Raw genomic sequence first — 144179 nt, forward strand, 5'->3', positions numbered from 1 at the left:
GTGTTGTACTGTATTGCTCAGTGTTGTACTGTACTGCTCAGTGTTGCACTGTATTGCTCAGTGTTGCACTGTATTGCTCAGTGTTGCACTGTATTGCTCAGTTTTGCACTGTACTGCTCAGTGTTGTACTGTACTGCTCAGTGTTGTGTTGTATCATACAGTGTTGCACTGTATTGCTCAGTGTTGTACTGTATTGCTCGGTGTTGAACTGTATTGCTCAGTGTTGTACTGTATTGCTCAGTGTTGCACTGTATTGAACAGCGTTGCACTGTTTTATGTTCAGTGTTGTACTGTATTGCTCAGTGTTGTACTGTATTGCTCAGTGTTGTACTGTATTGCTCAGTGTTGTACTATATTCCACGGTGTTGTACCGTATTGCTCAGTGTTGTACTGTATTGCTCAGTGTTGTGTTGTATCACACAATGTTGCACTGTATTGCTCAGTGTTGCACTGTATTGCTCAGTGTTGCACTGTATTGCTCAGTGTTGCACTGTATTGCTCAGTGTTGCACTGTATTGCTCAGTGTTGTACTGCATTGCTCAGTGTTGTACTGTATTGCTCAGTGTTGCACTGTATTGCTCAGTGTTGCACTGTATTGCTCAGTGTTGTACTGTATTGCTCAGTTTTGCACTGTATTGCTCAGTGTTGCACTGTGCTGCTCAGTGTTGTACTGTATTGCTCAGTGTTGTACTGTATTGCTCAGTGTTGTCCTGTATTGCTCAGTGTTGTACTGTATTGCGCAGTGTTGTACTGTATTGCTCAGTGTTGCACCGTACTGTTCAGTGTTGTACTGTATTGCTCAGTGTTGTACTGTACTGCTCAGTGTTGCACTGTATTGCTCAGTGTTGCACTGTATTGCTCAGTGTTGCACCGTACTGTTCAGTGTTGTACTGTATTGCTCAGTGTTGCACCGTACTGTTCAGTGTTGTACTGTATTGCTCAGTGTTGTACTGTACTGCTCAGTGTTGCACTGTATTGCTCAGTGTTGCACTGTATTGCTCAGTGTTGCACTGTATTGCTCAGTGTTGCACTGTATTGCTCAGTGTTGCACTGTGCTGCTCAGTGTTTTACTGTATTGCTCAGTGTTGTACCATGTTGCTCAGTGTTGTATTGTATTGCTCGGTGTTGTACTGTATTGCGCAGTGGTGTACTGTATTGCTCAGTGTTGTACTGTATTGCACAGTGTTGCACTGTATTGCTCAGTGTTGTACTCTATTGCTCAGTGTTGTACTGTATTGCTCAGTGTTGTACTGTATTGCAGTGTGGAAAGTCAGTGGCTCAAGGTCACATAACTCATTGGCATTTTTAGGAAGTTGTAATAATAATGTATATGTCTGGGGGAAATGCAAACAGTATACAATTCTCAACTGCTCACAGCACCAAGTTCATATCCCAATAGGAGGAAAGCTGGTATAAATATATATAGTGAATAAAGTACCCCCTGTTGTAAAATATAAGGATATTATAAGTTAATATCCTTATATTATATATGTATATAATTATATATCCTTATATTGTAAATAGGGGGTACGTTATTCACTATATCTCATCATAATATCTGTGATTTTATCACTGGAGTCAGTATCAGCGAGGAAATGTATTTTGGTTGGTGGGGTTTTATTAGAGGACCATATTTCCCCCTTTTACTTTGTTACCTCCTTTTCAGAACACTGGGAAAGCCGCGCCTGGTCTCCTGTCATAAGGCTACTCTAAACACAAGGCCTCACTTAGCAGATTGTGATGTTGTTAGTGAGAACTGTTCCCACTTGCTAGGAGTGTGTTTGTGTACTTCCCATATCCGATGTTTACACTGCAAGTATTTCATGGCCATCACAATCAGAAAGAATAACACAGCTGCTGAGAAACTACCACTCCCATCATCCTCTTCGGCCATCAACCCTCCTGGAAGTTTTGTTTGTGCCATTAGAAAAGTAAACCTATTTCTCTTGGCCAATAAGATTTTACCCTCGTACAGAAAGATATCGGCTGTTTCATCATCATCATCTCTGTTGCACTAGGGGGTTAAAGCAGGAATTTTAGCTTCTCCTCGTTGCAAGCATTCCCGACTCACATGATAGTCAGCATATAGCCCAATAAGTGCCACAGTCACAGCAGAAATCACTTCCTTTCATTAACATCAAAGAGCAGCAGTAGAAATGATTTCTGCTCTTCCCTCCAGCACACAAGAGGTTAAAATAAACTAGGTGCCTAATGAGTCCTCCACTGAGCACAACAGGTTGGTGGGGTTTTGTTTAGACAACGGGCAGTTGTCGCAAAGTCAATGCAATCTCTGCTTTACAGAGACGATGATTGGTCTTTTCTTTTTCGGAGGATACTTATCCTTTAGAGAGGAGTTTATTTACAAATGTATGATAAAGACAATAATAAACCGATATGAAACTGGTTTTATTCTATTTCCCTGAGAATTAGAGACACTTCCCTGTCATTTCCTGTTCCTCCTGCAACTGCCTGCTGTTTCCTAATCATGTGACTCTAGCACAGTCCCGTATCGCCCAAAAGAGTCAGAATCCCCTAATTCTTCTATGTCACAAGCCTGACACCTGGAAATTACAGAGAGGGCGTGATTAAAGTTTCCCTTTAATTCTTCATTACTTCCCAGGATGTAAAGCAACTATTATCAGCTTAGGGAAGGGCCACTGGCCATTGCTAATGCTGTAACTGGAAAGAACCAGAATGAGAAGAAGCTGGTCAAGCAAGTTTCCCAATGCGACACCCAGATTGCTTGGCCAAAAGCTAACAATCTATTATTTCCACTGTAGTTCCCGTATGTCCAAAGACTTCTGTTCCCAGGGGAACTGGAAGGAAGGATCACTAGCACTTCTTAATGGGAAAGATATCGTGCAGAAACACCCCCCTTGGCACAGAAGCATGCAATCTATATTAAAATTAACGTGGCTTGGATTCAGAGTTAAAAAACATGATTACACAGAGCTAAACACTGACCCTGGCTGGACAGGAGGTTACTTAATCATACAGATGCATTTGGCCCAAGAGCTTACAATTAAGTGAAACCATTGTACACTTACCGAGAAGGAGGAGCCTGTGGATCTGTTTATATTCTCTCTTCTCTGCTTTGAGGGTCTTGTCAATACTTCTGCTCCTCTTAATATCCGCCTTTAGCTTGGCTTTTATCTCAGCCCCCACCCTGGGGCAGTTTGGATCGACGGTGTCATCACCTCCTAGAGCACACGATGTGCCACTGGGGTAGGTGATGGGGTGGTGGCTTCCTATCAGTCTGGCTCTGAGACTGTAACACATTCCCATCCTGAGGTTCCTCTGGGCAGGACAGAAGTCAGGACCAAATCACCATAATCCTGGGGTGATGATCGGTAAAGAGATTGTTGGGGGGGCACCGTTCCTTACACTTTTTACCCCAACTCCCTCTACAGTAACTTTCCTATATACTGGACCTATACCCAGTGCCACCTATATGCTGCCCTCATGCAACTGCCATATACTCACTGCCCTGATACAAAGTGCCCATACACACCACCCTATGCAACTTGTCCCCAATCACTGAGCAGCCCTATAACTAATTACCTTCTATAAACTCCCCCTGTGCTAGGGTACCCCAGTCTATACACACTGCCCCCCTAACCCTCCAAACACAGAGCCCCCATATAACCCTCACTAAGTACAGGGCCCCCTACAGACCTGCCTGTTCACTCTGAGCCCACACAGAGTATCTACTGCTCTTCCCTCTCTGAGAGCTCTGCTCCCTGCACAGTCCTGAGTATTCCCTGCCCCTCCAATAACTCCCGGATCCCCTCTTCTGCCCCCTTAGTTACCCGCAGTGTCCCCCCTCTTTCCAAAGCAGCTGGTAGCGCAGCTCCCGGACTCAAACTCCTTCTGTTACCCCGCCCCTCCCTCTCCCCTCAACTCCGCCCCCTTTCCTTCTCCCGCACCCTCCCCCTCCTGCTAATTTGTTTTACAAGCTGAGAAAGATACACTTTCGTGTCATGTGACGGGAGGGCACCCTGTAATGTTCCACTGGGTTCTTACCTGTGAGCATTACTTAACAATCATGGTCTCTTGTTGCTAATTGCTATTATATATACATTGTGGCCATTAAATATCAAACTTACTTACCTGAGAACCTACCTACCTACTTGTGGATATAACATAAGCTAGGGTACCTACCTGTTTGCATTAAATACCAAGCATGGGCACTTAGCTGTGGGCATTACATAAGCTAGGGTACCTACCTGTTGCCATTAAAAACCCAGCATGGGCACTTAGCTGTGGGCATTACATAAGATAGGGTACCTACCTGTTGCCATTAAATACCAATGGGCACTTAGCTGTGGGCATTACATAAGCTAGGGTACCTACCTGTTGCCATTAAATACCAATGGGCACTTAGCTGTGGGCATTACATAAGCTAGGGTACCTACCTGTTGCCATTAAATACCAATGGGCACTTAGCTGTGGGCATTACATAAGCTAGGGTACCTACCTGTTGCCATTAAATACCAATGGGCACTTAGCTGTGGGCATTACATAAGCTAGGATACCTACCTGTTGCCATTAAATACCAATGGGCACTTAGCTGTGGGCATTACATAAGCTAGGGTACCTACCTGTTTGGATTAAATACCAAGCATAGGCACTTAGCTGTGGGCAATACATAAGCTGCTAGGGTACCTACCTGTTTGCATTAAATACCAAGCATGGGCACTTAGCTGTGGGCATTACACTTCAAGGATACATATAAAGCATTGGGGTACCTAACTCTTATGTACAAACCAGGGGTGCTTCGCCAATGAGGCGAGTTGAGGCTGTCGCCTCAGACGGCAGCGCCCCACTAGGTACCAGTGGCAGCAAAAATGCTGCTCCTGGTACTTTAAGAGCGAATTTCTGGGGGAGAGGGGGCAGCAGCAACTGCTGCTGCCTCAATCGGCGCAGGGCCAGGATTGCCCCTGGTACAAACCATTGTAGATTGGGCTCACACATCCATTTACCCATGAGCATGTATTAGTACTCACTCCCAGACACATACTCTGCTCACACATGCACAACAACTTTGCCCACCACCTAATGCTCACACACACCCTTAATAGAGTTGCACATGAGCCAGGATCTCACTGGCCCTTTAATGCTCCTTGCTCCCACTCTGTAACCCAACCCACTGTCACTTACTGTCACACTGTGTGTTACTGGCGCTTTGTGTACATAGAGCAATTGGTGTATTGGGCTGTTCTGTTACAGACTGTTGCACAATCAGAGCGCAAGCTTCAGGCACAGGGGAAGACTAGCAAATAGAACACAACTGGTGTTTGGGGACAGTGATTACCTTGGGACAGTCCCAGGTAGTTCAGGGGACAGGGTTTGGCCGAGTTGTTAGTACAAGCACTTTCATTGTTTGCACACTGCACGGGGAGGAGACTAGTGCCAGGGGGCACGGACAGGTATCATGTCACTTGCTGGAACCATTCACCAGTGGCTGGATTAGTGATTTATCATTCCTAGAAGCCCCATTCTGTGAATCCTTCACTTTAGCCAATCAGGTCTCCCTCTGAAGTGAAATTCTTTCTTTTTCCTGGGATTTGGGCTTAAGTGAGAATGACTATGCCCTCAATAGGCAAACACATGACCCACTCCTAAAGTATCATATTGTGTATCAAACGGAGGTCGAGAAACATCACTGCAGGCCATTCTACCCGAGACGCTCCGCATGATCTTACTCTTATCAACTGGCAGCAGCTTTAACCCTCCATCTGTCACCCCTTCATTGCCAGGACACAGGGGGTTAATGACAACTGTGATTCAGCATTGGAAAATACAGAAAGTGTGTGTGTGTGTGTGTGTGTGTGTGTATATACACATATATATATGATCTTGTTCCCCTCTATGCGAGGATATTATGTCAACTGGTGTCCTCTATAACTCAACTTGTGCCTTTATAGGGTCACATAACTGCTCAGTGACTTCTAATATCCTTATAATTTACAGTAGGGTGTACATTATCCCTTATAATATATGGGTGATACTCAGAGTTCCCTGTATAACTCAGCCTGCAGTCTTGTGCCTTTATATGATCAGAGAACAACCCCTCAGTGACTTCTAATATCCTTATCATTTACAGAGGGGTAAAGTATCCATTATATTTGTGTATATATATATATATAATGGGATTATGGGTATATAAACATGTTTGGGGTTTGACATGGGTGCCTTGAGAAAGGTCCCTGTGTGGACCGAAACGTTACGTCGGCTTTACATGTGATTTTTTAATACACTTTCAACAATTCACAAGATATCATCCTTGATAAAGGCCCCAATAAGGGCCGAAATTTGGGTTACACGAGTGATGACTCAATAAACACATTTGTTTGAAGACTATTGGAGTGCTGGTCCATTTCGAATACTACATAATACTTCTTTGACCAAGCACCCAACATTGAATAATGGAATAAGAGTGTGGGTACGTTTGGACTTTCTGTATATATATATATATATATATATATAGATATATATATATATATATATAGATTGTTGGTATAATAAATATATGCAGGTGCGAGAGTGTAAATATGTATTTTATATATATATATATATATATATATATATATATATATATAGATATATATATATAGATAGATATGTATAATACATATTTACACTCTCGCACCTGCATATATTTATTATATCAACAATCTATATATATATATATATATATATATATATATATACGCTGTATATATATAGTCTTTTAACATGTGCCACTTACTGTGTTACATTTTACAGCTCTTCATATACAGTAGTGGCATATAAATAAGATATACTCATACAACAATATATAGTATCTGTATGTCTGTCTGTATACTTATCTCTGTGTAGATCATTGTATATCAAATATTTTATATCCAAAGGTCCCTCCTCACCATTAAATCAACACATTCCTTTCCTTTCCATTTATAGTGATCATAAACTCCCCGAGTCTGACAAGGAAATGAAAGTATAAAGGAATTTCCCTGGAGCAAATCCTTAAATAGCCTTATCTGGGGGTTCAGTATCTATAGATAATCAGACATCTCTGCTTTATATTATGGATATTATATAAGTGCTTCTGGTGTCGTTGTACAGCTTGTGGCTGATGCCTCCTAGTTGGGGATTAAAGAAACAGTAACATCATAAAATTTAAGTAATAGAAATATAATGAAGTGTTGCCCTGCACTGGTAAAACTGCTGTGTTTGCTTCAGAAACACTACTATAGTTTATATAAATAAGCTGCTGTGTAACAATGGGGGCAGTCATTCAAATGAGAAAAGGCTCAGGTTACACAGCAGATAGCAGATAATCTCTGTAGTACATAATGGTATCTGTTATCCACTATTTAACCTGTGCCATATAGACTTTTTTCAATTTACACAGCAGCTTGTTTATATGAACTATAGTAGTGTTTCTAAAGCAAACACATCAGTTTTACCAGCGCAGGGCAACAGTACATGATATTTTCATTACAGTACTTTAAAACACTTTCATTTTTTGGTGTTACTGTTCCTTTAACAAGTGTTCCAGGTGCTGTGACTGCAAACAAGGTTAAACATGCTCATGCTTTTGGGTTGCAGTGTGCTACGGACTTTGCTAAGCTAAATGTGTGTTTAGCACCCCTAAAGCAGCAGGAAGGAGGGTTGGTCTCTGATGCAATAATTAAAGGGGTTTTTCACCTTTGAAATAACTTTTAGTATGATGTAGAGAGTGATATTCGGAGATAATTTGCAATTGGTTTTCATTTTTTATTATTTGTGATTTTTGCGTTATTTAGCTTCTTATTCAGCAGCTCTTCAATTTACATTTTAAGTAATCTGGTAGCTAGGGTCCAAATTAGTGACGTGCGGGCCGACCCGATACCCTCGGTCGACGGGTGCGGGTTGAGCTCTTCTCCTGTTTTCCTTCAAATGCCGGCTTCCGACTTCCGGTTTTATAGTCTCGCGTCGGCTCACCCCTCCCCTTTTGTGACGTCATTGTGGGTCGGCGGGGGTCTATAAAAGGACCCCAGAAGCGCGGGTGCGGGCGGGCACGGGCTGGAGCAGGGTGGGTTAGGGTCAGGTGCGGGTCAGGAAAACCCTGACCCGCACATCACTAGTCCAAATTACCCTAGCAACCATGCATTGATTTGAGTAAGGGACAGGAATTTAAATAGGAGAGGCCTGAATAGAAACATGAGTAATAAAAAGTAGCAATAACAATACAATTATAGCCTTATAGAGTATTTGCTTTTTAGAAGGGGTCAGGGACGCCCATTTGAAAGCTGCAAAGAGTCAGAAGAAAAGGGCAAATAATTAAGAAACTGTAAAACATAAATAATGAAAGCCAATTGAAAAGTTACTTAGAATTGGCCGTTCTATAACACATTAAGGGGCCGATTCATCAATAGTCGAATATCGAGGGTTAATTAACCCTCGATATTCGACTGGGAACTAAAATCGTTCGACTTCGAATTTCGAAGTCGAACGATTTAGCGCTAATCCTGCGTTCGATCGATCTAAGGATTTTAATCCAACGATCGAAGGAAAATCCTTCGATCAAAAAAAGGTTAGCAAGCCTATGGGGACCTTCCCCATAGGCTAACATTGACTTCGGTAGCTTTTAGCTGCCGAAGTAGGGGGTCGAAGTTTTTTTTAAAGGGAAAGTACTTCGACTATCGAATGGTCGAATAGTCGAACGATTTTTCGTTCGAATCGTTCGAATTCGAACGAATTTAACCAATTCGATGGTCGAAGTACCCAAAAAATACTTTGAAATTCGAATTTTTTTAATTCGAATCCTTCACTCGAGCTTAGTGAATCGGCCCCTAAATGTGAACCACCTCTTTAAAGATATTGAGGAAGATTGAACTGAATGGTACATTTATGAGGGAAATAAAAATCACTGCCCTTGCTAGTGGCATACATAGAATGGCCCCGGTATATAAAGAGCTGGATTAGGATATGGAATATGATATTGCTGGGACTATGGACATTGTTAAGACCTAAATAAGGGGCACAAGCGGAGGGTACCAGTGGTATGAATGAGAATGGGGGAGTGCAGGGTGGTGGGTGAGCAGGTGGTGACAGGGGGGGAACCAGTAATGCAGCCAAATAATGGGGAACAGATGAAAAAAGAAAAAGTGGTACAGCCTGGTCAATGTCAGGGGCAGGAAAATGGCTCCTTTAAGGAGCAAGTTTTTCAATATTGTGAGAGTCAGGTGGGATGGGGAGAAGTTCCCAGGAACAATGGGCTCATTGGTGAAATTTTTGCCTTTATAACAGACCATGTCACGTCATTCAGGCACTTCGCCGATTTACTGACGGGCACAGGCGTAACTTCGCTAGCAATAGAGATAGACGCTATCGATCATTCACACTCTATCGCCAGGTGAATTTTCGCTCTGACAAATGGACGTAACTCTGCAAATTCCCTATGATGCGGATTTTACTGAACGTTACCTCTTTCGCCAGACTCGCCAGCTCAGACCAGTCGAAGTGCAATGGAGTGCATAGGACTTCCTCAATTTTTCGTGGAAAAAGTCCCAAAAAATGCTGGCGTCTTTTCCTTTTTTCAGAGAAATAGCCTGCCATGGTCTGTAAAAAATTTTTTGGGTAACTGGGTTCCCCCCTACATTTTCTAACATATGAAACATAAACTATACAGTGGGCTCATATGTCAGTGGCCAGATGTTTGGCATAATATCACAAGGCTTGCCCAGGGGTAGAGGAGGAACTCTTTCTGCCAGTGGAGAGGTTGCAATGGAGCAGGAAAGGGCAGAGGTTAATTAGAAGGAGACATTAGGGAGAATAAAAAAAGTAGAAACTTGCCCCAGGGGACACGTTGGGGGGTCCCAAAGCTCCGGAAACTTGGATGAAGAGGGATGGAAGGTGGTGGGAACATCAAGGAAGATGGCAGGGAAAGTAATATTTAAAGGGGTTGTTCACCTTCCAACACTTTGTTATTCAGTTCAGTTGGTTTATATTTTCTGTTTGTGACAGTTTTTCTAATATTGACGTTTCATCTTATGTCTTTCTGAAGCAGCTCTGGAGGGGGGGGTCACCGACTCTGTAATTTGTTCTAAATTGATACATTTAGTTGATGCATTTCTTATCTTTGTCCCTGCTGAGCAGAATCCCTGAGTTTCATTAAAGGCAGCTGTTAGAATTGATACAATAGTTGTATCGATGTGTGGCCGGCCCGGTACCCATGGGTTTGGTCCGACCTCACCTCGCTATTTGCGGATCACAGGTGAGTTCAGGTTCAGCTCTTCTGCCTGTTCTCCCTGCCCGCAACCTTACACTGCTTCCGGCTACTGATTTTATAGGCACTCTCTTGCCCTGCCCGCCCCTTTTGTGATATCATCAGCTGGGTGGGGCAGGCCTATAAATGGGGGGCAAAATATTTTTGGTTTTCGGGCAAAAAATCAAAAAAGTTGCACGATTCGAATTGTTGCACAATTTGTCTCACCTTATCAACAGGGAGGGTTGGAGGGAGATGAGCTTGTCTTCCTGGAAGAAGTTAAAGGGATGCAGATGAAGAGATATAAATGCTGAAGAGGAAGAAGATCAGGGCAGATATTTTAAATCATTTTTGAAACATGAGTACAACCAGTCATTTGCATGTTTGCAGTTTAAAGGCCCCTAAAGCCAGGAAAGAAGCATTCCAGTCCTTAGAGAGGCTCTGTGCGGATATTGTGCTTCTACGGGAAATAAGACTGACAAATAAGTCAAAAGGAAATTGCTTTTAAGTGAAGTAAAGTTGTATTTATGCACATCAGTGCTTATTATATTCATTGGGGACTTTAATCAGGTTTTAAGACCAGAGGATAGAACTGGAAGCTTTAAATAAACATGTTGGTGCCTTCCTAGGTGGGGCAGTGCAGCAGGCTGGCCTGGGAGATGTAGCCCCCTCTGGTGCAGGTGAGCAAATCACACCTATTTCTGCAATGATAGGAGCAGCAAGATTGATATGGCTTTCATCAAGTCATGGGAGATGATATTAAAGATCTTTTAACCAACTTCTTAGACCATTTGCCATGAGTGATTGACTTTGGAAGGGGCTCTGTAGGTTTGGCATTGATTTTAGAGCTCCTGTAATGAGCTTTTCCAGATTGTTCTGTCAAAGTTTGAGTTCTATGATTCTGTTTGTCAGTGGTTGGTAAGAGCCAAGTAATCTTTCCGGCCCTTCTTTTGGTCCCTATATCTTAGAAAGGATTGTTCTAAAACTGGTATTAGTCCTTGAGAAAGAGGCTGCAAAGGCTGGTGTAAACAAGGAAGACATTGCCAGCTTTAAAAGCCAAATAAAACAATATCAGACAGTACAGCAGTCAGAGGTCTATGGTTCTTTAGAGAGATTTGGGGACAAATCATTTCTCTAATCATCTTCAGTATTGTACGGAGACCTAGGATGCGGCACCGCTCATATCACTGGAACTGATGCTGCTGAGTAGTTATGATTGGGACTAAAGAGATATCAGGTGGCAGTTGTGCCTTCTTTTTTCTTTAATCCTAACTGCAATAGCAACTTGAAAGAGGAAATACTAAAGTTTCTGATTTGCCAAAGAGTGCCAGAAAGGCTAGCCTCTAGCCAATTTTAGCTCCTACCAGGGGCAGTAGCCTCCTTCTTCTTTTCACATCTGGAACCATCTGGAACACTCAGCAGATTTCGGCAAAGAAACAAGCAACTTCGCATTTCTCGCCAAAATCCGCTAAGTGTGAAGGAGGCTACTGCCTGTGGCAGGGGCTGAAATCAGCCAGTGGATTTCTGTGAGTTGATTTTGGCCCTGTATGGCCTTAGCCTTATGGAGTCATTAGCAGGAGGCATCCGCACAACAGTGAGACATTGTTCATCATAGTCTCTATAATAAATCACTGGGGCAGGGGAAGGAACAATAGATGCTACTGTCAGGAAAATACCCAGGGAAATACTGTCGCTTAGGGAAAGAGAGGTGACCCACAGGAAGGGCAGTGAGAGTCTTTGGGGAACATGATGACTCTTTGCAAGTACATTAGAGGGCATTATAGACAGACAGTGGAATAGAACCTTCATTTGAAGCTGCTTAAGGAGGATAAAGGAGCCAAAGGGTGATGGCAGATTCTATTAATGCCCTTAAGAAGGGCTTGGATAATTCCGTTAATATTCAAGACTATTGTAATCTTAAAGGGGAATTATTGCAAAAATGAAAAATTAATATAAGCTTTTAGCACACTGAAATAAAAAGTTTTCTAAATACAATCAATTAAAAATTCTGTACTGTTTCTGAAATAATCAAGTTTATCTTCACTATCCATTTGTTTTTCATTCTCTCTTCATGCAGCAGTTGGGTGTCATATATTCATTGATAGTTAGATCCAATATATCTTATAGGACAGGCTCCTCTTTCCTATAAGATGTATTAGAATTCACTCTATTAAAATCACCAGGGATCATGTCTTTCTACATGCAGGATTTGTGCAAAAGGCAGTTATTTTGTTAGATTGTGTTTGTACTGGAATCAGCTATTTGAGTGAGCTCTAATACATCTGCTAGAAATTTAAGATCCCCCTAGATATATTGGATCTAACTTTCAATGACACCCAACTCAGTTCAACCCAAATTAGCTATGTAACACCTTCATATTTTTCTATGAAAGCAGAAAATAAAGGGGATGTTGACTTAGAATCAGTACAGAGCGTATTCTACATTGCCTTTATGCACAATCTGTTATCACAAATGATCAGTAGATGGCAATGTTGATAATTAGTTTGTACCTGTCGGAGCCACAAATCTCAACAGCCAATGTCCTCTCTTAAGATGATTATAACTTTCCACAAATCGTCAGGATGGTCATTTGGAAAATATGTAACACACACTTACCCCAAATTATATAATGTAGATGCTTTGCTTAAAAAATATTCCTTGGGTAAAAAATTCACATGAATAACAGTACAGATACAATAGAGCACTAAAGGCACTGACAGACAGCAGTTCTGCAAACATGAATGGAACCTCCTTTGTATTAATCTCAGTGGGTTCCCTCTTGTCCTTTGGAAAGCTCTACTGGTGGGCATGGTAGAACCTTACATGAATATATAATTGATACATCTGTTTGTCTTGGGGACTGATGTAAAGGAGGTAGAGACACGAATACTAGGGAAAACTGTTCCCTGGGAATCACATAACGTGACATTTTCAAGAATTAATTAATTAATTTTCCCCTAAACACCAGCTTTACTAAATAATATACATTGTCAGGCACATATAAGCAAGATTTAGTAAAGACAGCCATTTACATTTAAGCATATACCAATTGGGGGGATATGTGTGAGTATTGAAGGGAAATAAGAAATGGCTTTAGGGGGTGAGATGTAGTGCAGCAAGATGTGGGGGTAGCAGGTAGACATACCTATTTATTATGGTGCCTGAGGGCCATTCTCCAATTAACTTGTATAGAGAGATGTTTTATATACAGGTATGGGATCCATTATCCGGAAACCCGTTATCTGGAAACCTGTTATCCAGAAAGCTCTGATTATGGAAAGGCCAACTCCCATAGACTACATTTTATACAAATAATCAAATTTTTTAAAAATTATTTCCTTTTTCTCTGTAATAATACAACAGCAGCTTGTACTTGATCCCAACTAAGATATAGTTAATTCTTTTTGGAGGCAAAACCAGCCTATTGGGTTTACTTAACGGTTAAATGATTTTCTAGTAGATTTAAGGTATGACGATCCAAATTGCGGAAAACCCCAGGATCCAAGTATTTTGAATAACAGGTCCCATGCAGGTCCCTGAATAACATGTTATAATACCCCAAGTAAACCAGTTAAATGCAGCTTATTTGCCAAGCTATATGGTGTCTGTGAATTCTGGGGCAAGTTGTGGTGCAGACCCCCAGTCCAATAGAATCATCTGCAATGGGCAGGGCGGAGGCTTCACTTGTGAAATGGAAACATGTCTTTCCTCTGCACATCACAAAATCCCTGAAATGGAACAATTGATTATATATGCAGATCTAGCGGCCAGTTCTTTAGTGAAAGGCCAACCCTACAGGAGAAAGGAAAAAGGGTCTTTTGGGACCTGCCCTCCAAGCTCAGCATCTTTACTATTCACTTACAGACCTATTAGTGACTCTCCGGCATCACCCTCCCCATTACGGTAGAACTACCATAAAACACAGTGAGAGGTGAATTTCCTTTACCAAGAAGGTTTGTCAAAGTCTGCAATCTGTAGATAATATCCTGTAAAGGAAATCACTTTATATTAAGGAATTATTTGGAGCTTGTCAGAAGTCATTCACTATGCACGATTTTTCTTTAATTTACATTTAGTGGCTCCTGAGATATTATACCTACAGACACAGAGTAACTATTGTAAAATAAAATTCAAGTTTAAAGAAATATGATTGGTCAGGAGAAAATATGAACAGGCAAGGTCTGGGTGGTCACAAAATCTCTGAAATGAGAGATCTTACACTAGGCTGGGCTTCAGTGACTCCTGTATTAAACCTTACAAGTCAACTGAAACTGGTAGTTCCACAGATATTCTCCTTTATTCTTGGTCACTGGAAGGTTTCAGGACTGGGCCTCCTGCTCAGTCACAGAATGTTGTGCTCCAGACTGTGGCCACTTTCCCATACTACTTTACGACCCTTTTCACGTCAGCAGCCCTCCATGCCTTACGCAGTACTTCTAAGCCCTTTTCTGGGTGATAGAACCCAAATTGACTAGTGGGAGCAACTGCTGTGGGACAGAAGGAAGAAATTGGAAAAAGAACGTAAAGAGAAATACTGACAGGGAAGAAAAGGAAAGGATAGAGGATGAGATAGAACATGGAAAGAGAAATTAAAATGGTGTAAGAAATTACAGAGACAAATGAAGAGAATATCACATAGGAGGAAAGAAACCAAAGGGGGTTAGGCAAAAGAAACACAAATGGAGAAAAAACGTAGAGAAGTGGAGAGAAAGAGTGAATATGGTGAGAGTAAGTCCAAACAGGGTGAAAAGCAAAGCAAATGGAAGGGTATGATACACAGAAGGAGAAAAGAGAAGAGAAGAGAAGGGAAAGGGGGTTCGGGAGTAAGGAGACAAATCAAGAGGAGAGAAGAAATATAGAAGGGATGAGAACAGGGAGGATGGGGGAGAGTAAGGCCAGGTGGGGGGGACAATAGAAAAGGAAAAGGGGTGAGAAACAGAAGGAGAAAAGGGGAATGGGGGTTAGGGAATTATCATTATTATTATTATTATTAACATGTATTTTTAGAGCGCAAACATATTGTGCAGCGCTGAATTGAGAGACAAATGGGGGGGGGGAGAAGAAATATAAATGAGGAGAAAAGAAGGAGGATGGGGAGAGTAAGGCCAAACAGCTGGGCAAGAAAAGGAAAAGTTAGGGGATGAGAGACAGAAGTAGAGAGAAAAAGGGAAGGGGAGTTAGGGAGTAGAGAGACAGAGAAGATATATATAAGGGAAGAGAAGAGGGAGGATGAGGGAGACTAAGACCAAACCGTTTGTGGGAATAGAAAAGGAAAGTAGTGAGAAATGAGGGAGAGGAAAAGAGAGGAAGGGAAGGGGGGTTAGGGAGTAGAGAGATGGTAGGGGATGTGAAATATATAAGGGGAGAGAAGAGGAAGTATAGGGTATAGTAAAACCGGATAGGCAGAAAAGAGGTGTGATGAGTGAAAGAGACAAGGACAAGGACAAAGAGGTTGGGGAATAAAGAGACATATGGAGAGGGTGACGGAAGAGTGAATAGCAATGAGGAGGGAGAGTACTGCCAGCAGTTGGGGAATATAAAAGTGGGAGATTGAATAAAATTAATAAAGGAAAATGGGAGGGGGAAGATGTAACATGATAAGACAGGAGCAGACAAGAAACACTAAAACTATAACAGAAAAGGGGGAAAGAGAAGACAAAGGGGGAAAGAGAAGACAAAAGAAGATAAAGGTAATAAAAAAGGTAGACAATTGAAGTTTTCTGGTAGAACCCCACCATATACAAGTCCCGCATTGTGTCCAGGCAGTGAAATAGGTCATGTATAGAGTCTTACTCTGATGTCTTGGCCTCACAAAATAACTCTGTACAGAGACCAAAATGCCACTCATTTCCAATAACCCCCAGTTCAGACTCACTGGAAGCTCTTTGACAGAGTGAACAAGTTTAGAACTGGACATTTCTCAACCTTTACAACAGGCACTCAAAGGAGTCTTCTGGGAGTCATCCGTCCAAGCTCAGCAGCATTTGTCTTTAGTGTTCATTTACAGACCTCTTAGTGGCTCCCCAGACATTACTCCCTACGGATACAATGTAATTGTCTATTAAACACACTGTGAATTCAGGGCAATCTGCAGAATATGATTGGACAACAGAAAAACCTGCAGAAACAGCAGGAAAGCTCTTGTATAACTCCTGGGTAGAGTCTGATATTGGTCCCTTGGGGTTAGGAGTTAACTATTCAAAGACACAAACTTCCGGGGTGCAAAGTCCAGGGCCGCAATCAGAAATCACGGGGCCCCGTAAAAACAAAATTTTCTGGACCCCCTGGTCCCCGCCCACCCCAGCCCCCAAGCCTCACCCCTGATCATTCCCACCCCACACCACTGTGCTAAAAATGGTAAACCCCCCGCAAGTTATAAAAAGCCATTGGTGGTCAGGACCCAATTATAAGTTAAAAAAAAAAATTGGCGGCCAGGGTCCCACATAAAAGTTTTTAAAAATACATTGGTGGTCAGTGCCCACCCTTACAAGTTAAAAAGAAACATTGGTGTCCAGGGGCCTATATAGTATTTAAACAATACATTGGTGGCCAGGGGTTTAATAAAAATTAAAAAAAAAAAAACACACTGGTGTTCAGTGAAACTTACTTTAGGCTCTTTTTGAGGCTTTGTATCTTTTTGCGGCTTCAGGACTTTAACTTCGAGTCTTTTCATGGCTTCAGGTCTTCTGCACTTTGGGTCTTTTTACGGCTTTGGCTCTGTTCGTGGCTTCAGCTCCATTCGCAGCTTCGGGACTTCGGCTCTTCGGATCTTTGGCTCTACGGGACTTTGCCGGTTCGGCAATGTCAAGGAGGGACCGGCTAACTCGGAAAGTGCAGAACAGCCGGGCCCCCCTTTTGGGCCCTGGCCCGATACAAATGTACCCCCTGTGCCCCCTTGATGGTGGTCCTGGCAATGTCAATTAGCCCCATAAATGAATTCACCCCCAAATGCCTTATCTGAAGGTTTGTCAATATGTGCGAATGCATACAAGGCTAATGTAAGGAACCAATCAGATCATTAGAATATCCACAAGGTTTGAGCAAGCAGCCAACCAGGACATTAGAATGCTCAAATCCAACTTTTTATACCAGAGCATTCAATGTCTAAATATTCCCAGACTCCTGTGTTCCTCAAACAGATTCGCTATACAAAAATAAAGAAAATCGGAAGAAATATTAATTTAGCTCCTGGTTTCCAAGAGTGTGGCCCCTGGCCCTAATCCCCTTGGCACATTTCTGCACTTTACATTATGTATAGAGATCAGTCCCAGCCTCTGTCTGCTCTGCAATAAATTCTCCTCCTCAGATCATTTCGCATCGTCGTTGCATTCGGATGCTGAGAGAGACTTTTCCATTTCCATTTGAAAAATTTGCTGTATCTCATAACTTGTCAATTATACCTGCAAGAGCCGGTGATCTCTGATCATTAAGAGTTGCGTTTTCTGCTGATTAACATTTATTTGAGATCTGTTACAGACAGCAGGAGCCTGCGGGGAGTTCTACTATTCACTTACAGGATTTTCCAGCTCAGTATTTAAAGGAGAAAATTTTAGTGTCTGTTTCAGGTCACTGTCCAGTATAAAACCACTGATAAGAAATGAACATTTTGGTATCCCTGCTGTAAATGATAAGGGTATTAGAAGTCACTGAGGGGTTCTGTGACCATATAAAGACACAAGGCTGCAGGCTGAGTTATACAGGGAACTCTGAGTATCACTCATGTATTATAAGGGATAATGTACCCCCTACTGTAAATGATAAGGATATTAGAAGTCACTGAGGGGTTCTGTGACCATATAAAGGCAAAGGCTGCAGGCTGAGTTATACAGGGAACTCTGAGTATCACTCATGTATTATAAGGGATAATGTAGCCCCTACTGTAAATGATAAGGATATTAGAAGTTACTGAGGGGTTCTGTGACCATATAAAGGCACAAGGCTGCAGGCTGAGTTATACAGGGAACTCTGAGTATTACTCATGTATTATAAGGGACAATGTACCCCCTACTGTAAATGATAAGGATATTAGAAGTCACTGAGGGGTTCTGTGACATATAAAGGCACAAGGCTGCAGGCTGAGTTATACAGGGAACTCTGAGTATCACTCGTGTATTATAATTTACAGTAGGGGGTACATTATCCATTATAATATGAGTTCCCTGTCCTACAGCCTTGTGCCTTTATATGGTCACAGAACCCCTTGGCAAATTGTAATATCCTTATAATTTACAGTGGGGGTGCATTATCCCTTATAAGGGATTATATTAGAAGTCACTAATGAGTATTACTCATGGATTATATAGTGAATAAAGTACCCCCTGTTGTAAAATATAAGGATATTACAAGTCACCTAGGTGTTCCATGACCATATAAAAGAATAAGGCTGAAGGCTACTACACATACTGTATATATTAAAAGGCTCTGATTCTGTTTTTATCTTCTGTTTCCTTCTCTGAATGATTCACTGACCCTGCTTCTAGTTTCAGCCTGGCTTTGGCTGCCATTGTCTCTCTAGCGGGCTCATTTACTTACGCACAAATTCATCAAAATGAGCAATTATGTCTCGGCAAATGAACTCTGGTGTACATTCGATGATTTGTTGGCGCGAAAATTTCATAACTAATTTTCTCTAGTGTTATTTTTTTCCTAACGAGACTTTAACTTACTTATGCTTACGTCAATTAAATTCAGTCGGTATATGAAGGTCCTATGTATGTATTTATTAGTGATGTTAGTGAAACTGCTGGAATTGTCACTTTTTATTAAAAATGTCCAAGGAAGCAAAAGGAATGAGCTTCAAATGTTGAAAAAGAAGTGTAAATATGATATTTTTAACCAGCGTTTTGACATTTGCTTATGACTTTTTTGGAATACAGGATAGGGTGTCACTGATATAATAATGTTGAGGATGTAGTTTCATTGTATTAATTTGCCAATTAAAATCCGGCAAAATAGTTTTTTGGTGAAAAGGGTAACAAACTTAAATTTTAACACTTTGAACACTTTTTGCAGAATTGGCGGATTTACAATCGTTCTCCTGAGCAAAAAAAAAATCACCTGGCGAAACGCAGCAAAAGTTCTCCAGCAACAAGGTAATTTTCTAGTTTAGAGTGTTGCTCATCTTTTAGTAAATAGGCGATGCCGCTGCGAATTGTCTTTATAACAAAAAATCGTCAGAAAAACACAATTCGCTCTTTAGTAAATGTGCCCCTTGGTGTCTGGCCAGAACCGTGACAGTGGGTTGGGTGGTGTAGAAATAAAAATGTGCAAAAATGGGAAATAGACACGTACTTATCAATGTTTATAATTCTTCTTACATTTAGACTGATTTGAGTGCTGGTACCCAATGAGCTGAAATGCCCATCATCCTGTGCCACTCAGTTACGTAATAGGTCTATAAACTGTATATTTATATATATTTATATATATATATATATGAAGCTCTTCCCGGCTAAAAGCTGAGGCCAGCTCCCTGGAGACCTGAAGAGACTGAGAGAGTTTGGGCAGAACCATTATGTCACCAGCACTCAGCATGCCCCCCCATATTAACTCTTTCCTTGCCAGCAGGACTGCTTTCTGTTTACATTAATATGGTTCCTAGTCTTAGGTTAATAGAACGCAGGGATGTTCTTTGGCTTTTCTCTACCAGAACAGAGTGGAGGACCCAAAACAGCTTTTTGCATATTAAAAGGTAATGCCATTCTAAGCAACTTCTCAATATCCAATAATTCCAAAAATTTAAATGTATTTGCCATTGAAAGCAACATGTGTTTATCCATTCGATAAACTCCAGGTTTCGACTCTTGAACCAACTAAAGAAGTAGAAGTCAGTTATTTTCCAGGTGAGGTCCAATCCGGTGCCTAGGGCAGCTTCACATACCTCCCAACTGTCCCATTTTTCGTGGGACAGTCCCGATTTTGCTCAACCAGCAGTCCTGGATTGTAAGTGAAATATCCCTCTTTGATCTTCTGCACTGAATAGCCAGAAAAAGATACAATGTTTCTAAAATGTAATTGGCTTTTGGCAGAGAGCCCAGAATACATGGCAGGTGCACTTCGATACATTTGCTACAATTTAAGATAAGCAAAGAAACAATTGTAACAATTTAAGATAAGTAGGTCTCTTGGGGAAACTGTGACTTGCAGCTTAAACGGGCAATTCACCTTCATTAGCAAAACTGTAATAACACATAAAAACCCCACAGATATGTGTTCAGACTTTTGAAAAATAGACATGGTAATTAGGGGGTGTGCCCATAAAATTAGTGTGGTCAAAAAATCTTCACTGCACTGTGCTCGGCAAAACTTTTTGTCCCTCTTTCTATTTTCAAAATGTTGGGCGGTATGGCTTCAAAATTTGATTTAAAACAAAATTATGCCCGTGAACCCCTAATTAAAATCCAAAAAGTTTTTATTAAGTTGACATAATAAAAAATTGGTACAAGACTTTCTCTGTTTCTTTCTACATTGATTTCTTTTGATTGGCAGATCAACATTCGGACGTTGCCCTTGTAATCTCAGGGGATGGATAGGCGGCTTTACTTGGAACGTGTGTTAAATGAGAATGTCAGGTGAGCAGATGAAGATGGAGCTAAAGAATCCTGGAGAATGTAAAGAATGATAAAAGATGAATAATTTTATTTATTGATAAAAAGGGGTCCTGGTTGCATCAATGCCGGCTACAGGCAGGCCCAGACTGGCAATCTGTGGATTCTTTTAAAAGCCAGAAAAATGCCACCGACAATGTTCCGACAAATTGTGGTGCACACTAAGGGGCAAATTCACTAAGATTCGTAGTTGCGCCAGGCGTAACTTCGCCGCACTTTGCCGCACTTCGCCACACTTCGCCAGGCGTAGTTTCGCCAGCTCTTCGCAAATTCACTAAAATCCGAAGTTGCGCTCGGGGGTAGCGTAAGGTTGCGAAGTTGCGCTAGCGTTGCTTTGCTAAGTAAAGCGAAGTTACGCTAGCGAAGGCTAATTTGCATACGGCGCCAAATTAAAATTTCAATGGAGGAATACGTATCAGCACTACAAATGGCTACAAAAGCTTCAAAACATCAAATAAAAATTTTATTTTGCCCTACACATGTGCCCACTGTCTAGGTAAGTTGCCATGAGTCAGGAAATGTAGGGGGGAAGGAGGGGAGCCCCAAAAAATTTTTCGATCTTTTTCAGCCTATCACCCATAATGTAGAAAACACGCCAGCGTTTTTTGGGACTTTTTTTTTAACTTTTTTTGAAGCAATCCCTATCTACTCTATTGCGCTTCGCCTGGTCTGAGGTGGCGAAGGAAGTCTAGCGTAAAAGGTAGCGTTCAGTACACTGCGCGCGTTAGTGAATTTGCGTAGTTACGTCGCTAGCGAAACTTCGCCAGGCGTAAGGGTGCGAAGTAACACTAGCGAAACTACGCCAGCGTTCGTTAGTGAATTTGCGCAGTAACGAAAATGCCAAACGCTAGCGAAGTAACGCTAGCCTTCGGCGCTTAGTGAATTTGCCCCAAAGACTTTTGTGTGAAAACACAAAATTTTGTATTAATTCTGACAATTTTTTTATGCACATAGCTGAGATGGAATTAGAGGCAACATTGGTTGTGTGTAACCGAAAATATTCATGGCATGGAGAATACTGGAAGGATACAACGGAATCACATATTTTATTATTAATATTATTATCTAGTGATTAAGCTGTTTTATTGTCAGCGGCGCAGGACCAGAGCCAGATCAATGGTGGTACCGCACTCAGTACACCCCATGTCTGTGTGTTTCATTATTTAACGTATAGTTAAAAGCATTTGGAGATCAGATTACAGATCTATACATTGTGGTGCTGGGGTGGGAATCTAATGGGTTAATAAATATTCCTCCCAAAGCCACGCTACAATCCCTCTATAGTAATTACATGTTGCGGAACTGCAGTTGGCTCTGGAGCAGAACCTCGTCCATAGGTCCATTTCCATTTTCGTGGGAATATGATGAGAATTGGCTGTATTTTGAATAGAACAATACTGGGGTCCACAAATATTCTGCTGTAGGCTAAGGCAACAAAAGGGTGTGTAGGGGAATCAAAGCCCAGTTATATCCCTTCGCCCCCTGCATTGTATTGAACTACAGACAATACAGTGAAATGTGTGTCATGTGACAAGTAAAGGTGTCGCTATCCTCCAGCTTTTGGCTGAGCATGTTGGGACAGCTAGGGAGGCAGTTTCTGACTGTCGGCTGTTTATAGACACACAAAGGTGAAAAAGGATCATATAAATCAGATAATTATGACTGTAATTGCTCTTTAAGGCTTGAATGGGTTTATTTTCTATAGCAGTGTGAGCTGTGAGGCACCTCTTGGTTTGTTGACATGAGTTGGCAGCCAGGCATCTCCTGCTGTGATGGGATAGCACCACTTAGTGCACTTAGGCCTCTACACATAACAAGTAATGCAGAGGGAGCTCAGTGCCGGATGGTGGTTCACCCTGGAAGGTGTGAGAAGAGAAGCAGCAATAAGGGATAATAATCCATGATCCTTAATCACTGACTGATTGACAGCAGCAGAAAGTGTCCAGAGAGGTCCTGGATATGTGATTGATCCCATCCCTTCTCTTCCCAGGCACCTCCCCTCGCCACTTGGAAGGTTTCTCACTCACAGCCCAACTCTGGCCATGAAGAGAGGGCAGGTAAGTGTCTTGCAGGGTTATTTCATGTACAGCTATTGAGGGGGGGGTTGCCTACATCCCTGAGTCATTGGATTGTACTGAAGGGTTTCTGTGTTGTTTTCCCAGAATTTGGGGAGCAGCCCCTTGTGACCCCTCTGCTGGATCCCAGATCAGCTCTGGAGCTGGGTGTGAGCTTGGGGTGTGATGGCAAGTGAAATACTCTCTGCACTAGTCTTCCGCTGCCTGCTGCCTGTCTGCCTGCTTGCTGGTAAGGGCACAGGGTCTTTGTCTGTCTGGTACTGAAAGAAAGACAGACAGACAGGTGGGTAGAGATAGATGATGATAGAAAGGTAGATAGATATTACAGAGACACAGCGAGAGAGAGAGAGACAGATAAAGAGATGGGTAGATAACATAGATAGATAGATAATGATAGAAGGAGACAGATTATAGACTGATAGAGAGGGGGGCTGTTACATAGATAGATGACAGATAGACTAATAAATAGATGGATAGATAAAATAGATATATAGATAGATAAATAGATAGATAATGATAGAAGGAGACAGATGATAGACAGAGAGAGAGAGGGGGGGCAGATAGATAGATAGAGACAGAGGGACAGAGAGAGACAGGCAGATAAATAAGATGGGTAGATAAAATAGATAGATAAAAAATGATAGTAGGAGACAGATGATAAACTGACACTGACACAGAGAGGGAGGCATATAAATAGATGATAGATAGATAAATGATAGATATATGATAGATAGAGAGAGAAAGATGATAGATAGATAGATAGATAGATCGATCGATCGATCGATAGATAGATAGATAGTATTCTATCTATATGAGGTGCTTCCATTTCCCCTATGCCACTTATTATACATTTTAACTAATAAAAGACCATGTTACTTTAGATTTGATGTCAGTCACAGCCTTTATATAATCAACAGTAAATGAATTAACCCTTAGGATAAGAGCCTGCCAGAGTTACGGACACCCACTTGTAGAAAGGGTCGCACACACGAGAGGAAGCCACATGAATAAATAATGGTCATTTCTACCTTCCCAGTTACAGGAAAATATTTCTGATTAACACACACACTGATATGAATGTAACAAGGCAGCAATGGAAGGCATTTCTTCTCATAATTTGAGATAATGTGACATATGGATTATAAACAGCAACATGGTACACACATTAACACACTGGCATTGCCCATACACTCATACAGCTTGTGGGCTGAGCCAGTTTGAAGGGATTGCACAGAGACAGAATATATATAATTTCACTATTTAAGGCTGCAATGCATTTAAACACTTTTGCTTCCCAATAAAGTAACAATGTTTATATTTTGCAGCAATATGTATCAGGTTCAATGGATTATCTCTCATCTACTTCGTCTTTCTGATGGTGATTCCGCTGGTGCCCAACCCTACATACACCACAATTAAAGGTACTTTTTTTATGCATTGATTGTAAGCTCTGATGGTCAGGGATCTCCTTAATCCACTCCAGGCATCTTATGCTCCTTTAGCAAAGTCATATTAAATTCCAATGTTATAAATCAGCCCCTTGGTTTCAGAAGTTAACTTCTGTATGGTATAGAGATGCTGAGAGCCGGCTGATGATTCTGTAGTTGACTAAAGAGCTGGAGATGGGGGTGGCTGGCTGTGGATGTGATTAGTTAGATGAGAATGCTGGGAATTAGAGGCGGATTCTGGTTTTGACTGAAGATTCTATTAGTATCTCATTCTCATCTGTTGTTCGTGGAGGAACAGTAAAAATTCTACATATCTGTTATAATGGGTGTTTTTCCCCAGGTGTAAATATTACAGAGACATTTCATAATGCTGATACCTAGTCCCATAACCATTTTGGGGAATCTTAATAACTAAAGCTTGAGATAAACCCAACCTTAAAATTCCATCACCCCAACCAACCCTCACGGTCATAACAATGTTGATGTCCCTTTGGAAACCCTAGATTGGTATGACCCACTCCTATAACAGGAACCTACAACTTTCTCTTTTCTTTCCAACCTTTAGGTCACACAGGGAAGTTCCTGAAGAGTATTTACTACTGCAGCTTCCTGCTGTTACTTATCCAGTCCTCCTTCCAGATTGCCTTCCATTACATTCCACCAAAAGGTAACAATTCTGTTACAGTATATGGGTAGTGGTGGAATTGGGTAGAAACAAACCAAGGCTTCAGTCATATTATATCCAGCTCAGTCATTGTAATCTGCTTGTGGGCTGAGCCCAGTTCCATGCTAACATTTCCTTCTTGATGTCTCTAGATTACCTATGGGAAACCATTTTGGGTCATTTTGGCATCCTCAGGTAAATCACTTCATTGCACTTTATTCAAAGAACACACTCTGCCATCCCACTTTCTCTTATTCGTGTGTGCTTGTGAGGAGCTCCCCTTATGTGTAGGAAAGAATAGTGATTCCCTAGTGATAAATAAGTACAGTCTCCTCTTTTGTTCTATTTATATGGCTTCCTATACACCCTGGATTCTGCTCAATAATTTAGCTTGATGACTAGATAAAAGGATTTAAACATGCAGAAAATAAATATATTACAACAACTTCCAGTTTTAAAACAACCCCTGGCCTTTTACTCTGATTTACCCTTTTTCCCCACAATATTTTTGTATTTGAATTTTTAGTCTTAACCAGGCAGTGGGTTTAAATGAAAATATTTGGTGACCAATTAAAAACTCTCCAGAACTGTTTCTATGGGGTATATATATATATATATATATATGTATGTGTATATATATATGTATATATATATATATATATATATATATATATATATATATATATATATATATATATATATATATATATATATATATATATATATATATATAAATAAGGCGGACTACCCTGAGACACAAGGGCAATATGGAGATTGTTAGGCAAGATGGAGACAGAAGGACAAGCTGGAGACAGGAAGGCAAGATGGAGACAGTTGGGAAAGATTGAGATTATTGGGCAAAAATGGAAACAGTAGGCTAAGATAAAGACAGTATGGAAAGCTGAAAACAGTAGGTTAGGATGGGAAGAGTAGGACAAGATGGAGACACTAGGGCAAGATGGAGACAGTAGAATATGATGGGGAGAGCAGGAAAAGATGTAATCAGTAGGGCAAGATGGAAACAGTAGGTTTAGATGGGGGCAGTAGGGCAAGATGGAGTCCCGATTACTGCAGCACACTGACAAGGTGAATCAACTTTTTAGCTGTGTGAGTTTTATTGGCTCATATTCAAATAGACAAAGAAAGGCAAAGTTTCAGGTCACACAGGGCCCTTTATCAAGCCTCAAGATGATTTTCCTTAACCACAGCAGGTTGGGTAACAGACTGCTTAGCACCTGATCCCAAGGGACAAGACTCAGAGTTTAAGCACTTCACTAACGTGTGAAAGTAGGGCAAGATGGAGACAGTAGGGCAAGATGGAGACAGTAGGGCAAGATGGTATCTGTAGGGCAAGATGGAAACAGTAGGTTTAGATGGGGACAGTAGGGTAAGATGAAACCAGTGGGCCAAGATGGAAATAGTAGGTTTAGATGGGGACAATAGGGCAAGATGGAGACATTAGGGCAAGACGGTGAGAGTAGGACAGTAGGACATGGTAAAGTCAGCAGAGAAAGATGGAGACAGACGATGACTTCCCCTCAATAATGAAACCTTTCCCACAATATTGATGAAACTGCCAGTCCTTTAGCAGTAAGCGAGAATGCCAATAATAGTAGAATAAGAAGCGGAAAGCAGGACAAGATGGAATCAGTAGGACAAGATTGAAACAGTAGGTTGAGATGGAGACAGTAGGGCAAGAAGGAGAAAAAGGGCAAGATGGAAACAGTAGGTCTAGATGGAGACAGTAGGGCAAGAAGGAGAAAAAAGGGCAAGATGGAAACAGTAGGTCTAGATGGAGACAGTAGGGCAAGATGGAGAAAAAAAGGGCAAGATGGAAACAGTAGGGAAAGGTGGAGAAAGTAGGACATGTTGAAGACAGCAGAGCAAGAAGGAGACAGAACATGCCTTTGGGGGTGCCCAAAAGGTAGATCGGGATCTACCAGTAGACCTTTAGATCTCAAGACACTGTCAACAAACAGCTTGTCTAAATCATCCCCCTGTTTCATGCTTTTCATTCAGATATTTATTATATTAAGGTTATATAAGAAATAGTTGTTTGTTAAATATAGCAATATAAATTGTCTCATTAAATCAATATAATATTTAAGTAATATTTTCCATGAAACAGAATGCTAACAATGCTATTATAGATGTAGATCATAATGGGACAACATCACTAAAAGTAGACTTCGCATTAGTAAAGTATGGGCACTCCTGAATTGGATATGTAGATCCACATCTGTGCAGGTGATTTTGCCTATTTTGCAATGGAAATGTCATTCTCTTGTCAGTTCAGTTTGCCAGTGACAAAGAGATATGCTGGACTCAAGTCCGAACATAAAAAAAACAATATATTTGCCACTTTCCCTTTTAATACTTTTCATCCCAGCCGATTTGGCTTCGGTTTCCCTTTCGGCAGAATTTATCACAATCAATAGTGGCATTTTATTAATACTCATCATAATAACCTTATTTAAAAGCTGGCACACTAGCAGCGATTTTTTTACGGATATTAGTTGCTGCTACAGATAAAGACAAAATATACTGTATTTACACAGGCTGTATATCTTCCTTTGTCTGCTTTTAAACAGACGGTACCATATTCAAAAAATTCCTTCTCTGTATGTTTGTATATATATATATATATATATTTAATACCATATTCAAAAAATTCCTTCTCTGTATGTTTGTATATATATATATATATATATATATATATATATATAGGTGTGGCTTCCAAGGGATTTTTGTGGCCCCAGTTTGCTCAGGGGCTCCATAGTCTTCTATGCACGACATCATCATTCTAATAAAGTATAATGTGCCCCGAACATGCAGTACGTTGTTACAATATCTTCCATCTTGCGCAGTGGTCTATGCTGCAGCAATACTGGAAATACTGTGATAATTGGTTATTTCCTGGTCTTGGTTTCTGTGCAAATATTGATTGGTTGTGAAAAGATATAATTTATCGTGTGCTAAGAACCTTCCTTCTCTAGTTATTTGTATTTATACATATGAGAAAGTGGTGCCATATTGTTTCCCTTAGACAGTACAATATGAAGGTATAGCTTATTGTGTGCCCAGAACATTCCTTCTCTGTATATTTGTATTTATACATATGGGAAGGAGGTGCCATATTGTTTCCCTTAGACCAGCGGCCCCCAACCTTTTTCTACCCATGAGCCACACTCAAGTATAAAATAATATTGGAGAGCAACACAAGAATGCAACAAGTTCCTGGGGTTGTCAAATAAGGGCTGTGATTGGGTATTGGTAGCCTTTATGTGGACTTGCAGCCAAGAGGAGACTCTGTTTGGCAGTGCACATGTTTTTTATGCAACTAAAGCTTGCTTTTAAGCCAGGAATTCAAAAATAAGCACCTGCTTGGAGGCCACATCCCTGTTGCTCACGAGCTACTGGTTGGGGATCTCCGCCTTAGACAGTACAGTATGAGGGTATAGCTTATTGTGTGCCCAGAACATTCCTTCTCTGTATATTTGTATTTATACATATGGGACGGAGGTGCCATATTGTTTCCCTTAGACAGTACAGTATGAGGGTATAGCTTATTGTGTGCCCAGAACATTCCTTCTCTGTATATTTGTATTTATACATATGGGACGGAGGTGCCATATTGTTTCCCTTAGACAGTACAGTATGAGGGTATAGCTTATTGTGTGCCAGAACATTCCTTCCCTGAATATTTTATACATATTCTATACGTATTTATACATGGGAAGGAGGTGCAATACTGTTTCTCTTAGACAATACAGTATGAGCAAAAAGAATCACTAGCAGCCTCAATGAGCTGGTTAATCACCATTAACACAATAATAGGGCATAACCAGCTGGCAATTCTCACCACACTCTCAGTTTTCGAAACCCTTTTTTGAGTTAAAGGCTGAAAGAGGTTCCCGGGAGGGTTGGGTAGCTTTGTGGCAGAAAATAATTGCTTTAGCACAGCCACTGATACTTTGCTACCCACACAAGTACAAAATTGACTTCCCCACTGGGAATCTGGCAGCAGTTGGTCTACAGACCCATCTTGTAAATGCTGAGATGCCGATCAGTTGTTCTCTGCCTGGCCTGGCTGGTGGCCAGGTGGCACCACAAGCCAATAATTAATAGATGGGTGAGATCCTAGGCTTGGCCACTTACAGACACCTGCATAATCCCACATGCACATCTTCTACACAGACCTTGTGTGAGTTCTGCGCTCAACAACCCACTAATTCCCATTGCAGAGGAGCATCTGTCTCCAGATCAATTTAGTTACGCCTGTGACTTTTATAGAATATGCCTTTCTAGCTCTAAAGACCGAATGAAGGTTGGTTAGAAAGGAGTTAGAAGACCTTGTCATGCTTCCACCAAGAAATCCCCTTTGTGATTTGAGGGTACTTTCACCTTTTTTACTTGTATTCAATAGACTTAGTCAAGTTGATGCATGGAACATTGTCTGACTCCTAGCATCTGATATACAGATGTTCCTTGACGGAATGCCTTTCTAGGTTTCCAAAGTTGGAGATTGATCGAAAGTTGGTTAGAAAGGAGTTAGGAGACCTTGTCATGCTTCCATCTAGAAATCCCCTTTGTGATGTTAGGGTAATTTCACCTTCTTTGCTTGTATTCAATAGACTTAGCCAAGTTGATGCATGGAACATTGTCCGACTCCTAGCCTCCGATATAGGGATGTTCCTAGGTGGTTATTGTATCCGAAGAGCCTGCAAGAAGCTGGTTAAAGTTAGAGCCCCCAAAATCAGTTTTCGAGCCAACAGTCAGGAGGAAGAAGAGGTTGAGGTAAGTGCTTCTTACCTTAGATTAGAGGACATCAAGATACTTGTATATATATATATATATATATATATATATATATATATATATATATATATATATATATATATATACACACACAAAGATTAAATCCAGCATCATACTAAATAGAGCACACTTAATAATTTATTTAGCATCGCTTGCAAAGATTAAAGTGAAGAATTATTCCAGGGAAGGGGATGGCACCAAAACAACAATGAAAATAAATGTTATGCTTAATTATTAAACTCACTTTTCCTGTAACTTAAATAATAATTATAAACATTCTTTTGGAATTATGGAACATAATTATGGAAACTGACTAAAGTCTCAGCAGAATAAAGAGTAAGGGATAATGGTGACCCTCTATCAGTATGTGCCTAAATATCTTACTCCATTCAGGTACAGTGATGTTTAGAAAAGCACTATATATTTAACTCAGTAATGGCTTGGGTCATTGTACTAGTTCCATGTAACCATTGTCATTTCCCAATAGGAATCAGAGTCAGAGAGTGAGTCAGAGGAAAGCGAAGGAGAAACAGATTTTTCAACGGAAGAGGACTTGGGTGACAAAGATCCTAATGACTTACGTGCCAAGCTGATCGAGAAAATTACTCCCATTATATCAGCAGTGAAAGCCCTGATTGATGCTCTCTTCACCACAGCTGGGAAGGTGGTGGTAACACTTCTTCTGGGTTTCTCAGGTATTGATCAGGCACATGACATGCCCAGTAAAGAAACAAATCCTAATTTACATAGATAAAATTTACATGTAAAAGTGCATCAGCCGTGAATCAAAAATTGTCAGTCAGTTGTCTAACCCTGTAATGTCACATGAGTGTAAGAGGTTCATATTTGTTTGGTTGAACATTTAGGAATGGGCTGAATACAAGAATTGCTGGAATTCAGCCAAGTCCTAAACTGTATCCAGGATTAGGTACATCACTAAATATAAGATATATGTCCCTTTCCAATCTAGCTTGACTTCCCAAGCCCTCCTTGGATTGTCATTAAGACTTTTTCTCATATTTTTCTCTTAGGCATCACCCTTCCCTCCATAACTTCTGCTGTCTACTTTTTCACTTTCCTCTGGCTGTGTTCCTGGTGGGCTTGTAACCATAGTGTTAGCCTTTTGGTGTTCAGCAGCCTCTGTGTCATGGCTTCCATCTTCAGTGCTGGTCATCTTACTGCCTTATATCTGTACCAGCTTCCAATCTTTCAAGAGCTCATTCCTCCTCAAGACCTCTATGCCAGGTAAACATCTTGGATTTTGTTCTAAACGCCAGCAGGCCCAATCATATAATTTTGGAGTTCAAGTTTTGCCATGTGTGTGTGCATTATACAATGTTTTAACTCAGTCCTCCCATTTATTTCTGCAATTTCTGCCTAGACTTTTTGGTATGACTGCCATCATCAGGACAAATGGTACTAAAACCTGGATCATCCATCTTCATCATGAATTACAGTGGCCGGTCTTCCTGAACCCACTTATTCTGCTATTCATGTATTATACTCTGGTCATGCTCCTGAATAATTGGAACAAGGTCCCTATGGTAAGAAGTTTATAAACAAGGGCTTGCTGTTATACAACAATGGAGATTTGCTGAGGTTAATTATTGGTTACATAGTTACAAAGGATTTAACTTAAAACATCCTCAACCAATTTGCCCATTGTTTAAGCATTTTGTCACTTGTTACTAAAGAATTTATTATTTTTTGAGGGTGTCAAGGTATTAAAGCACAAATTTATTCATGTACACACAAAGAACAACTTTCTATCGGATAGAGATATATCTACAACTCAACACTCAAGACATGTACATCGCATTCACCAAACACACTCTCCATTGGCCATATCCAATCTGTTCTAAACCATCAAGAAGGTCATTGGGTGGACAACCCTTCCCTGCATAAATGTGGTGACCTTACCTGCTTTGACTGCCAATTTCTTTCTTCCTTTTTGTAACTGTTGCCAGGAAACTGAAGAAAAGATGGTTGTTCCACACTCAAAGGAACATCAGGAATTGGATGGAATGTTATGGCCTTCCCATGCTGAAATGTTACAAGTAAGTGAAATGTCATTTTGTAATAAATAGAATGTACAGTTTGTCTTATTATCAGCAAGTTTAGAAATTATAAAGGCATGTTGATCATACTATAGAAATATGTTCCACTTTATTTGTAGACTATAGGAATCATGATTGATATATCCCTTATGGGTACTTCCAGGTCTTATTTCTTCTCATAATTAAATGTGCCTTGGTTGATGGTCATAGAAGTATATGCCGGCTGTACTTGAATGGATTTTCTTCCTTTGGTGCAAGCAGTAGTTAAACTGCCTGAACAAGCATTTGTTTCATAGCTGTAGGTTCCAAGTGCTTAAAGGGATACTGCCATGGGAAAATTTAGTTTTTCAAAATGCATCAGTTATTAGTGCTGCTCCAGCAGAATTCTGCTCTGAAATCTATTTCTCAAAAGAGCAAACAGATTTTTTTTTATATTTAATTTTGAAATCTGACATGGGGCTAGACATATTGTCAGTTTCCCAGCTGCCCCCCCTTATGTGACTTGTGTTATGATAAACTTGCCCCTCCCCCAACAACAGAACAATGGGAAGGTAACCAGATAGCAGTTCCCTAACACAATATAACAGCTCCCTTGTAGATCTAGTAGAACAGCACTCAATAGTAAAATCCAGGTCCCACTGCGACACATTCAGTTACATTGAGTAGGAGAAACAACAGCCTGCCAGAAAGCAGTTCCATCCTAAAGTGCTGGCTCTTTCTGAAAGCACATGACCAGGCAAAATCACATGAGATGCACCTACACACCAAAATTACAACTAAAAAATACACTTGCTGGTTCAGGAATGAAATTTTATATTGTAGAGTGAATTATTTGAAGTGTAAACTGTGTAATAAAAACGACATCATAAAAATGATGCTAGAATCCCTTCAAGTAAAGCAGCCAACTTAAGTATTATATGGACAATTTTAGTGAAGATCATGGGTTTGATAACAAACATCTCCAGTGATAAACTCAACTGACAGTTTATAGTACGTCATGTTTATGCATTATTTTCAAAAGTCAAAGACAATTTAGTTGCATCAACAGATGCAACTATTCATATCAAGAATATGTAGGACAGAAAATAAATATTCTTCTGACCCTATCTGGTCCCAGGGCTGGACCTTCAGGATTAATTAGGAAAATAAATAAGCAATCACTCATCCTAAATGATCTTCAGGCTGGGCCTCCTAAAAAGGGCAACAGTAATGTTTTATAACTCAACTTTTAGATAATGATGACTGTGTTCTGTAGAGGAAGAATGGTTTGTGCTGTTAATTCATTGTCTTCATACAAGATCAAGTTTTAAATATGTGCTTCTTTCTTTCTTATACTTCCAAGCTGACATCTCATAGGGTTTGTTTCTTTTTCCAGACTGAATACCTTTCACACAATGGTTGGCAGGATCTTCCCTTGTTAAAGTGTGAGCACCCACAGAGTCAAACTGATTTCTCAGTGCCCATTTATTCCCAAGAGATAGACAGCACCGATTATTCAGGTGGGTATTGAAAGATAGATGTTTTTTGCTTATGGGTGATACTGTCTTCATAAGGTTACCATACATGGATTCACAAAAGTTGTCATCCTTCACATCTCTTTCATCCAGTAAAAATGTATGATAGAGCAGTTTGACGCAGAAGAAAAAAACATTTCATATTAAGGCATGGAAAGAGTTTTTTTACAGTAAGAATGTGGTTGTTATGGGTGATACTGGTGGGTTCATCTTTCTCTGGATCAACAAGGATTTATTTTAGGAAAATATTCATCATAATGGCATGTGCCTTTTCTCAACCTCAGCTGCAATGTAACTCTTCAGCCATACCTTGAAGACATCTTTAGCTGTACCTTGAAGAATCTCACTATCTACTGATATAAGTTCCTTTAAATAGCCTATGAGAAATGGTTTTATTACCAATATTTGTTTACATACATTACATTACTGGAGAGCTGTTTATATATCTCAGAGAATGATTTAATGTTTTTATCACCTTTTAGAGACAGAAGAAACTAAGGAGGTCACAGTAAAGGAAGAAAAACCTGGAGGCCTGTCTTTACTGGGGGAATTTTTAATGAGGCAAAGCTACATCAGTGCATTAATAGTCATGATGGTGAGAATAACACATTAGAACCCAAAGTTTGTGGTAGAGTGTTCCATTTAATATTATGATTGCCCTAGAGTTTCACCATTTACTTTGTTCTCATATTGTTGCCTGTGTTTTCACCCAGATATGGAGTATTACATACAACAGCTGGCTGACATTTGTTCTGCTGCTCTGGTCATGTGTTATCTGGATGATGAGAGATCGTCGACGCTATGCCATGCTCAGTGCTCCATTTCTGGCTTTGTATGCCAACATTCTGGTCATCCAAAACTTCTTTGTGGGTTTCAATATGTCTCAGGATGAGCTGTTCCCTGGAATCCCCAATGCTGTACTCATTGATTTTGACCTAAAACCTTACACATTGCCATGCACACATCTTATGGTCAAGGTCAGTGGTCATTGTTATTTCTCAACACCTCATTGGCCAGTTGCCTTTATTGTTCTTTCTCAACATCAATAGTCGTTTATTGTTCTTAACATCTCATAGGTTAGTAGTGCCTGTTTCTGTTTCTCTGAATCTAAATATTTCTGGGCAACACCATTTATAAACATGGAGATGGTTATATATCTACTGGAAGTGGGAACTCATAAGGCACCATGAGATCAGTGTAGCATATGGTTCAGATTTTAGGATTATGTGGTGAATAGTTGTTTATGGAATGGTGGAAAAATATGTTTCTTAGGTCATGATGAACACAAATATCACCATGAGATGATTTGCTTTCCAGATAGTTTATGCTTTCACGTTTTGGATACTATTGCGGCAGAACCTCAAGGAACGTCATCAAAAGCTGAAGGAAAATGAAGATCAACTGAAAGAGGTGCTGGTGGATGAGACAGGTAGGAGGACAATATGGACTTCAAAACACTCCAGTAGGGAACAAGGAAATTTTTGGTGAATGTCTATGGGACTCACAGCCCTTTCAACTATTCAGCTTGTGTTGCCCTTATGCCTCCTTTGACTAGCCATCTGTATGTTTAAAGGAAGATGGTTTTAGTTTTGTGCAAGGGTCATCCCTAGGAGATTTGGTACTTTTGAAGGAACAGGTAGTTAGGGTTCTTCTCTAAATAAAAAATTCTTACCAAAAAATCCACAGGCAGAAATTTATGTATAATAATGTAAATATTCAATTTTTTTAAAAAGTTTACATTACAAGGTCCCCAGGAGGTCAATTTAGCGTCAAATTTATTTACAGTTAGCTTCTATCTTTTTCATTAATAGAGACCGAGCAGTCATCTTCTACCTTTATGGACATGATGGGTTCCCTTCTCCGGGCCATATTGGTGAAGTACTGGATTTACTTTTGTGGCGCTATGTTTTTTGTCATCAGCTTTCGTGGCAAGGTCGTGGTCTACAAAATCTTGTACATCGTCCTTTTCCTGTTCTGTGTGTCCTTGTACAAGGTGGGCAATGTTTTTATGAGAAGCCTCCAACATCAAGTGTTAGTGTAGGACAAATCTATTTCAATAACAATAACTGAATGCCAACCAAGAGAATAGCATCATGTTTCAAGCTATTTATTCAAAGGTGAACGTTTCATTTAGAAGCACTGATTGTACCTTCATCGTAAAATGTATTTCTGTCAGGTAGACTGAGGCTTTGAGAATTTTGCTGGTAAGAATTTCCAACTTGCTCTGGTTCAGTAAGACAACTATGAAACATCATTCAACTAACTGCTAAGGCACAATTTGACATCAATATTCAGAGTAAAAAATCATAAAAGAAAACAAAATGGAAGCATTAGCAGGGTCTAAATCATATATGAATAATTTAAAATAATTTTTGTTGCCCATAATTGAAGCCCATATTCCAGTAACAACCCTTTTCCTCCAATTGCAGTGGAGGAAAAGAAAGACTTGGTGAAGGCATATTTAATACTTAGGTCCCTGCATCTTGGTTCCATTCATGGTTAACCAAGTTTGGATCACACTAGGCCTAAGCAGTTACTGTATAATCTCTATCTAATCTTCAGATTCAAACCGTGAAACAAAAAGGCAGGGACTCAATGGAATGATCCTCGTAAACTAAATATACTGTAGCTCGTTAGATGTTCATGGCATAGCCTTACGGGTTTCATATTATCACAGATACTTACTTATAGACAAGACATACAAACATCACAAACATATTTAAGTAGATAACCACCAATGGTTGTAGTTGTCTACTTAAATATGTTTGTGTTCTTTGTATGTTTTGCCTATAACTAAGTATCTGTGATCTAATGAACTATATTTCGTTTACACATCTGTGTGGAGGATCGTTCTATTGAGTGCCTGCCTTTTTTTCACGGTTTGGATCCGTTCCCTTAGCTGAAGGTTCAAGGCTGGGCACCTGGACCTCCTCTTTTACTGGGTGAGTTTACAATGACCATTGTTTTCCTTATCTTCAGATTCACTATGAGTGGTGGAGAAGAATGCTAAAGTATTACTGGATCGCTGTTATCTAATCTTCAGATTCAAACCGTGAAACAAAAAGGCAGGGACTCAATGGAATGATCCTCGTAAACTAAATATACTGTAGCTCATTAGATGTTCATGGCATAGCCTTACGGGTTTCATATTATCACAGTTACTTACTTATAGACAAGACATACAAACATCACAAACATATTTAAGTAGATAACCACCAATGGTTGTAGTTATCTACTTAAATATGTTTGTGTTCTTTGTATGTTTTGCCTATAACTAAGTATCTGTGATCTAATGAACTATATTTTTCGTTTACACATCTGTGTGGAGGATCGTTCTATTGAGTGCCTGCCTTTTTTTTCACGGTTTGGATCCGTTCCCTTAGCTGAAGGTTCAAGGCTGGGCGCCTGGACCTCCTCTTTTACTGGGTGAGTTTACAATGACCATTGTTTTCCTTATCTTCAGATTCACTATGAGTGGTGGAGAAGAATGCTAAAGTATTACTGGATCGCTGTTGTCTCATATTCCATGGTAGTTCTCATTGCTGTCTACGTTTACCAGTTTAAGACCATCTCTGGACTGTTTCTTCAGATCCTTGGGATGTCAGAAGAAGGGTGAGGAATCTACATACATTGACTAGCAAACATTTACAGAATTCCTTGACTTCTCAGTGGAATAAATGATAGCAGGAGACAGGTGCTGCTACAATGCTTACAATCTGGAGAAGATATGAAAGACAGAATAAATAATTACAGGTCATGTGATTCAACCAATAGTTAAAGGAGAAGGAATGTGTATCTCACTGGGGACTAAGATTTGGCACCCCACACAGATTTACTACAATAATCATGTAAACACATTTAATCCCCGTTACAGATTTTATTTGTTTTAAAAAACAAAAGTATTAAAAATATAGGCAAAATCGGTGTCTGTGAATTGCAGACCAGTCATCTTGACTGCCAAAAAAGCATAAGAAAAAGTAGAAATACTCTGCAATTATTCATAAAAATAATAATAATGCATTATCTAGTAGAATATCCATAGCTTAATACAAGTAATTGTTGTATGATTGTTTTCTTGCACTACTTATTCTATTAAACTGAGTTTGAAGAAAATCTGTTCTTTGCTAATTTCTTTTCTTTGACCTAAAGCCTAAAAGATCTGGGTTTGGAGCAGTACAGCACCGTTGAGCTCTTTGCTGGAATTTTAATGCCTTCCTTGTTCCTTCTGGCCTGCATCCTGCAACTCTATTACTTCCATGAAGACTTCCTAAAGCTCACAGATCTAAACAACATCCCCATTAACCAAGGAGGTGTAGGTGACAGGTCAGTACTAGCTTCATTAATATTTTATCTTAAGGGCGTTAGCTAGTGTTTCCTTAAACTATTATCTTAATCTGCCTCCCCATGTGTTGATTTTTCCCTATTTAACCAGCAAGAAGAAAATGGAAGAACGTGTTCTCATGTTGGCTAGTGTGTAAGTATGAACCTGTATTCTGAGCTTTGATCTCTAATATACATTTCATAGATGAATATTATATTTATGTTTGCTACTATCTTGAATTATGGATAATAACTATATACTATACTATATATCATATTTGCAGGATAAAGGAAATCTTTGGGAATCTCCATAACAAGTAAGGAACATGTCACACCAAGTCCTTATCTGCCAGATACTCTCCCATAGTCTTGACTAGAAGAGGAACTTGTAAATTATAAAAATCCATTCTAGTAACACTCAATGTATCTCAAACAGGTTAGGAAAAAACAATGAGAAAAATGTAAGCCAAAGCACCCTGGACAAAATAGACAATATTACCATGGATGGGAATGTGGTGACAGACAGCCAGGAGTTTGCAGGTAAAGGATCATAAAGTCTTATATAAGTTATGTCTTTGGAGCAAATGATATCTACATACAGTATATGTACTCAGGCTATGAGAAATTAGTTGTTCTTTCTGTACCAGATGGAAAAGTCAACCAGTGGTTTCTAGTGATTGACAAGCTGATGTCAATGCTCCTGATCCTGCTGGACTTTATCCACGGCACACAGGTCCTTTTATGGAGACTTCTGGAACTGCATATTATCAAGATTGTGTCCTCTATCATTATCTGGATCACACTTCAAGAGGTACCAAAGTATCAAGAGCACAAATGCTTTCTGCTTATATTTAATTAATTCTAGTGCTAGTTATGATTGTGTGCAAACATAAAGCTTTGGGATCTCTGCTGGCCTTAATAATGAATATATAAATATCAATTCTAAAGCTAAATTGAATTAGTTGCTCGGATGAGTAATGGAACGTCTTCAATGATTAATCAGCAAGTCCAGTTGCTCTAGATTTACTTTTACTAGATATACAGGTATAGGATCCCATATCCGGAAACCCGTTATCCAGAAAGCTCCGAATTACGAAATGGCTGTCTCTTATAGACTCCATTTTATCCAAATAATCCAAATTTTTAAAAAATATTTCCTTTTTCTCTGTAAGAATAAAACAGTAGCTTGTACTTGATCCCAGCTAAGATATAATTAATCCTTATTGGAAGCAAAACCAGGATATTGGGTTTATTTAATGTTTAAATTAATTTCTAGTAGACTTAAGGCATGAAGACCCAAATTACAGAAAGATCCGTTATCCGGAAAACCCCAGGTCCCGAGCATTCTGGATAACAGGTCCCATACCTGTACCATGACCTGAATGAATGAAAACCTTCATAGACTAAATCAAATTAGTTTCATGGTAAGGTGGAAATAAGGCAATCGCCCATTAAATCGTTTAGGCATTACACTAATCCATTTCTACTTAATATAGAAAACATTTATACATGACCTAAATCAAGTTCAAATCAAAGATCTCCAAACATCTGCATCTACTGACTGCATATCAATATTCTATAAAAAAAAAAATAGTTTTGTAACTGGAATAAATAACAAAGAACTAACCTATTGGGAACAAAGATACATGTCCAACAGCAGATTGAATTTCGAAGATTGATCTCTACTTTTAATGGTATTTGTGTTGTTTTTGGCTTAAAGGGGATTTTGATACCAGCAACCCCCCCCCCCTTTATTTACTTCCCCTTATTTCAACTCTAGGTGTCCCTGATGAACTGTCTATTCTACCTGCCATGGATATTTGCTCTTCCTTTCTCTTTTCTCCGACCCTATGCCTCCAATATCTCCACTGTCTGGTCATGTGTCATGGTCATCTGCAAGATGATGTACCAGCTGAAATTTGTTAAGCCTCTGGAATACTCTTCCAACTGCACAGAGGTATGTTTTCACCAGGAACCCATTGACAATGTTGGGTCTAGGACAAGTCATTTTAGGGCTCTGTTGGGGTAATTAAGCTTGTGATTTAAGAACTGCTCAACTTTGCTTTAAGTACAGAGGTCAAAGTACAATTTTTTCTGTGTTTCCAGGGCCTGTACAGCAATGGGACGCTCTACAGCCCAATCAGTGAGGAGCTGCAGCAGAAATCTGTTCTATATGTTTCCCCAGTGGATCCTGCCTTGTGGAGTGGGGGACTACGGAAATGTCCAGACAGTGTCTTGCCTTGTATACAGGTAATGCGGACAATAGAAGGGCAAAGTGACTGAGAACCAATATGTGCAATATGAGCATCATCTAGCAGTCAGAATATAATTGTCCGTACCCTACGATCTAAGGCATTCAATAAGGAAACCATCTAATATATATATAAAAGGAATATTCTTGGAATACAAAAACACAGGACACCTCATATCCATATTAAATGTTATGAGCACACCATTATCTATATGTACATACTGTACTGTCTAAGGAAACTATATAACACATCCAACCCACATGTATAAATACAAATATACAGAGGAGGAATGTTCTAAGCTATATCCACATTATAACAAAAACAATATGTCAATCACGTTGATGGTAGAATGGAGCCAACGAATGTTCTACTCTACTGTAGAATCACCTCACCATCCTGGCGTTACTGGCCATTGAATCAACAGTGTACCGACACCAGCTGTATTACCGTGTTCACAACCAGCTCCGAACCCCCGTCACAGGGAGCATCTTTGACAACATCACACGGAGGCATCTGGATGAAGGGCTCCTAAACTGCATCAAATACTATGTGAATTATTTCTTCTACAAGTTTGGGCTGGAGGTGAGTAACCAGTTTAGGGCAAAAGCAAGGGGCTATATGGTACATCCAGTGAGCTCTTCTAAGCTTTTCTTCATTAGAGTTTTTGGAGAAACTGTGACACATAATGGTCCTTCTAGGATAAGTTTGGTTGACTATAAACCAAGGTGGAAAGGGTATCTTAATGCTTGTTTACAGTATGTTCTGAAGAATGGCATTATAAATATTAATCAGAATGACAAATTAGTCAGATGTTACAATGTTGATCCAAATAGTTGTCTCATTGTCCTTTAGGGGGATTTTTTTTACCCTGATGTGAATTGGAGGAGGTTTTTTCACCTTCCTCTAAACCCACAAGAACTTACACTGGCCATACATTTAAAGACTACAGTAAACTAGAGGATCTTTGTTCGGTTTGGCAACATACGTAGTTTACTGTGCCAAATTACGCTGATCTGATTCATGGCCCTATGCCAACATTCAAATCATTCTTTACGTCTACATGGAACCATAGAGTGAGGATCGTATCAATGTGCCACTATCATTATTGCCTGATGGGAATTTTACAACCTGAAGAACAGGTATCTGGCTATTATTTGCCCAGATCTTGGTCAGGCAGGCCCTTCTGCCGGTCCCATACATAAGCCAATAAGCTGCCTACTTAATGTGGGTGGTCTAAATTGGTAGCTTTTATTAGTCTGGTATCTTTAGCTAAAATTTACTACATCTGTTTAATCACATCTGCAGATATAACATTTGTTCCACTTGTTCCTACCAAAGGCCTTTAGCTCTCTAAATGGGAGTAATATCCTGTACAATATGCGACACTATGGAACTCAGATACTTTCTAGAAGATGACAGAAGTGTGGTTCTCCTCTACCCTCTCAGGTTTGTTTTGTGATCTCAGTGAATGTCATTGGACAGAGAATGGACTTCTATGCCGTCCTCCATGCCTGCTGGATGTTGTATCTGCTCTATCTGCGCCGGAGAAAAGCCATTGCTGAAGTCTGGCCAAATTACTGTTGTTTCCTGGCCACTATCATGACTCTTCAGTATCTGCTGTGCATCGGTGTCCCACCTGCATTTTGCTCAGGTATCTGCTGGTACAGTCATGGGCACCACTGCCAAGTTCCAAACCATATAGAAGGAAGGCTCTACTGTCTTTAATAACAAAAAAAAAAGACTTTCTAATAATGTGTGATAAATCGGTATTTGCCATTTTCCTGCTGGCATGTGGAACTTGGCACAAGTGTAAGAATGTTTTTAAAAATTAGATCACATTTTTTTCAGGCTGAACATTGGAAATTAAAAACAAAGGCATGGTTAGACTGTCTTTCACAGTTACAGAACTACTATTCCCAGCATTCTTCTGACTGTATCAATACATAGCATTCAAATGTCAAACTGTGTACTAAATACCTAAAACAAAACTCTCTTTATTTGATTGTGTGTTGCCTTGTCTCCTCTCAACACAGACTACCCATGGAGAACATCCTCCTGGTCACCCAGTTCCAACCTTATCAAGTGGCTCTACCTCCCTGACTTTGCAAAGAGTCCTGATCCTGTATTCTTGATCTGTACGACCATCACTTATAAGTAGTACCATCTTTCTTCTGTTAGGATTCCAATTAAAGAAATGTTATTACTTACATCAAACTCCTCTAAAAATACAATTGAAATGCCATTTTAAAATTCAGCATTGTGTTTATTTGTGTGGTAAACAAAACTCTTCTTTCTCTTCTTTTATACTTTGTTATTGCTTCCATTTTAGGACAAATACTAATTATGTCTTATTTCTAATATGTGGGGAGCCTACTGAATTATATTATGTAAATACTAAAATATATATAGTTCAACGTTGATTCTCCTCTTATAGACGACTTCATGCTGCTTCTCTTGGCATCGCTCCAGTGGCAAGTATTTGAGGATGAAAACCTGGCCTGTTTCAGGATGTTGGCTGGGGACAACATAGAAATCAGCAGAGATTTGGATCCAGCAGACCTCTGCCAGTACAGCCCTGTGCCCAACTTTATCCACTGTCGGTAAGAGGGTGGCCGTTCTGCCATATTTCTTGGATATTCCTGTTTTGTATGAGTGATACCGTTAGGATAATATGCAATGGTGGCAAAGATGGTGCCTACTGTGATTATCCTCCTTCTCCTGTGTTATTTCAATGTTCCTAGATCGTACCTGGACATGGCTAAAGTTGTAGTCTTCAGCTTCCACTTTTGGTTTGTTCTCTGCCTCATCTTCATCACAGGGACCACTCGCATTAATATCCTTTGCATGGGATACCTGGTAGCTTGCTTCCACTTCATGTTATTTGGAGGAACTCTTCTATTAAAGCCAGTGCGCCACGTACTGAGGCTTTGGGACTATCTCATTGCCTACACAGCACTTGTCATAGCCATGAAAAATCTACTTTCGGTAAGTATGGTCAGCCAGACACAAAGCAGAACTATAGATGTGTTGGCTACACTTCTAGTGAAAACCTTGGAGGTCTCCTTTGTCACAAACCTTAATCAACATAAAATAATGTAAGATATGTCAACTGAACTATAGAAATGTGATGACTGCAGACAACTATTTCCATATCCTTATGCAATTTAAAGTTCCTTAAAGTTCACAAAATATTGTGAAACAAATAATATATTGGCTGGACGGCAATGCCCTGTAAGGGTTTAGCTCAGTTCTTATTAGCTTCTAGAAATGATCATTTCTACTAAGACATGGGGATGTGTTCCAGCCTCTAAATTAGGGTTCCGCAATAATTTTTTACATTCAAATGTAAAAAGAGTTGGGGAGCAACATAAGAAAGAAGAAGAACAAAGAAAAAAGTTCATGGGGGGTGGCAAATAAAGGATATGAATGTCTATTCAGTTGCCTTTTGTGGGTTGGCAGCCTACAGGAGGCTCTGTTTGACCATAAACCTTGTTTTATGCAACTACAACCTGCCTCCATTGAAAAATAAACACCTGCTTTGAGACCACTTGGAGCAACATCCAAGGGGTTGGTGAACAATATGTTGCTCACGAGCCACAGATTGGGGACCACTGCTCTAAATCATAAACTGCACAGGTTGCATGTGTTTCTTTCTTTGGCAGATTGGGGCATGTGCCTATCTCCATAAGCTAATGAAAAACAACTGCTGGCTCATCCAGACCTTCAGTATGTTCTGTACGATTAAAGGATACGAACTAAGTGAGTTCTTAGCTGTCTCTTTCCAACCCATATTATTTAATACCTCTAATACTTGCTCTATTCATGCTTATCCTTGCAATTTCTTCTGCTGGAATAGCAATTCCCTCAGATGTAGACTGTGAGTTGCCTGAAAATGAAGCAGGAATAGTGTGGGATGCCATCTGCTTCACCTTCCTTCTCATCCAGCGTCGTGTGTTCACTAGCTATTATTTCCTCTACGTTGTGGCAGATGTCAAGGCTTCCAAGTTACTTGCTTCCAGGTAACATATTTGTTAGAAAACTCCAAAAAGTTCTAAGCAGCATGTGGTTCACATCAACAATTAGTTCTAAATAAGACATGGGTTGTATGTTTTGAAGTTGCATATTGTTTGTCAATGACAGGTTCTAGTACATAGTTTGTATCAAGGGAGCACATGTCTCATATTAGTAGGGTCTAGTGAGCTCATGTCTCATAATAGTAGGGTCTAGTGAGCAAATGTCTTATGATAGTAGAGTCTAGGAAGCATATGTCTCATATTATGGAACATTACTTCTTCTGTGGAGAGATCAAAGGCATATTTACACCAGTAAAGAACTTCAGTTAGCCATGAAGCTATATAATAGAGCTTATCCATCTAACAAACCTAAAGATGATATAAGGGAGACCTGGATCTTTCAGATTGTTTCTGATAACTCTCTCCATTCGGCAAAATTCTGCAAATATTGATTGCTGCTATAACTTTCAGAGGTGCTGAACTTTTTGAAGAGAAAGTCAAGAAGGTGGTTGCAGCTCGACTGGATGAAGAGAAGAAGTGTGCACAGTCCATGAAGAAGCAGTAAGTGGACATATTCATCAGAACTTTTAGGGCCTCTCATTGTGTTGCTTAAAGAGATAGTGAGGTTTCTAATCTCAACCTTTGAAGCTTGTCATTGGTAAATTAAAGAATCTGCATGCCACTGTTTCTTTGCTTTTGTTGATATAGAACATTTTATATTAGTAAAAGTGGCATGTTTATGCTTGAAAACACAGAAAAGTCTCCCCAGATACCTAAACTGAACTTGTGTTTCATTTGTAGCAGTGCATTAATTCAGACTTAAAATTGCTAAGCTCAAGCCATTTCATGGTATGAACTGCACATGAACTTGATCCAAAAATATTATATAAACTTTATCTATTTATTGTTGGATGGTTAACTAAAAATCCTTGTACTGTCTCTTCTCTAAAAGAATGGAGCAGATCAAATCTAAGCAGAAGGCGCCCAAACTTGGTAAAGTCACTGAAGAGAATGCAGAAGAGGACAACTCTGAGCCTTCACCTAAAGGTATGAGCATAAAGTCCTGATTCATGCTTAGCATACCCATGATTTTCCCCTTGTTATAATAAAGAAGTTGACTTACCAGGAGGATGTTGGTGCTTATTTTTCCGCAAAGTTTTAGACCAAGTAGGTTGTTTAAAGACATAGAATTAGTTTCTCCAGTAGGCTTCCTATTTTATAAGACTTGGTGGGTTTTTCAAAACATTAACTTTGGTATTCTATGTTCCTTGACTAAACTTCCTAAAGCATTAGATATGGTTTTCAAGTAAGCGCCTCAGAATATTAGATGTGGTTCCTCAGGTAGGTCTTCAGAGCATTAGAACTGGTGCCCTAAGTTTTCAAAATTGGTTCCTCTTCAGTTCTTTAGAGGTTGCAGAGACACTAATTCTGCAGCTATTGTTCTGGAATTGCATTACTGTACTTACTAATGTGCATTGCGTACATTACTTTTTCATTGATTTTCATTCAGTGAGGTCCTTGCTAGATAGATTGCCCAGGAGAGCAGGTTTAGTAGTAATATGCAATGCATGTGATGTAGGAGGCAAACAGGACAGGCTTATCCAATCCAACCATCAAAAGCACCTCCCATGTCTGCACACCCAGTACTCCCTCAATGGACGCTGCTGAGCATATCAGATATAAAGTGCAGCGGCACATAAATCATATTATGCTAATCGTGTGGATCAAGTGCAGGCTTTTTAAGACTATTTTGACCCAAAAGTAAAAAAACAATAAAAATGGATTATTCTATTAGACGGTATATGTAACCTTTACGGTAGGTTTTATCAGTATATTTGATCTGTTATGTTCGCGAAAGCATTATAAATTTCTCAGGAAGCTTCCTCAAAGTATTAGACTTGTTTCCTAAGGTAGATTACTCAAAGAATTATATGTACTTCACAGGACAATAGGCTGCTCAAGGAGGTCCCTCAAATCATTACACCTAGTTCGTAAAATATTAGATTTCTCAAACCATTATACTTGATTCCTCAGGTAGAAACGTCAAAACATTAAACTTCAAGTAGGTTACTCAAAGCAATAGGCCTTAAAGCTGCTCCTACTCCGTTGACAATAAAGGTGTTTATATGACTTAAAACTGTGTAGCCATTTGTACTGAATGCCCCATTCACTCCCTACCTATTACACTTATGTGTCTTCTTTCAGACGACAGTGATAAAAAAGATGGAAAAAAGAAATGGTGGCAACCTTGGGTCACCCATACCACTAGTAAGTCATACTTCTGCTACATGTGTTTTCGTTTCTCTCCAAAAACAATTATTTAGTCTATAGAACTGCACTGAAACAACAAAAATTGGAGACTTTAAATTTGTGTTGTTACTTATTTCTAACTGTAGAGTGTCTGGGTGTGAATGTTATGTAGTATAGTGTATAGTGAGCTCTATAATCCTTCTGTACACATACATTAGAGCATGGGTCCTCGACCTATTTTACCCATGAGCCCATGAGCCATACGGATAAAAGAGCTGTGGAGCAACACAAGCATGTAAATTTCCTGGCGGTGCCAAAAGAAGGGCTGTGATTGGCTATCTAGTAGCCCTTATGTGGACTGGCAGCCTACCGGAGGCTCTTTTTTGCAGTACAACTGTGTTTTTGCAACCAAACCAGGAATTCAGAAATAAGCACCTGCTTTGAGGTTACTGAGTGCAACATCCAAGGGGTTGGTGAGCAACATGTTGCTCGTGAGCCACTGGTTGGGGACCCACTGCATTAGAGGAATCCCTGCCCCATGACACTCTGGAGAGCACAAAAACTGAGCACAAGGTCAGACTGGGCCAGTGAAAATAAAAAAAATCTGGTGGGCCCTGGCCCTCATGGGTCACTGCCGGCCCAGACCCACTCCCCTGAACAGCTGCCCCCTAAAGAAAAATATGATGTGCCGCAATGTGCATGGCGAGCCGACGTTCATGCATGTGTGCTGACATTTGGGCATGTACAGTGGGGGGCACAGAGGTTTGGAAGTCGAGAGGGGGCCCTTCAGACTGCTAGGAGGGCCCTTGGTGCCAATGCTCCAGTCCGACCCTGGCTGAGCATTAGCGTAATCCCCTAAGGAATTGTTTTTAAACTTCTTGAATTTCCTATATACCATGTAGTATATGTTGTGCAAGTGAAGATGGCTCATGCCTTACATTATTGCCTCTAAGTATTTTCTATTTGCATCAGTGGTACGTAGTGGGAGTTACAGCCTGTTTGACACAGACAGTGAGGATGAGGAAGAAGAGATGCGCGAAGAAAAGAGAGAGGAAGAGCCACCAAAGAAGAAAACAGCATTTCAGGTACCAGGACCCTAATATGGTTGAATATGGAGAATCCATGTTTCAAGTAAATCACAAAAACAGAGAGGAAAACATTTCTTGGCCTTCTGCATTACTTTCAGTTGGCGTATGAAGCCTGGACCGCAGGTTCCAAATCTGCACTTAAGCTGCGGCAGAACGATGAGAACACCATGCGGGAGCAGAGTCGCAAAGAGATGGAAGGTTTACAAAAATAATTTTTTAAAATGTTCTCAAAGGGGATGTTGAAGTGTTTAAATAATATTTGTGCATATGGCCCATTTCTGTATTCTCTAGATGTATGTGTAGAAATATTCTAGAGCACACTGGTATTCCAGCTAATGCTCAATAAACAAGAGATGGTTGGTATCATATTTTCTTGCAATTAAAGGGAATCCAGAAGAACCTTTAGAGGAGACTGAAGAGATAGAATCAGAAGAGGAGAATGCAGATGGACCAGGTGACGTTTTAGAACAGTCTTTGCTCTTTTGGCATTGATCTAGCCCCACGCTAACTGCCTTGCTCTGTTTCCCAGACCACATCTTTCAGAGAATCATCCATATTGTCCAGTTTTCATGGGTCTTCATTCAAGCTCTCACTGATGACACCATAGAGACACTAAATGCTTTCTGCAAGAACAGTATAGATGTTGCAACTGTGCTGAGAATGGAGAGGTGCATGTTGCAGAGGAACCTAGATAAAGTAAGAGTTGATCATGCTATTTACCAAACTCAGGGATGTGCGAAGCCTTTTCTATTCCTAGGCTTCCACCTATCATACATAAATATTAATGTGTGACCAAAATAAAGTATAGATGACCAAATGAGGAAACTACAATTATGGAACTTTTTTTTCACAATTGTCATAGATGATCTTGTTGCAATTGCATGGTAGTCCTCTATCCCCTTCCTTATTTGGAGCAGAATCTCCTCCATACAATTCCTTAACTAATGAACACCATATTTTCTTTCAGATAGGTTACCGTTTTTAAATAATAAAAGTGTGTTCTTTTGATATTAAGTTCCCCCTTTGTAGCTGCTTAGACTATGTGTTTTGTGTGGGCAGGGAAAAGAAGTTTCCCAGGGCAGTATAGCTGAGTACTACAAGGCAAAACAGCTCTCTCGGACCCAAACACTAACCAGTGAGGAGAATGAGGAGTCTGCGGGAGAAGAAACCATACAGCTAAAGAAGTTAGAGATATGCAAGTTCCTAAGCATGGAATCCCAGCAATCCCAGGACAGTTTCCTTTCAAGGTAAATAACTTTCTACTGAGCAATGGGGGTTGAACATCTAGACCTGTAATTGTGACATCACTCTGCAGAATATTCCTGTATGTATAGGATAATGGGGCTGTCGCCTTCTTATGATCAGAGCACAGCACTGTTTGGTGTATCCATTGAAAGGTTAATACTGGGTTTTTAGAAATCCGGATTTATTTGTCCCCATTTCTCCTAGAACCACCTTATTAAAATTCAAGATTGTGTTTTCTCAATTGTTGAAAAAGGCACTCTCAATTTGTTTTTCGAAACTTGAGTTTTACAAACGCAAATTTCCAAGATATACCAATGAAGACGATAAAATATTTGGTAAAAATAACCTTTTTGAGCTTCTGTAGACCCCAATGGGAGGTGTATCTTCAACATTTAGTCAAATCCATTATTCCATCCATCAGCTGCCCCACGGAAGATTTGGTACTGTCTTTTGACGAATCTCTGGGACCTGAGGAGGGCCAGAGGATTCGGGGCCCTAAGCGCATGTTGGCATTCGACTCAGCGTCCCTTGACAGTCTGGATTCACGGTATTGTCCACTATTTTTTTTAGTAAAGTCAATTTGAGATGTTTGCAGTTTGGTATTAAGAGCACTTTACTGTGGATGAGACCATATTATGTGCCCACTGCAGACAAGATCCACATGGAGAGCACAAGGAGGATGAGGAGTATGACGGTGAAGTTGAGACGTCAGAATACACAAAGACTGACATCCCGCCCTCCTACAGCACGGTGATTGCCAAAGGGGACCTGGAGTCTTCTGAGCCAGAGGAAACATCCCTGGGTGCAGACAAAAGTTTTAGGCCCCTTACAGAGGTCCCAGAACTCTTGACTGCAAGTGAACTCCTACTCAACAAGTGAGTGAGTGTGGGAGGAGCAAGGGTGAGGCAGTTTCAAAGGGTCATCAATTCTCAGCTAAATTGATGGAACTCATCTGTCTATCCAGCTGTCTATTTATCTATTTTTATCATGTATTTATTATCGAAGTATCTAAATCTATAATCTATGTATCTCTGTCTCCTCTTTGATGTCTATTAATTTCTATTTATCTAAATCTATTATGTAAGTCATCTATGTATCTATAATCAGGCTCCTATGTTCTATACAAGCAGCCCAGGGTCTGTGCTTTGGGTGGAAGTTTCTGGGGGGGGGGGACATCTGGCCATCAGACAACTATATATTTATATAATATATATATATATGTAAAAAATTTGCAACCCCCATCCCACCGCCACACACATAACGGATAACTCCTGTTGTCTACAATGATTTCAGACTGTTCTTCTGCATTGCCAGTGCTGGAGGCAGGAATATCCGCTGTAATATTGTTTCTATACATTCCTTTCTGTGCATTGAGCCCTAGATTTAGGGGGACTGAGCTGTGTGTTATGCATCTTTCCGGCAGGATGTATTATGATGAGGATTTGGAGCAATCGGAGAGGTTTTACCAGATGTTGCCCCGCCCCCTGCGGCTCTGCTTCGCTCTGTATGACACCATTGTCTGCAAATCGGAAATGCTCTGCTATTTTGTTATCATTCTGAACCACATGGTGTCAGCCTCTATTCTCTCCCTGATCCTGCCAATCCTAATCTTCCTCTGGGCAATGCTCTCTGTGCCCAGACCCACCAAGCGCTTTTGGATGCTGGCTATCATTTATACTCAGGTTTGTTGGGGCCAACTTGCATGAAGTTCCGTTGTTTGTAATACATGCTCTAAACTCGGCTGATATTTTACCAGATAGGTGGCAAACTGAATTGAGGCTCCACTCTACTCAGCTGTTAGGGCCCACTGGCCAGAGACCCTAACAGATAGTAGACTAATAACTAGGGATGCACAGAATCCAGGATTCAGTTCGGGATTCTGCCTTTTTCAGCAGGATTCAGATTTGGCCGAATTCTTGTGCCTGGTCGAACCGAATCCTAATTTGCATATGTCAATTATGGGCGGGTGGGGACTTTTTGTCACAAAAGGAGAATTTTTTCCACTTTTTCCTTTCCTGTCCCTAATTTGCATATGCAAATTGGGATTCGGATATGGTTAGGTATTCGGCCGTATCTTTCACCAAGGATTCGGGGATTCGGCCGAATCCCAAATAGAGGATTCAGTGCATCCCTACTAATAACTGGGGTACTTTGGGGTGTTGCGCCTGCTAATGAAGATGTATGGGACCCCGTGCCATTTTGCTTTTAAGGGGGTGGTTCACCTTTAAGATAACTTTTATCATATTATAGATTGGCCAATTCTCAGCAACTTTTCAACTGGTCTTCACCTTTTTTTATTTATACTTTTTGAATTATTTCCCTTCTTTTTCCTGACAGTTTCCAGCTTTCAAATGACGCTCACTGACCCCATCTAAAAAAAAAAAACAAATACTATGTAAGGCTACAAACTTATAGTTATTGCCACTTTTTATTACTCATGTAATGCTCACTTGGCCAACCCCCCCTGGTGCCAACTCCTGAGTCCCCTTTGTGAGATGAAAGGCTAATGGGAATGCTTCTCTGGCAGTGCCTCCACCTGATGGGATCCGGGAATACACCTGCGGTGGCCCCATTAGGATAACAAATCAATCAATCACACACTTTATTATATAACAAATATAACTTTTAGGCAAATTTAAAGGGGAAGTAAAACTTTACATTTTCATTTATAAAAATGCCCACTACCCTAGGAACCTGTAGCAGTCCAGTCCTGATAATTCCCTGCCCGGAAAAGTCCCGCACTACTCCATTTTGGCAGCCCAAGAGTCTCAATCCCTTGTCCCCAAAAGATAACCAGTCCTAGGTAGCGCTACCTGCCCACATACTTTCCCGCTGGAAAGTACTTGCTCCCATGTGGCAGGCACACAAACTGCCTGTTTCTCCAAACAGGAGATCGCTGGATCCTTATCCTTTCCTACCCCTTCCCTCTGGTAACACTCACCCCAAAGGAGTCACACAGATGGGTAGTCTCACACAGAGCTGACAGGCATCCACAGTGATGAAATCTTTATAGGCTCCAGACTCTCCCAGTCAAGCACATCACTTGCTTGATCCATTTGCTGAACTGTAGCTCCCAGTACTGTCTATAGCACGAGCCTTTGAAGTCCAGTGTCTGGCATCAATCTTCCGGAACATCAGGGTCTAGTTATCCCTAAGCCCACACAGGGCATAGCAGCCATATGGTGTGTCTCCATAGCCTGAGGTCTGCCACTGCAGCATCCCAGCCAACGATCACTTCATCCTGCACCCAAATCAAGATCCAAATCAAAATGGATGTGTGAGAACATGGCATTCTCCTTTTATATTGGTGCACAGCGACACCTTGTGGCTTCCTTTGGGATCAGCCATGCTGCACCAATCCAAGAACTCTGGCCCTGGAAACCCCACTCTCAGCCATGAGGCTCCGACCAAAGGGGAAATTAACCCTTCGGGTCCCTACATTCATCTTTCTAATCAGGGCCTCTGCTATTCATATTCCAGTCTCTTATTCAAATCAATGCAAGGTTGATAGGGTCATTTGGGCCCTGGCAACCAGCTAGCTGAAATTGCAAACCGGAGAGCTGCTGAATAAAAAGCTAAATAACTCAAAAACCACATATAATAAAAAATGAAAACCAACCCCAAGTTGTCTCAGAATATCACTCTCTACATCATACTATAAGTTAATTTAAAGGTGAACAACCCCTTTAACATTTTTGAGTGCCACTCTGAAACCCAAATTTAATGAAAAGGAGCAATGACAGTGCTGCAGCCTGAATTGGCTATAGGAGAATGAGAATAATTAACTAGAGCAGAGCAAACAAAACCACTTAAGTCTCTGAGGCTGTATGTGCTGACTGTATCCCCTGAACTTCTTTCCTAGATTACGGTCGTCATTAAGTATTCATTCCAGTTCGGCTTCTTCCCATGGACCTCCACCGTCTACCGGAACATGAATGCGGACAAACCTTTCCAGCTGCCCAATATAATCGGCATTGAGAAGAAAGACGGCTACGTGCACTTCGACCTCATCCAGCTTCTCGCTTTGTTCTTGCACAGATCTATTCTGAAGGTAAAGCTGCTGTGTCCAGTCAGATGTCTCCAGGGTTAATAAAGGTGATGCTAAGATGAAAAGCAGTTTTCAAGACCAAGAGTCATCTCCTAGAGTATGACTCGAACCACTGCCTTGTTTCTAGGATAAGTGGGACCCTAGCAACACATAAGGCAACATAATGGGAAAAGCCAAAATTTGATCCATACTCTAGTAACAGATACCAACCGAATACAATCGTAGTCAAGTATAATGCAGCTTTATTAAATTCTAAGCCAATCACCCTCTGGGGCACTGCTGGAATTTCACTGACTCAGACTGTTGTTACTAATAGGGAACTGACCCACATATTCCTGATGTGTTACCCAATTACTGCCTAATGTCCAGCCAGCAGTCATTTGTTACTAGTAAGTGGTCTTGTGCCCTCTTATACATTCTCATGGCCTAAATATGGTCTGATACAGTCTCACACCCTCTGATACAGTCTCACATCCTCTGATACAGTCTCACTCCCTCTGATACAATCTCACACCCTCTGATACAGTCTCACAACCTCTGATACAGTCTCGCTCCCTCTGATACAGTCTCACGCCCTCTGATACAGTCTCACATCCTCTGATACAGTCTCACTCCCTCTGATACAATCTCACACCCTCTGATACAGTCTCACACCCTCTGATACAGTCTCGCTCCCTCTGATAAAGTCTCACACCCTCTGATACAGTCTCACTTCCTCTGATACAGTCTCACTCCCTCTGATACAGTCTCACTTCCTCTGATACAGTCTCACTCCCTCTGATACAGTCTCACTCCCTCTGATAAAGTCTCACACCCTCTGATACAGTCTCACTCCCTCTGATACAGTCTCACACCCTCTGATACAGTCTCACACCCTCTGATACAGTCTTGCTCCCTCTGATACAGTCTCACTCCCTCTGATACAGTCTCACTCCCTCTGATACAGTCTCAATCCCTCTGATACAGTCTCACACCCTTTGATACAGTCTTACTCCCTCTGATACAGTCTCACACCCTTTGATACAGTATCACACTCTCCGATGCAATGAACACTAGGGGCTACTTTTTCAAGATGGGTTAACAGATCCAATACACTTTCAACCCTCCCCACCCAAAAATACCCATCTGCAACACATGATAAAATTAAGTTCCTCTTTAGAACCATGGACTTTGGGACAACAAAGAGGTTTCCCTGCCTGAGTCCAAAAAGAAAAAGAAAGGCAAGAAGGGGAAAAAGCGCGGGAGTAAAGGGGAGGAGGACAACAATTCGGGCCTGGTTCCGTGGCACCTATTCAAGCATCAGAATCCCTCCAAGAATGTATTCCGGAAACGCAAAGTTTCACAGATGGCAACTGAAGGTAAAAAGAATTATCAGTACTACAGATGTGAGCTTCTAAATGCAAAGAAACGAACTGTGATTTCTTATGATTTTTTTACACACCAGGGAACCCTCAAAAGAAAGAAACAAAGAGGAAATGGTTCAGATGGAACCACAAGAAGAAACGTCAGCCCATAAAGCAAAAGTTAAAACAGCAGTGGATCAAAGCTAAGAAGCTTACCATGAAAATGTAACTTCCTCCTATGTACTAAAGCTCTAAATATCTTAAATGAATGTATACTTTATGCATTTAGCTCTTGTATTTGTATTTAAGCAAATGGGAGCGGGAGGGAGGGGTACAGTATGAGGGTATAGCTGATTATGTTCACAGAACTTTCCTTCTCTGTATATTTGTATTTATACATTTGGGAAGGAGGTACAATATTGTTTCCCTTAGACAGTACAGTATGAGGGTATAGCTTATTGTGTGCCCAGAACATTCCTTCTCTGTATATTTGTATTTATACATATGGGAAGGATTGTTTCCCTTAGACAGTACAGTATGAGGGTATAGCTTATTGTGTGCCCAGAACATTCCTTCTCTGTATATTTGTATTTATACATATGGGAAGGAGGTGCCATATTGTTTCCCTTAGACAGTACAGTATGAGGGTATAGCTTATTGTGTGCCCAGAACATTCCTTCTCTGTATATTTGTATTTATACATATGGGAAGGAGGTGCCACATTGTTTCCCTTACTTAGACAGTACAGTATGAGGGTATAGCTTATTGTGTGCCCAGAACATTCCTTCTCTGTATATTTGTATTTATATATATGGGAAGGAGGTGCCATATTGTTTCCCTTAGACAGTACAGTATGAGGGTATAGCTTATTGTGTGCCCAGAACATTCCTTCTCTGTATATTTGTATTTATACATATGGGAAGGAGGTGTCATATTGTTTCCCTTAGACAGTACAGTATGAGGGTATAGCTTATTGTGTGCCCAGAACATTCCTTCTCTGTATATTTGTATTTATACATATGGGAAGGAGGTGTCATATTGTTTCCCTTAGACAGTACAGTATGAGGGTATAGCTTATTGTGTGCCCAGAACATTCCTTCTCTGTATATTTGTATTTATACATATGGGAAGGAGGTGCCATATTGTTTCCCTTAGACAGTACAGTATGAGGGTATAGCTTATTGTGTGCCCAGAACATTCCTTCTCTGTATATTTGTATTTATACATATGGGAAGGAGGTGTCATATTGTTTCCCTTAGACAGTACAGTATGAAGGTATAGCTTATTGTGTGCCCAGAGCATTCCTTCTCTGTATATTTGTATTTATACATATGGGAAGGAGGTGCCATATTGTTTCCCTTAGACAGTACAGTATGAGGGTATAGCTTATTGTGTGCCCAGAACATTCCTTCTCTGTATATTTGTATTTATACATATGGGAAGGAGGTGTCATATTGTTTCCCTTAGACAGTACAGTATGAGGGTATAGCTTATTGTGTGCCCAGAACATTCCTTCTCTGTATATTTGTATTTATACATATGGGAAGGAGGTGTCATATTGTTTCCCTTAGACAGTACAGTATGAAGGTATAGCTTATTGTGTGCCCAGAGCATTCCTTCTCTGTATATTTGTATTTATACATATGGGAAGGAGGTGCCATATTGTTTCCCTTAGACAGTACAGTATGAGGGTATAGCTTATTGTGTGCCCAGAACATTCCTTCTCTGTATATTTGTATTTATACATATGGGAAGGAGGTGTCATATTGTTTCCCTTAGACAGTACAGTATGAGGGTATAGCTTATTGTGTGCCCAGAACATTCCTTCTCTGTATATTTGTATTTATACATATGGGAAGGAGGTGCCATATTGTTTCCCTTAGACAGTACAGTATGAGGGTATAGCTTATTGTGTGCCCAGAACATTCCTTCTCTGTATATTTGTATTTATACATATGGGAAGGAGGTGTCATATTGTTTCCCTTAGACAGTACAGTATGAAGGTATAGCTTATTGTGTGCCCAGAGCATTCCTTCTCTGTATATTTGTATTTATACATATGGGAAGGAGGTGTCATATTGTTTCCCTTAGACAGTACAGTATGAGGGTATAGCTTATTGTGTGCCCAGAACATTCCTTCTCTGTATATTTGTATTTATACATATGGGAAGGAGGTGCCATATTGTTTCCCTTAGACAGTACAGTATGAGGGTATAGCTTATTGTGTGCCCAGAACATTCCTTCTCTGTATATTTGTATTTATACATATGGGAATGAGGTGCCATATTGTTTCCCTTAGACAGTACAGTATGAGGGTATAGCTTATTGTGGGCCCAGAACATTCCTTCTCTGTATATTTGTATTTATACATATGGGAGAGAGGTGCCTAACTGTTTCCCAGTACAGTATTATGGCATAGTGTATTGTTAGTTGACACAAAACCTCCAAACGGCCCCAGTTTAGGAAGGATGGTTCCGAAATAACAGACACTTAAAGTGGTAGAACTTGCTGGAAAGTGGATGGAGTTTCAAGTGGAACTGGGGCATGTCCAGACTGGATTGCTCTGTGGGCACAAAGGAAGCTCTGCACACTTTTATATGAAACAGCCAATACTTGGGTTTTACATTCATGCCTCAAGTCAGTGTCTTTTCTATAACACCAGAGCACTTCAGATCTACCTGCCCATACGCCAGTTCTTCTACGACATTATACATCCAGAGTACAGTCCTGTCTGCGACGTCTACGCCATCATGTTTCTTGTTGACGCGATCAATTTCATCATTGTCATCTTCGGGTATTGGGCATTTGGGGTAAGAATATTCTATGCAGTCACTTTGCAAAACCTATGGAATTCTTAAATATTATCTCACCATACGCAAGCTAGGGTGTTGCTTGAATCACCCCCATGACTGGCCAGTTTATGCCTATAGCTGATATAGATGGAAAAAGGAGTATTTATGGAAAATGATAATGGTCTAGAGCTGAGCCAGATGTAGGTGGACCTTAGCATCATTTGGTACTCTCTGAAGCCAGATGTAGGTGGACCTTGGCATTAGTGATGAGCGGGTCGAGAAAAACTCAACCCGCACCACACCAACTTACGCCTTCTATTTATAGACCCGCACTCGCCCACCCCACCAATGACATCAGAAAAAGGGAGGGGTAGGGCAGGCGCGCACCTATAAAACCAGAAGCCGATGGTGTAATGTTGCAAACAGCACAGCAAGGTTGACCCGAACCCGCCTGACGTGCGGGTAAACCCACGGGTCTCGCGGATATTGGGTAGTCCCGCACATCACTCCTTGGCATCACTTAGTAAGGTAGTAAGGTTTGTTACCAAATGTAGATGGACCTTAGCATCACTTGGTAATGTTTGTCGGCAGATGTAGGTGACCCTGGAAATAACAGCCGGGGAGAGGTAGGATTGTAATGTATAGCTGATGACTGGGAGTGATGCCTATAGTCATGTAGAGGTGGGGGTCAGCTTCAGTAGGAACGTGAGCTTGATAAGTGATGGCAATTATCAGTTATTGTTATTGTTCTTGCCATGATTGATGTGCCTCTGTCATCCTGTGCCCCCACAGAAACACTCGGCTGCTGCAGATATCACAGAGTCTTTGTCGGATGATCAAGTGCCGGAAGCTTTTCTCGTTATGCTCCTCCTGCAGTTTGGTACCATGATAGTGGACAGGGCCATCTACCTACGCAAGACCATGTTTGGGAAGTGTGTCTTCCAGGTGGTCCTAGTGTTTGGGATCCATTTCTGGATGTTTTTCATCCTCCCCGGGGTAACAGAAAGGTAAAAAGCCTGTGGCTTCAGCTCATTTCCCTAGGCCTATGGAATCTGCATTTCTCCTGGACTCTCTAGCTCTTCTACTGTATTTTCCACTTTGGTCTAGTTCATCTACTTCTTTCCATATGACTCCATTGGTATTCAAGATGCTTTGTGATTATAAAATGCACTTTATCAAGAGAAAATGTAATTAGCATTACAAAATGTGCTTGGTACAAATAGTGTTCCATGCTCTTCCCTAATTCCCACTAGATGTTGGAACATTGTTGCTGGGTGTAAGAGCATTATTGAGGTTGGGTGCTAATGTTGGGAATCAGGTCTGATTCACAATTGCGGTTCCAATTCATCCCATGAGGGTTTAGTTTGGTTGAGATGAGGTTCTTCCCCTCCCATCTGAGAAAAACCCAATCTGTACAGACCTCCCTTTTTTGCTATAACAGCCCCATCTCTTGTGGGAAGGTTTCCATTAGATCAGTGATCCCCAACCAGTAGCTCGTGAGCAACATGTTGCTCTCCAACCCCTTGGATCTTGCTCTCAGTGGCCTCAAAGCAGGTGATTATTTTTTAATTCCAGACTTGGTGGCAAGTTTTGGTTGCATAAAAACCAGGTGTACTGTCAAATAGAGCCTCCTGTAGATGAAGAGTCAACATAGGGGCTACCAATAGCCAATCACAGCCCTTATTTGGCACCGCCCAGGAACGGTTTCCCTGCTTGTGTTGCTCCCCAACTCTTTTTAAATCTGAATGTTGCTCATGGGTGAAAAAGGTTGGGGATCCCTGCATTAGATGTTGGAACGTTGTTGCTAGGAGTTGCTTCTATTCAGCCACAAGATCATTAGTGATGTTGGGAACTGATGGGGATTAGGCCTGGCTCACAGTTGGGGTTCCAGTTGGGTTGAGATTAGGGCTCTGTGCAGTCGGATTCTTCTTGTCCTAAGAATTTAAAAATGAATTGATGACTATTTACAAACGTTAAAATGATATTAATTTGCTGAGCCTTTTACTATTCATTTATTTACTTTCTTCCAACCCCATTCATTATCTCCCGTTACCCCCACTCCTTTGCACCCCTGCAGAAGGTTCAATACAAACCAGGTTGCCCAGCTGTGGTACTTTGTGAAATGCGTGTACTTCGGCCTCTCTGCATACCAAATCAAGTGCGGCTATCCTAACCGTGTCCTGGGCAACTTTCTGACCAAGAGTTACAACTGCATCAACCTCTTCCTTTTCCAGGGGTAACGTTTAGCATGTTGCTTTTACGTCCTTCATTTTTGTTCAAAAGCTTTATTGTTGTATTACTGTTTGTATCTATAGCCACATGTGTGCGTAACACAACCATCACCAGCTATGGCGCAGGAGTACAGGAAAAGATGTTCGATTCAGAATGCAGAAATTGGATTATATATATCTGCCTTGTACATTCTCTTTTTGCAGATTCCGGATGGTTCCCTTTCTAACAGAGATGAGGGCTGTGATGGATTGGATTTGGACAGACACCACCTTGAGCCTGTCCAGTTGGATCTGCGTTGAGGATTTATACGCCAATATCTTTATCATGAAATGCTGGAGAGAGTCTGAGAAGGTACAAAGGCTGAAGGGATATGTTGCACTTTTGTTAACATAAATACCACGTTGCCAAGTGGTAGATTTCTATTTCTGGTCCCTAAGCCAGACACAGTCTGTCCGCTCCCCCTGCCAACACCAGGGCGTATGCGAGCACACTTTCCCCTGTCCCCATCGGCACTGAGAACTGCTCGCGGGCAAGTAAATGAGAAATTTGTCGTGCACCCAGTCCTCTAGGCATTAGGAAAAGGATGTGGCTGAGTGCCATGCCACCAGTGAAATCATGCCGCCTTAAAAGGGCCCTTGTGGCCTTGCCACAAATCCGAGCCTGACTCCGCCTGCAATAATCACCAATATCCAACCTCCCCACCGGACTGTTTTCTGATCAGCTGGCATTGGAGCTCAGTGCAGTTGGAATTTCCAGTGCAACTGATGGATAGTCCTCTCTGTTTTTTGTTCTTTTAGAAATATCCAGAGCCACCTGGGCAGAAGAAGAAAAAGATTGTCAAATACGGCATGGGTGGAGTCATTATTTTCGCCCTGATCTGCATTATCTGGTTCCCGCTCCTCTTCATGTCATTGGTGAAATCCGTGGCAGGGGTGACCAATCAGCCGTTAGATGTCTCCATTAAGATCAGTATCAGTGGCTATGAGGTAAGGCCATGGACTGTTTATGGTTATTTTACAGAATAGGTTTACCACATGAGCCAACTTCTTGAATATCAGACTAAGCAGCTAGTTATTTGCACAATTTGCAGCGAAAAAAGGATGGCCAAGTTGCACCAATGCCTCAGCTAACAGGTTCAAAAAGTCTGGGTTAGCGAATGACCTTATATAAGGTTCAATGAAGCAAATCACATGATCATTCAGCCCAGTTTGCACTTTTGCCCAATCGATTGTGGTGATCATATCAGTTTGATCGGAATGCTGATTAGGAGGCAGCAACACTCATACAGTTCTCTCTCATTAAACTGCCTAAAAAAAAAATCTGTGTGACCACTATGTTCTAAATTAGTCTGCTGCTTTTGATTCTTCTCGTGAAGACTGCTATGGTCTACTGGATTGTCCATTTAAGATAGATATAAGTAGTGTTTGACTTATTTGATGTAGATTAAGATGGTCTTCTATATTGTTCTGTTGAGCTCCATTGATCTGGTCTGGTTTAATGTTCTGCTGTATAGCTCTTGGGTTCTAGATGATGTTGACTTCTGCTGGGTTTTCCCAATGTTCTAGACTTATTTCAGTATATCATGCTGCTGTTCTATCTCATGCTGTCTGGAATTCTCTAAAGCACTGCTGTTCTAGAATGGTGGAGTGTGCAAAGCTGAACCCTTGCCCTAGATTCTAACCGTCTTACATTTGATAGAATTCCTCCCTTATTTGGAGGGACAGGAAACAGATTCAGACAGTATTCTTACTAACTGTTGGTCAAAATAGTGGGCCTTCTCCGTGCATGAAGATAATCTCTTGCTTTATAGCCCTTGTTCACCATGAGCGCCCAGCAGCAGAACCTTGTGCCCTTTTCTTCAGTGGCCTATAATGAACTGACCTACAGATATGCACTTCACCCGGTGAGTACTGGCAATATCTGGTTCTACAGTTCCATAATTCCTTCTGTCCTTGTGCTAAACTGTGTCTTTCTACCACTTCAGTCTGCGATGCAGTTCATAGTCAACTACATGCCCGAAGACATTGTTACTGCTAAAATAAAGAGCAACGCCAGCCTCCTGTGGACCATTAGCCCAGCCAGTCGAGATGCAATGATCGGGGAACTGTCCAACTCAACACAGATCTACTTTGACATCCACTGGAATATACTCAGGTATAGCTGGGGGCTGTTTTTTTTACAGGGTAAATCTTCTGTCTGGATTACAAAATCTGAAATAATCCCTAGTCTGCTACAATTTTCTCGGGGCCACATTTGGCAGCTGCCAGATGTTCTCTTGTGGGGGCTCTTGTGCCTTGAGGCTAAGGAAGAAGGGTCCTAACAATCTTCAGCCCAATGCATTTATGTTCTTTAAATAATTGGCTGCCTGTCCGATCACAAAAGTCTAAAGCAGGTATGTCCAATGTGCACTTATTTAACTACCGGTGAACTGTAACCATAATAATCCAACCATTTTCCATCTGACACTGTACTGTTTGAGCAGATAGTGTGACTGTACATGCATTGTTTCGTAGAAATGCGTCCATTGTAAAGAGCGCTGAGACCTCTGGGAAACACACGGTGTGCTATGAAGATGCAGAAACCAGGGATCACATTGTGCAGATGCTGAAAGGGGAACGCAGTAAGCCTGTGTAGGTATCATTCTGGTGCAAAGGAACAATTTACAATTAAGGTGTAAATGTCCTTTAAATAGCATTTCTAAATTCCACCAGCAGATTTACAGACTGTCTCTCTGACCCACAGGATGCTGAAGAACATCTTGCCAAAACATATCCGAGCCAACGCTGGTTCCGAAGCCAAAATCGCACACCGACTGATAACAGGTAGATAAAGTGTCCATTCTCATGGGGAACTCCATTAGCCAGGGACTGCATTGTAGCACTGGAGAAGCTCCATCTACTGGACAGCACAGAGCACTTAATAGTGCTGCTCCAGCAGAATTCTGCACTGAAATCCAATTCTCAAATAGGCAAACAGATTTTTTTTTTATATTCAATTTTGAAATCTGACATGGGGCTAGACATATTGTCAGTTTCCTAGCTGCCCCAGTCATGTGACTTGTGCCTGCACTTTAGGATTCAAACTACTTTCTGGCAGGCTGTTATTTCTCCTACTCAAATAACTGAATCAGTCTTAGTGGGACTTGGCTTTTACTATTGAGTGTTGTTTTTAGATCTACCAAGGAGCTGTTATCTTGTGTTAGGGAGGTTCTATCTGGTTACCTTCCCATTGTTCTTTTGTTAGGCTGCTGGGGGGAAAGGGAGGGGGTGATATCACTACAGGACAGCAGTGAAAATTGACTGAAGTTTATCAGAGCACGAGTCACATGACATGGGGCAGCTGGGAAACTGACGATATGTCTAGCCCCATGCCAGAATTCAAAATTGAATATAAAAAAAATCTGTTTACTCTTTTGAAAAATGGATTTTAGTGCAGAAGTCTGCTAGAGCAGCACTATTAACGGATACATTTTTTTTAAAAAAAAAAAACATTTTTTCTCATGACTGTATCCCTTTAGATTAAAAATTAGTATAGCAACTTTCTTCCCCAGAAACCACCTTAAAAGGGAAGGTTGCATAATATTTTTGAACTGCTAATATATTTCTGCTTCAGCTTAACTTGCTTCAACAAATTCAGCCATGAGCTACAAGCTGTAACTGTTGGATGTATAAGATCTAATGAAATCTCTCTAGGAGGGGGCAGTGGTTTATTTCCTTCCATTTTTCAGCACATTCAGAGAAGCCTGATGATGTTGAGAAATACGCTTTTTTCCGCAACCTGACACTGAAGCTAGAGAAGGCGTCTCTTAACTCCACCTCGAGTCAAGTGACAGAATGGTGGCTGATCCAGGAATGGGCTCCGGCCTGTGCTTCCGCCGGGTGCAGCGAAACGATCAAACTTATCATATACAATGATAAGGCGAGTCCACAAAGCCTGGGGTTCCTGGCTGGATATGGGTAGGTGCCCTTTTTTGCTTGTTAATATATGTGTTAAAGTTTGGTGCAGGTTATGCCCCATTCAGTGACGAGTGCAGGGAAATGCAATCAGAAATGCGGTAGTTGCTCCTCCAGGTTTGTAAATGTAACTGAAGCAAGACCTGGATCTGATACCCTTTGCTTGTTTTATCTGACCCTGCAGCATTGTCGGTCTGTACATGTCCGTCGTTCTGGTCATTGGCAAATTCATCCGAGAATTCTTCAACGGAATCTCTCGTTCAATCATGTTCGAAGAGCTCCCGAACGTGGATCGGATCTTAAAGCTTTGTACGGACATCTTCCTGGTGAGGGAGACCGGCGACTTGGACCTGGAGGAGCAGCTATTTGCTAAACTTATATTCCTCTACAGGTCTCCTGAAACCATGATCAAATGGACCAGAGACAAACACGAGGATTAATGCCCAGGGCACATCAGAGACTGGTCTGAATGTAACAGATATGGTCGGCAGACATTGCATTTGAGCAAATTATTTGTATTCCGCTGGAAAGCATCAATAAAAGATTACAAAATGAATAACTTGGAGATATGAGGGGGAACAGATCAGATATGGGGGGGGAAGACATGGTAATGGAGTGATAATTAGTGGTTGGAAATACTTGTGCATTACTAAAAAAGATGATTTACGGGTTCACTTTTACAACAAAAGGGAAAAATGACCGTCACTAAAAATAAGATGGTTCCCCTGCATCAGCGCAATGGAAATTTAACAAAGTAATGACAATGCACATCAGCTGTGGCCCTGGCTGGGGATACGGGTTCATAACTGCCCTGTAGGGGCATCTATAATGTTTGGGGAGGGGGGTTACACGAGCCGACGTCTCTTGGAATCCCTCTCATGGTTGTCTGTGATATTAACTTCTCCCAGAGGGGAGACCATGTTTAGTAGGGAATCCTCAGAGGCACGACCAAACAAGGAGAGTAGCAGGGCCACCCCAAAACCAGTGGCTCGTTCACCCTGTGGAAACAAGATGGAGTTACATCATGGCACTAAATAATGACTGAACAACACAAAACTGCAGGGATTTAGTGCTCCTTCTAACAGGCTTATTGATACTGCTGTTACCTAAAATGTACTGCGTCTATATGAATATTGATCTGAATATTGTACTGACCACGGATTTAACATTGATTCATTAAAGGCTGGGGGGGGGGTTTCATCACATTAAGGGGCATGTTTATTAAGGGTCGAATTGAAAACGGTTAAATTCAACTAGGAAATTATCCATACTTGATTTGAGTTTTTTTTTTAAAAAAATTACGAGATTTATCATACTCTGGCCCATTAAGAATTAGACTATTCGTCACCTAAAACCTGACGAATTGCTGTTGAAATCAATGGGAGAGGTCCAGTAAGCAATTTCGAGATGTTTGCAGCCTTCCTGACATTCGAGTTAATCGAGTTTGATCGAATACAATTCAAGTTTTTGACTCGTAAAATTTGTCCGAGTTTAAAGGAGAATTAAACCCATAATAAAAAAAACCCTCCCCCCTACCCTGGGTAGACCCCCCCTCCCTCCTAATGCCCCTAATTTTTTACTTTCCCCTCCGTGCAGATTGTGGCCACGGGAGTTCACGTGCGCCATCTTCTTTCTCCGGTCTTTTTCGGAAGTTTTGGCGTATGCGCAGTTGGAGTAAATTTCCGGTCCCGAACCACTGCACATGCGCCGAAAGTTACGAAAATTTCCAAACTGAAATATACTCCAACTGCATGCCCGAAATTTCCGTCAATACACGAAGATTACTGGAGAAGAAGAAGATGGCTGCCATGAACTCCGAGGCCAGAATCTAAACGGAAAAAATTAGGGGCATTTGCCAGGGGGGGGGGCAGGTAGGCTGGGTGTGGGAGGAGGGAGTCTACCCAGGGGGCAGGGTTTTTTTTTAAACTACGGGTTGAATTCTCCTTTAAGTTATTTGATTTTTATAATAAATAATAGAATATTCGAATTTTCAAGTAAAATCGAGTTAAAAAAATGCACATGAAATCAAAATTTGATTATTGATAAACATGCCTCTAAATGTCAGTGACTCCATTCTGGCTGCTGTGACATCCTTATTTGTACCCCCAAACACAAATGGAGCCTTTGGGAGGAGGGGTTTCTTATTGTTAGTTGCTGCTCTTTTAACTCTTAAAAGTGCATTTGATTTTCTTTGTGACAAAGGACAATACTTACGGCATGGACAGGAGATGCAATATCCACATGTACCCACACCCCAGGCCAGTCAAAGCCAATGTGAGAGGCAATAAAGAGGCCAGCGCAGGAGCTCTGTGCATTCTCCCGGTCCTGAGAGAGAAAAATAATAATAATAATAATATAGTTACACAGGCAACACAAGGGCAGGAGAACAACTAAATACCAACTGCTGATAGAAGTAAACCATATTTTTAATTGTAGAGTCAATTTTATAAGTAGTCATAAATTGTAACGATGATAAGGGGAGGGACATCTGCTGTTGCACCGACCATCACCTTTGATTGACTGATGAATCTTCCTATCTGACTGTGGAACAGGGGCAACACCACCCCTGACTGACTCCTGAGCAGAAAAAACAACCTGTGTGGTGTCAGGTCTGTGGTGATATGGATGTTTAATAACCTGCATAACCAAGTGATATTTTTGGGACAAATCAAATAATACAACGGTGAAGGTATCAGGGGTGGGGGAATGAGTCACACATGTAACAGACCAGCATGTATTGGGATTATAATAATGGGAATATAATACTCACAGCCACAGAGTTCTTCATATCAGCCACAGCGGAAGAAAACTCATTGAAGTGCAGCTCAGGGCAATAAACGAGCGGGTGAACGAGGTCCCCACACTTCCTTCCAGCTTTCACGCAAGCAACTTCCCACTCGTCACTGTTGGTCAGGACAGCGGCGTGGTATTTACCTGTGGCTATGCTCTGGATGGGAAAGTCAAATCGTAACAAATCAAAAACCATGCCATGTTCCCAACTATTCTTATGCCCAGCTACTGTTTGGGCCCAAGTAGTTACCCCTCTCTCAACCTACTATAGACTGTTCTACCTGAAGAAAGCTTCAAATGTGTCTGGTCTGTTGCCTTTAAAGGGTTAAGGGTCAGTCCACACGAGCAGATTCGGGAAGATTAGTTGCCCCAGCGACAAATCGCCTCTTCTTCGGGACGACAATCTCCCCAAACTGTCTTCCCCCTGCCCTCCGCCAGCTAAAATGAAAATCACCTGCGGCAATGCACACGTGGCACTTCTTTTTCCAAAGTCACCCAAAGTTTCCTCGTGAGGCAACTTCGGAAAATGAAGCACGCATGTGCATTGCCGCAGTTTTTAATTTTAGCCGGCAGAGGGCAGGCAGTTCGGGGAGATTTTCACCCTGAAGAAGAGGCGATTTTTTTTTTTTTTTTATTTTGAAAATATTTTATTAGATTTTCAAGTTAAACAAGCGATAACAGTATAGCAACAAATATTTTGCAGATGAAGACAGAAATGCTGAAATCGATACAATGACATAGTATTATTAAAGACTACATTTTATTTAAAGAGACTGACAACAATGAATTGAAATTAAATAAAATTAAAGAGGCGATTTTTTGCTGGGGCAACTAATCTTGCCGAATCTGCTCGTGTGGCCTGACCCTAAAATGTATGGCCATGCATTATTTTCCCAACCTCAGCTACAATCTACCAAATTTATTGGGTTTATCTGGTGCAGTTTTTCCCCCCCCCCAACTCTCTATTTCGTAATTTAATTATTTTTTTCACAATAAAGGCGATTTTTCATTCTAGCAGGTGGAAGACTGGGAAACAGCTCGGGGAGATTAGTCGCCCCAAAGAAGAGGCGATTAAATCACCCGAATCTCCCAGTGTGACCTTACCCTATGACTTTGTGTCGTTCATGTGGATGTGAGTGTTAGGGAAATGGTACATCCAATTCATCCATATCTTATTATAAGCCAGCATGTTGTTGTTATGTATAGCTGACACGTATTCTATTCTCCATGTTTCTTCCACTTTATCTTGGACTTTGTTCATCATAGAGGCCATTCTCTGTTTCCACTTTAAGCTTAGAAGTCTCCTAGCTGCTGCAAGTATGTGGTACATTAAACTTTGCTCTGCTTTGGTATTACCAGTGAGTGGTTTGTCCAGAACATTCAGTGGTATCTCCCGAAAGAGTACTCTACTCAGGAGTGCTGACATGTTCTCCCAGTAAGGGACGATTATTGGGCAGTACCACATCAGGTGGGCCAGTGTGCCTTGCTGTTTACAGCCTCTCCAACATGTCTGTTGTGTTTGGGAATTTGGTATGAAGTTTATCTGGGATGTAGTACCAGTTAAGTAGGATTTTATACACGTTTTCCCTGTACCAAACATATGTGGAAGATTTTTTTGGCCTTGTCCCATATTTCTTCCCATTCATATGGCAAATTATCTTCCCAGTAACGCATGGGTGTTTCGGGAAGGGGTCTGTGGGCCAATATATGGTAAATGTTAGTGATCAGTTTTCTTTGCGTGGGCCATTCTTTGGCAACTTTTTTCAAAGGGTTGAAGTGCTAAGTTAGCTTGTCCTTTAATTACCGTTCTGCTGTAGTTTGAGATTTGTATATCCTAGGGATGCACCCAATCCACTATTTTGGATTCGGCCCGAATCCTTTGCGAAAGATTTGGCTGAATAGCAAACCCAAATTCTAATTTGCATATGCAAATTAGGGGTGGGAAGGGGAAAACATTTTTACTTCCTTGTTTTGTGACAAAAAGTCAAGTGATTTCCCTCCCCGTCCCTAATTTGCATATGCAAATTCAGATTCAGTTCGGCTGGGCAGAAGGATTCGTCCAATCCGAATCCTGGCCGAATCCCAAACCGAATCCTGGATTCGGTGCATCCTTAGTATATCCTGGTAATATGGTATCGTTTTAGTTTCCATCTTCTTCAGTATTTGCGCCAGTGGTTTAATTTTGCCTGTTTCAGTGGTTATATTGTCCCATATGTTACAGCTTTCTGGATTATGCCATATACGTTGGAAGGACATGGATTTTTACTGGTGGATCTGGTGCAGTTTAGTTGTAAGAAAAATAGAACAGTTCTGAGATAGGAGGCATTATTTTACTCAAAGTACAGCAGCAGGTTAGATTTCATGGTGTAACACAGAGAGCTAGAGAAAGATACAGGGTGTCAGGGCCGGGTAAGGTGCAGTTGTGCATGACCTTCCGCCGATCTGATATCTGTCAGTAGAGTCAGTTAAGGACATTTAGGCCACACAGAATTAATGCAAAGGGTAATACTGAGCAGCTGAAGGCAGGCAGATATATGAGTTGAAAATTACATCAGAAGAGGAGTTGTATTTCATATATTACTATAACTATCACAGATCTGAAGGGACATACCTGAGCCCCCGTTAGTGTTGCCATATCCAGAATGATATCAGCCCCCAGATCTTTGCATGCATAGGAGACCCCATCCGCCAGCACCAACCTGCCTTCAGCATCCGTGTTGTTTATCTCAACTGTTCTGTCAGGGATAAAAAACATATATACAAGCAGGTTACAAGAATATTTCTCTGTAGCCCCCATGATTAGGAAAAGAGAAATAGAGGAATGGGGTCTTACTTCCCAGAATACAACACATGGATATCATCTGGCCTGGTGGCTTTGGGACCCACAGAATTCTCCGCCAGGCAGAATAAGGCATGAAGATTATCCTTGAAACCCTAAAATTGGAGCAGAGAAAAACGTCAAACAACATTGCTGGTAGCTGATCGAGTTCCGCTTTCCTGGGTGAATAGTTGGCATTGGGCAGAACCTGGCACTGATACAGGGCATCAATATTCCTAGGACTAGACACTGGTTTCCTATACAGTTACAGGGGAAGTAAAGACTAAAATAGAAAAAAGCTAGAAATGCTGTATTTTGTATACTAAACATAAACATGTACTTACCGCACCACAAGCCTAATCAAACAAATGATTTATGCTTTCAAAGTTGGCCACAGGGGGTCACCATCTTGTAACTTTGTTAAACATCTTTGCAAGACCAAGACTGTGCACATGCTCAGTGTGGTCTGGGCTGCTTAGGGAACGTCATAAATTATCAAAACAGCTAAACTCTAATAATATCTGCCAGAAGCCGATACAGCAAGACTGATTAATAATCAGAATATACAGACTGCACTGGGTCCTGTGTTGTCATTTAATGTAATATGGATTTTATAGTTTTTGTATTGTTTAATACAAACTTTCTCCAACTCTGCAGAACCAGTGGCTGAAGCAAAATAATCCTCCAAATAGAATCCCAGTTTATCTGTTTAAATCTGGCTCCATGATCTTTGTCCCTGCAGCTGGAAACAGTAAAGGGGATTTAAAGGCAAAAATAAAATCCAATACAAATCTCTACACAGTCACCGACTGCTCTACAGGGAAACAAACAAAGCTGCTTGAGTTCTGCATGGCTGGGAAGTAAGGTGTGGGGCTCCCCCTGCTGTTCATAAGTATGATTGTTTCCCTTCAGAGCAGCTAGGGACCATCTGACTATTCCTATCCACAGCAGTAAATGAAGGGAGAATTTCACTGCATACAGTCAGTTTTGTTATAAAAACGGTACACATTTTTTAATTAAAGTATACTGGAGATAGGTTTCTTTTTCATTAAAGAGCGTAAAAATTAGATTTTATTTTTTTTGCCTTTACATGCCCTTTAATATGATAACCCATAGATCTTAATAGAGACCATAAATGAGGTTTATTTACCTGCTTAACAGCTGCTTTGAAGGCTCCTAGAACTGCTGCTGCTCCCCCACAATCTCTCTTCATTCCTGGCATGGTGGTCTGCCCCGAATAAAACGGACACAGAGTGAGTGGTTCATGGATATATTGACAGCCAGCAATAAAGTATGGAAGTCATTTGGCTTAGAAGCAGCCATGGAAGTGAATGCACCCTAGGAAAGTGGTGTGCGGAGTATTCTTATTTTTGGATCACAATAAGCTAAGGGTCTATACTGAACAATTCATTTAATAGACCCCAAATCTTCCAAAAATAAGAATACTCCGCACACCACTTATTTGATTTAGTAAGGGGCACTTTCGTGTCTGCTTCCTTTAAACTGCTAATGAGATAAAGGCACAGACTTACCTTTCCCTTAATGCTGAGTCCACCTGTGTCGTACACAATGCCTTTTCCTACCCAGGCAATCGTTTGAGTGGCTCCCTCAGGGGTGTGACTTAGAATCACCAGGGCAGGGGGGTGTTCTGCTGCTTTTCCAACCCCATAGATCCCTAGAAAGTAAATACATAAATCCGGTTACTTATATGACTAGGCACATTGCTCTCCTTGCTACATATAGGCAGCATCTCCATGACAGAAGCATTAAGATACTATGTGGTTTGCTCTTATGTAAGTACACTTATTTTATTTGCCCCAGAGAGTGACCTCCAGTTTTCTTACAGTGTGCCACAAACTTCCTACTGATACAGTAATGAGCAAGAAACCCCTAATATCCCAATAGCTCTGCTTTACTGATCACAATGTGGAGAACAGCCTATTGCGATTAAATGAGGTGAAGTTTAATAAAAGTGCTGACTGCAGTCACATTTAACCGTTTAAATGATTACATCACTACTTAAAGGACAAGGAAAGTTAAACTAGAAAGTAGGCTAGAAATGTTGTACATTATGTTTTGTGCTTCTGTACCAGCCCCAGTCAACCACAGCCCTTTAGCAGTAAAGATCTGTGTCTCCAAAGATGCCGTAGTAGCTCCCCATCTTCTTTTCTGCTGGTTCACTGTCACTTACTAAGCTTAGGGACTCACTCAAAATAAACCGTACACATAATGGTCACAATATAAGGCTGGTTAGTAATTAATATGAATAATTGCTACATGGCAGAAGCCAGTGCAATTAGCATCAGAATTTAATAATCAGTCCTGTAGCATCAGATTATATTACAGACCAACATCATTTTGTGCTTGATAATTAGTGACGAGCCCTCAGCTTAGCTTCTCAACAGCTGCTCAGAGCCCACTGAGCATGTGAGTGTCACAGACACTTTCCAAGATGGTGACCCCCTGTGACAAGTTTGAAGTCCTGGATCATTGTTGCTATTGACAAACTGAAACTTTAGGCTGGTGCAATAAGTTCAGTATATAAAACATGGCATTTTAATCCCTATTCACTTTTAGGGTTTAGTTCTCCTCTAAAGGGGTGGTTCACCTTTCAGTTAATTTTTGATATGTTATAGAATGGACAATTCTAAGCAACTTTTCAATTGGTCTTTATTTATTTATTTTTATAGTTTTTTAATGATTTGCTTTTTTCTCCTGCTTCTTTCCAGGTTTCAAATGTGGGTCACTGACCCCACCAAAAGCAAATGCGCTTTTTATCACTCGCCTTTATATTCAGGGCCTCTCCTATTTATATTCCAGTCTCTTATTCAAAGCAATGCATGGCTGCTGGGGTAATTTGGACTCTAGCAACCAGATTCCTGAAATAGCAAACGGCTGAATAAAAAGCGAAATAACTCAAAAACCACAAATAATAAAAACCAATTGCAAATTCTCTAATAATTTGACTCTTCTACATCATACTAAAAGTTAATTTAAAGGTGAACAACCCCTTTAAGTTCTCAGAGATACCCAGATACACAATGTGTACCTCCAAATCCTCTCTGCTTCAGTTCCACATCCCGGATAATGGCTGGTGTTATCCCCAGGTCCAGTGCAACAGCCTTAATCTCCTGGGAAGAGATGGGAGAATCACTTGTGAAACCACTAGAATCTTTACTAAGTGGTGATACCCCAATCCCACAAGAGGGTACTTACCTCAATGAAGTGGTCAGTGTTCATTTCACTACATGGAGTATCCACAATGCGAGCTGCCAGTCTCACCCCTTCCGTGGCGCTCTCCAAGCACTGCCGTAGACAAGAGTCAGAACATTGGAACAGGCTGGAAAAACAGGACTGGGAGATAGAACAGGCAGGATGAGGTTCATTTACCTTCAGAGTTGAAAGTTCCATAGGTCCATTGTTCTGCCCGGTCAAAAGAAACTCCACCACTACTTTCTTTTTGTCTGCACGGCGGGATGCGCTGGACCGGCGGGTGAATAGCGGGAAGGCCCGGGCGATGGCACATGCGCTGGCGAATAGATCGGACTGCTCACATACCATCTGAAACACACAAGGTACATTAAGGATCTGCCAATCCCAATGGGGAGCAAAACAATAGAGGAAAACTATGTACCTTATTTGTTATTGAGCCACTCATGGGACTAAATTGTTGCCATCATCTCTAGAGGAGCAGCGGATTAAGCATCAGCCCCCAGTACAATTAAAGGGATACTGTCACATGTTTTTTCCAAAACGCATCAGTTAATAGTGCTGCTCCAGCAGAATTCTGCACTGAAATCTGTTTCTCAAAAGAGCAAACAGATTTTTTTACATTTAATTTTGAAATCTGACATGGGGCTAGACATATTGTCAGTTTCTCAGCTGCCCCCAGTCATGTGGCTTGTGCTCTGATAAACTTCAGTCACTTTTTACTGCGGTACTGCAAGATGGAGTAATATCACCCTCTCCCTTTCCCAGCAGCTAGCAGTTAACAATTCCCTAACACAAGATAAGGGTAAGGTCACACTGGGAGATTCTGGGAGATTTAGTTGCCCAGCGACTTAAGCTGACCATAGACGCAAAGATCCGATCGTACGAATCATTGTACTTTCCCATCTCTCAACCTGTCACTAAACCATTCCGATCAAATAAAGTAGAAAAGAACAGATCAGCCGATGTTTTGCCCCTGACAGCAATTGTACGAAAGTTATGTCCGACCAAAGCTAGTGACAGTCTCCCTCTGAAAATCGTACGATTGGCAATACATGCAGAGAAATTATCTGCAGCCGAAATCTTTCAACCTGTCCGATCGACCAAATGTACGATCTCCGTCGGACGAAAAATGTCGGGACTCTCCACACACGGTCCGAAAATAGTACGAATCCTCGATTCGTACGATCAGATCTTTGCGTCAATGGCCAGCTTAAGGGTCAGTCCACACAAGCAGATTCAGGGAGCCCCAGCGACAAATTGCCTCATCTTTGCGGCGATAACTTCCCCGAACTGCCTTCCCCCTGCCCTCCGCCGGCTACACTAGCAACAGTAGTGAGACAACTTTTGGCGATTTCAGAAAACAAAGCGTCGCGTCTGCATTGCCACAGGCGATTTTCATTTTAGTTGGCGGAGGGCAGTGGGAAGGCAGTTCGGGGAGATTGTCGCCCCGAAGAAGGGGTGACTAATCTGCCCGAATCTGCTTGTGTGGCCTGACCCTAATCACCTCTTCTTTGGGGCGACTAATCTTCCCGAACTGCTTCCCCCTGTCTTCCGCCTGCTACAATAAGAAATTGCCTGTGGCATGGCACTCGCAGCACTTCGTTTTTCCCGAAGTTTCCTCATGAGGCAACTTCGGAAAATGAAACGAGTGCCATGCTGCATTGATGAGGCAATTAGTTCCTGGACGACTAAATCTCCCAGTGTGACCTTACCCTAACAGCTGCTTCGTAGATCTAAGAACAGCACTCAATAGTAAAATCCAGGTCCCACTGTGACACATTCAGTTACATTGAGCAGGAGAAACAACAGCCTGCCAGAAAGCAGTTCCATCCTAAAGTGCTGGCTCTTTCTGAAAGCACATGACCAGGCAAAATTACCTGAAATGGCGCCTACACACCAATATTATAAATTCAAAAAAAAAAAATCATTTGCTGATTCAGGACTGAAATTTTATATTGTAGAGTGAATTATTTGCAGTGTAAACAGTGTCATTTAGAAATAAAAACGACACCATAAAAATCGTGACAGAATCCCTTTAAGAACAATAAGCTCCAACATTTTGCTGTGCTGCATGTGCTTTCAGCATAACACAAATGGAAAAGCTTATTATATAAACTATGAATCAGGGCACACAGAAGAAAGACACTTGGTTTGTGGACTCACCAGGATACAGCGGTTCGCCCCTCCAGGGAGGCTGTTGCGTACGAGTCGGGTTATAAAATGCGCTGCCGACGGGCTGTTGTGCCGGCTGACTCGGGAGGGCAGAGCAGCGACTGTAGCGTAGTTCAGATACAGAGGGCAGTTGTCTGTAGGATTTGGGCTCAGTGAGCTTAGAGCACTCTGCCATATCTAATAAGAAATGAAAACGACAAATCAACAAACGGAGCATAAAACACAAACCCCAATGGGTCAGTACATATCTTTAAATAGAAAATACCCAAATGCAGAGATACCACATTCTTTCCCAAGATTCTTTGGGTGTAAGGGTGGCCATAGATGTAACAATTACAATCTTTCTTGGAAAAGATCTTTCCAAGAAAGATCGTTTGTTTCAATACACACGTGTAGAGCTGAATCGTCAGATTTACAGATAGAAACAATAGAATTCTACCTGTATTTGATGATTTAGCACTAACAATGGCCGATGTTTGGGTGTCTTCAAAGGCACCCAATCAAAATTTTCCGTCCAGCACGATCAACAAGCCGACCAATATCCAAGTCTTCTGCCGATATCAGTCGGCTCATTTACCACCATACACATCCGAATATCATACAAAAATTCGTTTTGTACGATATCTGTGCATCTATGGCCAGCTTAAAGGGTAAGAAAACCTAGTCGGCGCAAACCCCCCACCCCCTCTTCTTCCACGCGATCTTCTTCCTCCTGTGAACGGCGTTTTGGCGCATGCGCAGTAGATCGTACCGGCGAAATGACCCTACTGCGCATGCGCCGTTCAAAGCAGGAAGAAGATCGCGTGGAAGAAGATGTCGTCGGTGAACTCCCTGGACTGGACCTGCGCAGAAGGGTAAGTAACAAGTTAGGGGCATTTGCCCAGCGGGACGGGTAGGCCAGGGGGGAGGAGGGAGGGTGGGCAACAAACGGGAGGGGGGGTGGGGGGTTTGCGCTGACTAGGTTTCCTTCCCCTTTAAGACACCTTACAAAGGGTAAAGCTGAGAATCTGTGACAGGTGGATTGGATCCCAGCGAATATAGCAGGGAGTCTGTTCTAGTCCCACCCACTGCTTGAGTCACAGACCCCATGCCCCTCCCCCTGTAAGTTACAGGGGAGAGGCAGGTAGTCTTTATAAAGAGTGGGCAAATTTGCACCTGGGCAGTAACCCATAGCAACCAATCAGTGATTAGCTTTTTTTAGCCACCCGCAGGTTAAGTTCTGAAAGCAATCACCAGATTGGTTGCCATGGGTTACAGCCTTGGAGCTCATTTGCCCACTCATTATAAATGACCCCCTGTGACACAAGTGGTGGGTCTAGGAGACAGCTTTACAAGGAGGGGAAGAGGAATGCAATGCTTTCAATAATTTCCCCATAATATATTTTATTTACTCAAACCAGATTTCACTGGTTCTTCTGTCAATGATTTTAAAAGCTCTGACATGCTGCCAAGAGCAGGTACAAAATGAAGAATTTACCAGATGTCACACTCAGAATTATTTTACCCTATAAAAGGAATATAAACCCAACCGTATATATGATGATGTTTCCTAAAGGGAGAAAATGTCATTCTAAGCAAATCATCAATAACCATCCATTCCTCATTCTTAATGGGTTTTTAATTATGAGTAAATGTTATTGAAAGGAGCGTCTGTCCATCTCCTTCTCTGCACCAGAGGTTCTGACTTTTAAAAAGCACAAGGGCAGTGGATAACCAGAGCTCTCATGGCTAGCGGAAAGCCGACTTCTGCTACAGAGTCAAAACCAGCAGTGCAAAAGGGACAGACAGGCAGGGACAGTCAATAGCAATGACATTTATACGTAACTATATACCCAGTTACATTTTCTTTTATTATGCAACATATGTTGGTTTTATATCCACACACAAGGCAGTGACAAGCAAGAGGGGGGTCTTATCAGGAGCTCAGTGAATTGCTTCGGTGCAATGTGGAAAAAGTTTCAAGTCCATAAAGGAACATCTGATAAAGAAGAATAGAAAAATGCTGACAGAGTCGTCCTAGCAAAGTGGATGTGAAACAATTGTTAATTCAGCCAGGGGTTCATTTCCAGTCATTCCTTCACTATGTTTCGGGGACATTAAAAGGGTTGTTCACCTTCCAAACACTTTTTTCAGTTCAGTTGTTTTCAGATTGTTCCCCAGACCTTTTTTAATTACTTTCCATTATTTATTTTTTTTTTATAGTTTTTCCAAAATCGAAGTTTAAAGTTGAATGTTCGTGTCTCTGGTGTTTGAGTCTGGCAGCTCAGTAATTCAGGTGCAGATTCTAAACTGTTACAATTTTGCAACATTTAGTTGATCCATTTTTCAGCAGCATCTCTGGAGTATCAGTAACTATTGTATCAATTCTAACAGCTGCCTTTAATGAAACTCAGGGATTCTGCTCAGCAGGGACAAAGATAAGAAATGTATCAACTAAATGTATCAATTTAGAACAGTTTACAGGGTCGGCGACTCCCCCTCCCAGAGCTGCTTTAGAAGATGAAAAATGACACTTTACACTTCAATATTAGAAAAACCCTGACGCATAGAAAATAGAAAGTAATTGGAAAAAGTCGTTATTTCTGGTGATCTATCTGAAAACAACTAGTTGCTTGAAGGTGAACCACCCCTGTAAAGGAACAGTAACACCAAAAAATTAAAGTATTTTAAAGTAACAAAAACTATAATGTAGTGTTGTGCTGCACCGATACAACTGGTGTGTTTGCCTCAGAAACACTACTATAGTTTATATAAACAAGCTGCTGTGTAGCCATGGGGGCAGCCATTCAAGCACAGGATACACAGCAGATAACAGATAAGTACTACTATAGTTTATTTAAATAAGCCCTTGTGTAGCCATGGGGGGCAGCCATTCAAGCACAGGATACACAGTAGATAACAAATAATTACTACTATAGTGTATATAAACATGCTGCTGTTTAGCCATGGGGGCAGCCATTCAAGTACAGGAAACACAATAGATAACAGATAAGTACTAATATAGTTTATATAAACAAGCTGCTGTGTAGCCATGGGGGCAGCCATTCAAGCACAGGATACACAGTAGATAACAGATAAGCTCAGTAGTATACAATGGGATTCTTCAGAATGTATCTATTGTGTATCCGATGTTTAAATTGCTGCCCCCATGGCTACACAGCAGCTTGTTTATATAAACTATAGTAGTACTTATCTGTTATCTACTGTGTATCCTGTGCTTGAATGGCTGCCCCCATGGCTACACAGCAGCTTGTTTATATAAACTATAGTAGTACTTATCTGTTATCTACTGTGTATCCTGTGCTTGAATGGCTGCCCCCATGGCTACACAGCAGCTTGTTTATATAAACTATAGTAGTACTTATCTGTTATCTACTGTGTATCCTGTGCTTGAATGAGATTTATAGTATTCACATACGTCTTGATAATTCCGTACAGAAGTATTGTCGTTAATATCCAGCATTCACACGCAGGGAAGTAAGGCAACAATAATACAGAACGTCTTCCCTGCGTTGCTCACAATTAAAGCAACAGTAACACCAAAACTATTGCAAACTATAGTAGTGTTTGTGAAGCAAATACACCAGTTTTGCAGGGTAACAGGACATTATATTGTCATTCCTTTAAAAGACTTTCATTTGTTGGTGTTACTGTTCTTTTAACTCCTCCTAATTTCTGTTGTAGCCTATTAATTCATATAACTACTCCCACTTCACACTCGCCCCCTTTATTACAGATATTATATAGAATAGAGACGCAGAATAACAATGGAATGAACACTAGCGCCGGGCATAGGAACATTCCCTTATGGTAACTAGAATCCCTTCCTTCTTTCACCTCTTCAGTAACTCTCGGGTGCAGCTTCCCCTTCAGTTCAGCCCAGGGCACCCGTTGCAGGTTGTGCAGCTGCCCCAGCACCAGTAGAGGCCTCGTCTGAGGGTCAGCATCCCCGGCGCTTGCCTTAAACTCCAGCCGCACATTGGCCATGACAGCGTGAACTGTACTTCCTGCAAGGGCTCAGGTAACATGTCCTGCGTGCTAAGCCTCGCTTTCACCCACCTAATAAGCGTCTCAATATGCCTGCCGCGTTAAAAGAGGCGTGACCCGCATATGTTCGAGTTCCATAGCACACACATTCCGGGTAGAAACTGGGTGCTCTATATCAGTTCCTTCTGAGGAGCAGCATTCATTTATTTGATGATAATACTAAGTGGCGTCCGAGTCTGAGAGAAGCTCTTGGAGGAATACACCACTGACTGTTCCCCTTCTGGGAATAAATGTTAAAAGGGTGCCATAAATCTTTGCCAAAAGTCTGTCCAGTTTCAGTGAAACACACACAGGGCTCATGAATGCACGACTACTGGATACACACGAGACTGCTAGTTGTTGCCTGAGCAAAATACGGTGTTTGATACACTACCAAGGTCACAGGACTGTACCATCACCTCAGGCCTGCTTGGGCCTACCCCTTTGCACCGCACTGTTCTCAACAAACTCATAATTTATGGTTAAAAATGCCCTTCCATTCAAAAGCAGGAATTTGTGTGAGTTCATACTACCAACTGGCCTATTTTTTGCAGGACTGTCCCAATTTTCAGCCAGCCACTATCCCACATACACATCTAACGATGTCCAAGCCTTGCTGTCACTCACATCAGCTGATGCCAAGGAAGAAGGGAACAGCATAGATTAAAATACCCCCCCCCCCTTTATTTCAGAAACAGTACAGAATGTTTAATTTATTGTATTTAGAAAATTTCTTATTTTAGTATGCTGAAGCTAACATTACATTTTTGCGATAGTTCCCCTTTAAGGTGAAGTTGTTATATACGAGAGTATTAAAAAAAAAGGTGTCTGGGTGACTTATTGGAAAGACCCCCCCCCCAATAACTCAATGGTGAGACCCTGAATGGAGGGACACAGCAAATTGGTCCTATCCCAGCTGCAGAAATGGCACTGTAAAAAGTACTTCCTCTTGGCATTTGTTGTAATGTGTTCATGGCTATAGAATGTAAACACAGGTATCATTAATCCCACGGTTGGTATGTCCCACATGGATGTTCTTTGACTGCTATTTCCCCCACTATAAGTATAGGTCAGATATGCTGCCCCAAGCTAAACACCAGCAAACAACAGAGGGAAAAAAATGATCAAGAGTTGGGATGTTTTTTTCTTTTCAATGACCACAGGATTAGGCAGCTGTATTATCACCATCCCTTGTAAAGAGAACAGCAGGCATCATGCAGAAAATACATATACCGTACTCCCCACCCATACATTTCTTACCAGCAAACAAACAAAGCAAATGCATATTGGACTCAATAAAATAATATATTTTGCAGTACTTACAATCATTTTAAATTACAAATATACACAAAATCTCTTAACACTTCATGGATAGTATCACACACACACACACACAAGGTCATAAGGTCTGACAGGCAGCCAGGTGTTAGTGCGATGTTTAATACAGATATTCCTTATGTTTAGTGACAATAATGGGAAAAATACTGTACATATATTTTCTTGATTTGAGTGAAGCAAATGAAATTTTTACGACAGCAGATCTGTAATCAGAGACGTTCAGCCTCCAAAATATCAGTAGTCTTCTCTAACAAGCATAATCATTAGTGGGACTTAATGCATCGATGCAGGAAGCATCTTCTGGTGCTTCTATGCTCAGCTCCATTGCTCAATGAAATAGGGGAGTTAGAACTGAGCAGGGAAGTGTCAAGAGATAATTCCTTCATCAGTAACTGAAGCTTCAGAACATAAAAGCAAGAATCAGAGCTGAATTTAGGCACCCTCCTAAATTGTTGGAGACAAGGAGGTGTTTAAAGAACCCCAAAGAATAATGCACGCACAAAAAGCCTTCCAGTACTAAAATAACTGCCCCCAATCCAGAAGACAGTAGAAAGGAATTCAAAATAGTGTCTATTCACATTTAGAGAGGACAGCTGTTCCTTTAAAATAACAAGGAGCTGACAATGATCCAATACGCTGGCCATAAGATGCATTAGTCGGAACCCAACTTGAAGAGCAATTCCTACTTCTCCATTCACGATGAGGTGAGATTAAAAAAAAAGCAGCATGCAGGGAATCTGGATTAAAGGCAGTAACTGAATTCTAGGAGAAAAAGCAGGTGGGTGCAGGACACTACCAGCAACCAGAACTCTGGAGAAAAAACGGAAATAGTCTTGGTTTACATAAAGCAGGAGTCATAGGTTCACACAATTGTTGGTCCATAAAGTTCTTTTTTTTTTTTTAAGAAGGAGAAATAAATCCCCTTAGAAAGCAGATGGTAGTGCCACCACGGATTCTTGCACTCTCAAAAACATTCAGTTCAGTTTATCAGCACCCTTTCCAGGAGTGAGTTCTTCTCCCAAACCGTCTTGCAGAATGAAAAAAAAAAATTCGATAAAAAAAAAAAAAAAAAAAAGATGACCTATTTAGACTTGACACCAATTAACACAACAATAAGGACTATCACCAGTACAAACAAAATTAAAATGATGAGCATCTTGCGGTTCTTCTTTTGGTACTGCTCTGCCTGCAAGACAAAAAGAGATATTAGATAATGATCAGCAATTAAGGTTTGTAACAACATCTCAATGAACCAGAGCAGCGAATCAAAAAGTATTGGGCCTGCCTGAGCCTGAAATAGCAGCTTCAGCCCAAAGGTTGCTGAATTCTAATCTAGACTTCTGGGCCAAGGAACATATCAGTGAGAAACAGCTGCTAGAAGCAGGTAAGGCCCGCAAAGCTGCCCTAAGCTAAGACATAGCCATGATTTACGGCTTTGCTCATAACACTACACTGAGCAGGAATATTGATATACTAAAGAGCTCAACTTCCCACCAAGGGATGCATCAGGGAATATATGAGGGTGACAATGTAACATTCCAGATAAATGGTGCCCGACCTGTGGCTTTCCACAACTGCTTATTGGGACCCTTTGTCTTCCCTTTAGGGTAAGGACACACGGGCAGATTCGATTAGTCGTCCCAAACTGCCTTCCCAGCGGCTATAATGAAAAATTGCCCGCTGGCAATAAAAGCATTAGGGTAATATATAAAGGTAAGGACACATGGGCAGATTCGGGGAGACTGTCGCCCCGAAGAAGAGGCGATTTGTCGCTGGGGCGACTAATCTCCCCGAATCTGCCCTTGTGTCCTTACCCTTATATATTACCCTAATGCTTTTATTGGATTTGTTGTTGGCAAACTAATAAAGCTTTTTAATTATTACCTGCCTTGAGTTCAGAAAGCGCCAGCTGTATATTGAATTGCTGTCTCTATACAAGATGTCCCATATATGAAAATAGAATCCCATATACCCTCTGTTGATACTAAATAAGTTTATGGTTCAAATGTTGTAAAAAATAAAAGCGTGCAGAAGTCTCTAAGTTACTAAGATGATACCCACCTTCTGTAAGTGTTGCAAACCATCCTCTGTTTTAACACAGGCCTGTTCCACATTATAGTCAATTCTGTCGAGAACCGTGCCCTGGTTAAATAAAAAGGCAAAACAGTAACGAAAGTTGTAGAGTTTTGTGACATACAAACAACGAAAGTAGGACATTGTGACACTCACCTGCTCTACCACCATTCCTGCCAGCTCTCTAAAGATCTCATTCAGATCAGAGATTGACTGTACAATCTGTCGGAGTTCTCTCTCTCGTTCTTCCACTATTAATGTGTTCTGCTGTACCAAGGCCAGCTGGTCCTCTGTAAAGCCCTACATTGTAAATGAGAAATGATAAGAAAGGTATAGGCTACACTCCATATTGCACTGCTACAGGAATGAAAGATTTTCAAGAGATGAGACAATGTCCACATTGAGTAGGGTACAGCTGAGGTAATAAGGTTTTCTATATCTATATGCAGAACTACATGCCCTATAGTCTTTCTACTTGCTGTAATTATTTTTAAGAAGCACTTTAACCTTAAAAGATAGACAAAAAAAATGTAAGCCTTTTTTACCTCTATCCTAACATTGTCCTTGCATGCCATCTATAATTTTGCTAAAAAAAAAAAAAAATAGAGAAAGCATGGGATCCTCAAAGCAACTCTCAAAAGATCTGAAAACAAAGATTGTTCAGTATCATGGTTTAGGGGAAGGCTACAAAAAGCTATCTCAAGAGGTTGCAACTTTTAGTTTCAACTGTAAGGAATGTAATCAGGAAATGGAAGGCCACAGGCACAGTTGCTGTAAAACCCAGGTCGGGCAGGCCAAGAAACAATACAGGCGCGGCATATGCGGAAGATTGTGAGAATGGTTACAGACAAACCAAAGATCACCTCCAAAGACCTGCAAGAACATCTTGTTGCAGATGGTGTATCTGTACATCGTTCTACAATTCAGCGCAATTTCAACAAAGAACATCTGTATGTCAGGGTGATGAGAAAGAAGCCCTTTCTGTACTCACGCCACAAACACAGTCGCTTGTTGTATGCAAAAGCTCATTTAGACAAGCCACAATCATTTTTGAACAAAGTGCATTGGACTGATGAGACAAAAATTTAGTTATTTGGTCATAACAAAAAGCGTTTTGCATGGCGGAAGAAGAACACCGCATTCCAAGAAAAACACCCGCTACCTACTGTCAAATTTGGTGGAGGCTCCAGCAAGACAATTACCCTAAACACACTTGGAAATCTACAAAGGCTTTTATGCAGAGGGAGAAGTACAATATTCTGGAATGGCCGTCACAGTCCCCTGACTTGAATATCATCGAAAATCTATGGGATGATTTGAATCAGGCTGTCCATGCTCAGCAGCCATCAAATTAAACTGAACTGGAGAGATTTTGTATGGACGAATGGTCAAAAATACCGCCATTCAAAACACTCATCAAAGGCTATAGGAGGCGTCTAGAGACTGTTACATCCAAAAGGAGGCTCAACTAAGTATTCATGTAATATCTCTGTTGGGGTGCCCAAATTTATGCACCGGTCTAATTTCATTATGATGCATATTGCATATTTTCTGTTAATCCAATAAACTTAATGTCACTGTTGAAATACTACTGTTTCCATAAGGCATGTTATATATTAAAAGTAAGTTGCTACTTTGAAAGCTCAGCCAATGATAAACAAAACTCCAAAGAATTAAGAGGGGTTCCCAAACTTTTTCATATGACTGTATCAGGGGAAAACGATCAACATGACTTCTAGGTAACTTTTAACGTACATTAATATTTTGAACAGTAGTTTTTTAAATCAGTATCACTGCTACTAAACAACGTTTTTGGAGTCGCTAGCCCAAGGCAACCATAGCACTAACAGTGAAGATTTGTCTCCCCAGTAGCTCCCCTCTTCTTTGCTTTAGCCAACAGACAGCTGCCTGAGCGAGGCTTGTATAGATAATTAGCTTTAACTCCCTGATGGCCTGTGCTCACCCTATCATACAGAGTATTGTCTTCCCCGTCATCAATAAGAGGAACAGATGTATCGAAGAAATGCTTAGATCTCTCTTCTCGATTTTTCATCCCTGCAAACAAGAAGAAACTTGTGCTATTAATAAGCTTTCATGGAAGGTATTAACATTGTAATAGGATAGTGATTTAGGAATGAGACATACACCCAGAACAGGGATAACTAGGGACACCGCTGTAAAACACTCGGTGGAAGAAAGACTTACTTTTCAGATAGCCAGACTGCGTGTGTCGGAAGTTGGTTGAAAGGTCCTGAAGTGACTGTGCCAATGAAGCGACTACATTCCTCAGCAATCGCTCTTCCTGCTCCGTGCAGTGGCGTGACCGACTCTGTAAGGACTGCACAGATCTCTGACAACGGTGAAACATCTGCGGGAAAGCAACTGTTAGTGCTTGGAGTCAAACAATATGGCACTTTACACCTTATGTATATATACATGCAGTGTATTTTATTCTTGCTTTATATTGGTGGTTCGCTAAATATCTCTAACTGGTTTTGATCCTGAATTCTAATCAGGTTTTTATGCTGCACCCGGAATAGTTTTGTACCTGGTTTTTATGCAGAATTTCACAATGCGGTGTTGATTTTAATGGGTGCACCTTTATTATTTGGGGGAGGTTTTAGGTTCATGGTTTCCGAGGTGATATATATACCATTCTGATTATGCGATTTATTCTTATTATTGTGTCACTGTATATGAAATTTATTTGAGTATGTTTGATATGATACTAAATAGCATTTTAATGATCATAATGGTGTTAATGATTGCACGGTGGTGTTTTTTGTTTGAATGAGATGATTGGTTCATGCAGTTTGAATTGGTACACATTCATTGGGTTCCTGCCATGTCACAATATTTGAGTCAGTGTCTAGTATACTATAACACTTTGAGAAAGCTGGTGTTCAGCCGAAACGTCAGTATGTTTGCCTACAATAAATTAGAGCGAATTAATTTATACGTAGGGATGCAGCAAATCCACTATTTTGGATTCGTCCGAACCCCTGAATCCTTTGCGAAAGATTCGGCCGAATACCAAACCGAATCCTAATTTGCATATGAAAATTAGGGATGAGAAGGGGGAAAACATTTTTTACTTCATTGTTTTTTGACAAAAAGTCACTCAATTTCCCTCCGCATTCCTAATTTGCATATGCAAATTAGGATTCAGTTTGGCTAGGCAGAAGGATTTGGCCAAATCCGAATCCTGCTTAAAAAGGCAGAATCCTGGCCGAATCCCGAACTGAATCCTGGATTCGGTGAATCCTTATTTATAAGTCCCGTGAGTGTGGTCTTCTACATTTTTGGTTAATATATACATATACACACACACACACACAATGTTCTGGGTACATTGCTTCCCTACAAGCACAGTGACGGGGTACTATACACCCATATAACACGAATAAAACCCGACGTAACCTATGACTGATTTCCTTACTACAAGCAGGGAAGTTAGAAATATGGAGTAGCTTCAGTTTCCCTGTTTAGCTCAAATAATAACATGAATCAAATTAAAACAATAGGCACAAGCCTGATTAATAGCACTTGTGTAGCACAAGGAGGGATACTGTCTCTACAAGTGTGGGTACATTACCTGTGTGATCTCCTGAGTAGTTATTTCTATGGCATGCTCTTCCTCTGTGCTGTCATCTAATGTCGGGCGGTTCAGGTGCTTGTCATGCAGACTGGCCAAGTCTTTCATTTTTTGTTTTACCCTCGTGACTTCATACTGGATCTAGAGACAGATCGGAATAAGACAGCCCATGAGACAGACAAATAAGGATGATGGATACACTCATTAGCTCCTGGTCTTGGGATGAAACCCAAGATTTGAGCAATTAGGATCAATTTGTAAGTAATGTGCATTTGAATGTATCAATGTATTTTCATTATGGGCAAATAGCAGACACCTTTTAGACACTCCCACTTTGGAATATGGATATTTTTATTTTGGATACAATATGGATTTCCTCTGTTAATTGTATTCATGGACACAAAGAGTGTGTTATATACGATATGGATCATTTTCACTGGATGTTTTGTATTGAATAGAGTATCACTAAGCATCATGTGAGTTGTACCTCATTGTGAAAGGTGGGACTTGTTTACCACCTGCTCCTAACACATACATTTAGAGATTGGTACAAAGGGCACAACATGTTGCCTAGTTTGTGGCACAATAAACCACTGTCACAGGATTCTAAGTGCTGCAGAGTGTGTTTCTTGGAGTTCTTGGAGTGTGTTTTGTGGGTCCTTGGCAGGGAGACCAGCAGCTTGCACCCGACACTAGAGAGTTATAGTTTAGCATCGCCCGTTTTTGATTGGATTAGGCAGACAGATAAATAAGTTACTTTTCTCTTTTTGGGGGTTGTTATTGGATGCACAAGTTAAGAGACCAATGGCTTTCAGAGTGTGATCAGTAGTAGTAGTAGGGTGTGGTCATCACAGCAGACATGGGGCAGAATGAGTGCACAGTAGCTTATGAGCATATATCAAGCACCAGTTCAAAGAGATCAAGGCCAAAGGCACATCCTTACCTCCTCCACCCCATCCACCCATTTTGGAGGGAGACGTTTGGTCACACCGATGGCTGCCTCAGGATCCAAGCTCAGACCTGACACCAATGCCATGCGATCGTCGGCCAGCTGGGGAAAAAAAAAAAGAGATGAAATATAATTTTCCTATTCATCCAATAACTGTTCTGTAGTGCGAAAGGCAAAACTCTCAACAGACTCAATATCAATCACAGGTTAAATAGGAAGCTCCCTTGTACCCGTTAGCACTTTCCTTGAAAAGCCATTTCTCTTTGAATCCCTTATCTGGGGACTACAGGGAACCATATATAACTGCTAGAGGTCTGCTGGCTTCTCTTCACTTCCTTAGCTGCTGATAGCAGAGATACACTGGCAGAGAGGGTGCATCAGCAGGTTAGACTTTCAAATATGCCCCATCTACAAACCAACAGATATCTATAGTACATGAATATCATTCGGGATTGGTGGGCCACAATACATGTACCAAAAATTATATTATGGGTACGTATATGGCCACCTATTGACACATTTTGTTTCCCCACCCAGAACCCATAGTCAAAAAAAAAAGAAAGAAAGATAACTTCCATTGCTGGCAGGGGGAATCCTGTGAACATGATGAGCAAATGCCCAATATTATAGTAATGCAAATATGAGGGCTTCCATTTCCATAAGGAAATAACATCCCAACTAGTACCTGGCTTTCTTTGATAAATACGTTCCAATGAATGAACAGACTGTTCATAGCAATTCAGTACATTCATTATATATTGCACCCAGTCAGTGCCAGCCAAGAAGCTATTATCAAGGCTTGGTTGGCACAGTTAACTGTACAGGACTCTTATTACTTTCTATGGGGTGTGACATGTGGTGTAATACAACCCGGAGGACTTTGTACTACAATTTGCAACAGCTGCCAAGGATTCCCTAATTTCTATAGTAGATTAGATTTAAAGCTCATACCTCGTCCAGCTCCTGGAGTGCAGATCCATCAGAAACCAGGCAGGAGGGACAGCAAAGTATGACAGGAAAGAGAAAAAGTCAGGTCAGCACCAATCACTGTAAGGCCTGATTTGCCCAAAGGAGAGAAAGACAGAATATTTCACAAATAATTTTTACAGATATAAAGTAACTGATTAATTACAGTACCGATTGGGAAGCACCAATAGTAATAGTTGAAATACAGAGTATTTTTGCTGCCAGTTATGGGTTCAGAAAGGAACTGGAAGGCCAAACACTGCCAGTGTTTAATCTGGTGGAGCTTTGAGGAATTGGTAACATTTAAAGGGGAAGTTCGATCTATGTTGTATCTAGTCTGCAGCATTTATTTTATGTTGCAGTGACTTGCAGCCATTGGAAGTATCAGAGGGGGGGGGGGAAGTAGTGGTGTTTTGATCACCAATCCTAGAAGCAGTAATCAAAATGCCAAGTGTAACATAGACCTTTCTTCTTCTATCAGGATCCAGATGCTGTCTTGCCCGTTCTCTACCCGGTACTGCATGGGTCTAAACATTCCCTGCAGCAGCCAGCAGACAGGCAAAGTGCTTCTTCTGGTCTGACTTTGCCAATAACTACTGTATATAATGGTGTATTGGATATTACAGTACAAAGGAAGCAAGAGAAAAGATTTGTACTTCTCTCCTCGCCAGTCTAGGGATTCTAGAACCCTTTATGAGATCAGAAGCAAACAAAAAAAGCAAGAGCTTCCGTTTCCTCTGCAACTATAAGTAGTGGGTATGATCTGGACACTATAGGGGTGAATTATATGAAAGCATAACATGGCTTAGAAACGCAAGACTCGTTTGTTTATTTGCAGCAGAATATACATTTGTTACATTAGAGCAGTGATCCCCAACCAATAGCTCATGAGCAACATGTTGCTCTCCAACAACTTGGATGTTGCTCCCAGTGGCCTCAGAGCAGGTGCTTATATTTGAATTCCAGGCTTGAAGGCAAGTTTTAATTGCATATAAACCAGGTGCACTGCCAAACAGAACCTCATGTAGGCTGCCAGTCCATATAGGGCTACCAATAGTCAATCACAACCCTTATTGGGCACCACCCAGGAACATTTCTCATGCATGTGTTACTCCCCAACTCTTTTTACATCTGAATGTTGCTCACGGTTGAAAAAGGTGGGGGATCCCTGCATTAGAGAGACACATGCTCGCTACTGGAGGGGTGACAATTACGCCTCCCTACAGGCTACTATTTCCGGGACACACTGCCAGGCAAATGCTGGGGAGCTGCAGGAGGGGCAGCAATGACGTATAAGGGAGCAATTAGTGCAAATGACTGATACCTCATGGCCAGAGCTGCAGAAAACAGAGAAACATGAGTACTTATTATTTACTTTCCAGGCAGGCTCAGTAGTCTGAATAAACAAAGGGTAGGTGCTGAAAGGCAACACAAATCACATACAAAGGCACCTACTACATACATCACACCAGGGGTAGATTCCCCCAACAAAACACACCACCTTGGCAAGATAAGGGTTTCCTAAAGTGCCCCCAAAATAACTCCAATTAGGGTACAAATGAACGTGGGTGGGGATAAATAAATAAGGAATAATAATGACAACATAGAAGTGCAGATTCCGGCCAAGCACCGAGGATCCTGGAAAGTTCCACTCTGATGGAACCCTACCTGTTTCCCAGAAGTACAATTCACTGGGTTCATGGTTCAGATTTCAATATTTCTTCTTTCCACTGATGTGTGTATTAGAGCGAAAGACAAGTATGCTGAACAGAGACACCCACAGTATGGGTCCCTATTCTATACTGACATAACTGAGACACCCATATTCTGCAGTGATATAATAGAGGCATCCCTAGTTTATAAAGGTATGGGATCAAACCCATTATCCAGAAAGCTCCGAATTACGGGAAAGCCTTCTTCCATAGACTCCATTTTATGCAAATAATCCAAACTTAAAAAACAAATTTCCTTTTCCCCGTAATAATAAAACAGTAGTTGGACTTGATCGAAACTAAGATATGATTAATGTTTATATGATTTTCTAGTAGACTAGGGTAGGGGCACAGGGGTAGATTAGTCGCCCACCATTTTTTTAAAAAAAAAGGAAGTCGCCGCAACAAGGTCTTTGTGCATGAAAGATTTTGCGCGACTTTTGATTTCAAGCGATTCATTTCCCATAGTACTTCTGTTTTTAAAAAAACCCAGGCAACTAATCTCCCCGTGTGCCACTACCCTTAAGGTATGAAGATTCAAATTAGGGAAAGATCCATTATCCGGAAAAACCCAGGTAGCTAGCATTCTGGATAACAGGTCCCATACCTGTACGTATATAAGCCAGACATCTATAATGAAGTAATGGAGACTCCCCTAAGCTATAGTTAGGTCTCTACGAGACAGTGGGACACAAGGGAGCCAAGTGCTGAATGCAATGGAACCCCCATTGTCCCAAAAGAAACGTATTGTCTTTTGCTCTCATACACAATGTACATTCCCAACGAGCTTGTGCAACTATCACAGCACCCCACACAGTCATGCACATGCACACACGAGCATCAATCGCTGCACCCACAACTACAGGGTATTTGCATAATAAAAGAAATGGAATATCCAACGATTGCTCATTCTCCCTGGGTTTATAGTTATGTGTAAGCGTCATTGCTATGGTCTGCCTGATTATACCCTTTCCACTGCTGATTCTGACTCTTGAAACAATACGGTAGACACCAGACCCGCTGAATTGTAAGAGCAGACTCCTGCTACATTGTTTCAAGAGTCAGAACCAGAGACGGAGACCGATAATAGCTTAGCGTTACGTTTTCTTTCACTGTGAACCCCCCAAAACAAACATTTTGTCTGACGTGTTAGCAATTGCTGCTGATTAATCATGAATACCCCCCTCCCCCACCAAATCATAACTATTCCAAGCATTATAGGTGATGATGTAAGGTGAGTTTTAGGGGCGAGTGGGGTGCAGCTCTATCCAAAGTGTCATGAGATTCCTGCTCATGTACCAGATACAATAACCTTATACTGCAAATCTAAAGAGAGAAATTGTCCTTCAGTACAAGACCAGAAGGGCTGGTTTCATACACTGGATTAAACCAATGTCAGTTCCATCTCCCTGTACCCCCCTTGTGTCAGCCAAAGGTTGGACGTCCCTGAGTTCCATGCAACACTCTTTAGTGACAGAAGTCGAAGAACAAGCAATGAATTGTCACTCAATACAAATGCCCAGGGCCACAGAACAATCAGTCCATGCAGTCCCTCCCCCACGGCACACAGACCCCTAAGGGTGCCCATCCAGGGCCTACGAACTGTTCTGTATTCCCAGACACGGGTGGGACAGCCCCAAACTATAGATAAAACAACACACAGAGCCCAGCCCCCGGTGTCACGCAGACTCACCGCTCCCGGGCTCCACGCACTCCCCGGGCGCCTCTCATTACTCACTTGCTCGGCCAGAATGTGCCGGTTATGGGCCGCATTGTTCCGCAATAGCAAGAAGGCGTCGGTCAGCCGGCGGGTCGCCATGGTCCGGTGTCAGCCCACTCCTACCCTCCCCAGTACCGGACACTCAAACCTGAGAGACCCGCCGCCGCCGCCTTAGCCTCTCCGACCTGCTCCCGGCTCCCTGCATCCCACAGAACTACACTTCCGCCCCTGTCACTACTACTTCCGCCGTCAACGCCGGAAGTCTCTCCCTTTTCCGCCTCCTCCAATGGTAGCGGCTAGTTCCTATCCTAGGAAAGGACCTGACGTCACGGTCATGTGACCCTACCATGTGACCGCTCCACTGCGGCTTACCTATTTGTGAGCGGCAAATTCAAACATGGGAAAGTGGTAATGGGTTCTAGTGGCGGCTGCCGACTCTTGACAGGACCTACAACTAAATTCCCAGGGTTGCCAACTTGTATTGTAGGTTTAGTACAGGTTGTAACCTCTACCTCAGGTTTTGGGGCGGTTCATTGTGTCGCTGGATGTTTGTAGGGATTGAAGGGATCACTCACTGCCTCTGAATTTCTGTGGGGTGAGGGGGGGATCACAGTGAATTAATGTCAGGTAGACTGTATTCAATATTTAGACACCCAAATGCAGCTACAATATTGTTGTTGGAGCTGGGTTTTTTTTTTACCATTACTCTCGCACAATTATGGTGCAACAATGGCAAAGTTACAGAAGAGTTTCAGACCATATAAAAACACGAGGCCGAAGGCCTTGGAACTCCGGGTCATGGAACTCCCAGGTGACTTCTAATATCCTCATATTTTGCAACAGGGGGTACTTTATTTATTATAATACACGAGTTTCAGTGAGTCATGTGACAGAAATGACATCAGAACTCACCGTTTATAACTGATGACATCAGAACTCACTGTTTATAAGGATATCATTTACAAGATATTCATGGATTTTGTGTATTATAATATATTCATTAACCATAAACAGGTTTGCTTTTCTGCCATGCACTGAAAGTCTCTCTTAATGGAGAATCATGTAATTGACAACTTGGGAACAATAAATTGTATAGAAACTGTTGCCTCGGTGTTTCATGAGCTGACGGAAAATGTGGAGCGCCCAGTCAAGTAATAGAACATGGGATAACAGTCATGAGAGGGACTTCTATTTAAGGAGAGGATCATTGCCACTAAACGTTTTTAAAGGACCAGAAACACCCAGTTAGCTTAACATTTAATTCCCTCCAAATGTCTATATAAGTCAGGCTTACTCTCCCCTTTGGTTTTCTTTTTAAATCTTGAGCTTCAATCTGACTTCCAAAGTGCTTCATAACAGAATGTGAAAAGGTGAGGCCTGCTTGAATTCCTCTGTGTGCTGAACCAGAAGTCAGCTTCACATGGATGACCTAAAGCACCTAAGCTTTTTTTTTTTTTTTTTTAAGCATCTGCAGTTGAAATGTCAAATGTTTCTTTTCCTTCATACAGCTTTGGGGGTAATATTGTGAGCATTTATATTAAAGGAACAGTTCGGTGTTAAACAACCCCAATCTTGACAGTCTACCCTCATAATTTAAGCCTTCCATCCGTCTAATCAATTTAGTTGCGTGTCTATCCAGCTCAATTATATCCCTCTTAAGGACTGGAGTCCAAAACTGCACTGCATACTCCAGATGAGGCCTCACCAGGGACCTATAAAGAGGCATAATTATGTTTTCATCTCTAAAGTTAATGCCCTTTTTTATGCAAGACAGAACTTTATTTGCTTTAGTAGACACAGAATGACACTGCCCAGAACTAGACTTGTTATCTATAAAAAAACCCAGATCCTTCTCATTTATAGAAACTCCCAACACACTGCCATTTAGTGTATAACTTGCATTTATATTATTTTGCATAACCTTGCAATTATTAACATTGAACCTCATTTTCCAGTTTGCTGCCCAGTTGCACAACTTAGACAAATCACTCTGCAAAGTGGCAGCACCCTGCATGGAACCTATAGTTCTGCACAATTTAGTATCATCAAAAATAGAAACAGTACTTTCAATGCCCACCTCCAGGTCATTAATAAACAAGTTGAAAAGCAAGGGACCTAGTACAGACCCCTGCGGTACTCCACTAACAACACTGGCCCAATTAGAAAATGTTCCATTTACCACCACTCTTTGTAGTCTATCTTTTAGCCAGTTCTCTATCCAGGTACAAATACTATGTTCCAGGCCAACATTCCTTTATTTAACCAGTAAACTTTTGTGTGGCACTGTATCAAATGCTTTAGCAAAGCCTAAGTAAATAATATCCACTGCCATCCCAGAATCGAGGTCCCTGCTTACCTTCTCATAAAAAGAAATTAAGTTAGTCTGGCAAGATCTATTACGCAGAAAACCATGCTGGCACACACTCATGGTATTATGATTTGCTATAAAGTCCAACTTTTATTAACCCTTCGAAAAGCTTTCCTACCACTGACGTCAGACTAACTGGCCTATAGTTTTGAGACTGAGAACAGGATCCTTTTTTGAATAGAGGCACCACATTAGCAATTCGCCAGTCTCTCAGCACTATGCCAGACCTCAATGAATCCTGAAAAATAAAGTAAAGAGGTTTGGCAATCACAGAGTTAAACTCGCTAAGTACCAGATGAATACCATCTGGGCCCGGACCTTTGTTAATCTTAACAGTCTCTTTTGAATTTCCTCATGTGTGAACCATGCATCATTAGTTGTATTACTAAAATTGGGGCTATTAAGAAGGAAACCTTCATTAACTGGTTCCTCATTTGTGTAGACAGATGAAAAATATGAGTTCAGAATCTAGGCATTTATTTTGTTTTCATCAACCAGCTGACCACCCTCTGATACGAAAGGTCCCACCCTTTCCTGCTTCATTTTTTTACTATTAACATATTTAAAAAATAATTTTTGATTATTTTTAAAAAATATCCTTTTCCATATCAATTTTAGCTTGCCTTATAGCTTCTTTGCATCATTTATTGGCCTCATTGTACCTTATAAATGATTTGGCTGTCCAAGCTAATTTGAAAGCCTTAAAAGCATGTCTTTTCTTACCCACCTCAACACCAACACACTGCTTTGCAACGACGATCAATGTAACAGCTCCCATAGTGATAATAAATACATATTGTTTTGCTTATTGTGCCTATGGGAAGAAATTGTCACTTTCATTATTACTGGGGATTAAACACAAACAGCTGGAAACCTTAATGTCTTCTTGTTTCTTACATTTCTCTAGGGCTTACAATGGATTTACAGGAAGGAGGAGAGGATCTGTAAGATCACTGATTTGGAGAGCATGAGGAAGGACATCATTGGTGAAATAAAATGGACAAGGTATGATTATTGTATAGTTAGAGCCTTGAATTAAAGAGGTGGTGGAAAATCAGATTTATGGCTGAGGTCCTGCAGGACAAGATGAAGGCCAAAGCCCAACTGAAATCCCTCTACAAACAACTAGAGGAGATAAACTGGGCAATTTTCAGGAAGTACATGGAAACATACCCAGGCACAGTATCTAATGAATATATTTGTTCAATTATTACTATTTTGTAAAAGGGCTGATGTATTGAAAGCCATTGCAATGCTGTGATTTTGTGAAAACCAACCACAAGAAGAGCATATAAATCCTGCGCAGCTGAAAACCTATTGAGATGCCATAGAAACTAAAAGGAAGTGTATCTTCGTCATTTTGGCAAGGAATTGGGATTGGGATCAAATGGATTGAAAATGCAGAGAAACCTGCGATTTGCAACTTGTCCCATAATCACAGAGGGAAATGGTACATTCGCATTTAGTAATGTTAATTTGCATAACTGCCATATTTCTGATTAAAATCCCCCAAAATATTATAGAATTTCTACAGAGATATCACTTGCTAAGGTAAAACCCTTGGGTACAAGTTTAACATTATTTGGTTTGGTTTTGCAGAGAGCCCACCAGCCACCAGCACCGTTGCTGTTTACACGGTACCACGTGTCGTTGCACCTCTGTATAGGTGATCTTCATGACACAGAGGTGAGTGAGCCATTCTCAATTCCACCAGCGGTGCCTCCACTGCAATACACCATGATTCCATGAGTGGTGCTCCCCCCTTACACCTAAAATATGGTTCCATAGACAGGAGCACCCTTAGGCCACTTGGTAGACCCTGCATTCCTATTCAATCCATCCCTCAAACTGCAGAAGCCGGGTCTGCAGGCTGCCTGGGGTCCAATGGAATGACGAGGAATGCAAGGTTCACTTTGTAGCCTAATGGTGCTCATGTATATGCAGCCATATTCCCTTCTATTTTAGTTCCCTCCACCGCAATTCTATTTCCCCAATTATTTCTACCGTAATTCCACCAGCGGTGCCACACTTACACCTAAAATATGGTTCCATAGACAGGAGCACCCTCAAGCCACTCGGTGGACCCTGCATTCCTTTCCATTCCATCCCTCAAGACTGCTGAAGCTGGGTTCTGCAGGTTGCCTGGGGCCCAATGGAATGGAGAGGAATGCAATGTTCACCTTGTAGCTTTAAGGTGCTTGTGTGTATGCTGCCATATTACCTTTCATATTAGAAACATGTTTTTTTGCACAGCCTATCTATTTACCCAGTTTTTATTTTTATACTGAACAATTCCTTTAAGCTCAGCATAGCAGAGGAATTCAAGCTGCCGTCACCTTTCTGCTATGGAGCACTTTGGAAGTCAGATTCAAGCTCAAGATTTAAAAAGAAAAAAAAATTAGAGTAATCCTGACCTAGTACTATAGCTATTTGAGGATGAATTAAGTGTTAAAAAATGTTGGTGTTACTGTTCCTTTAAAGATAAGTTCTGTCATCCCAGTGTCTTTACTATAGAGACTTGACAGGGCTGGTAAACACTTGTAGGCTGCAGCTACATTTATATGCAAAATGTATTTCAATAAGTGGGGAGAAGTTATTGTGGAAATGGTTACTACACAGGACAGGATATGGTTAAAACTTAGCTGCACAAGGGAGATGAAGGCAAATTATAGACTAAGAAAACTGAAGGGAAAGGTTAAAGTGAATGTATGTGGAGAACGTGAGATAACATGATATCTTTTCCCTCTTATAAGTGTAATGGAACACCAAAGGTTTTGTTGAGTAAAATGTTTGTCAATTCATTCTTATGGGAACAGCTTGCAAGTGCTAGCTAATGCAATAATGTATTTACAGGCACAAGCAATTACAAAAATCTATAGAATCTACAGAAATTAATTGGGTGGGGGTGGCAATTTGGAGTGGTTTGGTGTATGTTTACAGCACTGAAAACGCTCAAGCGGCAAAATGCTGGGTCCATAAAGAGGGTACACATCAATGGCTGTTCCATTAAAAGAGGCTAGTATGTGTATAGGATATATTTCATTCTTTAGGCTAATCAAAAGGCTGAAGAATTTGTTGCAATTTCCCATTGACTTAAATTGGAAGCTTGTGGTCTAGGGCACTACCAGACGTGTTCTTCACACTGCTGCTACTTCATCTACTTACCTAAGAGAGCTGCAAAAATTAGAAAGTGGCTCATCTTTTAGGCCAAACTGCTTGGCATCTTCCTGCATTAGAAACTGATTGGTGGACAAATTCTTCCCATTCCAACTGAGTTTGAGGGCATGGGAGCTGTAGTATGGAGGGATGTTACAGAGGGTTTACTCAGAGTCATGAGCAATTAGTCCATGAAAACTATTCTCATGAAAGAAGGATGCTACGTCCAGGTGATGGTCCTCCAAGCTCTGAAATACCTGGAATGCAGAAATGGAGTTTCAGTAAACATATTTAATACGTTATTATATTTTAAGGCTAGAAAGTAGTCTCTGACCCTCTCCCCACTCAAGACATAAGCCTTCATGCACATGATTGACACGTTTCCCAGAAAGCTCCAGCGGCCCTGTACAAGTGGAGAATGTGGAGCTCAGGTGGCATCAAGGAACCAAGGAAAAGGCTGGTCAAGATAAGACATATGGAGCTTCACAAGGAAACATGGGCCTTTACTGCATTAGGGCTGCTGTGTATCTGAACTGGTAACATCAACCCTAGCACGAGAAACATTATTTCTATTCCAACACTTTTTTATCCATAATACATAATTTAAAACCTGCTTACCAGGTGCAAGCTTTAAAATGTATCAGTACTGAGATTAACTGGCCACTGCACAGATTACACTTCAAATTCAGATTGTAAAATCCTGCATAGTTCACACCTCTAATCCCTCCTGCAATGTTCACACCCGTAACCCCTATATTGTTCACACCCCTAAAGCGCTTTACTGTTCACATCTCAGACTGAAAGTGCCCACACTGTTCACACCTAATGCAAACTGCTGGAGGGGCACCAGAATTGTGTCACTGTATGTAGCACAGTATGAACTGCCAGGGCTGGATTTATAATGCAGGTGCCCCTGGGCCTACTGCCGCTCATCATCCCCATCCCCTTTCTTTGTGTACATGCGGACATTTTCAGCATCGAGTCTGGAGTACTGGTGATTGGTGCACATGGCATTTTAAAAACTATTGTATCTCCTGCAAATTCCCAGTGCTTCCGAACCAATGCGGGCGTGGTTGGGCGGCATGCCGCCCCTCTAAAATTCTGCCGCCCTAGGCCCAGGCCTTTCCACAAATTCGGGCCTGTGAATTGCTCATATTAGAGTCGTCCTGATAGGTTTCCCTGTCTCCAGCTGTAGTCTGCCTTCCCTATGCTTCCTCTATGAGCCATACTATGCCTGCCCTATGCCTCCTGTGTGTGCAATTCTCTGCTTTCCTTATGCTCCCTGTGTGTGGCATACACTGCCTGCCCTATGCTGCCTGTATGTGCCATACTCTGCCTGCCCTATGCTCCTTGTGCGTGCCGTAATCTGCCTTCCGTATGCTCCCTGAGTGTGCCATACTCTGCCTGCCCTATGCGTGTCGGAGCTGTGTGTCATACTCTTTTTGTAATGTTCCCACCATAATACCCAACTACAACTGCCAGAGATATGGAGAAATGTTTTGTGCAACAAAGTATGCCCTTGTATTTCAAAGTCTTGTGAGTCTAGTGATTGTGAATCCCACTTGGGATTGTTTGCCTTACAGGGGTTGTTCACCTTTAAGTTAACTTTTAGTATATTATAGAATGGCTTATTCTAAGCAACGTTTCAACTGGCCTTTATTTTTTATAGTTTTTGAATTATGTGCCTTCTTCTGACCCTTTACAGCTTTCAAATTTGGTCACTGACCCCACGTAAAAACAAATGATCTGCAAGACTACACATTCATAGTTATTGCCACTTTTTATTACTCATGTTTCTATTCGGGTCTCTCCTGCGCATATTCCAATCTCTTCTCTCCAGGACCTATGGTTTTCTTGATAATTGATCTTTCCGTAATTTGGACCTTCATACCTTAAGTGTACTAGAAAATCATGTAAACATTGAATAAACCCAATAGGCTGGTTTTGCTTCAAATAAGGATTCATTATATCTTTGTTTGGATCAAGTACAAGGTACTTTTTATTATTACAGAGAAAAAGGAAATTATATTTAAAAATGTGGATTATTTGGATAAAATGGAGCCTATGGGAGAAAGTCATTCCGAAATTTGGAACTTTCAGAATAATGGGTTCCCGGATAACGGATCCAATACCTGTACAAGTTTCTGCTATAGGTTGTTTCCCATCACCCAGTATATTTACATTCAATTAGTAGTTAGCCAATCACAGCCCTGCAGTCGCACAAGCAAAGACTGGCCTTAGTCTCCTACCAGGTCAGCCCAGCTGCTGATCCCCCAGTATCTGTCTATATTGCACTTGAGTACTTGTAAAGAAGAATTATATCCCCTCGCAAGTGTCTTCCCCCCAAGATAAAACCGCCACCATTACAGTCTGCCCTCATAATTTAAATCTTCCACCAGTTTAGTTACACATCTTTGCATTTTCTCCAATTATTTATATTCTTCTTAAAGGGGTGGTTCATCTTTAACTTAACGTTTGGTGTGTTATAGAATGGCTAATTCTAAGCAACTTCTCAATGGGTTTTCATTTTTTTTTTGTTTTTTTTTTAACTTATTTGCCTTCTCACAACTTTGAAATATGGGTCACTGATCCCATCTAAAATCAAATGCTCTGTAAGGCTACAAATGTATTGTTATTGCTACTTTTTATTACAGGTATGGGATCCGTTATCTGGAAACATATCATCTAGAAAGCTCCAAATTACGGAAAGGCCATCTCCCATAGACTCCATTTTATCCAAATAATCCAAACTTTTAAAATGATTTCCTCTTTCTCTGTAATAATAAAACAGTACCTTGTACTTGACCCCAACTAAGATATAATTAATCCTTATTGGAAACAAGACAGGTTATTGGGTTTATTTAATGTTTACATGATTTTCTAGTAGCCTTAAGGTTTGAAGATCCAAATTACGGAAAGATCAGTTATCCAGAAAAACCCCGGCCCCAAGCATTCTGGATAACAGTTCCCATACCTATAGTTTCCTACTGTTAGCATTATTATGGTATATTGATTTACTCATTTTCTTACATTTTATTTTGTTTAGATTACAACCATTTCTTTTAGCCAACACTGAACTGACTGCAACATCTTACACTGATAACAAATCTTATGTTAACGCGCTTTTATCAAAAGGATTGTAACTTAATATGTTGCAAAACCAATAAAAATACTGAAAAATATAGTAACGAGAATAACCCCTTGCTAGCCCATTAGTTGGCATCAGAGATCAGAGAAAATCTCGAAATAAGCCAGCAGAGAAAGTGCCTTCAAGCAAACCATACGATATATTTTGAATTTCCATTATGCAGAGTGAAATGTATTCAGGTGTGGGATCCATTATCGGGAAACCCGTTATCCAGTAAGCTCTGAATTACAGCATGGGCATCTCCCATAGACTCCATTTTATTTAAATAATGCAAATTTTAAAAAATAATTTGCTTTTCCTCTGTAGTAATAAAACAGTACCTTGTACTTGATCCAAACTAAGATATAGTTAATCCTTATTGGAAGCAAAACCAGACTATTTACTTTATGTTTTTTTTCAAAACGCATCAGTTAATAGTGCTACTCCAGCAGAATTCTGCACTGAAATCCATTTCTCAAAAGAGCAAACAGTTTTTTTTTATATTCAATTTTGAAATCTGACATGGGGCTAGACATTTTGTCAATTTCCCAGCTGCCCCTGGTCATGTGACTTGTGCCTGCACTTTAGGAGAGAAATGCTTTCTGGCAGGCTGCTGTTTTTCCTTCTCAATGTAACTGAATGTGTTTCAGTGGGACATGGGTTTTTACTTTTGAGTGTTCTTCTTAGATCGACCAGGCAGCTGTTATCTTGTGTTAGGGAGCTGCTATCTGGTTACCTTCCCATTGCAATCGAACTAGTCCCTGGATCAACTTGTACTATGAACTATCTTCCATAACCCTGTATTCCCTAACTTGCTAAAAAGCGATCCAACCTCTTCTTATACCTATCTAATGTATCAGCCTGTACAACTGATTCAGGGAGAGAATTCCACATCTTCACAGCTCTCACTGTAAAAAAAAACCATTTCAATATGTAGCTGGAACCTCTTTTCTTCTAAATGGAATGGGTGACTTCACGTCAGCTGGAAAGCTTAGAGAGATTATTATATGATCCCCTTATATATTTATACATAGTTATCATATCACCCCTTAAGCGCCTCTTCTCCAGCGTGAACATCCACAATTTGACCAGTCTTTCCTCATAGCTAAGATTTTCCATACTTTTACTTAGTTGCCCTTCTCTGTACCCTCTCTAATTCAATAATGTCCTGTTTAAGTGCTGGAGACCGAAACTGTTTGGCATATGTCTTTTATGCAGTTCATAAGGCACCTAGGCTTCCAGAATTGCCCCATCTATATGGGTGCTCCGAAACAGTCCATAAAGTATTGCATAGTACAGAGGCGTAACTAGAGTGTGCCGGAACCCCCTGCAAAAAAATCTTTAGAGGGGCCTGGCGCACTCCAATTCCCATCCTCCTGCCCACTTTCTGTCCAGCCTCCACCCCGTCCACATCCCGCCAGACTTTCTTCCCTCCTTCCTGCGACTGCGGGGTCTGCTTCCTCTATAGTTACCACTGGCATAGTACATGAAGTTCATGGACACTCTGTCTTTGGGTTCCTGTTTCAGGGCATCAAGACGAGCCTGTGCACAACCCGGGCGCCTCTCATTACTCACTTGCTCTGCCAGAATGTGCCAGTTATGGGCCACATTTTCCTGCAATAGCAAGAAGGCGTCAGTCAGCCGGTGAATAAGTATAAATAAACTACAGCATGAAACAAAGCTATACGTAGCCGGGGATTCTCTCTCTCGGAAATTTAAACATACAATCTGGCCTGTAACAGTCACTATGCAGCTCATTGGGTTAATGTAAGAGAAATATATGCTCTGCCCCTATTGGAACAAACACTTGTACCAAACATTTCCCTATCTTTTCTCCTATATTCAATTTATATAAATCCAATATCAAAAGCAATCCTGTATTATATACTACAGTTAGAGCTGCTATGAGTAGACTGTCGATAGCAACCTCAACATCATTGATAGTTATTTCCTTTCCAGGGTCAAAGTAATTTGGTAGCAGTTCAAGAATTTCCCAGTTGATGGCAGTGTGTATTTGTATTAAATGGAGAATACAAATGTGCTCTGTCTCTTTCCTTGGATCCTTGCAGGAAGGTGTGTATAGGATTGGTTTTGCAGGCCCAGTAGGAAAAGCTAGCGTTATGTTAGTCCTTTAACAGCCATTCTAAGAGTGAAAGGCATAGCTAGCCAAGCAACCAGAGGCTCCAACAAGGAGGTTAGTTGGGTTAGGACTCAAGTGGTTGAGCTCAGGGACAGAGAGTGAGATTCCTGAAGAAAGGGACTATTGTGAGACTGGACTACACTGGGGATTGACACTAAAGGTCCCCATAGACGCAAAGAAAATTGATCGGCCAGGTTAAAAAATCTTTATTGGTCCCAGTGCATTCTATCTATGTCTGCAGGGCCAAGCAGGCAGCTACCCTTTGTTTTCCTGGCAATATCTCCTGAATTGGTCTTTTTAGTTGATGGACAATTAGTACGATCGATCAGTACGATCGAGATAATCGTGGTCTCACGATGACGATAGGATCTTTTAAAAATCTTTACATCTATGGCCAGCTTAAGTCAGGCAATACTACCCCTGGAGAGGACAGATCACCCACTGCTACCACTGACTGAGTAGTTACTCAAACTGTTTTTTATTGTAGCATATGAGCAAACAGTGCTATCTCCAGAAAAAACATATCTGAGTTTAATAAAGAAGTTATTTGTTGTGAAGAAAGTCCTGTTGCTCAAATTATTTACAGCATCTGCTGGTTGACCTACACCCAAGGTGGTTAATCTTCTTTTTCTAGTGGTGTCTCCTTTGGGCCATTTATATCATATATATTCAGTATATTGGGTGTTGGTCCCTAAGCTCAGTAAGTGACAGCAGCCCAGTGCATGTGCAGCGAATCAGCATAAAATAAGTTGGGGAGCTACTGTGGGCATGTTTGGAGGCACAGATATTTCCTGCTTAAGGGCTATGATTGCCTTGGGTTGGTGTAGAAGCCCAAAACATTATCTACTCTATTTCTTTAGTTGAGCTTTAGTTCTCCTTTAACACTATAAAACCCATCAAAAGGACTCAGGCTAAGTGATTACACAGAAATGGGTAGAGTGTGGCCCTTTTGTTTACCTTCAAAATAATAGTCTAGTTACCATAGTAAATGTTGGTTCAACCTGCAGAACTTTGATTAAATGTTTTAGCCACTGGGGGGCAGCAGACGATTCACGTATTTTGCCTGTTGCAGTTTTTTTTTCTTTACAAACCTTTACAAACACTAGCCACTGTGAAGCTACAAACAAAAGAAAATGAACATAAGCCCAGATGCATCTTTTTCCCAGAGCAGCTACAACTTCAAGTTATTTAGTATGGCAGGTCAGTTTTGCAGCATGTAGTTGTGCAGTTTGCAATGTATAACACTTGTAGTAAGACTAGGGTTGCCACCTTTTCTGGAAAAAAATACCGGCCTTCTTATATATTTATCTTTTTTTCCCTATTAATAACATTGGGATCAACCATCATTTTTACCGGCCAGGCCGGTAGAATACTGGCCAGGTGGCAACCCTAAGTAAGACACAACCTTATAGTTCAACCTGTGAAGGTCAAGCTGAACTTAAATAAACATCTCCCAGCATCCTACACTGTCAGACTGCTAGAAATTGTAGTTAAACAGCAGTTGGAGGGCCATATGTTGGCTATTTCTATAAAGCAGTACTGGTAAACTGGCTTCTTCAACCACCAGCCTCCACCTCCTAAACTTTCTTTTAACTAGGGCCCAGGTTGGTGAAGCCTCATGAGCGGGAAGAGTTAATGTGACGCAATGTGCATTATCCAGTCTCTCCCTCATTTTCATGGCTTAGGAATGTGCAGATCCTTGTGGAACCCCCAGCCCCCTAATTGGGTCTTTGTTTCTGCCCTGAGCACTATCGAGCCTGTTCCTGATTGTAGGGAATTAATAAGGGGGGGCTTATGACTTCATAACCTTTTTTTGGGGGGAGGGATGTCATCTGAATAAACACAGGCCCCTTGGCTGGAAATCAGGACTTGTACAATACAGGTTAGGAATCAGATAAACAAGTACCAAATTGTTAGCTCTCAAGATTTGCAGTTAATTGCCCTCCCCTCTTTCTATGATGGAGGTATGGGGTATAGCTTATTGTGTGCACAGAACATTTCTTCTCTGTATATTTTTATTTATACATATGGGAAGGAGGTACCATATTGTTTCCCTTAGACTGTACAGTATGAGAGTATAGCTTATTGTGTGCCCAGAACATTCCTTCTCTGTATATTTATACATATGGGAAGGAGGTGCCATATTGTTTCCCTTAGTACAGTATGAGGGTATAGCTTATTGTGTGGCCAGAACATTCCTTCTCTGTATAATTGTATTTATACATATGGGAAGGAGGTGCCATATTGTTTCCCTTAGACAGTACAGTATGAGAGTATAGCTTATTGTGTGCCCAGAACATTCCTTTTCTGTATATTTGTATTTATACATATGGGAAGGAGGTGCCATATTGTTTCCCTTAGACAGTACAGTATGAGGGTATAGCTTATTGTGTGCCCAGAACATTCCTTCTCTGTATATTTGTATTTATACATATGGGAAGGAGGTGCCATATTGTTTCCCTTAGACAGTACAGTATGAGGGTATAGCTTATTGTGTGCCCAGAATACCCCTTCTCTGAATATTTGTATTTATATTTATGGGAGGGAGGTGCCATATTATTCCCCTTAGACAGTACAGTATGAGTATATAGTGTTGTGTGTGCCCAGAACATTCGCTCTCTCTGTTGCATATCTGAATTCTGGAGTTCCACAATTTCCTTTAGGGCACTCATAACCAAGTCCAGGGCCACACCATGTTAAGACTACAACTCTATTCACAGACACAGAATAGAGCAATGGCAAGCCTTTGAGCAAGTGGCAATTGCTATAGGCAATTTAGGACTGATTTGTCTTAATTACATTAGGACTATTTACTAATTGCACAGGTGCAAGTGCAAGAGCCCATAGGGCCGAGGTAGTAAACTCTTGTGTTTATGGGATTTGCTAAGATCTGAATCAGATTAGAAGCAACAGATCCAATGATGACCATAAGGGCTTATGGTGACCCATCAGGCCAGGAGCACATCAGAGTGCTAGTATGGACATTGCTGTAAGGGTTTTTTTAACCTGTCTTTAAGAGGCAGGTCATTGGCAGGGCCCCACTTTTAAAGCATAAGTCTTTGGGAAGGTATACTGTGGAGAAGACGTGCTGCTATGCACCCGTTCTTTGCACTTTGCACCCCACCATTAGTGAATGAGGCCTATTATCCTAATTTTGCAGAATAACATGTACCATATTGACAGCCCTTCCAAAAAGAGTTGATTTTAAGGTTAAACTCTAAAGCCAAAAGCTCTTGCTCGCGCCAAGCAGAGGAATTTCTACTGTAATGCCAGAGTGGAATAAACACCTATGAAAGAGCAACCTGTGACTTTACAATCCTATAAAAAAATCTCCCAATGGCGGAGCACTGCAGCCGTAATGACTTCTAGAATAACAAGCCGCAAGCCGTGGGAAGGATTTGCAGGAAACAAATGTAAATATTTGATCTGTTTTAAAGAAGCCCAAATGCACGAGAGAAGGACTGTTTGGCACCTCGGAGGGCTGCGAGCCATACATTGTCACTGGAGGTACCACAGCTCAACGCTAATCTCGGGCATCTGGTGATAGCCGCCCCAAATCCAGGAAATGAACCCAGGGAAAAGCCTGTGTTTTCTTTGTAATTTTCGGATATGTTTTATGATCCGCCAGCTATTGTAGTGCTGACGTCATGTGAGTTATGTGGTGGTGTAAAGCAGGGTGACATCATGGCTGGAAGATGAAAGGCTGGCAGCGCAAACTGTTCCAGCAACTTTGGGCACAGGGCACGGTATTTTCCTCTCACCGTTGGTGGATAAGGCATTGAGGTGGTCAGGCTCCTGCGGTTTAATATAATCCCCTCACTGACTCAGGAGTCGGTAACAAGAAGAGCAAGAGGTCAAAGCCTGACCCAACCAACAGGCATCACATGGGCTGTAACGTGCCATTAAAGGGATAATACCTTTTTTAGTTGTAATATTGGTGTGTAGGTGCATCTCAGGTCATTTTGCCTGGTCATGTGCTTTCAGAAAGAGCCAGCACTTTAGCATGGAACTGCTTTCTGGCAGGCTGTTGTTTCTCCTACTCAATGTAACTGAATGTGTCGCAGTGGGACCTGGATTTTACTATTGAGTGTTGTTTTTACCAGGGAGTTGTTATCTTGTGTTAGGGAACTGCTATCTGGTTACCTTCCCATTGTTCTCTTGTTAGGATGCTGGGGGGGGGGAGGGGGTAATATCACTCCAACTTGCAGTACAGCAGTAAAGAGTGATTGACGTTTATCAATGCACAAATCACATGACTGGGGGCAGTGGGGAAACTGACAGTATGTCTAGCCCCATGTCAGATTTCAAAACTAAATATAAAAAAATCTGTTTGCTTTTTTGAAAAATGGATTTTAATGCAAAATTCTGCTGGAGCTGCACTATTAACTGATTTGTTTTGAAAAAAGCATTTTTTCCCATGACAGTATCCCTTTAACATTGATGTATATTCAATGGCGAGTCAGCCGACATGGAACCTAAGGCCCCTGCTCTGTTTTGGGGGTTCAATAAAATTACACATTTAGGTGCCCATTTACTAAGGGTCGAAGTGAATTTTCGAATTAAAAAAACTTTGAATTTCGAAGTAATTTTTGGGTACTTTGACCATCGAATAGGCCAAATTAGACTTCAAATCGAAGTGAAAATACTTCACAAATTCGACCATTCGAAAATCAAAGTACTGTCTCTTTATAAAACTTCAACTTCGACACTATGACACCTTAAACCTGCCGAATTGCTATGTTAGTCTATGGGGACACCTGGAACCTATAGCCAGTATTTGGCTAAGTTATACAATCGTACAATGAAGTACGATCTTAAAAATCCTTCGACTTCGAATGTCGGACTACCCTATTCGATGGTCGAATTTCAAAGTTGTTTCCACTTCGAAATTCAACCCTTGTTAAATCTGCCCCTTAGAGTGAGCCTGTTTAGTATAATGTCCATGTAAAGTGGGAGGTAAAATATCTCAGGTCTCTTAATACATTTTTCATTATACATTAAGGGCAGATTTATTAAGATTCGAGTTGGGTTTTCAAAGAAAAATCTAGTTTTTGAGTTGTATTTTTTTTATCAAAACTCATAAAAACTCAAATTTTTAAAAAAAAAATAAGATTTTTTTACACATATATCATACCTCAACTTGGTAATAACTTGAACCAAAAATACACCATCTAAAACCTGTCAAGGTCATGTAGGAGTCAGTGGCAGAGTTCCTTCGAACCATTTGAAGATGTTAACAGCCTGTATGATGTTCAAGTTTTTTTTCAGAGGGTTTTGCCTGAAACTTCAATAATTGAAACGATTCGATTTTTTTCCCGCGGAAAACTCAATTAATTCAGGTTTTGGGACTCAAACTTGCAGAATCAGGTTTTTCCTGAGTTTTTTCTTAAATAAGATACCATTTGAGTTTTGAGTTCATTCTAGTTCATTCGAGGTATAAAAAAACTCTACCTTTGATAAATAACCCCCAAGAAGTAGTTAGGGCCCAGATAGATACAAATAGGGCCTATGATTATTAGAGGGTAGCTGGGAGAGTTTTATAGCTATGGATATTGCCATCCCCTTGCTGGATTATGCTTCGATATTTTATTGGGCACGGCCATTGGACACCATGGTGGGATGTTTCACAGAATTTGGATTTGTAAGATTTATACCGGTTGGAGAACGGAATATAAATAGCCACAGGAACAAACTTCTGGGATACTTAAATTTTCCTTTTTAGTGACCATGGTCAGTGGAGAGCAAATGGGCCAATCTAGGCACCAGAAATCAGCTGAACAACTCCATAGTTTGGGAATGGGGTTTCAAAATACGGAGATTGCCAGGGGAACATACCCCAACGTGGGTGATTGAAACAAATGCAAGACAGATTCCAGATGGATTCCTGGCTTGTGTTCCACTGTTTGACATGTTCTGCCCACCTGGTGCCGAGCCTGAAACTACTTCCTGTGGGACTGACAGTGTATGGGTTCTACATCCCTGTTCCAAGCCTTTTGGATCATGACAGCTCTGGCCGGCTTTTTGCCATAATAAAAGAAGGTACAATAGAATGGTAGTGGTTCACAAGAGCAGAAGAGACCAGTGACCCTGATATAGTGCCAGCAAGATACGCCGCATTTTACATTAATTTATCATAAAGGGGTCTTCGAATAATTTTACAAAAAGAGATACAGAGTAAAAAATAGGATCTGAGGGCCATATTCACAAGAGCTTACAAACGATCAAATAATTTTCTTGTCACTGTTCCCAAAGCACAGTAGAGAAGTGAAAGAAAAATCTACAAGACAGAGTTATCCAAAGCCAAAGAACATCTGTCTGATATCAAGAGAGTATCCTACATGTTCCCTGCAGGGGTCTGAGGTTACGTTTGAGCTGTGGGTTATCCCTCAATGTCATCATGTTTTATGAGTGAGAGTGGGTGATGGATTAGTCCATATGTAAGATATTCTAGTGGCTGTTGGTGCATCTTACTGACCTCAGCTGGTATGTCGCAATGGGGCTCTTAGAAATGCCAAATCAGGGAATAAACAGATACATGAATAACAACAGGCACAGGTTGGCTCTTTCATCGTTGCACATGTCCAAGATCTATGCACCTTTGTAGTTCATGTTTTGACCCCAGGCCATTAATTGTACAATACTGGGGGCCAATGGAGACCACTAAGGAGGGGAACACACAGGTGCGTAATGTGATACTCATCCAATGAGGGTTCTTCTAACCTGCCAGATCTCAGGCAGGCAAATGGAATGATCCTATACACCAATAAGCTGCTGACTAGGTCAGGATGGAAACATTTCACCTTTTAAAAAGTCCATGGATACAGGAGGCCACTATTGTGTCCTAGAAAAGGTATAGGACAGTCAATGAAATTGTGACCACTCAAGACTCACCCCACCGCATCCACCGCCATCCACCTCTCCAATCAGCTCTGTGAGCTCCGTGTGCTCAGCCACCAGCGTTCCGACTGTGATAGATCCAAAGAAGTAGTTCAGGCAACACTCCGGATAAATATAAAGAGGTTTAATGTATCATAACTAACAATATCGCCTTACACTTTTCGGAAAAGCATTCCCTTAATCATAGGCATCATGCCTATGATTAAGGGAATGCTTTCCCAAAACGCGTAAGGAGATATTGAGTGCCGGCTGAACTATTTCTTTGGATCTAGAAAAGGTATATATATATCGATAATCCTTGCCATAAAGCAAGTCAGGACTGCAGATGTATATCAGAAGGAAATGGAGACAGTCTCACGAGTAACAGGAAATACATTCGTCCATAAACAAATAAACATCATATTGCCCTTTTTGAAGGCCCATTGAATTCTACATTAAAATTCACTTTTGAACCTGTCAAACCTCCCAACAAGATGTGAGTTGCGTGAGAGAGAGACGGGGGTAACTTTATAGAGGGAGAGAGCAGCTAATGTACAGCCTATAAAATAGCCACGCTCTACAAACAAAACCTTCAAATGGACTGTGAAATGGCAGCTGTGAGTGCCAGATCCTTCTGTACGGGAAACAGAAAAAGGTTACGACTTTGGAGCAAGCGGCCACCCAGACTGCGTTTTGGAAGAGCGCATGGCGAGTGGTGTTTTTGTCCCAAAAACAATAACAAAATATTTAAATTATGAAAATGTGACCTTGGGTCCTCCATGAAACCAATAAATAGTGCACCTGTGTGCGCCTGTACCTCGCTGTACCTTTCAGCCAAAAAAAAAAGGAGATGAAACACAACAATGGAAATAACATTTTGGATGTTGCCATAGTAACGGTTTTCTTGAAGGCAAAAGTTCCGGCATGTGTGTCTGGCTTGAACGAGACCCTCACTCCAATATCCAACCCCCCCAGACTGAGAGGGGGCCCGAGGCTTCCTTATTACCTGCAATAAAATGACGTAAGTGCTGCTCTGTGCCGTTTGATTGGAACCATTGCGCCGACGGCTCCGACAATGAGATTAACAGATCTGAACGAGGGAATGAGATGAAATGTGCTGACATTTCCGTGTAGAACTTGAGGGCCGTATTGTAAGGAAGAAATTGGAGACAGACAGGGCATGGCCAGTGGGGGACTGGGAGCATATCGCATGTGAGTGGCTTGTGAGTGTCCAGAACCAATTCTACACTACGTGCAACAGTGACAGTCAATGAAATATCCTTCCCAGGGGTTAGTTTAGAAGGTGAAGAGTGATGGAGAGAGATTTTATGGGACAGAAGAATGGGATTTATAGCCTAATTATATCTTTCTGTGTCACAATGCTCATCTGGCCACTTTGTTACTACATGTCATTTGCCTGGGAAATTTCACCTAATATTACCAACGCAGTTTAATTGCCACTAGATTAGCCACAACAGTGCAAGCTAGAACACAGTGCTTTTCCATACAGCTGTAGACACTGTCGCTGTTTGTTTAGGAGAGCAGCTGCCATATTAGCTTGCCATGATGTCAATTCCTGCCTGAGTCTCTTCCTGCTTGCTCATAGCTCTGAGCTCAGATTACAGCAGAGAGAGAAGGAGGGAGGAGGAGAGGAGCAAACCATACTTCCCAACATTTTGGAAATAAAAAGATGGACAAAAAAGTTGGCGCATGTAGCGCTGCAATTTTTTTATTGACCACTCACATTTTGTGACCACACCCCCTAATTACCATGTTCATTTTACAAACTTTGGCAGGTTGAGAAAGTTTTAACATATTTCTGTCATTACAGTTTTGCTAATGAAGGTGAATTGCCCTTTAAGCTGTGGGTCTAACTTTTCCCAAGGGACCTGTTTCTTATATTTTTACAATTACGTATTTGCTTATCTTAAAATTGTTACAAAAGTATCTTATCTTCTGCTGTGGCTGTTCTGGGCTCTCTGCCAAAAGCCATGTAAGTTAGAAACGAATTCGCGCTAGCATCTGCTTCGCTCACATCACAACACTTTGCTAGAAGTAAATTCGCCCAGACAACGCTAATTCACTAAAATCTGAAGTTGCATCCAGGGCGCCGAATGCCGGCGAAGTTGCGCTAGCCTTACTGCGCCAAGAGAATCGAAGTTGCGCTAGCGTTGGCTAATTTGCATACGGCGGGAAGTTAAAGTTAAATGGACGTATATGTTGCAGCAAATACATTACACTACACAAGCCGGGAACACTTAATAAAATAAACTAGAGTTGTTATATTGCCCTACACATGAGCCCAGTGTATAGTTTATGTGCCATATGTTAGAAAAAGTAGGGGGGAAGACGGTTACCCCAAAAAAAATTTACGCTATTTTTCAGCCTATCCCCCTGGAAAAGGAAAAGACACCAGCCTTTTTTGGGACTTAGAAAAATGTTCAACTATTTTTTGAGGAAGTCCTATCTACTCAATTGCACTTCGCCTGGTCTGAGGTGGCGAAGGCAAGTCTGGCAATAGAGGTAACGTTCAGTAAAATCCGCATCTTAGTGAATTTGCGTAGTTACGTCCATTCGCCAGAGTGCAAATTCGCCAGGCGTTAGGGATCGAAATACCGCTAGAGTCTATCTCCTTCGCTAGCGAAGTTACGCCAACGACCGTTCGGCGATGTACCGACATGATGTCACGCTGGTGAATTTTCGTCCGAGTTAGTCACTTCGCCCTTTAGTAAATTTGCCCCAATATATGTTATAGAATGGCATAGTCTCAGCAAGTTTTCAATTGGTCTTCATGTTCAATTTTTGAATCAATTTCCTTCCTCTTCCATCATGTTCAATTTTTGAATCAATTTCCTTCCTCTTCCAACTTCCAGTTTTCAAATGGAGGTCACTGACCCCAGCAGCTAAAGAACGTTTGCTCTCTGAGGCTACACTTTTCTTTTTTCTTTTAGTTCTTACTTTCAGACTCATACCTGGTTGCTAGGAGAACTGCTGAACAAACAGATAAATAAGTCAAAAAATGCAAATTATTTAATTCAAGGTGAACAATCCTTTTAATACCAAATCATGGGGTAACGGTTGACCCATATTGGCCCTGTTATCTGTAATGGTGCCCCTTGTCTTTCAGAGAAAGGCACATTTCCAGGGCTAGGGCCCACCAGGCAGGTAAGGTAAGTGTGTGTGTTTGTGCAACACAATCTTCGCAATCACAAGGATGTATTCTTCTGCTGTGCCTGGCGCAGTTGACTTGCAATATTGTGATTCTGAACAGCAAAATGTATTTGGGGGGGGGGGGATCAAATTGATTCCAACAATCACGTTAATAATGTTTGACCCAAAAAAATTCCATCTTTTATAGAAAGGTGGAAAAAAAAGAGTCATTTGGAGGTTTGGACCAATCAGAGCTGCTTCAGCCGGAGCCATTTAGTAGCACATTCCAGCAGGTTCCATGCTATTTCTCATGGCATTTCGACTTGGGTTGGAGGACGCTGAACTGCGGTTGGGGACGGTACTCATTTCTGCTGAGGATCAAACCACAAGTGCTCCATTAACATCAGACTCGGTCAGCGTCACGCTCTGCTTTTGGGAAGGGCCATTAACCCCTGGAGCACAGATGTTTCCCATTTCCCAGGAACCAGCAGCCACTTACTCATTCCAACAAACACACACTTTTATTTATACACACTGCACTCATTAACACTTTATGGACTTCCCCAAGTGATCCCCTTCAACAATTCACTCAGGACTAAGTGCATTTACTGATCTTTTACTGTCCAGAGAACTAACTCCTTGGGTTTATCACTTCCTACAGTGACTGACGGCATGTGCTCAACATTCCCAGGGTTCTGTTGAAGTCATAGCCAGTACTGTTTGAGGGTATAGCTTGTTGTGTGCCATGTCTTCTCTGTATATTTGGATTTATACATATGGGAAGGAGGTGCCATATTGTTTCCCTTAGACAGTACAGTATGAGGGTATAGCTTATTGTGTGCCCAGGACATTCCTTCTCTGTATATTTGTATTTATACATATGGGAAGGAGGTGCCATATTGTTTCCCTTAGACAATACAGTATGAGGGTAGAGCTTATTGTGTGCCCAGGGCATTCCTTCTCTGTATATTTGTATTTATACATATGGGAAGGAGGTGCCATATTGTTTCCCTTAGACAGTACAGTATGAGGGTATAGCTTATTGTGTGCCCAGAACATTCCTTCTCTGTATATTTGTATTTATACATATGGGAAGGAGGTGCCATATTCTTTCCCTTAGACAGTACAGTATGAGGGTATAGCTTATTGTGTGCCCAGAACATTCCTTCTCTGTATATTTGTATTTATACATATGGGAAGGAGGTGCCATATTGTTTCCCTTAGACAATACAGTATGAGGGTATAGCTTATTGTGTGCCCAGAACATTCCTTCTCTGTATATTTGTATTTATACATATGGGAAGGAGGTGCCATATTGTTTCCCTTAGACAATACAGTATGAGGGTAGAGCTTATTGTGTGCCCAGTGCTGGGTAAGTACAATTCCCAGAATGCCACTCTTTTAGGGGACTGTCATAGACTGTAGTAGATTGCTATTATACAAATGTTCTTATGAAGATAAGAAATACAAGTTGTCCTGTATATTCCAACAACTTTCAATAAAGGATAGATTGAGTTATTCTAAGATAGTCAAGAAAAAAGGTGTTGGGATATTTTGGACAATATAACAAGGATAACATGTTTGCAGCATAGACAATGACCTCACCATGTCAAATAACTTTGTCTCATGACTTTAACCCTACCATGCAGAATAATGATTGGCTCTTACCAGACAGATGCCCAACTCTTAGCACTTCCACGTCCTCATGTTTCAACTGGGAACAGACAGTGGAGGCTGAAAATGTTGCTCAGATACAAATCTGAACAGATGTCTCATGGGGTCATGTTGCTTTGTTCCATACGCCAGAAGACTTATGATATTTGCCAGCATTAGACACCATTACTTGTCCTTTATGTGTCTATTTATCCCTCTCATTGACCCTCAAATTGTGAGCTGTTGACCCTCAAATTTGTCTGTTTAAGATTTATCCTGTTTACCATCCAACCTTATCCAGCTGAATTAGTTTGGGGCGGGTCTGATGCACCTGCAACTGTCCAACCTCTCTCAGATTGTATTAGCCTTCGGCCTCCGTGGGTTTTAGGAACACATTTATGGGTTATAGCCTGTTGCTAATAAATAATTATAAATAATATAATAAATAATTACAGTGATGTCATGTTCTTATGCGTGATGTCATCAGAAAAACTTTGGAGAGGTCACATTAATGTCAAACTCAAGCTTAATTAGGGATTCCTGGCAACTCATATTTAAAGGAGAGATATAGTAGGAGAGAGAAGGAGAGATTTTGTAGGCAATTATGAGTAATTTATGGTGTTGCATTTACATAGTGCTAAAAATTAATATTATCTTTAAAAAGAGCCCCTTTATTGGAGCTCCCTATAGATGTTCTCTGTGTTTTAAATGAGGGGTGGGTCTGTCCTAACGGTCCCTGCCAGAAGCACAGTAGGAGGGGGACAGCCAATCACAGCCCTGCAATCACACAAGCACAGATAGACTTCAGTTCCCTATCAGGTCCTGCTAGCTGCTGATTGGTTCCTGTCCTACAGTGCAGTGAGCTGAGAGCCGCCGGCTCCCCTGCACATCCTGAGAATTCAGGGAGCAGGAAGTGGAAGAGAAGGGAGGGATTATTAGGGTTTTTGCAGAAATATTCGATAAATCAGCCTGAAACACTACTTTTTTAAGTACAATTCTTCTCTAAATGAGTATAAAACACACTGGTACGTTCTTATTTTTTACACAACATGTCTTCTTTAAATGTTTCAACCCAAATTCCCTTTTTAAGGAGCAGATGGTTATTGTAACAGTTGGTTCCTTGTTTATCCCATTGCTATATCTGTGCATATTTGCTGGTAATCCTATGGGTCCCGTTGGTTTCAGCTCAGAGGAAGTGGCGAACGCCAGTAGGAGGGCCTTAAGGATTTCATTATGTTTGTGTAGTTATTGCACCTCCCTACTGAGCTGCAGTATTCAGACTTATAGTAAATGGAACAGTTGAGCCTTTAATCTTAGAGATAACATCAGATAATGCCCCCAAGTGGTTCCTCTTTGATTCTGCCGTCACATCTGGTTCTGTGGTGGCCACACCAATTTACTGGCTTATTTTAGAGTTCAGCTGGCTGGGGATCATGGGATTTGTTACTTTGCAACAGTTCCAAAAAAAGCCACCCCCCTGGTTATACTCCCTCCTGCATAAATCTATTCTGACTTATGATAAACAAAGCAGGATTTAACTACCTGAGCAACAATATGAAATGTACCCAAAATTGAATCATCGAGGTGACTTACATTTCAGCAAAGATACCCCCCTCCCACCGTATGGGTACACCATGGCTTTCATATTTGTTTTATATCAATCCTTGCAGGGTGGGAAAGTGGACTTGGTGGAGAAATTTAAAGTTTATTACAATTTATTCAGGAGTTGCAGCTCAAAAATTACATGGAGTGCGGGAAGCTACGGGTCCATCGAAGAGTGGAGGGGTTCATTGGAGTCATACTAGTCCACAGCAATTATGCCCGACCCATCCATTTTAGTAAGAAGATTAATAAAAGCAGACATCTGAATTGGGGTTGATACGATAAGTATTGGACCTGTTATCCAGAAGGTTTAAGATCTGGGGTTTTCCAGATAAAGGATCTTTCTGTAATTTGGATCTTCATACTTACTAAAACTCTCATTTATCTCATATTTTTATTACACCAAGCTTGACCAAACTCCCATCCACGATTTTATCTTATTTATCAATAAAATAACTTGAAATAGTCAGGTCAGGAAAAAACTCGATCGAAAACACAAATCGTACAAATGTTTTGGATTTGATGTCCAAATTGCTCGATTTTTTGGGGATTATGGTCCGAAAACCCCAAATTTTTTTGATTATCAGACCCAGTGCAGATCACAATATCTTCAAACTGCAAAAGGGATATCTGCCATTGACTTCTACATTGCCTCAACAGGTTTCAGATGGAGGATTTTCAAAAAATTTCAATTTTTATACCCTCTAAAAATGTGTTTTTCCCAAAAAACCTTGACCAGAAAAAAAATCGAGGTCTACTAAAAAATAATGTAAACATGAAATAAACCCAATAGGCTGGTTTTGCTTCCAATACGGATGAACAATATATTAGAGTGGGATAAAAGACAACAGTTTTTTTTTACTACAGACTAAAAGGAAATCATTTGAATTATTCAGATAAAATGGAGTCTATGGGAAACGGCCTTTCTGTAATTCGGAGCTTTCTGGATGATGGGTTTCTGGATAAAGGATCCCATACTCCCATAAGTTATTGCTCCATAGGAACAGTTACACCTGCCTTGGTAATTTGCCCAAATGCTTAATGGACTGGTAGTGCCAAATTCTGCCAAGAAGTCATTTACTACCCTACTGTCACATAGGAAAAAGAGCAACAGACACCCCCACTTATTGCCCTTCAATAACTCAAACCCTAAAGGGGGTGGAAAGTTAAAAAGAGCCAGACACCCGTCACATATTCCTCTCTATAAGAAGATATTTATAGAATGATGGGACTTGCCGGAGATGTCTCAGTTTCAGAGCCTGCCCAGAGCATGACCCAAATTACTATTCATTTTATAAACGTGTGGTCAGACAATGGATGGAGCCTGCAAAACCTCATGGCAGCCACACCGCCTATGCACTGACATTTATTAATTGCCATTTATAATAAAACTTTCCATTTGGTGACACAAAATATAGAACGTCCCAGGCATACATTTTCTTATTTAAGGACTAATAAGCCCGGCGCCATCGTTATATGCGGTTATGCGCGTTTTGTTACAGTGTTCCAAAGTACCCTTGCGATTTTTAAAGGGGAACTAACCTTTCGATTTTTATAGTTTTTACTTACAAGTGTAGCTTTTACAGACCTGGGGCCCCTACATACTTACATACATACAGAATCAGGGGAAGGTGAGTGGTACATACAGAATTAAGAACCTTAAGAAAATCTGGAGAATGCAGTAGAAGATGGGAGAATGGAGGTAGGAGGCCAAAATTAGGTAACTCCCAAAGAAATGAGGGGGAATTGACAGCTCCACTAGGGTTGGGCAGATATGGAGAAGGAATAAACACGTAGTGTGCAGGACATTTCACAGGTTGTTCTAGTATTTTGCGCCAAGCTGATAGTCTGTGCTGGAAGATATTTTCTCTTAGATATTGGCCATCTGGGGGATGGATGTGACTTGCCTGGAAGAGGCCCCCGGGCTACTCTAAACAATCCGCACACTGTGTCTGTCTGATGAATCAAATGGAATTTCACATGGAATATTCTCAGTCATGGTGTATATTTAGAAAAATAGTTTTCTTTCATTTGCTCCCACCGCCTGGTTTGATTTAATTCTCTGGATACATTGCATTATCTTTTACAAGATGAAATAGACACCACTTCCCCAGTTATCTCTCCTGGGGTGCAAAAAACAAACCAGGGAACGTTTGCTGATTTGAACACCTATTTGTAAATTAGACCTCTTTGATGTAATTCTGAATTTGGAAGCCCCTAATTATCAGGTGACCAACATCTCTTGCTGAATTACATCCGATTTTCAGTCTTTGCCCCATCTTTAGCTTGTGGGGTGAGCCCTATGGCACAGCATGCAGAGTGTGGAATCAGTGGGTGCAGGGCAAACTTGTTAGTGACAAGCAAGGTAGGGGTAGGGAGGGGTGAAGCCTGTGCACTGAACACTGACAGTGCTGTATAAATGGGGACAGCACAGAATTTCAGCATTTCATTTAGACAGAGATGCAGGGTAGAAACTGCAAACAAATAGAAGATTTTGGCAGTGTTCCCATGTCTTCCTGCTCATAAATAAGCCATTTAATGTTCTGTAGACTTAAGCTGGCCATAGACGCAAAGATCCGATCGTACGAATTGAGGATTCATATGATTTTCGGACCGTGTATGGAGAGTCCCTACATTTTTCGTCCCGCAGAGATCGGTTGTTTGGTCGATCGGACAGGTTAAAAGATTTCTGTCGGCTGCCGATAATTTCTCTGCGTGTATTGCCGATCGTACGATTTTCAGTGGGAGACTACAGAATTAAGAGAGAAGGCGCACACCCTCAAAATTAGAATGCGGGGTGCTATTCCATAGGAGACTCCCCATCAGGGTCTCCAAATTTAACTGCTAAATATAATCAAAAACGGATAGCACACCCAGTTAGAAAAAAATAAATTTATTACAATTTAAATTTAATTTTAAATATAATTCATCAGCCTTCAGTACATTTAGGTAGCAGCAACAGGATGTGATGTTTATTTCTAATTACAGACTACTAACAGGATGCAGCATCGTCACCGTGTTGTTTTCCAACCAACCTTTATTTGATCTGAATGGTTAGTGGCAGGTTGGGATTTGGGGAAGTCCGATCGTTCTAATCTTCTTTGCATCTATGGCCAGCTTTTTGTAGGCTCTTATGCTTAGGGGCATATTTATTATGCTGTGTAAAACTAAATTTGCTGAAAAAACTGCAAAAAGCTGTGTAAAATAAATGGCAAATTTATCGAGGAGTTTTATGCCATGAGAACGACTTGCCGCGTTACTAGAAACAGCTTGGACTGGTACTTTAGAACGCAAAGCAAGTAGATTTTTTCAGCCAATTCCTTGTGTATACCTCCGCCATGGGTACAGTATTCAATTGGAAATCATGATTACAAAGTACAAGGAATTATCCCATGGTTTTTTTTACACCACATAGTAAATATGCCCCTTAGTGTTGCATGGTGTGATGCACCCCGCTGGCAGGGAAGGGTTAACCATTGTTAATTCAAAAGGGCAGGTTCCGAAGAATGTAGCTCGTTATAAAACACAAACAGTAAGGACAATTGTTGCACTAAACGTACGAAAAGCTATTTTCTAGATAATTTTATACTAAAAGAGATATGAATGTAACGAGAGTGCTTCATATTGACTTCCAGTGACCTGTTTGAGCCCAGATTAACCATTTAACTGCATCACAGCTCCCTGTGATCCCACTGGCGCCTGGGAGATTACAAGTTGCATGGAACGGGCTTATCGGTATTTCATTATCAAGATCCATATCAGAGGCTCTCATATGTTCTTCAGACGTCTTTCCACCATCTAGTGCAGCCGGGATTTGTTTTGTACAGAGGAGAGAGGAAGTTCTATCCCCTAACACCCCAAGGGTTGGCCTATTTTAATACACTAAACCAGCAATCAATGCCATTGCCACTTTAACTTCCCTTTGTATAGCCCTTGTGCAGATACTAAGAGGCCAATGTATATTTATTTTCTTCTCACTTTTACAATTGTACGTGATTTTCAGCGCCATATCTGTATTAGGGTTTGCTTTATATCTCCCTTTGATAAATATGCCTCTAAAAGACGCTAATAGGGAACTGTCACAATATTCTTTGTACTTGAATCAATTAGTGTCAGTGAAGGCTGCAGCTTAGTATAGTTAGAATGAGCTGATTTGTTTCTTTTAAAGTATGAGTCACAAATCCCAGATTTAATTGGGGCACCCCTAAGCCCAACCAATCACCCTCAACCGCTGCTGCAGTAGCACCAAACTGGCAGTACTGGGAAATAGGCTGATTCTGAATCTCTAAAGGGACATCAAACTTCCCTGGTCCTCAACTCTGGTGATTTGTGTTCACATCCCAGTATTCCTATAGACAAATACAAGAGGTCCTCTGCACTCAACCCATTATCAATATATTAAAGACAGAGACATTTTGTGCATACTGCTACTAAAAATGCCTTACCCTTTAAACAAAACAGGGATTGTTTGTCCATATATTGCAATATATTTAAGCTGGCCAACTACGTCAAAGTCATCCCATATCTGGCCAGTCCTACGCTCAAATTGCATCTGATTCATTAAGAATTCTATTTCTTTATTACATTATACAAAGGGGAAATTTTTCTGCAACTTACTTGCTGCTTTCACAGTAAAAAGGTACAACTACATGGGTGATTTCACCGCGAGTCTGATGCGACGGAAAACAAGGTAAGCAATAGGAACGTCGGATGGTGTTGCAGCGTTCGTCCGACGCGACACGACTGTCAAATGCAGACAATGCATGCTGCGTCTGCATTCAACAGTCGTGTTGCATCAGATGAACTCTGCGACACCATGCAACATTTGTATTTCTTACCTTGTTTTCCGTCGCATCCGTTTTGACGCAGAGTGTTGGATCCGGCACAATCACAGTGAAATTGCCCATGTAGTTGCACCAAAACTTCGTAGCCCTTTTATCAGCCACCAGTGGGATCACCTGACTATAGCAGGAAAGGGTGGGAGCTACAACATGGAGCTGGCCACTGCTCCTGTATAAACTATAACAAACAAGGGAACGTTGTGCTCACCACTATTTTTTAAAACCATTAGGCGGGGGTGCAATGAGGGTGTGACCACAAAATACATATAGTCAAATACAAGAGTCCTCTGCACTCAACCCATTATCAATATATTTAAGACATTGAGACATTTTGTGCATACTGCTACTGAAAAATGCCTTACCCTTTAAACAAAACAGGGATTGTTTGTCCATATATTGCAATATATTTAAGCTCCCTGTTTTGTTTAAAGGGTAAGGCATTTTTCAGTAGCAGTATGCACAAAATGTCTCAATGTCTTAAATATATTGATAATGGGTTGAACTTGAGTGCAGAGGACTCTTGTATTTGTCTATATGTATTTTGCACCCCTGCCTAATGGTTGTAAAAATTTGTGGTGACCCCAGTTTTCCTGTGGCCCCATCAGGCATTAATAATATGAGTGAATCCCAATAAATCAGATGGTTGACAAGTCTACCTCTAATCTGTAACTGGCAATGAGGACTGGTCAGCTGGAAACTTGCTCTCAGTTACTGGCCAGTTAAAAGTGGTGGTTCATGTTTAAGTTAACTTTTACTATGTTATAGAATGGCCACTTCTAAACAACTTTTCAATTGGTCTTCGTTATTAATTTTTAATTTTTCCAACTTTCAAACGTGGCTCATCCCATCTAAAAACAAATGCTTTGTAAGGCTACAAATTTATTGTTATTGCTATTTTTGATTACTCGTATTTTTGATCAAGCCCTCTCCAATTCATATTCCAGTCTCTTATTCAAATCAATGCATGGTTGCTGGGGTAATTTAGACCCTAGCAACCAGACTGCTGAAATTGCAAACTGGAGAGCTGTTGAGAACCAATTGCAAATTGTCTCCGAATATCATTCTCTACATTATACTAAAAGATAACTCAAGGTGAACAACCACTTTAAAGCATAAGTTCACCTCTTGAACAAAGTGTTTTTTTTTCTTAGCAGTTGGATGTGTAATTATTGTCTCTTTCGTAAGTATGAGGTGTACTCCAGATCCGGAGTCAGAACCAGCAGCGCAGAGAATACACAGCCAGACAGAGAAACAGACAGTGCTGCCAATAATAATTTTACACATTACTCAAAAACGAGTGACAGTGGATGTATTTTGGGAATTTGCTTAGAATGATATTTTATTTCTTTAACCCCCATGGGAAGGTTTTGGTTAACTCCCATTTCTAAAATAACATATTAAAAATCACCCCATTAATATCCTCTGTATTATAAGGTTTCAAAATCCTTCTACCCCCTTCTCCCAGGCCTGTGGGGGTTTAAGCAGGGTCTCATCTCCCTCACTGGGCCTTTGAAAGTGATAGTAGCGGAGGCGGCCGGGTGATGGATGACAGAGAAGGAATTAGTGACAAAGACTCAGGGCTGGGATATTATACTGGGAAACTCGTAGCCTTGGCCAGAGAGATAAGCCTGACATGATTACTTTAGCCTAGAAAAATAGGGGCGACCACTGACTCTGCTTTGAAGACCCCTGAGCTCTGGCCTGTGTTATTTGTCTGTATCTATTCATTAACTAGGGAAATCTCCCCTTTTCTGTCAGTGGAGACAGAGGAAGTCAGACTGTAACACTAACACTCGTAGGAGAATAAATGGGAGCTGCCTGGGATCTGCCATTAACCTCCAGGAACCCAAATTGTGTTTCCCAATCATTGTGTTAAATCTGTGCAAGGCCAGGGAAGATACAAGCACCCACTAAAGCACTCATTTGTCATACACTGTATAAACAACCAAAGGGATTGGCCGGGGAGATCTAGGCACATTCTTTTCTGGTGTCGCCAGAGTTAATCCCTTCACTACCAGCAGGATTTGGCCAAGAGGCATTTGAAGGGGTTAACAGACTGTTATACAATATATATATATATATATATATATATATATATATATATATATATATATATATAAATTTATAGACGCATCATAATCCCTTTGGTTTCATTGATAAATCATTTTTAAATATATACATTATACGGGCAATATATACTATTGTATTATGCCAGGTATTCAGCCCTAAATCCCAACCCATAGGGGCAAATTCACTAAAATGCGAAGTTGCGCCAGGCGCAACTTCGCCGCACTTCGCCAGGCGTAGTTTCGCCAGGGCTCCGCAAATTCACTAAAATCCGAAGTTGTGCACAGGGGTAGCGTAAGGTTGCGAAGTTGCGCTAGCGTTGATTCGCTATAAAAAGCGAAGTTACGCTAGCGAAGGCTAATTTGCATACGGCGCCAAATTCAAATTTCAATGGAGGAATACGTATCAGCACTACAAATGCCTAGAAAACCTTCAAATCAGCAAATAAAATTTTTATTTTGCCCTACACGTGCCCACTGCCTAGGTAAGTTGCCATGAGTCAGGAAATGTAGGGGGGAAGGAGGGGAGCCCCAAAAATTTTTTCGATCTTTTTCAGCCTATCACCCATAATGTAGAAAACACGCCAGCGTTTTTTGGGACTTTAAAATTTTGACTTTTTTTTTAAACAATCCCTATCTACTCTATTGCGCTTCGCCAGGTCTGAGGTGGCGAAGGAAGTCTAGCGTAAAAGGTAGCGTTCAGTACACTGCGCAAGTTAGTGAATTTGCGTAGTTACGTCGCTAGCGAAAATTCGCCAGGCATAAGGGTGCGAAGTAACACTAGCGAAACTACGCCAGCGTTCGTTAGTGAATTTGCGCAGTAACGAAAATGACAAACGCTAGCGAACTAACGCTAGCGTTCGGCGCTTAGTGAATTTGCCCCTAAGTGCACCATGACCTTTGCATGCTGCAGAGCTCCAGAACATTTTTCATTACTTTTTTTTAATCAAATTTAGAGGCTTTTCATTGTCCAAACCCCTCACCAGATCACTGTGTTTATTGGGTTTGTCACGTCCTGTTTGGAAATTATTCTTGCCTACCGCACTTAGACACAATTATCTGCAGACTTGGGTGAGATAAAGACATCAGAAAACCTAAACAGTGCCTGAACTGCTTGGATGTGGTTCAAACAGGCCGAGTGCCTTAATCATTTGTGAGTCCTGCCAGAGAACAGGGTCCTTACTTATAAAGGGGCCCCACACACACAAATATACATGATACCCCACTGCCTCTATGATAGCGCTGAGCTTGGGTTGGAGAAGCCACAATATGAGCTCCTCTAAAGTCTCATTTGCCAAGTGCCCGAGTGAAAGTGCCCCCCTTGCTAAAGTTTTAATATTCACTTTTTGTGTAACCTCTGTGTTTATAATAAAGATAAAAGTGAGCAGCGCATGATAACGAATGTAGCGAAATAAATAAATGATGGAAACAGCACCAAGCTGGGAAGTGCAGACATATTCCCACTGGGAGAATGGTAAATATATACCATCACTGGGGAAATTGTATTTTATTCCCATAAAAGTGAGTCAAAAAAAGAGTCCAATTTGTGAACGGGGGACTAGAAATCTTGCTGCTCGCAAAACTGTATCTACTTCCTTTCTGCCATGAACAGCAGCTCAGTCTTGCTTTTTGGCAACAATTTGAGAGCTACAACAGGTCATTTATGAACGCACAAGCAAGGGCCCTAAAATAGACATACTTAAGGGTCTTTTAAAGAAGCAGCATATTCCACAGTTCTGCACAACAGAAGCCAAGGCAGAGAAGGTGTCAGCTAGTTTTACTGGACGTATATGTCTAGAGTCCTTCACAGGTTTAATATTAATCCTGAAATTATATCAGCACCGGGTTTGTGACGTCAGCATGCTGGAACAGTGCAAAAGTTTAAAATAAAAGGATGCCACGGTCACGGGTTCAATACCCGATTATAGGTATTGCTGACTTGTATTCCTGGGTGTTACTAAATTTATTATAATTATTTTCCTGGACTTTTGACCTTGCCTAAACCTTCTGACTTCGATCCTTGCCACCTGCCTATTGAAATACTGCCTTAATTCTGACTATGATTACTCCTGACCCTTTGGTTACCACAAACTTGAACTTTGCCATAAAGCTTCCTCCTTGGTCCAGACTTCTCTGCGAATGGAGCCAATAGGCCCCTGACAGCATAGATGAATAAGTCCATCAAATATCTTGGTATTTTTTTGCTGGCAAAATTGAACCAACTTTATTTAGTTCATTTCTGTCAATTTTAGAAGGATATACAATCCTGAAAGCATCAGTCGTTATTATATATGTAGTCAGTACTATCCCAATACACTTTCCATTAAATTATTAACAACAGATACATAAAAAGTGATGGGCGAATTTGCGGCGAATTCCCGCGATTCGTCGCTGGCAAATAAATTTGCAAAACCGCAGGGAAAAATCGCCGGCGTCAAAAAAAAAAAGAATTTTTCGCCGTTTTGCGAATTTCACAGGAAATTCACTAATTTTTCGGCGAAATGCCCCAAATTCCCCCATTAATATATATAAACTATTAAACTACTTGTGAGGTTGGATGAAACCAAGAATGGGCCAGTAAATACTTATGGTACCTAAACATTTAAGGGATTCCCAAATATAATTTACGATTATAAAACCACTGCTTTGGAACAAAGCTTGGATTACTCTTGATTTGGGTAAATGCTGGATAAAACCAAGTTTGTGAACAAAGTTTAATCGCCCAAAGTTGCCTCGGTAAGATGAGGCGATTAGTCGCCAGTCAACAAAATCTCCCCGAATCTCCTCATGTGGACTAGCCCTAAAAGTTTTTTTTTTTTTTACCAATGTTTACAAATACTGTACAGCATATTTTGTCTTTCATTGGCATTCTTCTGTTATGTGATATGACTATTATAGAGAAGTGATTAATTGACAATCAAAATTGTAAAGGTGGTTTTTCATATGGTACAGAATACAACATCCCTCTGCAGAGAATCAAGGAGCCTAAAAATGTAGTAATATTTAGGTTTCAACCTTACAGATCCTGAATAAGAAAATAGATTTCTTCTAGTTAAGTTAAATATTTTAAATATTTGCCCTACCTCACCTAAGGTATTATTTCTTGGCGAGTCAGATGCATCACATAAACCCTTGGTTCCAGATTGATGTTCATTAGAGGCCATTAAATATATGCCTTATAGGAATTTAAGGGATTATGAGGACTGCCACTCTACACTGACTACCCCCTTCAGAGCCTGGAGAACTGCCTGTACAATTGCGGGGCATGTGCCACCAATAATCTCCCCCTTTCTGCCTCTATGGTGGAACTTTAATCTTCCACACTTGAAAGCTCTCCAAGACTTCTCATATTGGCCACTAATGGGTGTGAGGTTCCTAGGGGATGTTCTGGGAAGGATGGGGAAAGAAGCCCCACTTATAAAGGTATGGGTCAGCTTAGTAAATAAAGTGTTGCCCTCAATCAGACTTACGTATGTGGCTCGGGGCTGCCCGGCCAAATTCAATAAAATATGAGGCCCATTGCTGGATATAAACCTGGTGGAAATCCCAGTGTAGGGTCTAGACTCCAACAAGGCATGACTCCTTCCCCTTCCCTGGTACAGGGTCCTTAGCCCCTAGGGCTGGCGATCTGTAGGCTCTAATGTGCCCATAGCATGGATTGAAATGGATACTGATTATACTATGTATTGATATTATGCTGCAGGATGTATTGCATAACTGTACATGTGAACCGTGACATGTTTTGTGTTGTTTTGTCTATCCCCTTCCTGTTAAAATACAAAAATAAAAACCTTTAAAAAAATATTTTAAATATCTGTTAAGGTTTTCATCCATCCAGGTCTTGATATTTCTTTATTAATAAGTCATATCAACTGGACTTTCTGTATTTCTTCTCTTGTATTTCTCTTGAAGACGTTTCGCTAGTCCTCAATTCAGTAAATTCACTCTGAATTGAGAAAGCCAGCTAGATTCTAAATGTATTTCCCAACTTGATATATTAAGGAAAATTTTATATGATTGGTACCATACTCCAGATAAGCTTCATCATATGTATAAAAATATACCCAACACTTTTTCGGTGCCATAGTAAAACAAACGTATGGGCCTGTCCACTTTTAAAATCTTTATGGACAGAACTGGAAAATTGCATTAAAAAACAAATGGAATATTCAAATTCAGTTTACTCCAGAAATAATCATTTTGGGCTGGTTACCTTTAAAGTTCCTAAAATTTAGCATACGATTCTCCATCGTTTCAAGAGTTTGGAAATCACTGGATATTCCTTCAATTTCACAAATTTGCAGGATATAGAATTTCATTTTCAATATGAAAAATGTGCTACTTTTGCCATATACTCAGCACTGAGTAACAAAAATGGGACAAACGGATAGGTTGCTTCCAACCAATTATTTCAGATGTTGTATATGTTTACAGTGAATAGAGCTACATGTGCCTTCTCTACCCATCTTTTTTTACATTTTCTTTTTTTATTTATGTTTTTTCTTTGTATTCTGTTGTGGAGCCAAATTGATTTTTTATGCTCTTGAACATCAATAAAACATAAAAAAAAGAGGGGAGTAAGGAGAACTAGAGTGAAATAAGTTGAGGTTCAGATTATTGCAACTCCTATTTCCAGGGCTGAAGGGGATCTGGTGGGGGGCAAAGAATTGCATGAAGGGGAAAAGAGCCATCTAGGGTCCCACTAAAAAGGACATGTGTTTGAAGAGAGAGCTGTGTTAAAATAAGGCACAAAGCTACACGTCTTGTATTTCAGCATACCGTATCATCTAAATAAAGAAATTTAGATGATTTTAAACACCCATAAAGTATTTTATAGAATTTTTTTTTCTCTGTACAAAAGGATATATTTAGAAATTTATGTTGGCACTTTAATACCGCACAGAGCCTATAGCTGTCATGGCTAAGTACCAAGAAATGATGCTTCCTGCATGTATAGAAATTAGGGCCATATGGAAGGATTTATTCGGTGATAAGAGCATTCCAGGAGAATGGGGTGTGTGTGTGTGTGGGGGGGGGTGCATTTGTAGGGACTCAGGGATGCGTCTGTGAATAATGGGCTGCTGGCCTGGCCCCTCTCTGCTGCTTCTGCTGAATGAAGACTTTCTCCCTGAATTTTAACAATGAAAGCCATAGCAAATTAAATTAAAAATAGCCGTTCCACATTTGATAAATCAAACATGTGGTCCTTATTCACTTCTCTAGTCCACTGGGACTGCCCCATTTATGCCCAGAGTGCAAGCAGCAGCAACCCACGAGGGGCTTTAGGCTGTTGACTTGCATGTACTGATTAGGCCAGGGGTTCCCAACTTTTTTTACCCGTGAGCCACATTCAAAAATAAAAAGATTTGGGGAGCAACACAGGCATGCAAAAACTTCCTGGGGTTCCAAATAAGGACTGTGATTGGCTATTTGGTAGCCCCTATGTGGACTGGCAGCCTACAGGAGACTCTGTTGGGCAGTACACCTGGTTTTTATGCAACAAAACTTGTCTCCAAGCCTGGAATTCAAAAATAAGCTCCTGCTTTGAGGCCACCGGGAGCAACATTCAAGGGGTTGGTGAGCAACATGTTACTTGTGAGCTACTGGTCGGGGGATCACTGGATTAGGCCATAATTCAGATCTGTCTGTCATCCCTTACAGAAGTGGGATTATACTCATTGATTAATGTAACACCAAACTGTGAGATATTTCATGATTTTCTGGCCCTTACGCACCATTTTATTGTGAATCCCAGACTGACAGCAGGATCAGTTGGCTGAATCAGGGGAGGGGCCATGTTTCCCTAGTCAGTGACTTGCTGACAGACAGCAGGTCCGTCCGAGTGGTTTGCAGCAGGGAAAAATTGCTGGAATGTGTTATTGGTCAATTACCGTACACATTTTTAAATACTTTTAAAAAATCCAATCTAAAAAACACCAGTTCTAACAGTTCTGCTTGATGTGAAATGAAGACTGAAATTATTTCTCTTTATTCCTAGGTCTGCCTATAAGTCAGGAATCTTTGGTATGTGGAACGTGGGTCTGACAAGGACAGTTTTGGAGCAGGTGCAGAGTGTGGAGTGATGTTCCAGTCCAGTTCTTTCCCCAAGTGTCTATGTGTCAGTTCTGTTTCACTCAGGGCCTGGCCGCCGGTTGGGATGACATGATACAGCCCTAACTTGAATCTCACTCCTATTTATTTTGGTCCGGAGACGCAGCTAGATGAGTTCCAGGAAACAGCAGGCGGTAAGCGCCGAAGCTCTCCCCATTTCAGGGCTTTTCATAATAATAACACAAGTGCAAACCTGTTTGTGATTAGGATTTTCCATATTAATTGCTGTTCCAGTATACAAAGCTCATCGGCATTTCTGTACAGCCTGAAGCCAGAAGGAGAATGGTGTTTTATTAATGTGTGGGCTCAGGACTCCAGAGTTAACCCAAATGGCTTCACAGAAGGAAAAGGGCTTGGGCAGGTCTTCTGAGATCAGAAAAAGAACTGAGGTTTGGAATTTATTTTTCACCAACAGTGAACCAATAAACCAAAAAATAACAAATGGAGCTGTCATTAGGGGGTCCCATATTTTCAGCCACCCAGAGGCTTACAAAGAACACAGAGAAGCAGTTATAGGTGGGAACTGGGTTGGAATAGTTGGTGTATTAGGACAAGATGGAGACAATAGGGCAAAATGGAGACAGTAGGCCTCAACTTGGTGATGATACAGCAGTGGGGACGATTGTGAGTGTAAGGTAAGATGAGAGGAGGGCAAGGCATTGAAATTAGGAGAAGCTGGAAAATGTACAGTGGGATGGGCAAGATGGGGACAGTAGGCCAGGAGTGTGATAGTAGTGCAAGGTGATGACAGTGGGACAAGCTAGAGCCAGTAGAGCAAAATAGTATCAGCAGAACAAGACAGCTGGGTATGACTGTGATAGCAGGACATAATGGATTCAGTTGGCAAGATGGCAACATAAGATATCATGGATCCAAGTCAGCAAAATGGAAACAATAGAACATGATGGAAGCAGAAGGGCAACATTAGGAGAATACGTTAGCAGTGGGGCAAGATGGGATCAGCAAGAGAAAGAAAAGAGAAAGTAGATCAAGATGGAGATATTAGAGAAAGATTGTGACTGATGGCAAGATGGATACAGTAAGGCAAAATGGAGATTGTATTTGTATAAGATTGTGACTGAAAGGTGAGATGACAACAAATGTAAATAGTAGGGTGATTTGGTGATAGTAACAGTTTGAATTAGATCGACCTTTTTCAACCTGCACCCTTTTTTGGTGAAGTACGACTCCTTGAACCAGCTACTAAAAATAGTTGTAGTTTTACAGCTGAATTAGGTCTGAATGTTAGACTGTCTCACTAAATATAAATGTCAGGCCCTATTAAGTGTGATTTGCCCTGGGTCCTCTACTCTGTTAAAGATGGCACTGCTGACAAAAAAGGTGCAAATGGCAGGTTCAGATTGACATGGTTGGTTTCCCTGGTGACTATTAATAAACTACTCTACTTTCTACATCTGCCCACATTTGCCTTTTTTTTTTTTTATCTATGGAACGATTCTGTATTGGCATGGTGTTCTAGCAAAAAACCCATTAGGCAGAAGAAACTTAGGGTCATATTTATTACTACTGAAGACAAACATCGAGGCATGGTTGCCACCTGGCTAGTATTTTACAACATTTAAAAATGATGGTTTACCCCAATGTTATTAATAAAGAAAAAAGATAAATATATAGGAAGGCCGGTATTTTTTTCCAGAAAAGGTGGCAACCCTAACCCCCTGTGATGTTGCACATAGCAACCGAGCAGCAATTAGATTGGAACAGTCACAAGTAAAGCTGGCCATAGACGCAAAGATCTGATCGTACGAATCGAGAATTTGTATGATTTTCAGACCGTGTGTGGAGAGTCCCGGCATTTTTTGTCCGGCGGAGATCGGTCGTTTGGTCGATCGGACAGGTTAAAAGATAACTGTCGGCTGCCGATAATATCTCTGCGTGTTTTGCCGATCGTATAATTTTCATTGGGAGACTGTCACTAGCTTTGGTCGGACATAACTATCGTACGATCGGCTGATCTGTTCTTTTGTACTTTATTTGATCGGAATGGTTAGTGGCAGGTCGGGATTCGTACGATCAGATCTTTGCGTATGTGGCCAGCTTTAGAAAACAAAAGCAAATATCAGATTGGCCCCTTTGTATAAGCAGGGAGTGATGCCATTTACCTCACCCAGCACAATGGAAAAAAAAAAGTTTTCCTGTTTATCCAATGGGACTTCTGATTTGGAAAATGAATACTTCACAGCTGTTTGCGTCTGAAAAGCTTGTAGTTATGGGTGGTATATAATTGTATCATCCCTGGAGCAGCTGGGAAAGTTTAATAAAGCAAAATAAAAACCCAAATATTCATGAGTTTATGTTAAACAGAGCTGAGCTTTTACAGAACATAAATGCACATTTTATAGCTGTGATATTCCTCTGCCAAGTAATGGCTGCCCATCTGGGGCGTAACTATAGAGGAAGCAGACCCTGCGGCTGCAGGGGGGCCTAGGAGGCATAGGGGGCCCAATGATGCTCAAATAATGAGCAACATTAATTGGTAAAACAGGACAACCTCTGGATATGTTGGGGGCCCTAAAATGAATGTGCTGCGGGGCCCAGTAACATCTGGTTACGCCACTGGCTGCCCTTAAATATTATATGTAGGATAACTCCAACATTTCTTCTGTTATTGTATGAATATGCTTGCTGGCATGCTGCATGTCTTACATTGCCAGGTCAAGATTTGAGGTATGTGATATTTTTCATGCTTTATTGTTTACTGTATATTGCACTTAGGGAGTTTAACTTGAAGTGCACTGCCTGTTCCCAGTTTAACCAGTTATAGCAGGACAGAAAGTGACAGTGGCAAGTGCAACTGCTTCCCCCATACTGGCATTTGTTGAACAAAAGTTCCTTTAAAGTATGTACTGTAAACCTCTGAGAATGCTGGGAGTTGTAGTGTGCAACAATTATGTGATATTTTTCATGCTTTATTGTTTATATTGCACTTGGGGAGTTTAACGTTAAGTGCACTGCCTGGTTCCAGTTTAACCAGTTATGGCAGGACAGAAAGTGACAGTGGCAAGTGCAACTGCTTCCCCATACTGGCATTTGTTGAACAAAAGTATGTACTGTAAACCTCTGAGAATGCTGGGAGTTGTAGTATGCAGCAATTGTGACATCACTGCTGTAACAGAGCTTTTGTCTTTGCTTTGCACGGATTTGAAGATAATACTTTTTGGCATAGAGGCCATTATACAGTAGTGGATATTACTCTCCAAGCCGATTGGGCGGGATGTGTTTTTCCTTGAGCCAAGTCCGACTCAAAAGTGTCTTGTGGAGCCCCAACTAATCATCGACATTGCACAGCCTGTTCGTTTTACAGGGTGTTTTGTTTAACTCTTAAAGGACCACCCAGGTGTTTTTATTTTTCCTCTTTCTTCTTTCTTTGAATTTAGAGAAACGAGACGCTCTTAATCATTTCTATAAATACAAGAGCCGTCTCCAGACCGCAGGAGCAGAGAGCTGCCATGTCGGATCTCTTTTCTGTTTGCTTTGGGAGCTGCCAAGCTTCCCTCTTCTCTTTCTCTGTTTGTGCTGGGAATATGTTGGATGTTACTCATGCCCAGGGCTCGTTTTAGGGTATGTCAGAAAGGGGGTTTGCTCTGGTGCCACCTTTGGATGGGAAACATATAAAATGACATAACATAAATCGAGTATATGCTCGATATAGTCATTCTCTTTACTGACAGTAGTGTAGGTGTGTGCATTTGAACACTGATGGGAGTCAATGGAAGAGCAGTTGAATGGCAGAATTGCCCCAGTTCCCCAACCCAGTATGTTACTACTCTACGGATTGTTTTCTTCCCTATAACTCTAGGGAGCTTTCTATAAAGTAGGACTATACAACCTGTGGGTCTTCAACAAACACCCCCACCCTCAGCATTTGGCGTTTTATCTGCAGCACAGTAACTGGAGGCTTTAACCATTGCATTATTACAGTTGAACAGAGGAAACTTCTTAAGGGTTAATCCAAGTAGTGATGCGCATAAATTTACCATCACATTTCTGATTATAGGCTTTATTTGTTCACCAAGTACCCCTTCTGAATAAAAGCAGGAGATATGAACCTATGCATTGCAGAACATGCTTACCCAACACATAGTAAATAGGTGTGTTTTATCAGCTTTATTTAGTAGTTTGGTGGAGGTCTGGGCTTACTATGTGCTACTTTCTGGAGCCCAGTCTTGTTTGCAACGAAGGCATCTTTTGCAGCACTGAAATAGCACCTTTCCAGCATTAAAGCTCTGTGACATTCAGATGTGAAGCTGTTAGTATGTTGACCCCAGAAATGTTCAAGCCAACCTCATTGTGAACAGTGGTGATATCAAACAACATCTTTTGACTTGCTGTGCATTTAGCAGATGTTCAGGCCTTGTGTGCAAGAGCCTTGCTAATTATAGCATTAACTATTTGCATCTCAGATAAAACCCCAAAGTGCCTTCTTTGCACCACTATGGCCTCTCCTCGCAGTCTGTTGACATCACACCCTGCTGTGGACTTCTGGGTCATAGGTTGTGACCATCACAGGTTGTGGTATTGCATCACAGGGTTAAAATGTCTTGCTTTTTATCCTAACAAATCCTACATACAGTGACCTGGTCATGTCTCCTGCTAAACTCTAAGGCTTCCCTACCAGAAAAGAGAAACCTGGCATATTGTAGCCCAGATATACCGTTGGCTGGCTTCCACCAATTCATAGTATTTGGAGAGGTGGGTGTGTGTGGGGGGAGGTCAGATTTTGGAGGTGCACATTTGAGACTGGAAAGTCTGACCTGAAATATTGACCTAAGTCCAAACATAAGATTCCAAAACAGGCAATCTGGTGAAAGGAGGTTATGGGCCAGTAATTTACTGGATGAACGAAAATAACTGAGCATTAATTTTTAACGATGTTCTGCTTATGGGAAGCTTAGTTCCTTTCTAGCATAGAAAATCCAGATGTGATTTGGGAAAACGTTTGGATTTTTGTCAGACGGCAGGTTTGCTTGGCAAGAGACTGTATAGAGTGCAAGCAGGGATGATTGCCCAGGGCCTTTCTGAACAACAATTGTGGGTAGTAAGAGTAGAAGGCAAAGTGAAGTCATAGTTATAATAGGGAAAATGGAGACAGTAGGGCAGCAAAGTGACAGAGGGCAAAGATAGCAACAATAGGGCAACATGGAGACAGTAGGAGAATAAGGAGAAAGTAGGAGAATAAGGAGAAAGTACAATAGGATGGAGATTATAAAACAAGATGGAAACAGTAGGGCAAATAGAGACTATAGGACATGATAGAGACTGTAGGGCAATATGGAGATGATAGGACAAGATGGAGAAAGTAAAAAAATATGAAGACATTAGGACAAAATCATGACTGTAGGTGATCAAGTATTCCAACACAGTGAGAGAGAGGGAAAGATAGCAACAATAGGGCAAGACTGAGTCAGCAGGACGAGAATTAGAGAGTAGGGTATGATGGAGACAGTAAGGTAAGATGGTGACCTAGGACAAGATAAAGACAGCAGGACAAGATGGAGACTGTAAAGGACAAAATGGTGACAGTAATGAAAAGTGATGAGAGTGGTTGATAGGAAAGCAAGGTGAAGACAGTAGATAAATTGACACTCTGTATTACTGTATTGAAGTACAATGAACCCACACCACTTTGGTTGGTGGTAGTAGGAGATGTACTCTAGCAATAGCTTTGGAGGCGGCTTCATATAACTAATGGGGGGGGGAATGCTGTCTTGCCCAAAACCTAAAAACTAATAAAGAAGGTTTTGGTTTCCCAAGATCTCACATTTCAATGCAACAATGGCCTATTACAACACTGAAGGATCTTCATGTGTGCCAGATCCAGAGACAGGATCATCTTCAGTTGAAGCCTATCCAGACCTGGGTTCTACTGTGCATGCTCCGGGTCAGTGGAGGGAGGTGGGGCTGAAGTGGCCCAAGATTACTATGCTTTTTATTACCAGCATAATGGGATGTTTTAGGGGTCCCCAGGGATGCTGTTTAGATGTGGGGATGGTTACTTCTGGAGAGTGCCAAGGTTTTAACCAGGCATTACCAGGCTTGCTGGGTGACAAGGGGTTACCTCCTCAGTTAAAGGACCAATGATTGTTGTTGGAACAGCTGGTCTTGTGGACCCAGTGACTGAATGCTTGAGACCAGTCTTTGTTCGCCAGTCTTAGCAAGAGAAAAAAGGAAAGGTCTTGTGTGACCTGACTAAATCAGCAGCCTTGTGTCATGTCTGACAAGGAACACTGCCGTTTGTAAATATTAACCCGACCCCAGGAGCCAGATTCATTTTACTTGGATGTTAGTTTTGCCATGCCTCAATTCGTCCCATTAATACACATTTTTTAATAGCCTGAAACTGATTAGTACTTTTTGTGTCATCTACTGAGCTGAATTGTGCTTAGTTTGCAGGGGATTACCTATACTGGCATAGTTATATGGTATATGTATTGTATCTGTCTGTGCAGACTGTTCCTGCAGAATTGTGCATAAGCAAAATAAAAATTATGATTATTATTTCTATATGTTTTTACCACTGAACGGTGGATGCTGTGTCATTGTATAGGTTTTGTAAAGAGTCACTGTTCTGGTGTTGTCCTTTATATTCTGGGGAATGGCTTGTGACTACACGTATATTGTGTGTGTTTCAGATCAGGCCACATTCATTTTTAATCATTTCCAAAAACCCCAGGGCAGAATATGAAATCCTCTGTGTGTGTTGGAGAACTAGTGGAGCCCAAGGATTCCAAGGGAAGTAGGAAAACATTCCATGGGCTGTTTGCAAAGAAAAAACTGCCATTAATCACTCAGCAGGTGCCGGTGGAACCGTCTGTCACCTACCCTTGGCAAAAGCAAGACCACCAAATTCATTATATTCCCTATTCATTGATGGGTGGGGGCCAGATAACAGAATCCATTTTATAGTAGTAATATTGCTGCCCTGGCACAGCCCAAAAGAGATTTGGGGTGAGGGTTTATTTGAGCCCTGGGTACCCCTGGAACTATAGCAGGGTGACTGTTACCCAAATGTTTCTATATATCTGTAACCTTGTTCTGAGCTAAGAGGATCCAGCCTGAAGGCCAGTTAGGGGGGATTTGGGGTGAGTGCTTATTTGTACCCTGGGTCCCCCTGTAACTATATCAGGGTGGCTGTTACCCCAATGTTTCTATATATCTGTAACCTTGTTATGAGCTAAGGGGGCCCAGCAGGAAGGCCATTTAGAGTGAGATTTGGGGTGAGTGCTTATTTGTTCTCTGGGTACCCCTGGAACTATAGCAGGGTGACTGTTATCCCAGTTTTAATGCTGCAGAAAGAAATCTACTTACACAAACCCTGTATTTACTCATGTTCATGAATGTAAGTTTATTTACTAAATGTTCCAGGTTGAGAATTTCTATTTTAAAGATATAAGAATGCAGAGAGCATTATTAGAAAGTATGTGGATGACAGGGTGAATGTTATTGGGCATATGGTTTAATAAACAAAGCATAAAATTAAGGGCATAATTACAGCATATTTTATTAATTTGGAGCATGAACAAAAGGGCCAGTTTAGCTTTAAAATAACTTGGATAACTTGGATAACTTAAAATAATCATGAATTTCTCATTAAGCCACGAAGGGCTTAATTTAGTAATGTGAGACAAATATTGTCATGCTGGACTTTACCAAAACACACTTGCTTTCACAATTATCAATTATGTAATGTTTATTTGCTCATGTGTTGCCTTGCTCTTGGCAGTTAACTGCATCTGCACAACCCACAGTTGCACAGTAAGTCAAATTATTAAGATTCTTTTGTCTGAGAAGTGTTGTCTTTTAACTTCCCGGGCAGGGAATAGTTAAAAGGAGAGAATGTGCCAGCTTAAACCTCTGGAATCTGATGGCTGTGGATCAGAGAATGTGAATGCCTTTGGAGGATTTAGCAGATATTTGGCAGCTTTTGATCCAAATAATAGATTGGGACTTGGGACTGCAGCCCCCATGCAAGCACACGGGCTGACCGCTGGATTCGAAAATTTTCTAAGAATGCCGCAGTAGCTGGGGCTGTCACATCCTGTTATGTTGTATCCTTGAATTAATGTCACAGCTGGGCAATGTTAGCTCAAGGCCATTTTGGCTTTTTTGCACTGCAGTCTGAGGCAGGCCAGTCCCTCATGCTTTATAATAGGGAGTTTTAAGGTTGGGCTCTTACAGGGGTCACAGCAGTTGTGGTTATAAGCATGACTACAACAATCAGGTCAGTGGCGTAACTAGATGTTGCTGGGCCCCACAGCAAATTAATTTTAGGGCCCCCAACATATCCAGTGTTTGTCCTGTTTTACCAATATATGTTCAAATTGCTCATCAATGAGAGCCTCATGGGGCCCCCTGTACCTCCTGGGCCCCCCTGCAGCCGCAGGGTCCGCTTCCTCTGTAGTTACGCCCCTGAGATTATCAGGTCCAAATATGCTTGCAATTTATCCATTATTCCACTGGGCTGAGCTGGAAACATAGTGATATGGGCTGGAACCAGCATTAAGAATGTACTGGAATGTACCCAATTCTTAGGCCCAGCTCACCCAATTCTGCCCCCCACAAATCTGTCCAGTTACACTTCTGAGCCAAACAAATCCATGCAAGATTTCTTTCATACACCAGGCAACACCCCATGGTCAGCCCCAAATTATACAGTAGCAGAAATAAATCTCGCAAGGCAAATAGCCCATGTTTTTGGTGATTGTGTTGACTTTGGATTCCTATCTGCTGCTTTTTAGCATATCCACCAAAATCCCTTCTGATATCTGGACTGAAGTGTGTTGGTTGGAGATGGTAGGTGTTGATAGACTGTAGACTTAGAAGGATCATTTTCATGCGGTCCCACATTGAACATTGCAATAGAGTCCTAGAAGAGGTCCAACACCATGAAACCTGTGGTGACAGCTTTTGGGCAGGTGGTGGGATGTAGGATGCAGGAAAATAATTATGACCTTCTTCTCTAAACTGACTTATCCTACTCCCTCCCTCAAGTACAGGTACAAATGGGTGCTTGTGTAATACTGTCTTCATCTATAATTGCATTTTTGAGTGCTCTGCACTGTAACACACCAAAGATGGGTGGTTCTCAGAGAATCATTTGACCAATTCAACATTCACTGTAAACACATGTAACTGTCCTGCTGAATTGTGCTTAGTACACGGGACTATCTATCTCTATAGAGCAGTGATCCCCAACTAGTGGCTCATGAACAACATGCTGCTCCCCAACCCCTTGGATGTTGCTCCCAGTGGCCTCAAAGCAGGTGCTTATTTTTTAATGACTGGCTTTGAGGCAAGTTTTGGTTGCATTAAACCAGGTGTACAGCTAAACTGAGCCTCCTGTAGGCTGCCAGTCCACAAAGGAATAGTAAATGGCCAATCATATCCTTTCTTTGCATCCCCAGGGGCTTTTTTTCATGCTTTCGTTGCTCTCCAGCTCTTTACAATTGAATGTGGTTCATGAGTATCAAAGGGTTTGAAACCCCTGCTATAGAGGCTATGAGAAAAAGCTGGCAGGGCTGTCCCTGAAAGCCGGTATTGAATTAAAAATTTGTGGTTGTTGACTTGTCTCACCAACTGGTGTCAATGGCTTTAGGCCCTGGTCACACAGAGCACTGGCTCAGTTTCTGTACATCTGCATTTTGTAGGCAGGTCAAGAGAAGTGGATCCACTGTCTTCTGCAGCTCCGTATAACTACACTCACAGACACAGGTACATAGAGCGGAGCATAGATTGGCCCAAAAATGCCGTTTATTTTCGGGCTGCTCTCTGCTCTGCTTCATGTGCCAGCTATACTGGGCTGTGGAAGAGAACGGATCCGCTTCTCTCTGCATGCCCACAAAACGCAGATGGAGAGAAGTGGAGCTAACTCTCTGTGACAATGCCCGACCAGTGCATTCATTTATTAATTTCCAAGTGTTGCTGTGAACCTTGTTAAACCCTGTACATGAAGGCTAGTAACAAAAAGAATTGTTCAGTCCATAGGAAATTACGGCACTGCCTCAGCACTCACCAATCACATGCTCAGAATGGTCTTGTCTTGTTTATTTATGAGAAACATTTCCTAAACCCAACTTGTTTCCATTTGAAATCCAGTTATAGCTTCTTTCTCTTTGTGTGTGTTATTGTACTCGGTTTGGCAGTTACATTGCTTCCTCCCCTAGCTGTGGTTATTTTTATTTGGTTTTGGGGCATTTTTCTATTTGTTGTGTTTGAGACCATCTACTTCGTTTCACTGTCACATGCAATGCATGAATGAGATATTATGTGCAGATAAGATGTTTATCAGCACGCCAGCAGCCGACAACTGACTCACCTGGCTTTTCTAAGAATCACCAGGATTTATAGCCGGTGATGGAGCAAGAGGAGGGGTGCCCGGGTCATAACTGGATGTGGTCAGGGTTTAACGGGGTTAGGCCAAAACCTGCTGGAAGTCAGATGCACCAATCTATAAAAAAATATATATTTTGGCATATTTAAAACGAGAGAGAAGAAAGAGGTAGGATTTCAAAGTTTCGAAATATTATTAATTGAGGTATCGGTCTGCGTTTATATTTTCCAAGTAGGGCTAATTACAATGTTAGAGGTAGAAATAAATGGGACCCTGTGCTTATTTGTGTTCTTATTTCTACTTTGAAATAACTCACAAATCTCGCTGATTAAACTAGGTGATAATTCCTTTCCAGAAAATGATTCAATCTCTCATCCAGCCTCTGTGCCAATGCAGATTCATCAGAAACAATACACTAGAAATAAAACTAGATTTTGGTAAATAATCCTTAATGTGACCTTTATGAAATTCACAGTGTTCCAATCTGTCTGCCATAACATACTCGAGTTCACGCACTCCTGACTTCATGAGCCTTAAAACCCAACTGGGTATATATCTAATTAATTTAATTATCTTATTTAATGAATGTAATAAATCATTTATTTTAATAATGTTTTATCAATATGTGGATTACTATCATTTTATTTTAATAATTGCAATCATTTTTTGAATACAATCATGCTTTAAATACATCAGAATGTACTGTAACTATAATAACATTTAATTCTGCTATATTCACATGATGACATGCGTTTGAAAAACCAAAAATAAATTTTATTCGTTAAATGAAACTAATCATTTATTTTAATTGTTCTTGCTTATTTTAATAATTGTAATAATTCTTTAACTGCCGGTTTTAATAATCTGTTGTAATACGTATTACATCTATTTATTAATACAGGTATGGGACCTGTTATCCAGAATGCTTGGGACCTGGGGTTTTCTGGATAACAGAAAATCACGTTAACATGAATTAAACCCAATAGGCTGGTTTTGCTTCCAATAAGGATTAATTATATCTTAGTTGGGATCAAGTACAAGCTACTGTTTTATTGTTACAGAGAAAAAGGAAATCATTATTAAAAATTTGGATTATATGAATATAATGAAGTCTATGGGAGACAGCCTTTCTGTAATTCGGAACTTTCTGGATCAGGGTTTCCGGATAACGGATCCCATACCTGTACATTTAACTGCATTCATTGATGCATGAATTGATTGTATTCATTAGTTTAGTCATTTATTCATTATTTGTTCAACTGATTTAAACCCAAGCATTTTTGGGAGAATTAAAAGATGTCATTAAAGGCTCAAAACATAAACAAAGAAATAATTTGTATAACACAAATAACACAAATAATTTAGTCCTTTACTGTAACTTTGGTTAGAATAGAATGTGCATAGAGAATGGGAAGAGTTTGGGACTACAGTGACTGAGTGGGATTCCAAGAGGAGCATCATTGTGATACCGGAGACCTTCCCTTGTAAAGAATATGTTATCATTCCAGCAAATAACAAATAGCCAAGATGTTTTCATTGAGATAATTCTTATTCCAGTACATGGTGAGGGTGTGAGAACCGTTCTCAAGTAAGCATTTCAGTGAGTGGTGCCGTGTTCTCAAAGGGATACTGTCATGGGAAAACATGTTTTTTTTCAAAATGTATCAGCTAATAGTGTTGTTTCAGCAGACTTATGCACTGAAATCTATTTTTCAAAACAACAAACTGATTTTTTAAAATGTAATTTTGAAATCTGACATGGGGCTAGACATACCGTTAGTTTCACAGGTGCATCCAGTCATGTGACTCTGATCTGATAAACTTCCATCACTATTTACTGCTACACTACAGGTTGGAGTGATATCACCCCCTTCCCCCCCCCTCAGCAAGTCATCAGCAGAACAATGGAAGGTAACCAGATAGCAGCTCCATGGTAGATATAAGTAAAAATCCATGTCCCACTGAGATTACTTCAGTTACATTGAGTAGGAGAAACAACAGCCTGTCAGAAAGCAGTTCCATCCTAAAGTGCTGGCTCTTTCTGAAAGCACATGACCAGGCCAAATGACCTGAGACGGCGCCTACACAGCAATGTAACAACTAAAAAAACACTTGTTGGGTAAGGAATTGATTTTATATGGTAGAGTGAATTATTTGCAGTGTAAACAGTGTCATTTAGAATCCCTTTAATCTATCCTATCACTGACAAGTCTTTTTGGCTTCTCTAAGAAATATTCCCAGCATTTCACTGATTGGTAAATGCTTTCTACACGTTCTGTGGTCATCTAGTGACTGATACATTCTTTCCATTAGCATCCTGCCATTTTAACGTTGGAACCTTTTCTATTAAGAATATTTTTCCTGCTAACATTACAGGTTTCGTATTAGCATGGCCCGGGGCTAACAGAATATACAGGGTTTTATTTATTATCCAAAGGTAATACTGTCTAGCCAACAACCCTTGAGATATCTGGATATCAGTGGGTAGCATTTCTGCTTTGCAGTGCCAGGGTCCTGAGATTTCGAGTCCAGCTTGGGCATTATCTGGGCAATACATTTGTATGTTTTCCCTATGTCTGTGTGAGTTTCCTTCCATGCTCCAAAAACATACAGGCAAGTTAACTGACTCCTGATAAAATTGGCTATACTGTGTGTGAATGTGATAAGGACTATTGTGAGCTGCACTAGGGCAAGGACTGGTGTGGATTGTGTATAATGTCTGTAAAGTGACGTGACAGTGTGTCAGTGCTATATAAATACCTAGAATTACCATGTTCATTTTACAAAATTTGGCAGGTTATGAGAGTTTGAAAATATTTCTCCTTTTCTAAACTGTTTTTTTGCGTCTCAAAATTATTATGCACCTGTTAGCTGTTCTTTGCTCTCTGCTAAAAGCCAATTAAGTTAGAAACTTCTTGTTTCTTTTTCTGGCTGTTCAGTGCAGAGAAAATAGGGACTTTTCAGTACAAATGAGGGACTGCGGGTTGAGCTGTCAAAAGAGGGACTGTCCCTCCGAAAAAGGGACAGTTGGGAGGTATGCCTCCACTCTATCTACTTACAATTGCTTCTCTGAGCAGCCCCACCTTGTCCAGGGCACTGGCCAATTTACCCTGGTTGCATCTGTGTGGCCTACAGGTAGTGTTGCCACCTGGCATGTAAAAATGATGGTTGATCCCAATTTTATTAATAGGGAAAAAATATAAATATATAGGAAGGCCGGAATTTTTTTTCTGGAAAAGGTGACAACCCTACCTACAGGCCATGTTTCCTTTGCAGAACACATAAAGTAGAAAGGAATATATATGGAAAATGAATTGTTTTCCCTCATATTCTTATTACTTCTTCATAAAAGAATCCTGAATTCAGGGATCTGACACACATGGAGATTTGAATGCCCCTGAGATATGAAGTCATTGAGTGATAGCGCAGATATGGGTGAGTTTCTCCAAATAAATGACTGACAGGTTTGGATGGTGGTTGTGCCGGGCTGGGTGCAAGTCATTTTCTCTTATCAGGGAGTGGTTTTCTTTACACGAAAACAGAATATTCTGTTTAACAAAATGCAAGTTTTGGAGCCAAGTCCAAAATTCAAAGCTCTTTTTTTTTAAATTTTCTTTTTTACACCAGAATTTTCTGCCTGTTTTTCCTCGTGTGCCTCTGCCTGACAGAATCGCCCCCATTAAAAGTCAGATATTTTACTGTGTCAACATTGCAGCGTGTAAAAAGAACAGAACCAACAGCGTATATTTAGCCTTATCAGCAATTTCCTCCCCCACAAAAATGTCCCATTTCCCACAGTGATACCCATAAAAAAAAAGTCCTATTTATTTTGGAGAATTTCCTTAAATAAAGACCCATTACTAGAACGTAAATCAGACCCAAGTGAAGATTCTGTAATCTAAAGTGATTTGGCGGATGGCTAGACATGCTTTGTATTGTGTTTATTCATATCTCAGAGGAGATCCCCCCCCAATCAAAAAATTTATTTTTCTTACACAAAGTCTTGTACCAAGAAGATGTTAGTTTAAAGGACAACTAAATCCCTGACAAGTTATGGCTTTAATATATTAGTAGTGAGGCGAGAGGCTGCTATAATATTTCCCACACACAACAGTCTTATTCAGAAGCAGTACTGTGCCTATGAACTGCCTCCCTTGTCTATTTAGAGTCCAGGTGCCAGACAGTTAGGTCCCTCCACCCAGCGAGGACACTCTCATGCCAAGATCGGCATACGCACATGTACAGCTGAGAAACTGATGTCTGGGTGGCATGCTGTGCTTGCAGTTTGCCCCAGGTGAACAGCAGGGCATCGTCTCTGGAACCTGCAAATGAGTTTTGGACAGTGGAGAGGCAAAAACATTTTTGCATAGAGCTCCTGTCTGTTGGAATCAGTACAGCAGCCTTGTGTCTTATCATTTTATTAAACCAAGAATGTGTCAGGACTGTTTACCCTAAATGTAACATGTCTGTGTTTGTCATACATGTCAGTGGGCAGGTTGCCAAACAAGAGGATCTTTGCCAACTTTGGCCACCCACATGTTTGGCTAAAGCCTCCCACTGGGGAGGATGGGCCAATGGGCTGTTGTTCCAGTCAGAATGAGTTGACACTTGATATCTAGATACAAACGGCCACATTTAAGTCCAAGTGACGCATCCTTGTAAGGAAAAATGCACTTGTGGGGTGTTAATTTCGTTTTAAATATCTGAAGGTACTTTGTGACACATGATATTATCAATATGTGGCTGTTGCTTTTTGGAAAAATGAATTTCACTGTTGGATCAATTCGAGTTTTAGGTTTTATGATCATTTAAATTCAAAGAGTCAACTTCCCTGTAACCTCTTCATGCTTCAACTTACAAAGCCTTAATATGGCAGCTCCGTAACTATGAAAGCCATTACCCACTACCTTCAGATGTTCCCTCAAACTCACTTCTTTATACAAGTCTACACACAAGCCTCTTCTGTGCCACCATTTTTCTTCTAAACACCACTATCCATTGTTAAAGTCTCCTTACTCACTTCAAGCATATGGTATGGTCACCCCTTCCCTGCATAGAAGGCCATAATACGTCCCATTGTCCCTAATACTAGAATGGCTCTCACAATCTCCCCATACTGCTTCCAACACCATTTCAGTTGTCCCGGCTCTGCTTGGGTTGAGTCATATTGCCATCTGACTGTGCCTAATGATACCCTCTTTCTCAAAGAGGAGTTAACTTCAGTTTTTCCCATAGAATGTCTCAGTTGACTCACTGGATTGACTGTACTCACAGGCAATCTCTAAGCAACAAGAAGTCTCCCATCTGGCCATGGCCTTAGATTGTAAATCTTGGCAAACTCTGCCTTTCATCTATGTGTGCCAGTGTTTCACATTCTTCTCATCACCTTCATGTACAGAGGATATGCTGGAGCTCTATAAATAATATGCAGTAGCAATAGTTACCGTGATAATTGATGTATTGTTGGTAGGGAACATCTTATACATTACATGGCTTACAAGTCATCCAGCTGGACTTGCTCCAGTAACCACAAAACTGCTTGGAAACCCTTGGAGCCAGCTCATTGCGAGCTTCAATCCGATGATTGTTTTTGTTTTATCAATAAAATGATTCCTTTGTGGAAAAGAAGCCATTGCCCAAGATAGACTTCATCCTGCCAAACCCAAATTATTGCTTGCTAGTCTGGCTTCTGCCATCTGATCAATCTCCAGGTTCCCCATGAGAGATCTCAGCTTCAACTATAGATCTACAGTAAATGCTGATGTCTCCTGTTAGGAGGGGAATTCCTAGCTTGTTGCTGCTTAGATCTTTAGCACTTGACTTGAGTAATACTTTATGTAAAGTAGCAGTACGTGTACTTATCAGTATTACCCCAGAGCTAGTACCCATCAAGATCATTTTGGCTAATTTAGTTAGCCACGGTTTTGCTTAGAATTAATGTTTAGAATTGTTTAACAAAGAAATCTCAGTTACAGGTGCCAGGGAGCCAAGAACTTAGTAAGGTAATAGTAGCAGTAATAGTAGTAGTAAATGACTTCTATAGTCAGGCTGCATTTAGACTGACTTCACTATGCAACAAGATGCAATGATACCAATGCAAAATCTAATCCACACTGGTCTGTCTTGTCCTCTTTAGACAATAAGCCTTTGGGCTTGTGCTTCTGTTCATAGAAATGGCCATAGAATAACCGTCATTTATGTTATCGCCATATCTCTGCAATGGGATAATCATGAAAATTAGGCGTTAAAAGAGAGGACAAAAAAAAGAGTCTTAAGGGTTTAAATAAAAATCCTCAACTGAAAGATTAGAATGGCGTTGTTTTCACGGAACTCTCAGCGAGCTGTCTCGCCTTAATAAAAATGTTTACGTTTGTATCATGAAAGTGTTTAGAATAATATACAAGGCTGCCTGG

The 144179-nt window shown here is 41.0% G+C and overlaps 3 protein-coding genes across 8 annotated transcripts; 1 reads left to right on the plus strand and 2 right to left on the minus strand.

Annotated features, from left to right (window-relative positions):
• The first annotated feature begins 14913 nt into the window (after positions 1 to 14913).
• Positions 14914 to 63393, plus strand: LOC108701777 (piezo-type mechanosensitive ion channel component 2). Its single transcript, XM_041575822.1, has 57 exons — positions 14914 to 14962; positions 16916 to 17112; positions 22832 to 22898; positions 23004 to 23084; positions 24242 to 24337; positions 24894 to 25031; positions 25181 to 25223; positions 29663 to 29819; positions 30334 to 30541; positions 30878 to 31091; positions 31228 to 31392; positions 31801 to 31903; positions 33279 to 33402; positions 33900 to 34012; positions 34131 to 34394; positions 34735 to 34846; positions 35229 to 35410; positions 36881 to 37029; positions 37567 to 37740; positions 37850 to 37891; positions 38022 to 38054; positions 38174 to 38277; positions 38385 to 38548; positions 39518 to 39694; positions 39844 to 39987; positions 40371 to 40571; positions 41436 to 41640; positions 42023 to 42124; positions 42424 to 42589; positions 42731 to 42974; positions 43652 to 43748; positions 43846 to 44008; positions 44474 to 44563; positions 44955 to 45049; positions 46208 to 46270; positions 47225 to 47337; positions 47439 to 47538; positions 47726 to 47794; positions 47870 to 48036; positions 48400 to 48587; positions 49007 to 49132; positions 49236 to 49460; positions 50009 to 50267; positions 52448 to 52636; positions 53793 to 53991; positions 54078 to 54201; positions 56639 to 56786; positions 57561 to 57775; positions 58846 to 59004; positions 59204 to 59351; positions 59798 to 59986; positions 60811 to 60903; positions 60985 to 61154; positions 61514 to 61630; positions 61743 to 61822; positions 62728 to 62956; positions 63138 to 63393. The coding sequence occupies exons 1-57, from the start codon at positions 14914 to 14916 to the stop codon at positions 63391 to 63393; spliced, it is 8289 nt and encodes a 2762-aa protein (XP_041431756.1).
• Positions 63394 to 63452: 59 nt separating this feature from the next.
• Positions 63453 to 77957, minus strand: npepl1.L (aminopeptidase like 1 L homeolog). Its single transcript, NM_001096845.1, is given in 12 exon segments — positions 63453 to 63951; positions 65168 to 65278; positions 65724 to 65900; positions 68355 to 68478; positions 68577 to 68677; positions 69712 to 69789; positions 70094 to 70236; positions 71611 to 71692; positions 71778 to 71867; positions 71952 to 72122; positions 73938 to 74123; positions 77784 to 77957. Coding segments are annotated over 12 exon segments (1566 nt in total). The 5' UTR covers positions 77934 to 77957; the 3' UTR covers positions 63453 to 63798.
• A 1301-nt stretch (positions 77958 to 79258) lies between these two features.
• stx16.L (syntaxin 16 L homeolog) lies at positions 79259 to 90564 on the minus strand. 6 transcript variants are annotated; one of them, XM_018234051.2, is made up of 9 exons: positions 90299 to 90564; positions 86879 to 86890; positions 85922 to 86029; positions 84979 to 85119; positions 83589 to 83751; positions 83347 to 83438; positions 81540 to 81683; positions 81372 to 81452; positions 79259 to 80496 (listed from the first exon to the last, which is right to left on the minus strand). In XM_018234051.2, exons 1-9 carry the CDS (start codon positions 90422 to 90424, stop codon positions 80392 to 80394), a joined length of 972 nt encoding a protein of 323 aa, XP_018089540.1. In that variant the 5' UTR covers positions 90425 to 90564; the 3' UTR covers positions 79259 to 80391.
• Between the last annotated feature and the right edge of the window lie 53615 nt (positions 90565 to 144179).

The sequence above is a fragment of the Xenopus laevis genome, chromosome 9_10L (assembly GCF_017654675.1).
Source record: "Xenopus laevis strain J_2021 chromosome 9_10L, Xenopus_laevis_v10.1, whole genome shotgun sequence".
Taxonomy (NCBI): domain Eukaryota; kingdom Metazoa; phylum Chordata; class Amphibia; order Anura; family Pipidae; genus Xenopus; species Xenopus laevis.

Coding starts and splice junctions, on each gene's coding strand:
- stx16.L (XM_018234051.2), bottom strand. CDS start 90,424: ATGGCGACCCGCCGGCTGACCGACGCCTTCTTGCTATTGCGGAACAAT. Junction 85,120..85,921: donor GGGTGGATGGGGTGGAGGAG/GTAAGGATGTGC, acceptor ATCTGTCTCTAG/ATCCAGTATGAAGTCACGAG. Junction 81,684..83,346: donor ACAATACTCTGTATGATAGG/GTGAGCACAGGC, acceptor TTTACAATGTAG/GGCTTTACAGAGGACCAGCT.
- LOC108701777 (XM_041575822.1), top strand. CDS start 14,914: ATGGAGAAAAAACGTAGAGAAGTGGAGAGAAAGAGTGAATATGGTGAG. Junction 53,992..54,077: donor TTCACAGATGGCAACTGAAG/GTAAAAAGAATT, acceptor TTTACACACCAG/GGAACCCTCAAAAGAAAGAA. Junction 57,776..58,845: donor CTCCCCGGGGTAACAGAAAG/GTAAAAAGCCTG, acceptor GCACCCCTGCAG/AAGGTTCAATACAAACCAGG.